This window comes from Adelges cooleyi, unplaced genomic scaffold (genome assembly GCF_023614345.1).
Source record: "Adelges cooleyi isolate 19-005CV unplaced genomic scaffold, UGA_ACOO_1.1 ACOO_flye_CR_arks_rails_tigmint_CR_PRNA_9, whole genome shotgun sequence".
In the NCBI taxonomy this organism is placed as follows: Eukaryota; Metazoa; Arthropoda; class Insecta; order Hemiptera; family Adelgidae; genus Adelges; species Adelges cooleyi.
The window spans coordinates 10,156,636-10,300,814 of NW_026096579.1; the positions used below are offsets into that span (position 1 = coordinate 10,156,636).

The window sequence follows — 144,179 nt, forward strand, 5'->3', positions numbered from 1 at the left end:
TCAAACATTGTACTACACAGTCGTCAGTCATAATGACATAATTGTTTTACCGGAAGTGGCGATTAAAACATAATGAATTTTGTTTAATTTCGACACAAGTGATAATATTAAATGTAAAAAAGGAGGTAATTGAAGACATTTCAAAGAGGAACTTGTGTGTGCTATAGTGTAAGTGAATGATGGGTTAAAATAAATTGAAATCCAAAATTAATATAAATAGAGTTTTCTACAAAATTTTGTTATTTTGTAATGAAATTTGATTCAATTAAAAAAAAAAAGTAATAATACATTTTTTTTATACATAAATTGTATGCGGTGTGAATACCAAAACAATATTTTAATTTCATTTTTAGGTACTGTATTTGATTAAAGTTTTAAGGTTTATTGCCTCTTATTCAATTTCTTTTAGGTTACTAAATATATAATTGTTGTAAAATGTTATTTAAAGTTTATTCTATAATATACTGGTTAATTTTCGTAAATAATACGTTTTTCGAGAAACAATAAAACGAAATGGATTGGAACTAAAATGTTTATTTTAAAACCATCTTAATATTAACAACAACATTCTATTTAAAATCACATACATATAGCTACTACTAATTAACACTACCTTATATTCGAACTAAATTTTAATTATTTACAAAAAGACATTTGAATAAGGTATCTATGTACAGAGTAGTTTACTAAACAAGAGTTAACGTTTGTGTTTGCAAAACTCGAGAGAATTATTTAGAGTTACTTCACAAAACCTAAGGAAAATATCATTGCCAACAAAATTTAAACAATTAATCGACAATTAGTACAAAATGTTAACCCCTGTCAATCTTTATTCATTATGACTTGTTATTTTTACTAATTTTTTTTAAATTAAAAAATAATTAATTGATTAGTTTAACATTTACTTAAGATTAGTAACTGTTAAGGTTTTAACATTTTTATTAACGTTTAAAAACATAGGTGGGATGAATATTGCGCGGGTGAATAGGTAGTCCTTACTTCGTACACTTATATTCCAAGACGCTTGAAACTAATAAATTATAAGTAATTACTATTAAAAATCGCGTATTAAACTTATAAGGAATAATTAAGTGGTAGGCTACAATTTGTAAATAAAAAAAAAATGTTAAGTGGAGCCAAGCGCGTTGTGACATTCTAAATGACCTGAAATAATTTCCATAAGTATAGCGCCTAAAAAAAACTAAACGTTAAATCTTCTAAGATGACCGGTCGTCCGTGTTTAGTATATTGTACACAACCCTGTACATTAATACATATTTATAAAAAAAACAATAGATATATATATATTTATATAATAAATACAGTATAAGGTAACGAATAATAATTTATTTACATGATTTTTAGTTGTAGGTATACCGTCAGCGATTTCGGAGTGCCTATAGAGTAGAAAAAAAAATTCTATGGCAAGGCATTTCAGGAACAATATTACGGTGTATAAAATAATAATATACAGTCGTTCTTTTGAAACTGTTTTCGTACCATCCGAAAAGCACAAACTTAATGAGCGTATACTGCTGCAGTTAATTAACTATCTCGTGTCAGACTATTTTGTTGTTGTTTGGTAGAGTGTCCTCAGCCTCGTCGCCGTTCATTTTGCTGGTAATAACGCCGCCATTTTCATTTGTTGTCGACGACGACAGGAGTTTGCCGGTCACGGTTTCCGTGGTTTCATCGGTTGGCTGTACCTTGATTTGTATCATTTCTTTGCCTTCTTGCTCAGCGTTTCGGGTTTTTTTTCTTTTTCTTTTCTAAAATACAACAGAAACTTGTTATTGGTCGTCGTCCGAATAATCGGCACCAGAGGCGGATTTAAAGAGTATCCGCCCAAATGGAAAATTAGATTTGCCTCGCAATAAATAACTTAATGTATCAATGATTCTACAAAAAAAAAAAGCTTCACCGAAAAAATGTGTAGGCCATCATAAATATTACCTTTCATAAATTCATCTTAAGAGGATTCAACCAACTCGTAATTTGGGATAGAACTAAATTCACCAAATTTGTATAAAAAATCTATGATCCAAGAGTGAGAATTGTTTAATAGCTCAAATCATTTTTTTTCTGTACATTTTTTAAGATGTTTTCTGTGTTTTTCAATTAACTTTTAAAAGTTAGTGTATCGAGAAATCGAAAATTTAAAAATGTTTAAGTTCAGATAATATTCTCCTCCATATGCTGTGAAAATTCGGTGATTTTTTAATAATTCTTAGACATTTTGGGTTTACTCCCGCAAATAACTGTAATGACAGATTTTTAGCTTCGAATCAGAGCTGAGAAAGTATTGTTTTAACAATGACGTGTTTTTATTTATTTTTGTTATTTTTAATTTTTGTGTTTGGACTCTAGACCCATGATATCTTCTAAATCGCTGAGCCGACTTCTTCGTGTAGCAACTTTATAAATCAGAAATCGTACCTGAAAGGTATTTTGATAATTATTATAGATAGTCGGTCGACCTTATTGTATTCGCTCTTATACTAAAAATTTCATTTTTTAGCATGATATATAATTACAATGCTTTTATCAATATTTGTGATTCTACTATTACAGATTCGCATCGAAGCTTCTATTTGAAAGTGATTTTATCACTTTTAGTGGTTATAATTTATATAGACCTCTGGCCTACTCCGACCCAACTGTACTGTTTATTTAAAATTGGCCATAATATAGTTTTTTTTGTAAATATTGTATGCCAGATTTGGGAAACGTTAAATAAGATAAGAATATTTATTTTTTAGTACTTGTTTGTAACTCAATAAATAAACAAATATTTATTTATTTATTATTTTTAGATGCAAATTTGTCTCAGATAATTTATTTTTATAAATTTCCCAAGGTACCTACGTAAATAATTTTGAAACTTGACCATTTTTTCGGCTTTAAACAACAAAAAGTTGGGTAAGATATAAGTATGGGTTTAAAAATCTGTTGTAATTAAGGTTTAAACCAATTTTTTGGAGTATTCAACGTATTTAATTGGGCGCATTAACTTCAAGAAATACTAAACTACTCACTTGTACTAAAAGTCTGAAGTAGTAACACGGGAAATCAACGCATTGAGTGCCATCCTCTTCAGCGTCCATGTAAACGCCTCGAACCAATATAGAGTTGGAAGAATTTAAGGCAACTAAAATTGCAAAACACGCTATGTGAGATATCCAATAACTGGTCATTGGGGCATCTGAAAAAAATTATAAAACGAAAGATAGCGAAAGCCTTTAGGATAGGCAGGGCTTAAAGTGGGAAAAAATTACAGGGGGGACTAATGTCTCCATATAGTTTTAAGCGTTCCATATATAATTTTATGTATAATGCATACAGTATATGTAATATAGAAACAGTGATTGTGTAACATACTCATCCCACTTTTATCCCTGAATAATGTTCAAATTTGTAATTTATTTCATAAAAAAATGTAAACTACAAATAATACAACATTTTTTAAGAATAACTCGTGCTTTATACAAATTTAACATTTTGAAAGAGAATATTTTTTCTTTTAATATTAAGTTGTAAGTAGTGGTTGTCTTTTAAGAAAACTAAAAAAATCACCCAGACAAAAAATATATAAATCATAAAAATGTAATGTTTTTAGTGCTTTAAATTGTACAAGAAAAAATTCAAATTCTATGCATGATCGGGTGAGTATGCTTAAAAAAATCACACATTCACACTTTACCTATATATATATATATATATATATATATATATATATATGTTATCACTTATGGGTTAATCGAATACCTATTTATCACTGTATAGCCACTTACAATAACTAATAAAATCAATTATTTTTACACATATATTAGATAGTCCATTATTTGTATTAAATACATTTGATAAAAGTAAAGTAACAATTGATAAAAAAATAAAAACCAAGATTTAATCTCAACGGAATTCTGAATTATATTGACTAATGTTTGGTTATAATTGGAGCGGTACAGTGTACCTTACGAATAATTTGTTAAAGGGGACGCTTTTTAACCACCATTAGAGGTAGAGGGACTGAGTCCCCCTGCGTCCCCCCCCCCTCACTTTAACCCATGAGGATAGGTTAGAGTTATATATTTATAGTCGGTTATTAACGAAGTCATATTGCAATATATTATATAATATATACACAAGGGAATCAATATCCAATAATGCTTAAACTAGCATTTCGATTATGATATTGAGTGATTATTATTAATTGAAAACATTGTCAACACTATACGAGTGTGCTTAGATTTTCTATGTTTTGACCGTAAGAATGTATAAAGAATAATTCCACCGTTGTTCAGAATTTTCTCCTAAAGGAACACCTAAATATTTCAAGATTCGCTAAAATTAGCCAGTAACCCGATATCAGAATTTAGACTAATATTTAGGATTGTCTATAATGCCAGAAAAGTGTTTATTTTATTTTTAAGTAATTACCTGGAAGAAAGTACACATCCAACATAGTCCATATTCCTCGCCACACATTAACTGCTCCGAAAAACGAAAACAACAAGTAAGTGTCCACAATGAACATTCGCTTGATACCTCTGACTTTTTTAACTATACTTTTTACTGTGGGTTGTAAGGCGAATGCTATTAGTACTACGCCGTATCCTATGGCCTGTAAATCATTTTATATTGTTAATAATTTCATGTGTCCAGTAAATAATTACATTTTAAGCCTAGATGTGTTGTGTTTGGCTTATTTGTAAGATAGTGCATGTCTCCGCCGCACTCAAATCGCAATAATATTGAAAATTGAAGTGTAAAGTCGTCATAATTTTATAACACAGTAACCATAAAGTGACATGTTTTTATTATCACGAAGTTCTGAAGACTTTATAAATATATTATACTAAAAAGTGTATCTGCATGATTAAATAATTTAGACAACCCTTGCCCTTGCTTCCCATAAAGGACTATAGTGATTTTATATACGGTTTGTATTCGTATTTCGTTCAACAAATGGATGTTTTTTTTTGTCCACTTAAATCTTAATTAACAAGAAGGATGTGCACACTCGTAGCGGTCAATCGACTTATACGTAATTACTTAAATAGATCTCAAGAGGTTACTTGGATAGCAGCGTAGGGTTGGCATAAAATATGCCCCCCAGGGTCCTTCTAAGTTAGATTTCTTATTGATACTAATTCATTTAAAATGATTCAGTTCCGGTTTGCGACTGTAAGCGGTGTCGTTCAAAAGTATTCGATATATTTAGTTAACTGATTTCTTGGGTACATTTATTAACCGCTAGTGTACCGCACACGTGTGGGCCATTCGAATAAGTCTACAAGTGTGGTCAAACGCAATACGGAAAAAGCCAATTATCATAATTATTCGGAAGATGGCGGTAAGAAAATGAGCCAAAACAATTTATCTGTTAAACAATAAAGCTTTTTTTATAATAAGAATGTGTTTGCGTAGGAGCATGGCAAATTGCCGAAAATTCGTTACACAGTCATATAATAGGCGAATTAGTTTGCGTTGGCAATTTTCGTAGAGTAGATCTCTTTTCAAAGCAATTCCATTGCTTTTTCGTGTCGACCCACTATAACGTATGTATTTATAACATATGAAAAAAAAAAACTTCTAAACGGGTGCTTTCCCACTTTTTTCTTTACAGGTCAAAACTCGTATGCCGATCAATCAATGGATAAACTAATTGGACAATCTCAGAGACCGTTTGTTGAAAAACACAAAAAATAACGTACGTCTGTTACTATATTAAAAGCAAACCTAGGCGCATCAGGCAAGTAAAGTGCAACTGTGTAAGCCAAAAAAATGTGTTAATAGGTCTATGGTATAAGCAGAACTTTATTTTCACATAAGAATGGGCATTGGACCCATAACTCATAAGATTATTACCAAAATTAAGAGACCAAAAGAGGGGTTTCATCTTCTCAATGAGGAAAATATAGTTTTATAGTTATACAATGATATAAAGCTACTACAACCCACAATAACAATACAATTGTTCGTGGTATAATATATCAATTTGGAGTTTTGTGGGTTAAAAAATAAACTATCAGGTTTTCTTTTGTTCCCCTTTCCATAAAATTATCGATACCCACTTAAATGTATTGTACTATTTACTTTTCGTTAATTTTGAGGAGCTAAAAAAGGCATGTATTTAAATTTAATTTTTTTTAAATGTTGTACATACACAATTGACAATCCGACTATGGGTAAACAAACTTTATTTATTATTTCACCATTTTTAATTTAATAAATTACGTATTAAGTATATAAAATTGTCCATAATGAAATTACCTATCTTAAACGCCATTTAGTATATATGCAACAATTTTGAAAAGTCACTTTTTCATATAATAAACAAAATAAGGATTTATTTTCAAATTTTGTGAGCCGCCATTAAATATCCCACTAGGCCGGGGCATATCCGATCCACTCTGTATTATGTAAACTATAATTATTAATTATACACACCAGTGATAGCCAAGCTGATATATCTTGCATGTCTGGATATAAGTATTCATCCATGATATTCCAAACGCCTCGCCATACGATCACTACAAGTGAACCAATAATGCACACGCTAAAAAAACTATCTAGTACGTACAAAAACGATCCCGTACCCCTCTGCGAACAAAAACAAAAAATACACAATTATATGGTTAACAATTTATTATTGTGGTTTAGAAATAAATTTAACTAAATCTAATACTACAAAATAAAACGCGTTAAAACAAACAGTTATTTAATATTTGCCAATGAAGTTTATATTCTTCGGCTGATTAGATAATATACAATTTTAAGTTTTCAGTTTGGAGCCAGCTGGCCTTAATAACCACGTGCAGCTGTTGTCCAAATTCTACACTACTATTAAGGATTTTGACGGTCGACATAGACCGGGTCGGCGGGGTATTTTTAATCGTCTCTAGACAAATCGTTTGACTTTTCGCAAACGGATGATAAATGATGGGACCTATGATTCTACTGCTTACCTAACTAACACACAATACAAAGTTTTAATAGACGGGGGAAGCGTAAACACTGAAGAATGCTGATTTACACACTCGACGACTTTTACATAGCTACTTACTCGACAAGGTACATAGTTTTTACACTAAAAAAACTACTCACATGCTTAACACATGTACTTGCTCACTTACTCACATGCATCATAAGCTTTTAAACACAAATGTATAGGTATCGTTATGACGTTTTGTACTTATAGTTGTTATGCAATTGCCGCTAACGCAGTTAAAATACATATATATTTTTATAAATTCACCATGAAAATTACCTCACCACGTAAATATTGAATTTTTTTAATGTGAACAATCTCAATAATACATCAATATTGAGGTAACAAATAGGTATTAAAAGTGTTTATTTTAATATTTTTTATTGTATTTAATAAAATGTGTTACAGCAGATATTACCTAATATGTTTACTCTAAATTTGAAGTACGTTGTTATTGCAATACTTTATTTAATATCGGACTATCACAATGAAGAAAAAATTATAATTGGGGAAAGTATTATACCTACTAATCTACCTGTGAAGGTAATTTCAAACAGGCCATTCTAAAATAATATTTATCAATTTATTACCTTGACTTACAATGTCATTTATGACAGTTTTCGTCAGTTTAGCTTATCATTTAAGTATAGTTTAGCTTTTAATTGTAGCATTACATAACCTTTTATCGCTTATTTTCTTAACTAAGCTTGTGAAAACGGTGATATGAGTTTTACTAGGTTTTTTGTTCGTATTTTTAGCTACAATGTAGAACCGAGTTGGTAACTTTTTCCTGTGACTCGATTCACATAAGTAATGTGTTTATCAATCCGAAATCGAATGAGGTTGGTACTTTGGTGAGGAAATATTGAAGACGGTATCTGATTTATTCATGTGTCTAAAGTTTAGCATACAGAAAACGTATGAATCGTATACCTACCATCTTTGCCCCTACCGCTTTCCGAACATGAGGTGAAGGATAAGGACGATCGATAAATGAAGATAATAATTTTTTATTAGGTTATATTAAAATGTCTCAAAAATATAAATTATAAAACAGGGTTTCGGACTCCGGATAAAGTTAAGGGCAAAATTCACATTTTGATCTCCAAATAAAAATATCCCTGAAATAAGCAATGAGTTTTCCTGAATCAAATCATTGACACGTGTATAAAATGAAAAAATCATTATAAAAGTATACAATTTTAAGCACATAATTTTTTTAACATTATTTTAATCATTGTTTAACATGTATTTAACAAGTACACTTTGAAACGTTTTTTTAAGAGTGATAATTCCCACAGTCCTTTGACTATACAGACCTCACTATATTAGAATTTTTGTATTAACTACCTCGTCAGACTATTAATAAACTACAAATAATCGGTTATTTTTCAAATAAATACTTACGTTTAAGTTCAAAGATTAAATTGTTTCATAATTAAGTCATAACACACATATTACGTCTCAAACATATTTTAAACTGTGTTGTTCTAAAAAAATGATTAAATTAAATTAAACATATATTATGTTCATTATAATGATCCAAAATCCTGTTTCGGTTACTAAATATCTAAATTTTTGAACTTCATAAAATCTGGATTATCGTCATCACTAATATACAAGTCTACATGTTATAATATACTTCAAAGACTAGGCTCAAAAGAGAGATATTTTGATATTTTATAGGTTTTTGACTAGTCTGATAGGTTTATTTCTAAATAGTAAAACAAACTCGGAAGTTATATTATTTTGAAATTATACCTTTTTGAGTTACATATTGAAGACAAAAAATAAACAGCAATTAAAATAAATATATATTGAAAAATTATTTGCATCCAATTTTAAGCTTTGTTTCTGTTTTTTCTATCAATTAGTTACTTTTTAAGTGTTTTTAAGATATATTTTGCAATGGCGAATTTTATACAACTATAGCATATTATTTTGTATTCGTATTAACTAACCTATTATTAATCCAAAAAGAAACCTGTGCAACACTTGCAGTTGTATAATATATAACTAAATAACAATAAAATATTTCAAAACATCCTTTACCACAAAAAATAATACACTTCAGCGTATACGCATATTTTTTCGGTAGAAATGCTATTATCATCAGCACTCCCAACAGATTGAGTCTGATTTATAATAAATTATTATTAATTAGTATTATTATTATTATTATAGTTATTATTATGAAAGTTCTATAGTAAATATAAAAACAGTTATATCTTAAAAATTAAAATATGAGTCACTGAGACATAAATAAATATAATTGTATTACAATCGATTAAAAAAAAATAAAAAATTGCTTAAATTGAGATATTGTAAGAAATATATGCAATTATGAATATTACTAAGTAATAAGTATACGGGTGTTAATAGTATGAACAACTTTTTAAGTACTTTGATAATATATTAGAACGTTCCAATTATGATACATAATGTAAGAAATATCTGATATTAAATTTATCTTTTGAATAATTCCCATTCGTTACTATCTAGCATTGGAAACCTAGTATAAACTATACTAATAATTATCATGATGTTTTAAATTTTTATTGCCGACTAATAGAATTATGCAATGAGTGTTTAATGTACAGTTTTCTTTTATCCGCAGCTACTTCTTAGATTGTTAACTGTGGTCTGATCTCATTTTTAAATTCGATAAAACTAACCAAACATTAACGAACTAACAAAATTATACTATGAAATTCCATTGTAGAGCTTGAAAACTTAGAACAAAAAAGACCTAAGTTTTCCATTTTTATGGTTATTTTGACTTTTGTCGAATAATTTTTTCTTTCATTCTATCGATTACTACATTAAGGTTATGGAAAAGTAAACCGAAACCATCTTACTTGGCCTCGTAAGCGAAACAACGTGGGCACCTCGAAGTACCCGTGGTAGTGATCGGACAGCGTGGACACCGGTGGCGCGACTACGTTACGGAGGGTGCCCATCGCGATCAGGGTGCCGAAGGCAAGCACCACCGTGGCGGCCACCACGGCCGGGTCGGAGCCTGTAAAAAGGTCCATGGTCTCCCATATGCCGCGCCACGAGTTGATGCACGCGCACCCGAACAGGGCCGTGTAGCTGCGGGTGATCACATAATAGCCGGCCGTGTCTCTCCACGAATGCAGAACGGTGTCGAGTCGGTGCTGGGCTAACGTGAACAGGGTGACACCGAAAAAGCCGATGCACAGGGACGCGACCACGCTGAGTTGCTGGTGTGCCGGCAACAGGTAAATGTCGAATAGCGCCCACGTGACCCGCCAGTACACGATGACGGCGGGTGTTATGACAGCCGCGCATAGGGCGAAATCCAACACCACGAGTTTCGAATGGGCGTCGCTGACGACCTCACGCCGCAGCGACGGCACCGACAACGACGTCTTCATTTAGGCAAGACCGCGGGCCGGGTTATTATCCTACGGCCATGGCGGTGACCAGGTTGGCTTGTACTACGGGCCTTTGCTCGAGCCGGATATGTTCGTTGTAGACACGCGTGCCCAAGTAATGCGGAACGCGAGCGTGCACGGTAACTGACGCCACGGCTAAATGGAACAATGATTTTCGAGCCTTGTCGCTTTATCACCCGCGCACATCATTACGGTAGTCGTTATTGTGATGTGGATCCCCCTTCCCACCAATTACCCCCCAACTACACCCACCACCCAAAAATCGTAGCTCGGTAGACGGTCGTGCCTTTGACTGTCCCCTCCCTGCTGCTTGTCCAGAGTTTTATCTATATATGTTCAATCTCGAACTTACAATCCCATAGAAATCGACGCACATGGGCCGTTAACGAAAGCGCGTCACTTACAGCTGCGTTGCCTTAGTACAGTCATGTTCCTTCCGACTGTCGTTATCGGTGCCCCGTTTCGGGATGTAACGGTTGTTTGTTCAACATGTTTAGTTTCAGCGGAGCTTGGGACAAGAAACTGTATATTTAAAAGCTCTCCGTGCAACTTTTTATACAACAATTAATAGCCAAGATAATAATTATTTTTTTAAACATAGGCATTCCCTTCGTTTAAATGTTGAATTCTCAGCGTTGTTTATTTTGTCTATTTTGCTTTGACAAAATAACTTTATTCCTTTTCCTAATTTACCTCCACTGTACTATTAGATATCGGGGAAGGCAATTTGGTTCCATATATGTTTGATTACAAAATAAAATTCTTATTTCTTAAATATTATATTCACATGTAGGCTATTTTGTCTTCCTGTCTAATTTCTACCATAGATACTCTCTTAAGAAATTACTACAAACACTATACTGCAGTCGTTTACATTTCTGCGATGGACAAATTTTTCTTCCCTTTTGATTTTTAAGAAGTTTAAGTTATTGTATTTTTGATACAATTGCCCACTACTTTGTGTAATAACTAGGTAATTAAAAAAAATCTCTTTATCTTTAATATTATTAAGGTTATAGAAGTATTGTATATTTGCTTTAAAACAGCTTAAGCAGTCCATGTAGAGTCATTTCTAGCCTCTTTTAGGGAGGAGGTTTCCTGATGCACTGCCTTACCTAACGGTAAAAAAAGAAAAGAACGAAGAGGTCGTGGGTAAGAAATTGCACCGAAGATTGTAAAACTTTCATTTGGCCTTTAATTATCTGTCTCTATATTATTTCAACAATTCCAAAGTCCAGGAAACGATTCAATGAGTTCTATTGATATGTTTTCTGTCCCACACAAAATCACTCATCGTACATTCAAAAGAAAATATTAAACAATACAACTTGAAACAATTACTTATAATAAAAGTTACAATAAAACTTATATAAACAATATCGAAAAAACAACTGTACATGTACAGGTCAATTGTTGATATTTGCCTGCGCTCTATTTACTCTATGTTGAATAGTGTTGAATAGAGTTGAATAGACCTAGACTAAACGTAGAGCTCTAGTTAGAGTTACTCTACGAAAAAAATCTACAGTGTACAAGTACCTTTAGAGTTTAGACTGCAGACTTTTGCATCAGACTATTTTCGCCGGGAAAACGGAGCGGCAGTGACCTAGTATCGAACCGGTGATAACCAACAGGCACCGCCAAACTCACTAATGCCTTATCCACTTGGTCACTCGTCCTTCTATATATCTGATTTAATATTATGTCTAATCAAAAAAATCAATTTATTTTTGTTTTGCACGTAAAACCAAAATGTCGACAATATTTTGTTTTGTATCTCTCAATTAGAGTCCTGTAAGAAACAATTTGATTAATTTTCAAGTGTAAATAATATAACTAAAAATATATGTTTTTATTTTTCAATTTTCGTATCTAGAATAGTAATATTTCTTAAGCCATTGGACCTATTTCTTCATATAGCAAGTCTATAGATCAAAATTCATACCCAAAAGATACTTTAAAAGGTCCAAATTAAAATATTAACAAGGAAACTGAAAAAAAATAAAAACAAGGTTACAAATACAACAACTTGTATAAAATTGTATATTATTCTAGTTGATTTTACTTATTGAGATTTTTGATGAATTTTCATTAATTTCTGATTTATAAAAAAAGTATAAAACGTGGTAGGTAAGTTTAACCTAAAACACTTCTTTCGGAAATAACAGTACTATAATAATAACAATGAAAATTAATAAAATAATTTTAGACTTTTCAATTTTTGAAAATATTTGTTTTTCTTTTATTACAATATTATAGATTTTTTAATAGATCAGTCAAAAATTTCATTAGATTACTCTGAACTTAAAAAGGTAATATCATACATACTATACCATTTGTTTTAAATGCCATTAATGTAATCGCATATTTTCATCGAGTAAACTGCAAAAAATAACCACAATATGCGCCAATGATCACACTGTATGTACGAGTAAATGATAATAAGTAAACAGCTCGAAATTTGTTATTATTTTTTAATGGGCTGATTTGTGCAGGTAAACTTATGTTTATCAGAACATTAAGTAATTATCTGTGTAATTTTTAATGACAACTAACACACACTCATTGATTATTTATTTTTAGTTTATATCTAATTGTGCAATATTATTATATCCAAACACTTCTATTAATCATGTTTAAACTTAATGTGAACGAGATTAAATGATTTATACTCGAGTTATGTATCAAAGAACCTGAGCATATTTGTTCCATATAATTTTATCAGTTAGAATGTTGGAAACTTTATTTTATTGAAGAGATCGTTTTGCGCAATTCACAATTTCATTATTTTATACTTTTACATTTAATTAAATTTAATTGCGTTGTTATTTATAACTAAACAGTTTTTAGAAACATAACTATATTATTGCATTATGAATATATTAGATAGAAAAATATTTAGATATTATGTATTAGTTTGATGCAGCATTTTAAACATCTACTTCGCTATTAAATCATATTAATAATAAATATTTACGTTTAAAAGAACATAATATGACTCCTGTAGTTTGATCCACTTGATTGTGTACAAAACTGAACTCTAAACTGTTTTTAATAAACAGTGTTTAACATTTAACAATATCTATTACAAAATTATATGTGTTAATAATTATCATGGCACTGACGGATATTACCATTGGAGTTATAATGTATATACCTGTTAAAATGTATTTTTTTAATTTGTTTACGATAAGAACAATTGTATATTAGTTCAGTTATTGTAGTTTGTATTCTACCTAAGTCTTATCACAAATCCAATACTCTCTTTAAAATGTAGTATTTAGTGTCTGACGTCTGTATATAATAATTGTATCTATAAAAATATCTTAAAAAATTTAAAAAAAAAGCCTGACTGATTATTAAAATAATACTATTTTTTAAATTTTTTAAACTGCATTATCTCTGTATTTAAATTGCCATCGATTTAATTAAGCCTTTTTAATTACGTACCTAATGAGAGCTTAGCATTGGTGGGACAATTAAAATCAACTATTATATAATGGTACAATAATACATGTATTTAGTATTGTAAGTCTGATAAAACATAATAAATTCTACATTTTTAATTATTCTAATTTAAACTGTCCATTTGATTTAGTCAATAAAATTGTTATGGTGAATCATTTTTATTTTAGGTATAAATCTAGTTTAGACTTACTTGTTTTAATTACAATTACAATAACTACCAGATAACGAACACATACAACTATTCGAATACGAACATTGTATCATTAGTTTAGGGTTCTACTGTATACAGTACTATTTAAAGTTCATATTTATTATCTAAACAAATATAGTACCTAATCCTATATATTTTAACCGTTATCTATATTTGTGTTTTTTATTTACTTTTATTGAGAATGATGCACACGAAGTGTTATCAATAAAAAAAAAAAAAAATATTCGAATGGCGTATTTGACCGGGAGGGCTATAGCTAAATTTATGCCAGTTCGGTCGCCGGAGGGTGCATGGCATTTCTGCCATGCATATCGGGGGTTGATGGTGTGGGTCGCCGCTAAAAATCCGGGTGGTCACCCATCCGAGTTCAAGCAGCAACGGCCACAGCTTAACCTCGAGTGCCATGCGGCAGCTGAGGGGTCCACTGCGTCACACCGCCCCCAGACAACACTATATTGAATATATACAGTAATCTGATTATAAAAGTGCGTAAAACCACCTAATTATTTAGAAGTAAAGTAATTTTTATACAACATTTTTGGATAAAGCTTAACACAAGCATAATTTAAGTTATGGCCTATGGGATATTAAACTTTGGGTTTTATGATAAATAGTTTTTTTTCGTTCTTTTTTCTAGGATTTAAGTCAACTTTTTATGATAACGAAGTTTCATACTTTTTTATTCATAATTTTATTCGAAGTTCAAGTGACAAGTCTTATCGGCAATAACTATTTTTTTAAGAGCTTTGTCTAGGGCGTATTGATTAAGCTGTTTTCCGTTACCTTCCGCATTCGAAGGAATGGGAATGATGATTTTTCCATGTCAATTTGTTTAGCGAAAGAAAATTATTACAGTGACCTAGTTTTGAACTATTATGCAGACTAACTCCCGCGTTAACACTATGGGTCACGTCGTGGAGAGTATGGAATGCATAATCATTGTGAAAACTACATCCCTCCAAAAATTTGACCATATGTTTAATTGATTGGTAAGTACAATATATATATGCATTATATGTTACTGGTAATATTTGTAATTATTCTGTCGTTTGCATAAAATTTCGAATTAAGCAAAATGTTTTTATTGTGTAATTCGCATAAATATATTTCATGATCATTGATCAGTGTAATTGTTACTGTACATCTTATATCTATAAGTGCCTAAGCAGTTATACAATTTAATATTTTAAACATATTGTCTACGCTGAAAAAGTGGCAACAAAATGCTGTAATTGACTAATCACTTATACGTGCAATTTTTTTTTTTTTTTTTAGTTGTGACTGTATGTTTTTTTTGTCTACATATGCATCATATAAGATGGCAAACTTATGCATATTACTGGTATTATATATGTACAGGATTATATAATACAGTAATAAATAACACGATATTGTACTGTGAAATGTTACATGTTAAGTTTGAATACCCCTGTAAATACTGGATGTGTATTAGACCGACAATATTATATTTCAACTTTCAATTAGGCTGAAAGACTTCCATCTGGGTCCTGGAAACGGTCAAACATCCGGGTATAAGCGATGGTCAACACCAAACCACTAGACTGTAATGCATTAGGCATCTCACCCACGGCACTCCATACCGTTAACATGTTGTTTAAATGTTATATTTTACTGGTTTTTTTTTTTTTTTTTGTATGTTATTTACAACATGATTAGGAGGCTCACCTGATCGGACCAAAACATTGTTTCGAACTGAAATATCTCTTCGGGTTTTGGATCGAACTCCAAACCGCAAGCGGGCGGTGGCATGATGATGGCCACCATCCGGAACATGCACAGTATGCCGATTGCGACAAAAGTCACCATGATTTGGGAAATGCTGTGTTCGATATGCACTATCGTTATGTCCAGCAACCATTCCTGATACGTATACACTATCATGCCACTCATGAAATGTGCGTAGATATACGCTCTGGACGTCACCCAAAACAGTAATTTTGAATGACTGGACCTTTTGAAATATTTTACCAAAGGGTCGCTAGTAAAAGACAGCACCTGATAAAAAAAAAAAAATACCGTTATATCAAAACCGAATTAATTGAATAATGAAATTATATCCGATCAGACTTCCTACTTCCTAGTGTTGTAGTTGTCATTTTTTAATCAATATAATCAAGTTTCCGGGTGTACGCTTTATTTTTACATTTCTAGTTGACGTCAGACAAGCCAAACCCTTTTTCGGTGATGGACGATTTTTTCTTACGTTTTTCAGAAACGCGTACGATCATTTAAAACAGCTTATTAACCACTAGGCATATTTTACTTAAACTTTCAACACAGTACACAATTGCGTAATAGTTTAATTGCATTTAGATTTAAGTCGAAATCGTTTTGTATCGTATTCTTAAATCAATTCAGAATTCACCGGTCACACTTTAGACCAACATCTAGAATGTACTAGAAATTAACGAGCACGCATTTTTCAAGCGTTGGTTCATCAAATAATATCACATTATTATGTGTTTGTATAATATTTTGTATATAATTTATAATGCTTTATCACATAATAGTTGAAGTGCGAATTAAGTGGCTTCCAAATAAACGTTGGCTTTATCTGCCTAACCGCATGATTAAAGCAAACGGCTGTTTTGTTAGTTGATCCACACTTCTGTTTATTATATTTCGACATGCTTGGCGCTTACAGTATGTACTATTTTATGAACCAAGGTTTATGAACTACGAAAAACATAACCTTACAAATCAGTTTAACGTTTTATGGCCGCGTTCGTTGTTGAAAATCACACGCGTAGTCTTCTGAGCGATAATAAAATACTTGAGAAAAATTAACGACCATTTTATTTTAAACCGAACAAAACCTAACCATTCAATTGAAAAAAATACCTAAGGTTAGTAGCAATGATAAAAATGATAATAACAACAACAACAGTACCGTAGAATGTCTGGGTGGGGTAGTTCGTATGCGGAATAGTTGGTACTTACCAACTGGATGATAATGCACAAGCCAAGAGCTAACCAGGGGTTGACTGTGTCATGATAGTGGGAGAAGAGTTCGTAGGAACCTCGCCAGATGCCGATGACAAAAGTGGACACGACGAAAACGTGCAGGAACACGTCGATAACGGTAAGTGTTCGATAACGCCACAGTTGGTCGCGGTCCGCGAACGATCGTCCATGGTTGGACTGGTCGGTCGGTCGCGCGACGATGGACATTCAAAGACGACGGCGACGGTTGCGATTGGATCGAGCCAGTTACGATGGCGTACAACGTTAAAGTAGTGGATGACGACGTGCCACAAACAACAGTACCTGATCCGCGTGCCATAACACGCGCCGATTGCACACCGTTCACGCGGTGTCGGTGTTTCGATGAGTTTTATCTTATTATAATCTTATCGCAATTAAAAAGACACTACTGCCGTAAGCGGGATACGAGCACTGCCAACAGCCACACGTGCATTTGATAGTGGGGATTAGGAGGGGGAAATGGGCTAGAGGATAATTTGTTTGAATGCAATTATTTTGAAATAATTAATTGTGACGATGAACACTTTAAAGATTAAGGTTAAATAGATTAAAGCATATGAACAGGAAACGATCGTGTATGTTTTTTCTGCACGTACCACTTCAAAGTAATGCTTTTAGAAAAGTAATTATCTATACCAACCTTACCAGTTTTTACAATAAAACATAGTTGAAAACTTTTATAACTCTATTTGTTATTCATCAAGTAGTATCAGGTTCATCAGGTAAGAGATCTATTATAAAAACGGATGTTCCAAATCAACAACTATCAATTAGAAATAGTGTTGATTTAATATTGATATTCAGCAACGTTATTAAATTTACTTGTATCCATGAATGGGAATGCATAAAAAACTTTTAACGATACAAACAAAAATGTATCAAATAATTATTTATTTACGGATCATTTATCAAATAAAAAAAGTTAATACATTAATAATTAATGAAACGTAAATGAGTTAACGTACATAATATTAACTAATATTTCTATTACTTTTAATATTGTATACTACCTATATATTATACCTACAATATAAATTTCAAAAAAAATACATTAACAATTTATTAAAATTCATATTTCAGAATTATTTATCAAGTAAAGTGAATCAAGTATCATTTAATATTGATACATGTATCAAAGTTTAAAAGGATTTTTGATCTTGATGAACGTATATATAATATATACATTTTAATGTATATGTTGCGTTTGTGTATTATTATTATTGTTGTTATTATTATTATGGTTAAAACCGGTTGTTGTAGTGTTGAGTCCCTCCGCGGACCATGTATATAAATTAGTCGTCGTTTCGCGCCGTAACCGCCCGGTTGTATTTAAATTACAATAAATGCAATTTAACCGTAAGCGAAATTTTGTTTTACAATAAAAGAATTACAGTCCACCCGCGATGGGTTCAAGGTCCCGTACAATATATATTGTAAGTAGACAAAAAAATATCAGTCTGCCCTCTTTTTTATCTTTTTAATTCCCATAATCTTATCGTCAAACTGTAAGCATATTTAAATGTTTCAGTATCACATTATTATAGGAACAAACAAATATTTAATAGATTTAGGTATGTATTTCAAACGTACGCACGAGTTTTACCTACCTCTTCGGCAACAGTTTTAATTTTGGAACTCACAAGTAAAGTAATTTGTGTAAGATTGTAAAACATAAGAAAATATGATTATGATGTTCAATCAGATCTATCTATACATTATCATTGTTGACGTATTTTTAAGAATTATTTGAAAATCCACATAATGTTTTCATTGTTTTTAAAATTTAAGTTATAAAATTAAAATGTAATACAACAAAACTGCTATTTAAGTTAAGAATACAAATTATTCCCGCGATCCCTTTCAAATTTTTTTATCAATACACCTAACAAATTATTATTAGATTTTGAATAATGATATGATTTTTTTAACTAATCACTACTGAGCAAAAGTTAGTTAAAATAACTAATTTGGAACATTACACATCTCGTTTAAGTAAACAATTTGTAGGATAATTAATCATTCTTATTATGAAACACTGTATAGTATAATAATGTCTGTCTGTAATAACTATTATTTGTTGTCGTTGTTTCCCATGTATTAACAACATAATGCAAATATTTTTTAGATTCATGTTGACCATTGGCTAGTGCACTCACAATATATAATAGTTAATACACAATAAATATTAGTAATAATTATAATCACTTAGTAAATCCAATTAAAGAAAGACTACATAAATGGATTAGAGTTCGTTAAAAAAATTGTTAAGTGTTAAATTGGAACGTGCTCCGTTGTGTGTGAATTTTTGAAAACGCTCTTTCACCACGTGAGCTGCCATTTTTGGTTGTCTCTCTCTTGTGAATAAGCCTTTGACGCATAAGCCAGGTCTTATGTACTCTTTAAAAAAATAATTTACACAAATTAAAAATGGAATTCACATGCTAGGTAATGGTGATGACACGGTATTTGTGTACAATATATACATACCTTGGGGGGTTTTGAAGTCGGCGAAATTCCATATCATTTCTCCGAGCAACGGAATGCCGTTAGCTATTAGTAAGTCAAACGTATCGAAATTTTTTTGAAGCAACAGCACGTGATATTCTTCACTCCACATAGTTTCCGGAAGCTTAAATTAAAATAAGATCAAACAATAGGTACTAGTTATTTCCTTAGGATATAAATTAAAACATAAAATATAATAATAGGACCATTATTTCGGTGTCAGAAAGATAAAATATCAGATATGCAAACACCGGGTGTATATTATTGTGTAATATGAAATACCATGCATATGTGGCAAGTCATACGTTGGACAAACTGAAAGAGCGATAGAGATCTGGATAAAATAAGACAAACGGGATGTCAACAAATCTGCAATAGCCGAACATTCAGAAAACAACGGACATACCATTCAAAGTAAAACTACTAAACAAAGAAGCGACGTTCGGAAAAAATATGTTCTAAGAAGCAATAGAAATTAAAAAAATGGCCGCAAAATTTCAATAGAGAAGATAGTTAGAAAATTAGCAATATATGGAAACCAACATTTTAATAGGAAAGAAGAAAGAAAAAAATTGAACTAAACGGTGACTATCGCGTCGAAGATGGACTGCATTGACTCTGAAATGTCAGCATAAAAGTGAAGACATCCGAAAATTATCCACATAATATTTCAATCCATGAAAACTTTAGTACATTCGAACCAACTTCAACTTTATAAAGGGTGATCAATTTAACGTATTTTTCTCATAAAATAATTGCAATTTTGTGTTTTTTTTTTTGAAACCATTTTTGTTTATGTTATTATACAGTACTGTAAAATTGCTAAATGTTTACCTTTTTGACATGGATATGTCTTATGGCTGGAGGTCATTCTCTTTATCGAGGAATTATGGAGGGTCATTCTGAAAATAAAGTTAAGAGTATCCACACTTCATGCAGATACATCAAGTTGCAGGATATAGAAGGACATAACGATATATATAAAGGTAGGCAAATTAATTTGTTAGGTAGGCACTTACTTACTGGCCAACCACGGAACTTGATTTATGAGAAGTGTTAAATATTGATGAATGTTGCCAGTAAATCGATTAAGGCCAGATATTTAAAAACTACTAAAAAACGTATGTACATATCCATGTACTGATGTATCTGCATGAAGTGTGGATACTCTTAACTAAGTTTACTCAGTTTTCTTGAAACCGTTTTTAAAAAAATATTTTCCAGAGCTCTATAAACTTTTGAAACTTAAATAGTAATGTAAGATTTAATTAACTCTTTAGATTAAGAAAAATTTTCTAAAAATGTTGACTGGTTTATTGGTTTATTACTTTTAAAGCAATTATAGTTTTGAATTTAGGACGCGAGAATGTAGTATTATTTTTATCTGCACTCATTACTCTACCTAACTTCACCTCCAGTTCTAAAATTTAAACATTAGTAAGTAATAATTTTAAAAGTAATTATCCAAAACTGGTTATCGACTAATCGATATTTTCAACAAATCATGCTTAATCCAAAATGTTAACTAAATATAAACGTTACCCTTTTAAGATGGAAGAGCCTTGAAAAAGTAAAAATTGAAAAATTGTTTAATATTATAAAATAACATAAATAAAAGTGTCCTCAAAAAGAAAAACTGAAACATTGCAATTATTTTAAGATAAAAGGAGTGCCTATCGTTAAATTGATCACTTTGTATATAACATTTATACCGAGTGTAGTCCCGATAACGAACCAGCTCCGTATTCGGTCATTAATACTGGCTTTCCGTATTTCAAACTCCACGCTTCTAATTCTTTGTACGTTTGGTACGGTATGAGTTCCAAATGTCCTGAATCGCTGTACCAACTACTGTATCGGTTCACCGTTAAGACGTCCATATATTCAATCTATAATACAATAAAACAAATTTTTAAAATTTTAAACGTTAAATTCTGGTAAATAAGTAATAAGTGATATGTAATAATATACACTAATAAATTAGATACCTAGTAAAGTTATTATAATTTTAATTTACATTAATAGTTGTAACATTTTGTAACGTTATATATTTTATGTTCTTTTTGGGCAATGGTGCGGCAAGAAAACATTTTTGACTTTGATATTGTTTTATGTTTTTGTACATGACAGTAAATTTCCTTTAATGTTGGAAGTTAACAACAGTGTTTTTGGCAATGTCTTTGGAATAAATCTATACTTACACCTTTTGCTCTTTGAATCGGCTGACTGTTAACGAACGTTATAGGTCTTGTTGGATCCATTAAACGAACATGCTGATAGAGAGTCCTTAAAAAAAAATAGTTTTAAATTTGTTTGTTGTCATAATGTTAGTGAAGTGCGAAGTAATATTTTAATTATAAATCGTCATTGTCAGTATTATTGCTAGGACTAAATCATTTCTATAATGAAGTCTCACTGGAAGTACGATGTCGAAGTATTCACATTGTTGGTGGGTTCGTTTGCTAGAGACCACATAATGACGCTGGGGTGATTCTTGTCGCGGTTGACAATTTCCGTCATGGTTTGCTTGTGAGATTCCAGTAGTTTCGATCCAAACGTGCTGTTAAAACATTTTAATGGTACATAAACAGCAATATTAATTAAACATATTGAATTACACCGTGAAACAAGTAGTGTGGTATGTACGTTATTTGACAAGCAGCACTTTCTACGATCACGAGGATCCCTTCGGCGTCGGCTTGTTGCAATGTCTCTTCGGCGTAAGGATAGTGTGAAGTACGGAACGAATTAGCGCCCAGCCATTTGATCAAATAGAAGTCTCTGGCACTCACCACATCGTTGTATCCTCTGCCCCGTAACTGCAGACATATATAGTTGAGAAATGAGTTGAGAGATTCTACCGAAACCCCGTTAAAATTGTATTAATTATCCACTTGTTTTCATTACAATCGAATCTTCGTGTTTTCCAAAACCCCTCAAGTATAGTGGTTCGCCGTTCAGTAATAACCCTTTGGAGTTCCACTCTAGACTCCGAATACCGATCGGTAGTCGATAAACGTCGGTGTTTTCGACGAGGGTGGTTTTTGCCTTGAACATATTCAAACGAGTCAATACAAATGACGAAGTGCCCACAAATTGACGAGACGACAACAATTTCAACCAACTTCGAATGTGTATAAATATGCTATACGCCTTTTTCCAGACATATAAGGCCACCACGGCGTAGGGTTCGAAATCGTCAGCCGTCCAAAACACAACTCTGAGCTGGCGACCATAGTCCGATTGGAGTCCAAAAGCTTGACCTGACATTTAACGGCATTCCCTCCACAAACGTCGACTTTGAAATCTACAAATCCTAAAAAAAAACCATATCAATTTAGCAATGACTGTGGCTTAAAATCATTCAATATAATATCCATGAAACATTTTTCTTTTAAAATTGGCATAATTTTTTTTCTACAGGATTCTTTAGTAATTAAAATTTGTTTGTATTAGATTATTACAACCTCATTACAGACGTTTTTCTTAAAAAGAGTCTCTCGCTTTCTCATTACGAATTTACCAAAAAATTAGGATAACAAATATTATTTTAGCTTTTAAAAAAATTAAGAACTTAAACTGAATCATGTCGATGAATTTTTTCATGGATTTTTAAAAATCAAGTCTACATTTGAATTTAAAAATATAATTTTATTCATTTTTTTTTTAACTTATGTAAGCCAAAAACTAATTATGAAAGTCGTTTTGAGAATTGCGAAGTTACAATAGATAACTCAAGTAAGATACTTCCCTAGACCCAACTTCGCACGTAAAGCAAGATAATTTGTTAATAATCCTATATGTTGTTATGTATTATAAATAGGAACTATTGAATTTATAACTTAATTTATGTCTTCCCACCCCTTAATGCAATTTTATACATATTATTTATGAAAGCATATATAACTAAAATTTCAACGTTTTGTCATTTAGAAAGCTTTACTTTTTTAAAACATAATTATTATATTTACTAAAATAATTGCTTTACACAATACCTTCTCCATTTGTTCCAAAACTTGTAGTGACGTTAATGTCACAAATGTGAACTCTTGGCGTTGTATATAAATAAACTGCTCTATTTATTCCAGCGTAATCGAAGTAGTCGAAATTATGAGAGTATTTTCTATAACCTTCTGGATACCTAAATTAGTTAACTATACTTTATTAGGTAGCTTACTCGCCAAATGTGAAAAAATAATATTTCTAGTGGGATAGCTAAAGACAAATGTAGTAAGTTTAAATGCAAATTTTTAATAAAACATTAAAAAAGTTTATGTTGTATTCAATTTTGTACAACATAAGCCGCTCAATTATTAAACTTATAGTGGATAATTAAAAAAAAAAATTAATTGGCATTTGTCCCATCAGCTTATTACATTTATCATGAATCATGTTCATAAATATTAATAATTTTAACCGCTTTAATTTTTTTCTTAACTTCAAATAAAGCTATTTAAAAATATCAAAGATAAAATAATATATTATAATATATTTTAAATAAGATACGACGTTACTTATCAGAATTAAAACGGAATCATTGATATTTTTAATACTTTAATGTAACCTGAAATCTAAACAACTATGCTTATAAATCAAACAAATATAGTAGTATTAGATAAGGGTCTTAGATATTTATATTTATTACTTGTATGTATCGTTTGGAAAATTTATAAAGCCTTGCGGTATTGTGTCTAGTCCCAATGTATTGTTTGCTGCAACAACTATTAAATTGAGTTCGCCGTATTTGAGTAAGAATGTAGCATTGCCCGTAAACGGCAAATGGCCACCTTCGTGATCCACACACCACTCGCCATTTAACCACTAAAATATAATTATACAGAATGTCTATCAACAGTATCAATGTGTATAACTTCAGTTATCGACCCTGTAAACGAGACGAATCGAAATCTACAATTTTTTTTCAGAATAGCGACTTAAAAGGTGACATGTGGGTGTTTTCACTTTTCTTTATTTAATTTATTATTTCAATGGTAAATATATCATTACATTTTGAATCATAAGATTTAAACTTATACAATTTAAAAAATCTCTTATATTGACAAGTCACTTTAAATTTATCAAACCTCAAAAGCCTTTTCACGTGTACACTATCATTAAAGAAACTTAATGTCATTTGATATTTTTATTTAGGTATTCATTTTTTATCAAAATAGCATTCTTTAACACCCTTAAAAGTCGGAATTCAAAAGTATCCTCAATAACTTGAATATTCTATTATTAAAAATATACATTGTATTTATGTTTTTGTACTTACAATCATTTTTATAGTATAATCATGACTCTTAAATATTATGTTTGTCTATAAAATGTGATAATTACGGATGTTTACTTACTTATCAGTTATCACATACTTTGAACCTAATAAGTGTAAACATACGTCATGGTTTTTGAGTATAAAAATATTTATCATGTATAAACGTTTATTTGTAAGTAAATAAATCGAACCCATGTTGCGTTGTGTGTGTACATCACAAAATTAATATACACGTTTATCACCTATAACTATAAAGACGTACCACGGTCGAATTGAAATGGACACTTCCAAAACGTATGAAAACGTTAAGTTGATCAGTAGCCCATCTTTTTGGAACGAAAAACTCATGTTGGTACCAAGACCAACCCACATAATCTCTTAAAGTCGCATTGGCTGTTACGTCGTTGTAACTAGACGGTACGGGCATCTTCCAAAAGTCTCCCAACTGTAGGTACAAAATAATTATTGTATGTAATGTATTAATAACTAGATATAAATTAATTGTTTACGACTATAAAACAAGCTTTAGTCAGTTTTATTGTAATAATAAATCAAAATTCTAGTCTTATTTCTCAACTTTATATTAAAATGAATCATATTTTAATCAAGTGGTTCAAGTTACACTTAAAAAAAATGTTTTTGTACAAATAAATATTGGTAGTGTTAGTTAAGATGTTACATTAGTTATGTTATCGATTAAATGAATTAACGGTTCAATTAATACGCTTGTCTTTTAACAGTAAAACAATTAATTTTATCTTTATCAAATACACATATTACATGTCTTTATATAAGTACACTGTGTTCATTAGGGTGGTTAGTAAAACCTTACTTTAGAATTTTGTTTGTAGCAACCCACCCCCCCACCCAATTTTTTTATGATAAAAAAAAATTATTCTGTGAAATTTAAGTTCGATTACTCAACTCCTTCACGTGCCGCATCGGGGTTGAAGTTTAGATAAAAAGCGTCTATAACAGGACGCTTTCTAGCTAAACTTCCACCTCCACAGGGGGGAGGGCATGCTGCAAACAAAATTCTAAAAAAATGTTTAAGATTTTTTTTAATTGCTCTAGAGTTCATATTTATCGATAATATGTGTAAATTAAAAAAACCTTATAAATAAAATAAAATATAAAACTTAGTGAACATAGTTTTCATAATTATCGTGTGAAATTACTTCTTCGAATCGCTTCGTGTACCATTTTTGTTTGAATCCCAAATTTTGAGCGGTAATAGGCGATATCTTAAAGTTCCAAAGGCCGTCCAAGGAACGCAATTCTCGACTTTCACTTTCGGCAGGAAATAGCAAAGCATGTGAAACCGGGAAGATGAAATAAATTAATGTCACAGTGATGACAACTATCATTCTTGTGACCATTGTTGGAGAGTAACGAAATGTTTTAACAGCAAGCCCATCAACATCATCGACTGGAGATCATTTTAACTGTATTGTAGACATCAAACTGATCAGGGGCAGAGTTGTACTTAATAACTGGTTTTTAAAAACTGTAATGAAATAGCCACGAGAGTTCTCTCGTGTATACCGCAGAGCGTCGACATGACATTATGTATGCATAATATTGTAATTTATAGTTATTAGCTCTTAGTTGCCGGCAAAGGTCAGGAGTTCAGAATTCCTTCTTTTTTTTTAATCAAATGTTTAAAATGTATTATTAAGTACCACCAAACAGCAACAAAAGACTTAACAAAATAATTATATTTTTTTAATAAAACTTTTATTTATCAAACTCAGGTATAAAAAAATATTTTAACACGATGGAGATTATAATCTTACTTTGGCCGTTTTCTGAAATTATTTATAAATTTTTAACATATACGTATTACATACTTAATTGATAACCTCGCATAACCTAACATTACAGCCGAAAAGATGTGATAAGCGTTTTTTTTTATTTTTAGTAATTGAGTTATGTATAGAAATAGATACCGAATAGCCCAATAGATATTGTATATAGCTGAATTCGGAAACCAAAGACTCAATTTTTTTTTTAATGAAGAGTCACGTTGCTCTTGAAATACTTGTACTCGTGAATGATAAAGCCTTACATATATTAGAACGAAGTTTTCGTAAAATGAAAAAAGTGCTTTTAAGAAAATGTGTGTGCTATGCTCTCGACATGCATTTTTTATTTGTTTCTAGAACAATACACAGTATAATACAGAGTGGTTCAAAAAGAATGAACCGATTCCATGATCAAATATTTTGTAAGTAAATGTATGAATCAGAATGATGGAGTGGCTGTTTGAAAGATTAGGTTTTTAAGTTTCAAATGGTTGTCACGTGACCGCACCAGGTGCATCGGTCTCCTAAGGTAAACGTTTTCTGTGCTGTATTCATTTTTCTTCAAGGGAAACTCTGTTACATTTAAAAATGCTCTAACTGATAGGCTCCAGTGGGGAGGTGCCCCATCTTGTTGAAAAATGTATTTATTAAAATCAGTTTCCTTTTAAGGGAAGAGCCCTTTCGTAGCATATCCTCGATGGTTTGCCCTATAACAGAGTTTCCCTCGAAGAAAAATGGGCCATAAACCTTGTTGCAGGATACAGCACAGATAAGGTTTCCTTAGGAGACCGATGCACCTAGCGCGATCACGTAGCAACCATTTGAAACTTAGAAACCTAATCTTTCAAACAGCTACTCCCTCATTCTGATTCATACATTTACTTACAAAATATTTGATCATGGAATCGGTTCACGCTTTTTGAATCACCCTGTTTTATTGAATTACCTGCGCAATTTCTGAATTGTAAGAGAGGGGCTAGAGGCTATAGCCACCCTGAGTCATCTGAAGCCCCAAAAAGATGCTATATACCCTGCGAATATTTTTTTATTAATACTTTAGTCCCCCTAACAATTTGAAGTTAATTAGGCCACTAATAAGTGACAATATACTTACAACAGAACAAATGACAAATTATTACAATACACAAGTATTTATAAAATTAAATAATGTATTATGTAAATTATATATTAACGAACGACCGTTCGATTTAAGTTTGATTCAATGACAATAGACAGTTAAATAATATATATTGTATATTATACTTTGATATTATTGTAATGACGACACACGCCCGGTCCTCGCCACCATTCATTGATGTCGACATAATTCTTTGGGGGATGGGTTTCGTCGTGTAACATAGCGCAAAGACGACAGTAAAACATTGCGTTGGTTATATGTAAAACCACTTCACCGGTGCCTTTCCATTTGAAGTATTCGTTATAAAGGTTGTCGTTCTTGTCCAGTTCATGTAGATAAGCTGCCAATTGCTGAGCTGATTCGAAGTCGTCGACGTGTATGAAAGAATTTTTGGGCGCCACCAACTCGTAATCTTTTTTGGACGGTCCCAAAACGATGGGAATTACGTCGTGGCTAGAAAGTAAAACTATGAAACAGTATATTCAACGTTTGTAGATAAAAATGGATAAATTCAGAATTGTTGCAATATATATGTATTACGCTTACTAGTACGAGGTCATGAATAATTTTTCGGTGATGTAGTACGAACAGTGGGCGTTCTCGAAAGCCAAGTAAAACTTGTAGGTGGTTTCCAACATCTTAAAACACGCATCCGACTTGGGACATTCCAAGGGACCGCATTGGCCGTAAATATCGACCGTTATGTACTTGGACAATTCGGTGGCGTACTCTGACCGATTACTGTTTGCATGACAGTTGGAGACGAACCAAGCGACCTGTTTGGTTTTGCCTTGTGCGTAGTTTCTGATGGAAAGCGACGGGGATCGTTTTTGCATCTCTTCTTCGTCGTATTCATACCAGTAGCCGTAAGGGTTCGGTATGTCGCTATCCATTCGGTAATGCGCGGTCCAGTTAAACATGTCGCGGTCGGATTCCGGAATATAGGCCGTCGAGTAGGGTGCTTCGGTGTAATAAATAATCCAAATCTAAAGAAGTGAATAAAAAAAAGGTTAGAAAACAATTTTAAAGGTTTTACTTTCCTTTCACTCTTCCCCAAAATTGACCGCGTCCCCTCCCAGTTCAAGTACAGAATACATTAAATTGTATAATATAGGTATAATAAAATAAGATTAGATTTAATCTGTTTCATGGTTTATATATATATATGTAGTTATCCATTATTTTGTTATCTATAAAATATATTGTCTGACACTTTCAAAAAAACGCTTCCATGCCACCAATCTGTAGATAATAGAAATACAACTATCGATAAATACAATATGAGAATAATGCGATTAAAACTGAATATATTATTATTAAGGTGGATACGATTAGGGTTGATCGTTTGTCTTTAATAATTTATAAAAGCTAAAGGCTGATTTTTGATTTAGCAATGGAATAAAAAAGCTTAAGCAGCACATGAAGAGTTAACGCTACCTCTCCTTAAGGAAGATGTTCCCTGACAAACTACCTATTGTACACAGAAAAAAATGAAGTAAAACACCTCATTTACTTATGCTCTAAAATATAAGACTGTGTTCAATAATAAGCGTAAATTCAATGTACGTTTTAACTTTTAGGTTACCATATTATGTTTTTTGTGTAATTGGAAGTAGTTATGAGCAACGCCTAATATTTTAGCACCCAAATGGATGCATAACAAAATACTGTACATGGTATTAAAACTATTACTAACTTGATCTGGTTCTCTTTTATGTTGAGGTCGTTCATAATGGTGTCTGAATATTATAGCATCAACGGTTGGAGCCAAAGATTTATCTATAGTGAGTGAGCATCTGCTTACTGGACAATCTAAAAACTCCCCTTGGTTAAGTCTAGGTGTCTCCCAATCATTGCCAATTCCGTTATAGAGCAAAATAGTTTTGAGTTTTGATGTTTCATTTTTGTATGTTTCCGGCACGTATAAAATTTGTTCCATTATTCGGTCACCATAAGGCAATTCTTCTGGCCATATCAAACGCTTATTTGTGTTTTTTGCCCTTAGTCTGTTTGCCATTTCCTCTGCAAACGTTAGTGAGACATTTTAATGAATGTTTACTAAAAACGAGATAAATACGATTCAAACCAAACCATTTAATCTCCAGGGATTTTTGAAAGTGACCTAGAAACCAAAAAATGTTTTAACTCGAGTCAATCAAAAATGTTTTAAATATTTTGTCTATTTCATCGACAATGAAATTAATTGTTTGATTATTTATAAATAAAACATATAATTATTTTCCTAATTATGGTCTATATTTAAGTGGGTATAGTATACTATTTAATATTTATTTTAACGAAGCTATTAATTTTGTATGTACAAGCTGTATATTTAGACACCTGTTTATAATGGCAGCCGCACGCAGTCTAGTACATTTTAACAAGTATAACAAATAATAATATTATCATCTTAAAACAACTAGAACAGTATATATAGTATCCGTTTGATACGATGCTCACAAACACAATGCTATAGTTTTATAAGGATTAGGGTTATAGTTATATTCTATGTAAGATACACTTAAAATTGTGGAATACAATTTCCGGTTTGAATCTCGATTAAAAAATTGATAGTAAATCTTGAAAAAATGTCTAAGCATATTTTCTGTATAATACATGAAAAATGTATGTATTCACTTTAATACTTTATTACATTTTTATCATGTATTTTTTTAAAAGATTCTACAGTTTCAAAATACAAAAAAAAAATGGAATTTATAATTTAAAATGAATTTATGGAGCTTCACGTTAAATGTATTAATTCGCCTCTGAGGACGTCAAAGTAATGACCACCAAAATATCATACTATAATTATAATAGCATATCATCTATAATTATTAATTGTCCTACATTTTAAATCTGTGAAAACCGGTTTTATTATTCTCTCTCCTATTTCCAAAAATATGAGGTCGGCTAATAAAGTTAGTCAAATAAAATATTTTCTTCTTTTATATACTCATTTCGTATTATATTCATTCTAGTCACTTCACTCTCTATACATCGATCTCATTATTCTCATATGCTTAAAAGTTAAAATAATAACAGACAACATTTGAAAATAATAACAACCATAATAATACTATAAAAACATTTTAGAAATATAATATGAAATCAATAAAAACAATACAAGTGTTTATTTATTATTTTCAAAATACTCAACTTGTATTAACGAATAATCCATTTTCTGTTTACCGTTTGCATCATAATTAATCTTAAAGGTTAAATATTACACTACATTTAATAAATGAGTCAACTACCTGACCTAATGTGAATCGCCGTACTCGTTAAGCTAAACTCTTATAATGTAGGAACATATAGATTATATAAAATATTATACACCTCTTCATTTTAAGAAAGCCACTGTTAATAAAATCATTCTAAAGTAAAGTTGGAAATTTTAACTGGGAATAAGATTTATGTACTTCGCCGTAAGGTTTTTATACAATATAGTTACTAAAATGGTTAGTCATATAGTTATTAAAAACATACATTCCGGGGTTGGTAACTCATTAGTTTTAAAGGAGGTAAGATTAAAATAAATATTGAAAAGTATATACTTCATTTTGTGTTTCGACGGTAGGTGGCACCGTAACATGTCTTGGTAAAATGTCTATGGTTTTGTTTATGGTCTTGTCTATTGTCTTGTCTATGGTCTTGTCTGTAGTCTTGTCTATGGTCTTGTCCATGATAGAAGGTTTTTGGTGTAAAATCACTATAATTACTAAAAATGACAAAGTCAATACACCGATACTTAAAAGACGTCGCACTATTAATGGCTGTTGGGCAATGCATTTACAAATAGATCCCATCGCACTCCACTTGTAAATAAGTTAGCTGATACCTAAAAAACGGAATATCGGAATAAATATTTATATCAACATTCCTATAGAATACTGCAGTTGAACGAATATGCATGCAAGCTTAAAAACAAAATAATTTTTTCATGGAAAGTTTACAATATTAGGCCTACGTAATGTTAACGTGGCGCACGTTGTACTCATTTGCATTGTTTGTACATCTGTGTAATATGTATATACTGCGAACGTTGAACTAACCTACACACTGGTGGATTTTGTGTTACAGCAGGATCATTGCCGTTTTAAATGCGAGAACAATTCATACCTATTTATGTTAGTCCGCATTTCACAGTTGGTACTCACAGATTACAATGTCAGCAATTAACAGAGTAAAACAATACATAGTTAAAAATATTTAAAATTGCATAGTAATTTAAATACTTTGTAAAAGTTGACTCATCTGTCAGGTAGTGTATACCAAGTGATAAACTACCATAAAATGTCCTGTATTAAAAAAACGCTGTTCAATTAGTATAACTATTATTTACTAACTAATTATAGTGTCTGAACTTTTAGTAGTCAAATAAGTCACTAAACTTTGGCTGTTAGGAGATGTCTTAAAGATATTCTAAAGAACTAAGAAGCAGTTAAACTGTAAAAATACATATATAAAACTAAAAAAAAATAATATACATTTTGACACAAGCGATTGTTGATAATCAATTTTAAGGTAAATATATAAAGAAAAAAAAATATTAAACTCAATTACTAATAATATTTTATCTATAAGTGCTCATAACAAAATCAAGATATATCTTAAACTTTTTTACATTGCCATTAAAACAGCTCAGCTTCTTAAAAAATTGTATCATCAAAAGATATTTTTACACAAAAATGTTAATCAACTACATTGTTAATATAAGAATATTAGTCGCATACAATAATTATTAAATATCAAAAGGATTTTTTTTTATTATGATAATAGACGATTATAAAGATTTTATACCTTACTGATTACTCGTTAATAAGTATGTCGCACAGTATCCTCTTAAGGGGATTGCATGTGGTCGGTTTTTTTGAAGTTTTAGACCAAAATGCCAGACAAAATTTCGACCACTTTGGATGGTCCTATTTCAATTCTGTAAAGATATACGAGTTCTCTGGCAACTTTACTGTAAAAAAATTGGGTTTGAATATTGAAAAATTGCAAATTTAATTTTTTATTTAGTTACAAAAAACTGAATTGTTTAAATGAAAATCGGCTTCCAACATAACATAGTAAAGTAGCCAAAGAACTCGAATCTCTTTACAGAATTGAAATAGGACTATCCTATGTTTTTGATATTTTGTCTGGCTTTTGGATCTAAAATAAAACAAAATGGCTTTTACTTATGGAACAAATTATTTCAAATTAAAAATAACACCTTGAAGCTTATACAAATTAACCGGTAAATTAATGGTCGAATTTATTAAAACCTCTTTTTTTCTTAAATATTGCCTATACAAAACTCCTTAAAAACAGACCGCATGCAATCCCCTAAATAAGATAAAATTTAAGTTAAAATGAGTTAAGTGAAATTCTTTCGGATAGCCTGTAGTTCTTCTAATGATTCTAGGTCGATGTTTGAAAACTTCAGTTTTGAGGTATCCCCATAAGAAATAGGAGATCAGGCGACCAGGAAAAATTTCTTGCAAAACAGCCCGAGAACGACGGGACGTATGAGCTGTGGCTCCATCCAATTGAAATAAAGAAAACGTTTCTATCTCTTCTAGGGTAAAGGGTTTATGATATTTTTTTTTGGCTTGTCAATGTTTATCGGTACTATCTACTGTATTTAGAGAATATTCCATAAATATGTCACTAATTCGACTATTTAAAAAAAAATTTAATTGGAATATATGTAATTGTTTTTCTCGATTTTGAAGGGGAAGGGGTAAATTTTTTTTTTTTATATATTTTTTCCCAATATAGTTACCATTTCAGGTACGATTTCTGTACTAGAGAGCTGCTAAAAAATTAAAAGCCATCATTGTAAAAACAAATCTAGTAAACACAACGTACAATTTTACAAGTATTTAATTTGGGTACAACAATTACATGATTTACATTTCATTTACGAAAAAATATTTTTTATAACACAGTATTAGGTACACAATACACATCAACACATATTGTAAGAAAAGATAGAAGAAATAATACATAACAAAACAAAGAATACATTAGGTACATTACAAAAACATTATAAACATTAAACAATGTAGTTTATGTGACGTCACGAACGTATTTTAGATGGGTGGTAATAGATGGTGTAAAAATTATTTTTAAACGTAGTTTATTAGCGCAGGTACTGAATATACTTGTCGTCATCGTCACTATAGTCTTCATTAATTCTCTGATCGGTTAATTCCGTATAGGTCACCTCCCAGCTGGTCGAAGGCACCCGATCGTCCCACTGACTCAGGTGGTATTCTTCGTCGATGACTTCTTGCTTGATAATTGGACAGGTAATTTCGGTTTCCGAGTCGTCCGAGTAGGTAGTCCATTGACTCAAGTACTGGTTGTACACGTTTTCATATTCGTCGTCTATTACTTCCTGTTTAATATTTTGTACGTCAATAAGCCCAGCATAGGTTTCTTCACTTGGCACATGTTCAGCCGACTCGGTTGACACATCACAAGTTACATCGTCGACACTGCCGTTACTGTTCATAAATAAGAGGGGATGGGAATGGTGTATAGGTGTATTTGAACGGGTTCTATATTTCATACAGCCCCTACCCTAGGAAATTATATTAATTGATTACTTGTTGAAATCGATAATATTTTCATCAATTGGGATTAACGATTGATCGACGATAACCATACTAGGCGCTTCGTTTTCGTTTTCCGACGTACCATCACTGTTTGTAAAATTATAAACATCTTATTAGGATTAATAGACGATATTCTGTTTATTTATTTACTCGATTTACAATATTAACAATAACTTCCTGTCCCACACAAGCATAATATCCCAAACTAGGTATATTATAATGCTTAATGGTGGGCACAATATTAGGTGTAAATGTGTAATTGGTAAGAAAATAGAATTTAAAACAGTTGAATTGTGTTCAACATATTAAATAGAGATTACATTGAACCGGACACTGGTTTGGTTTGTGCTCTGGGAGATTTGTTTGAAAGCGCCACATCTCGACTTGTTAATTATTAAATAGTTGTTGGTCTAAACATTGTTAGACATAATCACTTTTGTGGGCATTTGGTTGAATATAGAGCAAAAATGCAATTATGGAAAATTATAGAGGAGAAAAAATTATCTATCAACTCACTTGGACCGTTTCCTATAATATTTTTTAGAATACTTTAAATTTAAGGTGGGATGATAACAATTATCATCAAAAATATTTATTTTACGGCAAAAATACTTCTGTTCAAAAATTTTGCTGACAAAAATTTAAAAAAAATATGATTCTTGGCTTTTTTCTGTGACTCCATATCTGAAGCTATGGACATAATTTTTAAAAATACTGAAGAAAGTGAGGAATGACAATTTTCGTTAGTTGAACTTATTGAGGACTTCCATACAAGGTTGGACTGCGTTTATGGCAAACATTACAAAGAATAATAATTCATTTTCACAAACACGCATAGTTCCTCTTCCATTTGTAAATTTACCTCCGAGCAACTATGACACTATAAATACTGTATTAAACTTTACATCAAATAAATGTTCAACATTAGATCAAAACACTTGCGTAGTGACTTTTGACCAACCACTGTACATCAAAGCTCGAGAAATAAGTTCTAATATAATCGAATGTTATTGTTAGTTTAGGCTTTCATTTGCTAATATTATTTTTTGGTGCAGTTGGATACATTATGCCCAGTAAGTGGGTTAAAAGACATTTTCAGTACAATTTATGCACTTGTAACAGCAGATAAAATGCTTACTGGCCACGCATACGCAACGTCATATGTTGGCAACGATTTATCAATCCAATTGAATTTGACCAAATCTGTAAGGAACGTGTAATGATAGAAATAAGTAAAAAGTTTCAAAATCAATTGAATGAAATCAAAGCAAATGGCGCTACTTCAAAATTATGGCTACAATATTTTGAAATCATGTCTTCAATAGACCACATTCCTTACTAGACAATATTTTTAGAGGCGGTGAAAAACATATATTAAAACTATATGGTGCGCCAGATAAACAAACAGAAATCAATAACTACAGATTTTTTTCTTTTGACCAAAATACAGCCAAACAAAATTTTAATTTGGAAAGCTTGCCTCCTTCAATAGAGGCTTTAAGACAGCATTTATACGGTATACCGGGCATACCATCAGGTTCAAACTTCAAATGTGGTACGGTAATGAAAAAAATGCCAAAGATTGGGGGTGGCAAATCGCTACAAATGGATTGCAACCAATATTTTCCTAACATAAGCCAGCTCCAAACTGCATTTTGGAAAAAAAATCATGTGCGTACATGAAAAATTATGGACCAGCATGCAGCTGTCGAAAACAGGGTTTAAAGTGTAAAACATGCTACATTGAACAATGTGATTCGGATGAAGACTGCTTAGAAGATAAGTAAACGAAATACCTAAACATCCAAAACGTAGAATTTAGTTTATAAAAATTAATTAATAGTTTAAATGTATATGAAGTATTGTTCAATATATAAAAATGTTTTATGATAATTATTAATTAAAATCATTTACTAGTTTATTTCGAATAGAACTTTATTAACCAAAAATCCCATCTATTGTAAAAGAAAATTATTAAAAAAGTATGTTGAATATTGTTATGTACAGTAGGTTACAAAAATTAAATGCATGGATACTTGGATAATTCAGCGTATTTTTTTATGTTTAGGAAAAACACTGTATCTCCATCAGAAATGCTTTAAAATGCATTATAAAATGTCGCACCAACCAAAATATTGTCAAATACTAGGGAAAAACACAGTATGTACATCTAAGTAGCATGTCCTAGGGAATAAAGCAGTATATACAATGGAGATACTGCTTATTTTATTAGTAATCAAATTTCTCAATGCATATACTGGATATTTACCAAGTAATCTTAGCTAAAACGGCTTTGCAGTATTTACACTATTTGATCTAGAAATGGTCGTGGTACTAGTCAGACACGACAAAATGTAGCAAAACATTTATTGAGATTTTTCAGATACCTTGGTACTAACTATAACCATTATTATACTAAAAAATATCTTTATGGAAATACTGCATTTTGTTAAGTTTATTTTGTTTTTAATACACGATAATACTTGAAAATAATGCAGTAAAGCAAAAATAATAAACCAATAAGTACCAAAAAAATCTTTCGAAAAATTGGAGACAATGCTGAATAGAAGTGTTTTTGTTGTAAAATTTATATTTTTGATGATAATTAATATAAAAAAATAATATATAGATATATTATAATATACATATATAATATTATATATAATGATATATTAAAAAAATAAAATGGCGGACACTTTCGGTCTTCGGAGAGGTGGCGAATTTTTTTTTGGTCATTCAGATCGTAAAGAAAATTTATGACAAGTTTCAAAACTTTCCTAATTTTTTTTCAGGTAAAATCGTTTATTGACAGCTATTTGGGGTTACCTGACTCGCTTGGACGTCGGCCTTCACATGACCTCTTCAATCCGCGTCCACGACCGGAGTCCACTGTGCAACGGTTGTCTACTAATAAACAAAATTGGTTTGGTATAAATACAAAGTTAAAGTGAAGACAAAACAGTTATAGGTTACAGATAATAAGTTCAAAATTACACAACAAAATATTTGTTTATTAAATAATTATATAGTAACAGTAAAATCTAACGTGTGTACTGACAAAAACCATACAATATATATTTTTTTATAGTTTTTTTTATCTTAAGTGTTTCTGTATATAAAAAAAAATATATTTATAATCTATTTCGATTTGTATGTAATTTCCACTTACATTTTTGAACCTTTATTAGGTTTTACTTCGTTGAAGTTTGAAAGTTTTTTCGGTGGCAAAATAGTTTTGATACTTGTTAATAGACATTTTTATTTTAACTGAGATTAAGTAAATAAATTAAAATTATTATTATTTTTGAAATAAAATTCAAAATTGGATTTAAGTATGATGTTCAATAACAGAAACGTCAATGGTATTAGTATCAAGTGAACTCATAAATAGTGTAAAAGCTAAGCAAGAAACACAAAACCGGGCGGTAAGTCAATTTTTTTTTTTTTATATATAAATAGTGTTATATTTTTATTCTATGCTATACAGAGGAGATACCGGCTTTGGTTCAAGTCGGTTGGGACGTCCACTCGACACAGGCACAAGGCGAACCAAACAGCACCCCATCCACAGAATAACTTGCATGCTAACCATAATCATATTTTAAATTTTGCACACTAAATACTCTCATTTTTTTTATAAACTAATTATTATTATTATTATTATTATAACCTCTTATTCTAATCATTTTTATATTTTCTTTTTTTCACCTTTTCTTATTGGGTTGTGTGTAGACAAGTGCACTAAAACGTTTTTCAATAATTGAGTTTACTTTCATATATTATCATCTTTATAGATTTGTGAATTCCACGACTGACCACGATGAATGGTCATCGAATAAAGTTCTATAAATACAAAAAATTCTATAACTACAAAAAAATAACCTTACAATGGTGTAAGGTTATTTTTTTGTGTAAATCCGAATTTTTGGTGGTTTTCCGACATTAGTTTTAAACTCTGGAGAGAATAACTTGGTGAAAACAAATGTGTTTAAACTTAGTTTTAAATGTACAAGGTTGCTATATTCTAGTGGCCTATTCTAGAAAATTAATTTATTTTTTTAAAGTTTTATTTAAAAATGTGAACTTTGCCCGGAACTATATCTGGATGCTTGAGTCTTACTATAATAATTCAAAACCAACATTAACCTAAGCAGGTTTTTTGTAATAAGAGAAGGGACTGGTTATTAAATTATGTCAAGTCGAGACAGACATGGCTGAATTTTCATTAGGAACTATTCGTCTTATAATATAATATATTATTATATAATAATAATAAAATCATAAAAGATTGATTATCATTAATATTCCGGAGAAAATATGATGAAGGAGACATTAATTGTTAAATACCGTACGAGGAGTTTTAAAATTCCAGAACAAATAAAGGAACTGAACTTTTAAAACTATACTTCCTGGAACAGTGAACACGGTTATTGGAAACTTGCATCTTTATAATTTGGGAACAAATAATAGAAACTGAGCTCCTTGTAAAGAGAAAATAAAATTGAAAAATAGTGGTGATTAAGAAGTTTATATAAACAAAGTACTAGTTTAATCCAACATATTAATAACACAAAAATGTATTATCATATTTTATAATACGACTAATAAACACAAACTAAATTTTAGTTGGTAGGAATTTCTTACTTGCATTTTAATGCAATTGCTATTTGCTAAAACAAATGTAATTGCATAAATTACTAGGCAATACTAACATAACATTACCATAAAGAACTTAATTCAATAAAATACAAATAAAAAAAATTAAACTTCATAAAGTGTGTACCCTGCACATGGTAGTGTAATACACACCTATATATCATCAAATTAGATAAGTTTTGTTGTATGCATGTAACTTTGTATTATAAAATCAAAAATGTACATTTACTAATAGTTTTAATTAATAAAAAAAATATACACATGCATTATATAAATAAATAGATGAACATGGATAATACATATGAACGAAAAATGAAGAAACTGGTTTTATTCAATAAAATAATTATAATAAAATAAGTAATATAAATAAATTTATTGAATATTCTTATGGAACTTTTTATTCAAATAATTTTGTTTCAAAATAGTGCTGCTTAATGGTGGAATGCTTTTACTAAACATTAGAGACTTAAAAGTTCTACATAAACAATACACTTAAACTTTAACACAAACCAAATTAGCCTATTTTATTTATTTGTTGCCTTATACAACACTATTTTTTTGTATGATAACTAATCCAAAGATCGTTTTTATTAGATTCATTTGAAAATTAAAATATTTAACTTAGAAATAGTACAATTATAAAATGCTTAATAAAATTCTGTCATAATAATGATAATAACATATGGTAACTGAAAAAATGGTTTTAATTAGGTGTACAATACAAATCTAAATTTGATTTTTTTTTAAATTATCTTATTAAAAATCGTGTTAAAACCACAAATTTTCTTTTGTATACACAGAAAAAAAAGTTTTACATCTTAATACAACATCTAGTTCATTAATTTATTTGGAATAATAACACACGAGATATAACTTTTTAAAACAATAAATCTTCATCACCTTCATCTAACATGTTTTGAACATTTTCTGCTTCTTTTAATTCTTGCTTTCGGAGTTCCTTCTTTTTATTAGCAATTTTTTTCTTGTCTTGAATTTTCTTTAATCTTCAAAAACATTAAGATAAAAAGTAAATTACACTTGTATGCATAATTGATTCAAATATAATATAATATAATAATTTATAAATTGATTGTCTTCCAATTTTTTTTTATTTCAACTATTTATTTCATGTTAGATTCTACATTTTATGTTATATCCACTTTTGACAAAAAAGAACTAACTTCCAAAAAAAAAAAAAAAATTGTCAGCGTTAAGGGGTTAAAAAATTATAGCTGACTTCACATTACTATACATATTTTGGCTCTTAGTCTCGCAAAGCCTGACGGCTCTTTTTATATACTGTTGAAAAAACACTTAAAATGATCAACAAAATAATTACACTATGTATTACAAAAATATAAGAAAACTAAGCAAAATAGTTAAAGCAACAATTAAATACCTGTAAAATTCTTCTCGTTCTAATTCGTCAAGTTCGGAAATTATATAAGCAAGTGTTTTTTCAATTCTTGGGATGATAACTAGAAAAAAAGTACAATTTTAAATAACTTCTATGATGTTTATACATATTAATACAATATTCTTAAAGATTATTATTTATTACCATGTTCAATTGCATTGACTCTTCTATTAGTTATTTTAATAACATCATCAAGTGTTACAAAAGATGTTTGCAAAGAAGCCAATTCAACTAGCAGTTTAATCGCAGTTTGATAATTTTTCTTAAGTTTAGCCAACTGCTGCCCTCCACGGGCCAAACCAGCCAATTCATATGTGTCAGTGCCATCTTGATAACTTTCAAACACCGGTAAAGTTACACCTAAAATAAATTAACTCAATAAATAAAATAAAAATAACGTCACATAGTTTATAATTACCAGCAACATTGTCCTTCTTTGTGCGAATTTTAATTTGAGCCTTAGTGACATTTTGTAAGACAACCTGATTAAAATCACCAGTAGTGAATTTTGCTTCGGCCAAAGAAAATGCAGCTTCTTTCATTACTTCACCCATTAATGTCTTAGTCTAGAAAAATACTTTAATTAGGTAACAAAATTATACAAGAAATTTAGTAGTACAATGTATTTACTTTAATGATTTTGCTCAAAATTAAACGAAATCTCATTTGTAAAGCATCAGCCTTTTTTTTCAATAAACTGTGACCTTTTTGGGCTCCCTTAAGTCGACCTTTCATCAATGTTTGAGCCCTAAAATCATATAAAGTAATATTAAACATTTTAAAATTAAACTCATCGCTATTTATTGTTAAATTTAGTTTATTCTATCTAATTATGTAAATAATTATGTGTTTACGCAATGCCACTTTTAAAACTTAATGGCTGTATGACAAAAATGTTTGCATACAAACGATTTCAATCATTCCTATTGCACAAGACCAAATTAAGTGTGGAAAGTAACTGATAACTTTTTAGACTTAACAAAACATTTTTTTTTTGTCTTGACAAAAGTATGTTGTAGTGAGTGTAGAAAAAAACAGATAATTAAATTGGTATAAATACTTTTCATCATGTATCTTTTATTTTTTTGCTATCTTTGTAGTGTGTTTACACTAATAATGTGCCTAAAGTCAAAAATACGCAGACCCCTCTATTTTAAAAGTTATAGTTACATTGGGCAAGACATCAGTGGTGCTCTACAGTACTTGTGCCACTCTCGTCACCATCAGACCATAGAATTGCTGCGATGTCAGCCATGTGATTGACAATTACAGCAGTTTGTTTGATAAGTGTTTAGGTTTGGTATAATAAAATATACTAATTATCTTCTCACAATTATTTTCTGTGTCCATCACTAATTTATGTCTACTTTCTTAATTTTTTTTATTATTTTGAAGGGTGGGCCAGAAGTCTCAGTTTAGACTTGTTATGTTGCAGAGCAGTATCAGGTTAGCTTTTTTTATTTATTCCTTTTGGGTAAGATATTTTTTTCTCTGGGTTTTTAAGAGTGAGCCCCCGTACAAGAGTCTTGTAGGGGCATGAGTTTCTTTACATAGTTAATATATGACCGCAGTCCCAGTTAAGTCAGTGACTGCTTTTAGTGCAGTGACAGGTTGGTTTTTTTATTTCCTCTAGGTAAGCTATTTTTTTCTTTGGAGGTTTTATCCTACCGAGAGTTCTATAGGGGTTTGAACCGATATTATACTGTAGTAGCACATACATTTTCTTATTGCATGGCTATGGGCTTGTCCGTCGCAGCTCACTACGACTACATGATAAAAGAGCCGTAACGCACAACAATTATTCTCAAATTTCAAGTAGGTATAACTATTTAACTAGTAAAGTCTGCCGATTTCTGATTTAGATTACAACCAGGGTAAAAAAAAAACACTACAAGATGGCAAAAAAGGTGTCTGGTTAAGAACATTTATTCTGAAATTTCATTTAACAGATAAATGTTGTTATTGCCGCTTAAGAAATGATAACAAAAAAATTAGGATTAAACCAGTAATCCTTGGGAGGTAAATTACTGCTATTGCAAAACTGATAATAATATAATAATTTAACATAATATTGTTATACCTACAACATGTTGGCAATAATAGGTATATTTTTGAGATTTGTTTTTTACCAAAGCCAACGCCCAAATATCATTTTTCCTTATCACTATATTATTATATTTTACTTACCCGCGGGATGGAAACATTGGCAATTTGTCTTTACCCGACATTTTTTGGTATTATAATTAAAAAAAGAAGAAATTGAATCGAGAAATTATGCTTATAGATAGTAGATTACTTAAATGTTATGATAATTGAATCCATACAAATTCAAAAAACGTATTTCCCTTGATTAACGAAATACGAACAGTTAAACGACTATACAACTATGCAAGTAAAAGGTTTTGGAACATTAAATTATCTGTTTGGGTTGGGCAGCCCACTGGCAGCTGGCTGTAATATTAAAATATAATGGGGATAAACAAACAGCTGTGCTTTGATAACATGGGGGAAAAAATGCAGCTGAGTTTCTCTATCACTGACACAGCTCATTAGGTGCTCTAAACCGCTTAATTTAAGAAGGCATTTTAACAATGTCATTTTTGTTTATTTGTTTGTATGAGCGTAAAAAAAGATAGTTATTGTTTTATTTAAGGTTTTTTTTTTTAATGAGAGATAAATATTAAAAAACAGTAGTAACACAACTCACAAGGATTTCTGGTTTAGTCAAAAATCAGACTTTTAGCCCCCATAGAAAAAATGGTAACTTCACTTAAAAAAAAAAATTAAACCCATCCAATAAATACGCCAGTAAATGACTTATACAAAAGTAATTTTTTAAACCTTCGCCATAACTCGGAGAAAAATAACAATATCGGAGAATCGGAGAATAATAAATAAGTATTATAATTAGAAAAACTTAATATAATTTTACCTTAAAATTAGTCCGCTTGTTTAAAATAGCTATTAGAACAATTTTTGTCAACTATTGCCAAACCTTTGCCTCTTAATAATAGCGCTTTCCGTTCCCCTTAATATTACGATGCTCAATACATTTTTTAAATGAATTTGCATTAGTTACAAATCTGCATGGATTATTTTTTGGGCATAGTATTGTCGATAAACGTTGATCATCCAAAAACATATCATAAAACCTTTTCCCTAAATAGGTGGAAACATTTTCTTTATTTCTTTTTTTTAAACGAAGTTTTAGAACTTAAGGTCTGAAAAATAGACCGTAGGTAGATCTAAAACTGCGGTATAACATATACGATTTTTATGTAGTCAACAGGTATTTAAAATATTTTTGTTATAATATTATATGGGTAACAACGGCAATAAATTATTTTAGACAGACGATGAACCCTAATCGTATCTACCATAATAATAAAATACATTTTTAATTACATTATTCTCATTAAATATTTATCGAGTTGGATTTCTATTATCTACAGATTGGCGTGGGCGCGTTTACTTGAAAAAAAATTTCTCCTCGACTTGCTCTCATTGTCAGTAGTCACTAGTCAGATAATATATTTTATAGATAATAAAATAATGGATAACTAGATATAATATATAAACCACGGAACACATTAAATATTTTCCACAGATATATAAACATATATCTGTGATATTTTCTTATTATTATACCTATATTATTTAATTTAATATATTCTGTACGCAGTACGACTGTACCTAAACTTGGGGGACGCTGTCATTTTTTGGGAAGAGTGAAAAGGAGAGTAAAAATTAAAAACTAAAACCTATTGGCTACACGAGAGAGACAGATTATTAGGACTCTTTATTTTGTAGATACCTACAATAAAGACTAACTCATAATTGATCACTATAATCTCAAGACGTAAACTTTGTCCATGACGGCATGACCTCATTATTCTATTATGTACACAGATAAATATTGTTGTATTCTGTGTATAATATACCACATCTGTGATTATTTTATGACTTCTCGTTATCTACTAAAATGGCGGGTTTTTCGAACATTTTTGATTAGATAAAAATTGTGATAACAAAACAAATATAAGTCCAATGACCATAGCTGTCGCGGACTATATTTAATAAAAAAAAAAAAAAAAACAAATATAAAAATTAGTTTTTTTAATTTTTTTAACTTTTAATCGAAAATTGGTACTATATAGTTAATAGCAAACTTACAATCCAATACATATACCGACCAAGTACTATAATATCTAATTTGCTTATTGTTCAATTGTTCAAATATATTGTTGTATAAAATGGGTAGCAATCACTTCTAACATTGTAAACCTAATAATTATTAAAAATTATGAAATTTCGAGGAAAAATAATTGATCCTCATTGTATGAGACAGTTTTATAGTATGTGTATTATGTTGTTAATTAACTATAATGTTTATTATTTTAATTTTTTATCTAATAATTTTTAGGCATAGTTATGATATTGTCCAAGCTATGCAAGAATGTAGTAATACGATTAAGTGAAAAAAAACTGTTTTTGATTGCACTACATGAATCAGCTGCTGCTAGCAATCAGATCAGCGTATGGTCAGTTTTGGATCAACAATCATTCTTCAAAGACTATACTATGAGTGGAGATACAGAAAAAAATGAAATATTTTTTAGTTTACCAATTGGTATATGCCGAACTTACTATATGCTTAACTTAAGTAAATATTACACGCTATTAATTGTAATAACTAATATTTAAATTTCAGATATGTTAGCATCTTCTCTGAGTTCTGCTAAGCAAACAAATTCAGTAAAAACACTAAAAATGAAACTTACAGATAAACTTTCGCCTTGTTTAACGGTTGAGCTAGAATTGGTTAGATTTTATATTATGTATAACTATTAAATATTATGATACATAATTATATATTAGTAATATAATATGTATTTTAGGAATCTCTAGTTTCCAGCAAGCAGTTGTGTGTTCATGATGTTCCCGTAAGTGTTATAGCACCAACGGAATGGTCTGAATATAATGAGCCAAATATACCAAGTCCTAATGTAAGTGAAGTTTATTTTAACTAAAAGATTTTATTAAAATCAAATATTTTAGTACGTACTTTATTCATAGTTTCATTTACATGAGATGTATTTTAATCTTTAATTTTTGTTTATAATATTATAAAATATTGGTGTTGTAGATAAGTGTTATTTTACCATCAATAAGAGTAGTACGGCACGTCATAGATAACATGAAACGTATTGGCCCTAGGTTGATGGTAACATTGAATACTTCTGGCAAGATGATTCTGGGTATATCAAATTTGTTGTCCACAGTTGACACTCATTTTAGTAATCTTGAAGTAGTCAACCCAAAAACATTATGTAAGCTAATTTTTTATATTTTTAAATATTCATCAAATACCTTTACCTATTTATAAATTAGTATTATTGTTTAAGATGGCGAAACGAAATATTCAACTTTAGTAGACATAAAGAAATTTTCTCAGTTTTTAAACTGTGAACCCTTGAATTTATCAAGAATATTATGTCATGTGGTAAAAGGAACATTATTGCACTGCTCGATAGAGGAAGACGAATTTGTATTGCATTATTTTTTAAGTGGAATTGATGATTAACAGTAAAATATTATAATTTTAAAAAAATATTTATGACTATCCAAATTCCATGTTATAGTGACATTTCAGTGAAATAATTATGTATAAAGATCAAAAAATTTCTAAAATTATAATTTTGAAATTTTACTGTAGTATAAAATTTCAATAACCCTGTGTTACTTGTTCCTAATATGATGTGAAAAAAGCAATTGATCTACTAACGAATATCAATTAATTTTAAAATATTTGTTTATATTATATTATTAATAGTTTTATTCAGTTTTATATTATAATGAACAGTTAAACTAACTATTATTCTTATGTAATTAAGTAAGAGAATAAATAAAAACATAATGTACAATCATATATTTTTAAATACTACAAAAACTATTATATTTGGTTTTGGAAAATGTTCCCTACACTAAAGTAGGTTATATTAGTTTGTTATTATGATTTTTTTTAAAGTTATTAAAATAGTAATAAAACTTATTTATACTGTATTTTTTTTTTTTTTTATTGTAATTACTTACATTTTATCCACCTACCTGAAAATTAATTTTGCATCAATGTTATGGGTATTGAATATAAAAGTATTTATTCTTAAAAGAAAATTTGTAAATATAAACTTGGGCCTACATCAAATAATTTTTGTGTGCTAATTGTATTGTTTTAGAATTTGTTTATTATGTATTGTTTACGCCCATGACCACTTGAACGTCAATAATAAATAAAAATATTATTAATTGGATAAAAAAAATGTGCCAAATTTTATGTTTCTCTGTAGTACATACTAGTTATAATTTTTTATTAATATGTTGTTCGCTAGAGTATACTGCTAAGGAAATGTTTTGTATCTATGGAATTCAATTTTGTATTTTAATTTTCATTATAACATCAATAATCAATAAGTTGTACTAAGTTATTTATTATTTTAATTTAATTTTAAGTTAGTGAGATCAAGTTTTTTAAAAAAGTAATTAACCATGAACTTTGTGTGCAACACCTGTTTCAAGGTGCTATCGAGTAAAACAATGCGGTCAGTCGAAGATATAATGTAAATAAGTGGTGGTTGTAAATATTATTGTTTAAAATAAAATATTGTTAACTACATAATTATGTATTTGTCTTATTTTAGTAAACCTACACTCAAGCATACTACTTTGATAAAACAGATGAGAACAAAAGCTCGTCCACAAGGGTACCTACTAATTTGATTTAAATATCTAATCGCATATTTTCTTACTATTTTAACAAAATATATTCTCAAGTCTTAACGTAGCTACATAACCTTAGTTTTTTTATCAGCGTAATTATTATTTTTGGTCTTATTGTTTCAGAACTAATTCCTTGATGAAATCCGACTTCTTTATAAACGATACCATGAGCCGGCGAATTAGAATTAACACGATCAAATATCCCGTGCCGAAAAGTATCCCAAAGCCTAATGGGTACATTTACAAATCTCGCGCCGAACCAGAAAGGACATATACATCAAGTTGGATAATAACAATGATTTTAACAGGACTTAGCATTGATACGCTGATTAAAATGTTACACTATTAATGCAAAGATGTGTGTATAAATTATTTTACCGATATAATTTCAATCCCAAATTATGAGTGATACCTAGGTATCATATTTCCATTGTAAATATACGTAGATGTATTGTACAAATGCATCTTGTAATTGTACAAATACTCATACATACAATACATTATACAAATTACAAATTGTTAAACAAAAATACACAATGCCAAATGGCATGATACCAATTACCAGGTTCTAGATACCATGAAAAAGGTGTTGTACGTACTTAAGGATTGTTTTTATTATAACTCTATTGTACCACTGTTCTAAGTTATGAACGATATTGCAAACTATTCTTATACTTTCGATGTATTTTATTTCTTCAGATCATTAGTATTTTTACTTAATTATGTTAAATATTTATATACTTCATATTATCTAGTCATAAAAAATAGTTTTTGTTTTAATTTTGTAAATGTATATAAGTATTACTTTCAGGGGGGGGGGCTATGGGGGCTGAAGCCCTTTCCTATGTACTTAATTTTTATTCATTAAAAGTGTATTTTTTTATTATAACATAATATATTAGAGTATTATAGAATGTGTTTGGACTCACAGAAACTTTATTATCCATGGTAATAATAATAATGTTAAAAAATACTATAATATGTTATGTTTTATTGGCGCGGTCCAATACTAAATATCATTACCCTGATATTATTATTTAACAGGACTGGAAGTGCTTGAACCTGTTAAAAAAGTAATCCTTTGCAATATTGATAAAATATCTATTTTATTTCACTATGTACTGATTAAATGCTGGTACCTAATAACAGTAAATTTGCTATTTGAAAAATTAGCTAATTTTGTTTTGAAAAAAAGTTCTATAAATTTAAATAGAGCTAAGTGTTTGTGATAGGATTGCTGGTTTTTGCGGGGACTTAGGCCCTCCAGACCTCTCTAATTTATAAGGGTGTGATAAAGGGTGATGTAATATCAAATAAGTGACTAAATATAACTAGTTGCCTCCCTGTTATTATTATTATATTATTAATATTTTTCTAATTTAGTTTTTATTTCAAGATTTGTTTATAATATTATAAAACGTATACTTTATGTCTTCATTTGACTAATTCCATGCTCTTTAGCGATTTGCTGGATATTCATGATGGTTAAATGTAAGAGAATGTGTATGAGAAAACATGCATACTTCTTACTCAAGTAAGATTCAAAAATCATGATTTTTAGGATTTATAATTAATTGTTTAAAATTATTAACACTATCCCAGGAGTTTTATACAGGTACACACAATTCAGTGCTGTTATTTTGTGTCAAATTGTATATTTGTTAAAAACCATTTTTTTTGGAAGTTTTCTTTAAATTTTCACGCCGGAATTCCAATCCCTAGTAAAGAATGTAATAATACTATAATACTATAATTTAATATTTATTTATGACACACAGCATAATTATTAGACAGTAGTCATAATACTATATTAGCTGGTCGTGAACGCGAACCCATTTAAATACTGTTGTAATGATCCAACAACTGTAACGATAGAAACGATTTTCAAAAAAAACTTCCTTGGTGGAACCTGAAGGTGAGGTGAACCTTATGTAGAACAGTCCGACTGGAGACAAAATAACAGATAGATATTGTCTTGTAGTTAAATTATTACAGTGACACATGGACTCGGATTTGGACGAAATAAACAACAACTGCAACATGGGTATAACTTCGCTCTTAGTAAGTTCATTAATCAGTCAAATTTAAGACCAATATAATTAGTTAAAGCGTACAAACTTGTTTTATTACTGAGGAAACTCATACAGTTTTCAATTAACTTTCATAACTTCAAAATTTGTTTGTAATGTTATGATAACAATTAAAACGGTTTAACCGACCAGCGTATGTGTAAGACAAATATCAGAGTAATACCCCTGCCCCCCTCTGTATGGTGAGCAGGTGTATAGCTGTTTCTAGATTTTTTTCATTTTATCAGTTTGAATTTTTGAAGTATGTTAATACTACCATTTTTCTCCTGTGCCCTTTTCAATTGTAATTTGTATAGTGGTTTTGATTTTTGTTTCGATTCGCTTTTTAAGCTAAGATATTATATTTTTAATTCTTAATTTAGTTAATAATTTGTACATACATGTATATCACTGTATTTGTACCCCTATGGGGTGTCACATTTAATAATAATAGTAGTATAGAAATTGCCTATGCGAGACGCCGTTTTTTTTAAATAACTAAAATTTAATTCGACTAAAATATTTTTATATCCTTGTGGCATTTAAATCTAATGATAAACACGAAAAAGACCTGTTTAAACTGTGATTAAATTTATCTTAGTACGATATTACTTTCTTGAGTTTTAAAAAAATGAAGTCACTACGGTAACTGGAATGAAACCAAATTGGTGTTGATATATGAAAAAAAAACAAAATGCTACAGATTTTTTTTAAAAATATATACTTTAAATCACTTATAAGTTATCCATTCGTATTTTATCATTATTATTATTTTGTATACAATTTCCCCCCACCCCCCTTTATTGACTCAACCACAAATGTTGTTATCTTATTAATTTGTCATTTTTGGGTTTATAAATAGATAAATAACAAAATGTAACCAATAAATTAGTATATAATAATAATTGTTTAATACAAAAAGAACATAATACGTTAAATCATATTTAAAACAAATAAATTGTTACAAAACACACACAAAATAACTCAATTCAGGTAGAAGAGTATACTTAAAACTATAATAACAATTTACGGAAATGTACACAAAACAAAAAACAGTGACAATATGAAAAGGTTTCGAATAAATAATAAATAATGGCAGTTTTAATTTTTGATTATGTTACCTAACCACAATTGGGTAAAATTTGACGAAGAATAAAATAAGGTGGTTTGTTGGTTTTTACAACAACCGTAGGTAAATAAATTTTCAAACTAATTTCTACATTTATCAATGACGGGGGCAAAACCTGGGTGTGGTAAAATGTGAATTTTCCATTAACGACGCGTAAGGAATCGAACCGTTTCGATCGTATAGCTCTGCCAAGACCACATCGTCGCGTTTGGCCTTTGCCACGATTCTTACATGACAGTTGCACAACTCCCTCGACAAGGCTCGCGTGGCTAAATTATTTTCGTCCGAATCCTTTCTGGTCGCCACGTTGGCCAGTTGGCATTTAATCGCGCACGCCGGGATGGCTAAGAATTCTTGCGGGCACGACCTAACGTGTTCGATGTTGTGCACCGAGGTCGCGATGTCCAAGTCTACTAAACTCACTACGATAGTCGGATCCACTGCAACGACTACGGCCCTCCTCCATAGGTATTTGTAGAACACACAGACCGGAGTGCCGGGCGTGACCGTCCTCGGCCTAACGAGATCCGGGCACTTTTTCTGCAACAGCCAATTCATGTCGTCTATGGCGGAAGCCACGTCAAAGCCGTCGATTTTGTTCACCACCACGGACACTTTGTTCGGGCCCAAAATTTGCGTTACCACGCCTTCGGCCGAAACGGCGGCGGATAAATCCAATTGCGCGAACCCGAGTTTATCTCCGTCGAACCCGCCGTCCTCGAAACGGCTGTCGTCTTCGTTATTGTCTATCCCACATCTATAGTTGGCTTTTTTTAGCGAAATCATGTATTCGAAAAACTTAGGCGCGTACGCCGTGCGGACGTCCATTATTGCGTACACTTGGTCCGTATAAATGTCTGCCGAGATGGTCATTTTAGTCGGCATCTCGACCAGCTCCTTGCAAACAAAGTTGCACACAGACGCGGGCCACACGTTATTTGCAGCGATCGGCACGACCGCGCGGAAGTAGCCTTCGTGGCACAACTTGGGCACGTCTCGGATTCGGCCGCAGTCGCCGGCGGTGTTTAACGCCTCGTACGTGGCAACGTGTCTGAGATCGTCGTGAGAACAGACCTCGATATTTCCATAGTCCACGAACCGGACGGTGTAGTCGCCGGTCAGGTCGTCTGCGCTCAATACCGTTGCGCGATACCACGAGTCGTCCGCGTGGTATTTGGCCAATACCATTTGACCGTCAGCCCACGTGTAGTCCATCGGTTCGGGCACGCTGTCGGCCAACAGCCGGTCCAAGTCGGCCGACAACTTTCGCAAAATTCGCGGGGCGTCGCTCTGTGCGTCGTGAAAGTATATCGCACATCGGTCGTCCACGTGCGTGACGCGTGCTTCGATTAAATCTTTGTACAACGGTTCGGCAGGCAGCCAATCTTGGACCGCAGTACAGTGCGATTGTTCTCGGTCATACGGCGACGGTGACCTATCAAGATCTGGCCTGTATTCGAAGCTATCCAACTGTTCTAACTCGTCGTCGTCTTGTTCGTCGTCCGTACATTCGGCCAGTAACTCGCAATCCATCGACCCGAGTTTATCTCCGTCGAACCCGCCGTCCTCGAAACGGCTGTCGTCTTCGTTATTGTCTATCCCGCATCTATAGTTGGCTTCTTTTAGCGAAATCATATATTCGAAAAATTTTGGCGCGTACGCCGTGCGGACGTCCATTATTGCGTACACTCGATCCGTATAAATGTCTCCCGAGATGGTCATTTTGGTCGGTATCTCGACCAGCTCCTTGCGAACAAAGTTGCACACAGACGCGGGCCACACGATATTTGCAGCGATCGGCACGACCGCGCGGAAATAGCCTTCGTGGCACAACTTGGGCACGTCTTGGATTCGGCAGCCGCCGCTGTCGGCGGTGTTCAACGCCTCGTACGTGGCAACGTGTCTGAGATCGTCGTGAGAACAGACCTCGATATTTCCATAGTCCACGAACCGGACGGTGTAGTCACCGGTCAATTGGTCTCCGCTCAAAACCGTCGCGCGACACCACGAGTCGTCCACGTGGTATTTGGCCAATACCATTTGACCGTCGGCCCACGTGTAGTCCATCGGTTCGGGCACGCTGTCAGCCAACAGTCGGTCCAAGTCGGCAGACAACTTTCGCAAAATTCGCGGGGCGTCGCTGTGCGCGTCGTGAAAGTATATCACACACCGGTCGTCCACGTGCGTGACGCGTGCTTCGATTAAATCTTTGTACAACGGTTCGGCGGGCGGCCAATCTTGGACCGCAGTACAATGCGATTGTCTTCGGTCGTACGGCGACGGTGACCTAACAAGATCTGGCCTGTATTCGATGCTATCCAACTGTTCTAACCCATCGTCGTCTTGTTCGTCGTCCGTACATTCGGCCAATAACGCGCAACTCATCGACCCGAGTTTGTGGTTGACGTTGAACGCTTCGTCTCGCGCACTTTTTACCATTGTCACGCTGAGCACACCGTCTTTGTTCACGGCGTGCACGTACACGTCCAGACTTTCGGCGTTGGAGTAATCGACTGCGGCCATATCTGCTAGGGCGGCGTTTGCTTCCGGTGACCATTCGTTACACTGTTTTCCGTCGTGCGCCGGCACTAGTCCCTTCAACCGAGCTCTAAACGCTTGTGCCGGTATTTCGATGAGCCTCGAATCGAGCATCCGCAGCTGATGCCACGACAGCGTTTCCTTGCCGCCAAAATCAACGTAAAACACGGTGACCGTGCCGGGTTGTAATACCTCAACGATCTCGGCCCTGTACCACGCGTTGTCTACGGACCGTTTGGCCGCCACTGCCATACCGATCTTCGGGGTAAACATCAATTGCCTTTTTTCCGTATCCCGATAGACCGTTTGAAGCGTGTGCGTCATTAATTCGTACAGCGCGGCCGAACTCGGGTGGAAAACCGGTCGTATATAAAACTCGCCGGGCGACACGGTGTGGCCAAGTATAACGTCGTTATACATGCGGTTTTTGTCTAAAGGCGAGGCCCTAGGCAACGTCATCGATTTCATTATTTCTTTTTCCACATCATCGTTTTGGTAGCAACCGTCGGACGAGGCGTAACCAAAGAAGAACAACGCGCTTCTAATGGACATCGGGTACTGGTCATGCCAAACTACGTCGACTTCCACGTGCTCTCCTCTTGCCACGACGGGATATAAGTAAAATGTGCCGGACTGGGCAAACTTCAATGAACAAAATAGACGGTACGCTTCGTCGGACCACCCCTCGGTTTGGTCTTTTGGCTTTGCATCGTGCAAGGCACATTTGAACGCCAACGGCGGTATCGTTTTCAAGCGGTTGGGACATATTCGAATCCGGTCTCGGTGTACAGTTTCTACAAATCCATAATCGACGCTATACACCGTAAGCCACTTTTGTCCGTTTTCTTCGACCGCGTTTATAATCGTACACCGACACCACTGTTGGTTTGAAGCAAAAACCGAGTAAAGTTCGCAATTTTCGTGGCCTATGACGACGTTGCTGTGCTCGGTATTTGTGTTCTTTGCCAGCTCTTCCTTTACCATCGACAGCACATGGGCATTGGCTTGGAGCTGCACAAAGAAGTCCGACGGTGAGTTAACGTCCGTCACTAAGACCGGCTCGACAACGTTGGGCGATATTGCTTTGACGTGCACGGCGGTCTTCGGCAAAGCCATCCTCATGTCGGATACCCACGAGATACCGGTTCGCTCACTCTTCGGTTCTGAAAGAAAATTCACATTGATTTTATTTAACACTTCGAGTGCATGTTGGCAATCTGTTTTTATTTGTCCATTTAGATTTTAACATTCTTAGAAAAGGTCAAATTCACTTTGTATTAATAGGTCAATTGTCAACTGTAGCCATGGGAACCTCAAAATTTGAAATTAATATATATTTTATTTTGTGCGTTTCATAATATTTATGTTCTGATATTTGATTACTATTAATGAAATTAAAAAAATATATATAATTATACATAAGTTACCTGGTTCATATGCGCCCAATATTTCCACAGAGGCCCCTATGTCTTGGGCATTGTCATTGTCATATTTCTTTTCCATCGTATCAAATATATCATCGTCAAAATCCGTATCTTCAAAATCCAAGTTTCCAGTTTCCGTTAAAGTCTTATAAAAAGTCTGTTTTGGCAGTAAAAAATAAATTACTTAAACATTAATACTTTTGTATTGATTTTTATTATAGATATTTCCCCCCCAAAAAAAAAAATCGTTAGACAATAATATTACTAAAACGTGAAATACTCCCAACACACTAAAAGGTTTTTAAATTTTTGTAAGATTACTATAATATACCTCGCTATAAACAGTTTTTATGCTTTATATAGTAGCATAAATTAATATTTTTAAACAATGTTAAATAGGTTTGTATATTAACTAAATAATAATAAATAATTTAAACATACGTCCATTGTTGTCGAAAAATAGTTTTTTTTATAGCGTAAACAGCCGGTGTTTCCAAAAATGTTGTCAAAACACAAAACACAATGTTCTTCGTGATCGCTGTTATGGCGAATTGGCATTAGCCAAAATTCAGAAAAAAAATCACTAGATATAACTGAATTTTAAGGAGAAGAAAATTAGGTCCACTTGACATCAAGAGCTTACTTTATGTAATGAGTATGTACATAGTCGTTTGTTTATCGCCTTAGCAATTTTCCATTTATCCGTTGCTAACCACATCAGCAGTCGTGTGTTACATCCAAACTATTATTACATTATTGTTATTATTGCATTATTTTTAGCCAACAATAAAACAACATATTTTTTAACAAAAAAAAAAATACATAATTCATTCAAATAAAATAAATATACTTCTTACAATATTACCTTTGCAATTTTTTTTTTATATTTCTGATTTTTTTAATTTAAACAGGACTGTCTAATTAACATAAGACACGTAATGTTTTGAAAATAATAGTAATTTTGTATTTTTTTTTCATCTTTATTGCGATATTTGCCAATCGATCAGTCATAAAATGTCCAATAATTATTATATGAACTTGTACTTATCTCGTAAGTGATCTTCTCATTTATTAAATTAAAAAATATCTGTAGAGCCAATTTTTTATTGAAGACAACTCGATTAATTAAATATGACACAATTTATTGTCTGTAAAATTATTTATATCCACAGACTCGTGACCTCTCCGTCTTCGCGGGGCTAGATTTTTCAAAATAATACTTTTTAACAATACCGTCTCTGTAGGATTGTAAACATTAATTGTTACACATTAGATAGAAATTAAAATGCAAGGTTTTTAGCATGATGGAGTCGGTAATTGTAAAATAAAACTTTTTCCTCTCCTCCAAATTTATGCATTTCCCCCTCACATTTAATAGCAGAACACTGTGCGGAATCGAAATCTCGAACAAATCACATCGCTGAAGCTACAAGCGTCTGTGACCGTCAATCGTTTATGCATGTTGAGCACATACGTACCCAATTTGGTGCAACTCGATCTGACCGACAGTTTCCTCCCGTCATTAAGGTAGGTACCTAACTAATTGATTAGTTAGTCTTACTTATTAGTAATTCGAGTCATTTTAATTAAAAAAAAAACCATAAAAATCAACACATACCGAAGAAAATAACCATTCGATATTTTGGCTTATAGAGATTTCGCGTTCAAGTTGGACAATCTGAAAATACTAACGGTGACCTCGTGCGGTCTACGGTCGCTGGACGGAATCTGGAACGTACCGAACATAGAAGAACTATATGCCGCCGACAACGACATAAGCGACATAACGTTGTGCTCGACACTGACCGATCTAACCGTTCTGGACTTTGCCCGGTGAGTAAACAACAACTCGATCGACAGCTTAACAAACCCTAAAAATATTGTCATACATTTAAAAACAATTATTATATTTTTAGTAAAATAATAACTATTTAACACGTACAATGATAGAAAAAAACTGGTTTTAGTATTAAAAATAAAACAATAACAATGTATCTGAAAGTACTAATTACGTATTTTATTTATTATAAATTCAATAGAAACAAAATTATGAACTTGTCAAAACTGCATTTTTTGAACTTCTGCGAACGGTTACGATGCCTGACCCTGTCCGGTTGTCCGGTAGCCAAAATTGAAGATTTCAACAAAAAAATACGAGAAATATTGCCAAAACTGAGTGAACTCAACGGAATCCAATCGCTGGGTAAGGCCGTTTAAAATTAGGTACTAAACAAACTTATGGGACATTTAGTTACAGTAATTCTGCTAATTTTAATTAGAATGTACAACAAAATTTGAAAACCGACTATTGATCGACTCGATTATCTGTGGTAACATAACTGCTGCGTTAAGAAGTAAAAAAAAGACCAATCAAATGATGAAAAAGGTTAAGTAGACAACACACAAATATATAATATACAAATAATCCTGTAGACATAAATTAACAATTAAGCATTTTAACTTTTAATAAATAACTACACAAATGATTGTTAGTCTTGAAAAAACTTATTATAAACGACATTTGTGCATAAATGATGTTACTTGCGCCAGTTTTTCATAATTTTATAAACCATAAAAAAAAACACTTGAAGATAATAAAAAAAATTCATTTTGTGTTGCAGGGTACAGAAAGTTCAGAAAAAAGTATTGAATAAGACAATATATTATTATAAAATACAACTAAGTCACTAGAAGTATGATAAGAAAAAAAAATGACATATTGCTTAATAGTTAACAATAAACTACACATTAATTTAATTATTTCTATTGAATTTTATCAACATCTTAAAAATGCTCAGTCTTTTACGTTTGGTAATTAATAATTACTCCTTTATGATATTTAACACATTTGCTTCTATCGGTAGAGCCGACGGTCCTAGTTCAAGAAGGTTCCCAAATAATAATTCAACTAAGACCGCTGGTAGCTAATGTGTTAACACTATACTTAAATGTACTTAGAAAACTATACTGTTGTAAGTTAGGTACTATTTGAAAATCATATATCAAACTCTTCAGCGCCGTCGTCGTTGTTATCTGGGTCTGGTTCATCGAAATCGGTCTTACGCACGTCCTGGTCTTCTCCAAATTGAATCATATTGTTAATAGTGAGTTGTAAATCTGCAATACTATTTTCATCCTTTATATTTAATGGAACAAATCGGACGAGACTGTAATCTTCAATCATCTGGCCGATTCGTTTTGACAAATATCGATCTTTCTTTCCCCATGCCGTGTTGGTTTTCACTTCAGAGCACGAGGATCAGGCTCTAAATAACTAAAAAATATTAAAGACTTATTATTAAATCCTAGATCAAAATATGTCTCTTCATTTTAAAAAGTCAATAAACCATTTCACAGATTATTGTAGCCGAATATAAATATAGCGGAACAAAAATTGGGGCATTTAATGTCGCAAAATATGTGAAAATTATTTTAAAACTTTTTTTAAGCGAACCAAACATTTATAACGTATAGTTTGAGCTGGACCGTTCTAATAATAAGTTTTTTTTTTGTTTTGACCAGACTGGACTAGTAAGTTAGGATCTGTACTTCGATGTCAAGTTTCAGTGGCAATATTAAAAATGTTTCACGACCAATTATTACCCATTAAAAAAATGCAAACTTAATTACTTGTCTAAATGTTTTCTAGCAGTTTTACTGAGTAGATCCATTTTTGACTGAACATTTATATGCGGCATTCTAAATTGATCATAACAGATAGAGCAGCTATTGTACCTATACATGCATTTTAATATTATATATTTTCCTACCAGAAATAAACTTAGGCCCGTCAACCATAAATTGAGAATCCACTAAAATAACAGAACAAACATTAAATCCCCAGTTTTGTAACAATTCTACTAAATGTTTTATCGTTTTCATACGTGTATACAGCTCTATTTGTCCAGGTAAATCAAAAATAACATAGTCATCGTCATCATCGCCGAGCTGTTCTTTTAGCCAATCCGAGTTCTCCATCAAATACCTATAAAAACAAAGTGTTTCGTATAAAAAATATATTAGTAAAATTCAACCATTCTACAAACAAGGTGTCATCAATTTATCCGTGATCGTTTTTCAGTACCATAAGGAATCTAACATATACAGAAAATTGTATAAGTATAAAATTAAAAATTAACACAAATTCATCTGAAAATAAGTTGACACAGTCTAAATGTATTAAAATTATTTGGTCATGAAATATTGCCTATATTTAGCCACTTAATCGTTTCAGGACAGTCGATGTGTATATTATACATTTGTTGTCCTGCCGTTGATATAAACTGCAACAATAACTTACTCCATGCAAAATACCAAACCTCCATTAGGACCGTAATGGAGTAATTCATCCTCCATAGCATCGTCGATATGTATCCAACTGTCTACAGTTGGACTGTAATCAAACCGTTCAGCAGCTGGATCCAAATTCACGACAGTCACGGGATTTTTTTCATTTTCAAAATGTTGTACTACAGCTGAACAATATGTAGACTGAAACAAACATACAGCGGTTACTAATATCGCTTTAAGATGTATTTTGTAAAGATATATTTTAGAACTATGCATAAATAATTCAATTCAAATCTCAAATATTAAAACATCTTAACAAAAATTACATGACAACTCACTAGCGACTTTTCAAATAACAAATCCATTTTTAAAATGTAAATACTTAGGCGTATAAAATTGTGGAATGATCTAGCCATATAACAGTAATGGTACTTTAATGTTAACAAAAAGTTTTCAATACCGATTGAGCCGTGGAAATTACTCACAATAGTTATGTGTAAACATCTTATAACGGGTTCTATCTGAAATAAAATTTAAAAAGAGCAGAACTTATCATGTGCATGAACTTTATTGAGATACGATAAATATTATTGTATATATTTGATATTATCGGTTTATGATAACTATAATACGATACATAAACACGAGACTGTAAGTTGTTCAATTTTCGCTGAACAACAATATACTATAACTGAATATCTATGATCTATCTCTTCGCTAAACTCGTCTCGGTCACTCAATAGAACTTGTGGCTCCTCTGCAGAAAAGAAAGACTCATTAACCTCAATGTCATATTATTTATAGAGTGGAGTGTCAATTAGATGGCTGAGCCAATCTTTTACTACGCGTTTCCGGACAAACCCTATTAGATAACTTGAGCGGTGAATTTTCTTTTTCTTGATGTGAACGTTGATACTATAATCATCGTGCAGCTCACGAGGCAGTAGGTTGACCATTGTATTTACTTCTACTGGCACGTTGATTATTTGTCCAAGAACCCCATATTGGCCATTTCCATGACGAAGCCTTCTGATTGTCATAAACGGAAGTCTTGGCGAGACCAATCACTCGGTGATTAAATCCAAGTCAGGCAGATGTGGTGGTCGCAATGGATACGTAAAACTATTCGACTTAGATGAAGTCGGTATTTTTAGTTTTTTAAGTGTGGCATAATAATATATTTATATTCAACAAAAACAATTTTCAATTGTTTTGTTACGGCCTTAATGTTTTTTTTTTCTAACTTTGTAATCTGTTTATTAAAATTTCATTTATGTTTTTTTATTAAACAATTACCTATTCAATTTAAGTTACGATCCATATAATGTACAATATATTATAAAATATTATACTAAGTATAGTTCTAATTTTCTATTCTATTCTACTTATTCATTTTATTTAACCTTACTTGTATAAAACAAATTTTCTTGTATAATATATAACTATTATAATATTATAATTTTTACATTGTAATAATAATAAAATTATTAAATAAAACAACTTTACACTTAACCCTTGCTGCGTTAGGTGATGACAATATTACAAAATTGTATTGAAACATATTTTAGCTCGTCTTATGAAAAATACAGAGGTACTGTCAAAATTGGTTCAGCGTAGTTTTTAGTATACTTTACATTGTCATTTCTTCACAAGCTGTCACGAATTAATCACATCTGTCATATCAATATCTGTGTTGTTTCCGTCAAGATAATATACAGATTGTAAATTGTGGGTCCTAGGGTAAGCAGCGCGGAGAGAATATGTATAATATACTGCGGTCAGCCACGGCCGGTGCAGCGCGGCTCGTAGTTGTCAAAAACTAAAAAGGCTAGCCTAGCCTAGCCTAGTTATCAAAATGTTGTCGCGTATGGAGAGGCATTGTCCGATGTGGTCACTTAACATACACCCCTAGTACCATTGGACATATATCCGAAATGTTTACTTCCGTTTACCGGTCATATTCACCTCCGTCAGTCCTACTTCCGTTACCTATTTCCGGTATTTGCACAAATTTACTCCTACCCAAAATATTGTACCGCGTGTTAAGATGTTTACACATCAAAAATAGGCCAAGAAATAAAATAAATGAACACAGAAATGTTATTAATATTATTGCACAAACTGGTATTATTTTTTTAAATAAAATAAAATGTAGTTTTTACACAAAATACGTAACCTTTTTTTTTCTCCAAGTAATTGCTAACCTGGGAGGGAACTGTTTGCACACTAATTCCTCCCAGGCAGCATCGTTTATTAGCATTCACTACAAAATATTTTAGTTATAAAAATCCCGTTTTCCTCTTCGCGAGACGGGCTCACAATTTTAAACGTTTGAATTGGCAATCGAAACAAATGGTCGCGTTGAGTTATGGTTGCGCCGCCCGTCGTCCTTGTGTCAAGGAAAACTGGTTTAGCTACCAGTTGCCTACTTTATTATAATTATGATAGTATTTTTGAGTTTAATAAGGCAGTTTTTATTTGTAGCGAGAGTGAACGTAACAAAACCACATGTAATTTGCTTTTTAATTTGACCAAAAAAAAAAGAAATCTGTGTTAGCAGTTATGTTTAGTGTATGCATATAAACAACGTGCCGCGTGATATTGACATGTGACTCACAAATCAAACTTAATCAAAATATTATTATACCTGCTATTCTATGCTTGGTGGATTTTAAATTTGTAAGTTAATTCTATCATTTTAGTAAGTTATTGTAATCATTCAATTAATGTTATTAATTTATAATCAAGCAAATAAATACATCGAGTGAAGCCTGAACGTACAATAGCATGTTGCAACTTTGGTACATGGTAGCTACACCGCACGTGGGTAAATATCTAAAATGTATGATCAACTGATCCAACCATATAGCTAATTCTAGCACTGACTTTTCAGTTAAAATTTCAAAATCAAGTGAAACTTATACTAAAAAAAAAATACACAAGTAAATAAAAATCGAAGTCTAACTTTATCGACCGCCGCAAGCATCGATCCCTTTTCTGTTCCATGCCTTTCGTTTTTCTGCACATATCCAACTCTAAAACATATCAATGTTAAGAGGACGCCACACCGGCCATTCTTAAGGAGTAAAGTATAGGCAATTTTTCGAAAATCTTAATTTAAAGCTTGAACTATAATGTATACTGTATACATTAATACTGTATAAGGATACTTTGTTGATTACCATTTTTTTTTTATCAGACTATCACAGTCATTTCTGTAGGATAAATTACAATTTTTTTCCCCATCAAAACTTGCTTTGCGCGGATTCATTTTTCTCAGGCTTCATATACAGTTAAGGAAAGAAATCTATACATAATATTATACATGACCAAATTATCTGTGCTCCAGCATCCGTATTTTTTCGATATACCTACCTAATACAACCGACGCTATATCATTTTTTAAAAAGTCAAAAAAGTCCTTTCTTTCTTAATTAATTAATTAAATATTCATTAACTAATTGAAATATTAAAAAAAGGGCCATGATAGAAACACAGACAATGATGTCGTCTATATTATGTGAAAATTTCGTTTCTTAGTTTTGATTTACAGCCTTTGTAAAATTACGCCGCGCAAGGCGGGTTTTTGGAAGAAAATAACGCGTGTGTGACTCTCTCTTAAAAAGTATTGAAGTATATTATCTTAGAAAATTACTTAGAACACGCTGAAAATTTCTCGATCCGTGTTTTTTAAAACGACTTAGCTAGACGTGCCAGAGAAAATCTCAGGACAACACACTCGGATTCGGCTAAAAAAATGCAAAAAATTATATTATGTGTGTTTCGGTTCTTGTTCTAAAATCGTGTTGTACAGTGCTATAAACTGTGGAAACATATTGAAATGTACCGGGCGTATTGTGAATGTAACAATTTGGCTTTGTTCGCAGGTTTGAGACAACACTAGGAGTGCGTACTGTGTACCTACAGTTTACACATAATTGTTAACAGTTTATAATTGCGTCGGCAACGGTCGGTTTCAACGCGCTGATAATGATGTCGGTGCGGTTTGTTTAAAAGTCGCGCGACGCCCTTGCACGTTTTTCATTCGCATCAGTTCCGCCGATCCGGTCGCATAGACGCACGCATTGAATTGCTTGATGATAGCCGCACGGTTGCCAGCTCTCAACACTTGACGTCCGCACACGGCTAACGACAGAGTTATTATCGGCCATCGACAGACACAACGCAGTCGGGCCGTTGACATTCGTACGTGAGCTTGGACTTTCGGTGACGTAACAAACGTCGCATAATCATGTTCAACGGTTATTACGGTTCAACGTCGGAGAGCAGCGACAGCGACGTGCCGCCGAACGGTACGTTGGCCAAGACCATGGATCTCAACTACCTGCTGTTGGACTCGCACACGGTGCAGAAACACTTGGAGGACGTGTGCGCGCACAGCCGGCCCGACACCATCGACACCATGTTGCTCAACCACAACGCCATCATGACCCTGCCGCCGGTCATCGAGCGATTCCAACATTTGCGCGTGCTCGACATCAGCAACAACCGACTGACGGCCATACCCGAATTCGTGGCTCGGCTGCCGCTGCACACGCTCATCGCCAAGAACAACCTGATCGACGACGACGGGTTCCCAAAATCGTTCGAGTCGTCCGTCCACCTCAAAGTGTTGAACGTCAGCGGCAATCGGCTGTCCCATTTCCCCGAGCAACTGTTACCGATCGTCACCCTCGAGTACCTGTACATGGGCAGCAACCACTTGGTCGAACTACCCAAGGATATTAACCGGCTAATCAGGCGAGTACCAATCACCTACGTATGGCAAAATATTTATGCGACTAGATAATAGTTAAAATTAACAAAAAAAAAAAATTGTTTGTCGGCTTATATGCTGCTGTACTATTTCAAAAGAAAATAATAATACGTAAAAAAACTTAAAACTAGGATCAATAAAAATTACATGATATTGGCATTATCCGGATTGGCTTACAGCAAAAAAAAGTATATATTAAGTATATATTCAAATGTTGTACTTTAGAGTAGCGACCGTATGTTAACGGCACAGCTATATGGCAAGTGGATAATAAAACATTCGGTATATAAGTGTGCACACGTTCAATGAGTGTAATCGGCCGATAAAAACCTAATTTACAATCGCCGATATGTAAAAAATTATTAATTAATAAGTTATTGTTGTTATCAAAGCCATTAGATTAGATCCGCGTTAGTCGTATGGTATTTATGATATTAAAAGATTTTGGATCAATGAACGATTAATTATAAATGAGGAGATATGCATATCCTCGCGGTCTTAACTATTTTTTTTTTAACTGCGAAAATTGTAACAGTATGTTGATAAAAAGTTACATCAATTAGAAAAATTCCAATGTCCTTAGACACAAAATAATTAAGATTTAAGATAACAGCATTGACTTGGCGTTTATTTAGTTATTCCTTACTTATTAACGCTTATGTTGCTATAAGTTATTGAAATTTAATTGGGAAAAATGTAAATGTGCTCACTGTTTATATTATCATTAATTTATAGGTTTAAAAATTGTTCAATGTAGATGATACAAATTAGCTTATATCTTACAAAGTTTAAAATACATATAATATAATTAACCATACTTATTATGCAGAACGGCTTATCTATTAGTGGTTTCAAAAAAGTAGATAGGTATAATATAAACAAGTTTTCTATTTAATTGTTAAATAAATTAAAAAATGGAATAGCGAGTAGTACCTAGTAAAGTAATAAACGTTAAATGCTGAATGTGTTATTTTCTTCAGTTTTTACCTTTAATCTATAAGCATTAAAAGCAAAAAGGAGGCTATATAGATGCAAATCATATGTGGGTGTCCGCTGCCATTATACACGAGCACTACTTATTTGGGGAGCTTCAAAAACTAAAATATTAACTGAAAAATATGTTTTCATAGGTATAGACGCCTAAGGTGAATTTATTGAGATGTAGGTGTTTGTTTATAAAATAAAAATACAATTTTAATAATTTTTTAAATACTGTTTAAAAAAAAAATGACTGTATAACTTGTATTGAATGTAGGTACATTTAAGTAATTACCATAGTTCATATTATAATTATTGATAATAAAATATTAGCGTTTAATTTTTAGATAATAATAATAATTTTGAAATTTAACCCATCCGCAACACTGCAGTGTATTATTGTGGTATAGGTATTATATGAAAAAAAAAAGAAACTTAGTCTTATTTTCTAAAACATACCTACATGTCTATATATCATGTATATTTAGACAAATTATTAGTTCAGTATTATATTACATACGATTAATTACCAGTTTTTAGTGAATTATTTACCATTTTGATATACCTACACACATTATAAAATTTTAACCGTCGGTTATAAAATAAACTATTTAGACTAGGCGTGATCGCATGGAAAATAAATAACTTTGAATTGCAACTTTCCAGATTAAAATTCTTATGTCTGGGAGGAAATCACTTATCCGACGTTCCAGTGACATTAGGGCAGCTGGACAACATGAAAGCCTTAAATCTGAGCGATAACGCTCTAGAGGGCCTGCCACAGTCCATCGCCAATCTCAAACACCTCAAATCGTTGATGTTGCACAAAAACCGACTTCGTACACTGCCCATAGAAATCATATCATTGAAGTGCCTCTCAGAGGTAAATAAACTCCATTTAAAAAATCACAACCCAAGGTCCCACGTGCATTAATCAGCTTGAAAATTGCTCTTGTGGCCTATTTTGGCCAATTAAAATTAAAAAAAAATTAATTTGTCTTTCTTCTCACACCACTTGGGCAGACACGAGCGGTGACCACAGTAAATTGAGTGAGTACCCACTACTCGGTAATACCGTAACAAGCAAATAGAAATTATATTTTTAATGTATGTAACGGATTTTTACATAACAGAATTATTATTCGATGAGGCTTGGTAAAATATTTGTACATTTAATATAGTCGTTTATGAATCATTTATTATTAAAAACGGAATCTGGTACACATTTTTTAGTTTCGATTCAAAGCTAAGTATATAGTCTTGTATAGTATTGTAATTGTGCTTTAATTTTTCTAGTTTTATTTAATCTTATTCTACTTTTTTTTTTTTTTGATTGTTTTTTAAGACACAGTAAAGTAATAAGCAACTAATACAAATTTCAATTATGTCTTTTAGGTTCACTCCACGTCATTGTTTATTTTAGAAACTCAAAAATATACATAAATGTAAACTGTAAACAAATATCTGAACATCAGAAAGGAAGTAAAATGATTAAAATTAAATGCAGGCATTATACTTGGGCTCACAAACTTCCGAATTTTAAATTTCACTGTTATATTTTAATCAAGCAATAATTTTAGTATCGACAGAACGTTCATGTCGGTTGAACGTTTAGAGTAATTTCATTGTTTCGTTAAAATGTTGATACATTGGACCTAATCATTGCTATAAGGATGATAACCCGCTAACCTTTATACGGCCTCTTGGCACTGTGTTTTATTATATCTACGTTGTACTTTGAATATTTGAGCAATAAAACTGCACAGTCGGAAAATATTTTATAAACATTGATATTATTATAATGAGGTATTCCCATATCGACATCGCCAGCTATAATAACGCATATTATGCGTGTCTAATCGTCTTATCACAATAGCGTAGGTACCCATATAGTACAAGCGAGTAGTACTTACAAAATCTTTGTTTTCAAACCGACACGAGGATAATTAGATTAATTTGAAAGAAAAAATAAATGTCAGTCTACAATCAAATTCACGCTGTATAAAAACGTTAGTCAAAATTAGATAGGATAGGCAATTTTAATTACAATTATTAATCAGTAAAAAACAAAATTACACAAGGTTATGCCGCTAATATTATAATAATAAGATAACATTATGATTTATGGCCGTCTTGCAAAATTGATTGCAGTACACGTGTTTTATTGATATGTGCGACTAAAACTACAAAAACAAAAACCACCCACATTTTTATGTACCTATTATGTTTAATACAGGTCATGCTAGAACCGCCAGTTTTCTTTTTCAGTTGAGCCTAAGGGATAATCCGCTGGTAGTGAGATTTGTCAGTGATATGACGCACAATCCGCCGTCTCTTCTAGAACTGTCCGCCAGAACTGTGAAAATCAACAACGTGCCCTACGGTGAACGGGATTTGCCTTACAACCTGATCGAATACTTAGCCAGTGCCCATCACTGTGTTAACCCAAAATGCAAAGGTAAGACGTCGTTTGGATTATTGCATTGCGATCGTTCCCGGAAGACCGTAGTATTGACGAAGAAAGCCTTGGGGTCTATTCTAGTCGAGTTGCTGAATTAATGTGTGCGTGTGTGGGAGGGGTGGTTTAGAAGGAGCTCTTGAGGGTTTTAGCCGGTTTTAAATTAATCATACACTCACGTAAGCCTATGGATAGAAACGAGTATCTGAATAACAGAGAACTTATTATAATATTTTTTATGGGCTATTTCTCAAGCATTTATCTCATATTTTATCGAGCTTGTCTTTTTTTTCATAGGAGTATTTTTTGACGATCGAGTGGAGCACATTAAATTCGTCGACTTTTGTGGTAAATATCGAATTCCGTTGTTACAATATCTTTGTTCGTCCAAATGTATTGTCAACCATAGCAACGCGCACGGCGACAGTACCGATAGCAACATGATGAGGAAGGTATTGCTTGGATAGTTTGTCACAAGTCATCACACACGCTATTGTTTATCTAATGTGTAATAATAATATACTTGTATAAAATTGTGTGTACGTCTGATTGGTGGTAAATATATACAGAAAAAAATGTGTTATTTCATTATATATTTGAAAATAGTTAAATGCTAGATAACATTTAAGTGTATAGACCGAAAACGATTTTTTTTTTATCTACGAAAAGAACTGGAAATAATTTTAATGCATATTATTTTAATATTTTAATTGCATATTATTATTACTAGTAATAATATAGAATATACATTATACATAATAATAATAATACCTAATTATAAATAGTTTAGTTATTCACAATTAAAAAATATATACATAAATAGTCTAAATAAAATGATCGTTTTCAATATAAATTTAAAGATTGGTAAAATCGTAATTATATGTTTTATAAGTTTAATATTTAATAAATGTAATATATAATTTGTTCGGCTAGAGTTTTGAAATATCTGCTCAATATACTACCACACTATACATATATTTTATACAGTACAAATAATTTTATGTTATTTTATACAAAAAAAAAAAATATTTGATTTTTCATAACTTTAAATGTGTGTTCTGAATTTATGATTGTTCTGTTCTGTTCTGTATCAATAATGTGTAGGAAGTTTTATGTTGAGTATCTGTTAAAAAAAATGTTGATATCGTTTTTTTTTTGTCAAACCCATTTCAGATTTTTTGTATACAAATATATATTTATGTTTATTGTACTATTGTTTCCTAACTGTGATATTAAAATGATTATTAAATTCTATCTACTTGTGAATTAAAGTTAAAATTGCTAAATAAAATACGTTTATGTTTAATTTTATTTTCGATCATATGTCATGAAATGAGAGTAGAATTATATACTTTCTACGTATTATATTATATTAATCTTATTCATTATTGTAGGAATAGTTGTTTTATTGTGATTAATATTTAAATTTAAAAAAATATTTCCGAAAATTTTTTAAACCTAAATTTATATGCTTGTATATAAACGTGCTAACAACAGATTTAATTTTATTTGGAAATTTCTTTCTTACAGTATTGTTTGCAATGTACAGATATTTTCCCGAACTTTGGCTAGAAGAGACCAAATCAAATTTTTAAAATTCTACCAAATTAAAGTAGCATTATAATATGTTTACATAAAATAGTGTTATGTTATGTCAAATCATAAAAAAAATAGTTTTTGAAAAGTGTAAAAAAAACTAATTTTGTACACTGTGCTCTCACCATCTTTTGTCTTCTTAAGGAATTATTCTGTAATTCAGGCGAACAATAAGGTAATAGCTTACAAAAGCAGAATTACGAACTATTTTATAATTAAAATAATTATATTAGTTATATTATATGTCATTTTGAATAACTTATTTTTTCTAAAACATAAATAAATAAACCCCATCATTGTAAAAACAATACCTTCTCAGAACCACATCAAAGCTAAACTATTTAGAATTGGGTGTCGGTGTTAAATACTATGAACTGGGAAATAGCGGTTAAGCTGGTTTAAATCTATTTTAAATGACCATATTTTTGGTTTATTTTTTAACTATTGCCATATAGATTTATGAGTTGAGTAAATTTTGAATAGGTGAATCCTATGAAAGGAGCTGTGATTTTTGAGCTTTTCAGCTACCAACTAGAAATATTTACGATTAAGTAAGTCGTGCTTAAATATTTAGTTAACAAGATTTAGAATTAAAAACATATTTTTATTGGCTTGTTACTTTTTTCTATAAATGTTAATTCCATACTAAAAATAAACTGTAAATAAACGATATGCGCCCGGCGGAATTATGAATTATATAAGTAGTGATTGGATTCAGTTAAGGTGCAATTCGACTTCACATGAAAGAGCTTACTGATTGCTGATTGACGCTACAGATTGCCGAAAGTATGAATACTTATAATTACTAGTATGAGTATAGCTAAATGTATTTAATAAATTAATTGACTAAAATATTTCAACTATTAAAAATACATTTGTAAAATAAAAATCAATATGATAATAGTTATAATAGAAAATTGTTATACAATTTTTATGATATAAATACAATAATATTTTAATACAATAATAATGTTAATAATAATAATAATAATACAATATAATAATATTAATATTTGTACACTATTTGCTCACTGTAGCGTTTCACTAAAAGTACATCCCTAAAACACTTTAGTTACCTTTTTAGTTAGTTCCCCTAGGTAATTTTTGTTTAAGCTAACAACATTGTAACTAGTATTAATTTATGGGTAAATGCCTATAAATCATGGGCAATATACAGTACAGAAATTATTATGTAATACATTATATCACTTTTAACCGGTAGTCAATTGTAAGTTGTATAATATAAAAATGAATATACTTTATATAAACTCAACTTACAAGCATTAAAAAAAAATGTCTGAAAATAGATATGCTATTTTTACTTATAGGTAAGTTAGGAAATTATGTTATTCATATAAGCAGCAAAATAACAAAGATAATTATCGGAAAAGAAACGCAATGATTTAGAACTTTTATTTTACTATAATTAGGTACTTAGCGCAGACTAATTAACAACAATACTTTTTAATATATTCTCCTGTAAAATTATACTCTTGGTAGGCTTAAATTAAAACAAACACTCCATTGAAATATAGCGTGTTGACTATACACAAATTATTTTATGTTGATTTGAGATTAGTATTATTTTTTTTTTTAATAAGTAAAGATTTGTAATTAGTCATTATCATTAGTCATAAATTAAAAGCATTTAATACTCTTTAATAAACTAATACGTATGATAAATCACTCAGACGACCAAATATAGATTTTTGTATTAGATTTATTTTTATTAAGCTACACAATTGACATAGGCTTGCTCTGAAATAGGATAATGATTTAATCGTTTTAAAATTTCCGTTCATTTTTTAGTTCCTAATTAGCCCTAACAGAACAAGGATAATAGAAGTACCCACGACTTCCATGTACGGTTCTAAAACCAGCAATTTGTCTTTTCGAAGTCTAACCATTATTGATTATTGGTCCGAACTTAGACTTTGATAAGTCAATTTCTTTGTGCTCAATTATACTTTCTAAGGGGAGTAGTTTTCATAGTTCTGTTATTTTACTTGTTACCCTGAAAAGGAACATATTATTTTAAGAAAGAACAGTTGAAGTAAGTGAATAAAGGGGGCAAGTTTAAACCCTAATGTTATCATTGTCATAGAACTTAGAAGCACGTAAGGATGCACAGTTTTTTGCTAGTAAAAGTACAAGTTTTAGTGATATTTTGATATAGTTTGCGACACAATTTTTTTTTCAACAACGCATTTATTTTAATTAAGTTATATTTTATTTTATTTTATGAACGTCGTCGACCAAATAAGGACAGAATAGGATATCTAAAATCAAAATAATATTATGTGTACAGTGTACATAAAGATTTTTGTAAAATTAAATAAAAATAAACTTTGCTACACTTTACCTCTCGTCTTAAACTTTAAGTGATATAGTAAATATTTAAAATAAACTCTTCATAAATTAATGAAGAGTTTTGAGATTCTAGAACAAATAAATAAAAGGCATTTCAAAACGATTAAATCCGGAACAAATAGATGAATAGAAATTTTAAAAGTCTGGATTACGAAACTTTTCTTTTAAATCTTAACATTAGTTCCTTACCTAATTCATTTTAAAATCCTGGCTTATAGTAAAATCTTAGATTACAAAATATAAAGACAATACCTTATTATCACATAATATAAAGATATTTTTTAATTCATTGTTTATAAAGTTATACATAATATGTAAGATAAAATATAATAAGTTATTATTAATAACACTTCTTTTTTGATGTTGAACTTTTGATATACACCTAAAAAATTAAAATGTCAAAAATGTCTCTTCGTGGACACGTAGATAAAGTTATGCTATTACATTTTTGTTTTAATATAAGATATTGCTCTTAACTTTTAAATAGTATTAGTACAAATGCGTTTATTAATTATTTCAATATATTTTATACCACGTGTAACAGACAAGATAACACATTTTCCCCATCTCATAAAAATTAACTCTCTCTCTAAGTTTTGGGTTGAGAGTAGCGGTCTTATGAGTATGTGTGCAAGTTAAGTTGCAATGTGTATGACTAGTTTTTGAAATGTACACCATCATTTTTAAAAAAAGTCAATATTCATGTTTAAGCTGTAATAATAATTTAGTAATGTAGTACTCTTATGTAGATACTAACTATATCTATATATTATAATATTATTGGTATGAAAAAAGTCGCATTGTTAGATTATAAGTTAGTATTACATTTTCCGCAGGATAAATTTTTTAAAATTAAAAATAATTTTTTTCTATAATAATCATATCCGTACTTGACATGTTCTATCCCTAATTACCGTATCGGCTTGTCTATGTTAACAAAGTACCTATACCTACAATGACTGTCAGATAACAAATATTACATCAGTCACAATGGTCCTTTAGGTAAAGCCCAACGGCTTATAACAGTTTATCAGTAGGTTTGACTAATAAATCTTACGAGTGTATCTGAAACAAACAGAATATTGTATTAATAGGCGTACAATAATGTGTAGCATAGATAATGATGACCAAAAATCGGAGATTAAGGTGTATAGGAGATATCCTATGGGCGTTCGACAAATAATATCGCACTACACCATTTAAGATATTGAGTATAAATAAAAGTAGGTATTGTCATTATTTTCAAACTTATAATTTTATCCAAAACTATATAGTTATCTTATCTAGATACGACTTTCCTAACATCTTGCTGTTTTGGCTTTATAATCGGCTAGGTGTGTTATTTTTTACTATGCTGGCTTTACGGTACCAAAAATAGGAAAGTCGCAAGCTATGGGTAATTTTTGAACTATTTGTATGACTTGTAAAGTAGGTATACTTTTTTAAATATTGGTCAAACTTTATTTTTCTTTGGATGATTCATTTAATATGGCCACAGAGAAATGGTCGTCTTATGAACGTGGCTTAAACTTATTTTGTTAGGAGAGATGAAACACATAATGTTTAACTATGCTTGATGCTTGTGTTGACTAAGTTGGTAAGTTTAATTAAAAACTGTAAATAGTTCAAATTTCAATATTCTGATGGTAATCGAATTTACTATATTTCCATACTAATTGAATTTTTTGAATTGGTAATATCAAATTAATAAAATCGGAACACTCGTTGCGGATAAAAATGTATAGGCACAATCAATGTTTGTTTTTTTACTTTTACAGAGAGCAGTAGCGTACTAACGAGGGGGGGGGGGGTTTAAACCCCCCCAGAGCCAAAAAACAGATTGTAAATAAGTAATATATATTATAGACATTTATTGTATAATTGTTACAATGTTACTCTCTGAAGTAATTTAGAACTTGAAGTAAATAAATATAATAAATATTAACTTAATAATTATATTTTAGTGTTTAGTGTTTAGTGTTTTGTATAGTTTTGACTTTTGTTAACTATTAAATACGGCATACCTATTCTGATATTAAAAACACGAATTTATAGCAAGATTGAATGTACGCCATTGTATGAGTGTAACCTGTTAGAATATACTTTATTACTCCACTGACACATATAAGTTATTAATTCAATAAATTATACATTCGTCTTCTTATAATAATAAAACGTAATCATATACAAAACAAATGTTTTCTGAAAGTTAAGAAATCAAATAATTAATAATATAATAATTAAAATACAGAAAAAAATTAAAATAAAACGTTGATAAAAAAAATTATCATGAGATTGTTATTTGCTAAGTAATATATTAACCATAATAGACCATCCAAGTTGTGTAGGAGATCCCAAAATAATGTCTAATTAATTGTTATAATTCGCAAGAATTTTCTAGTCCACTTTTTCACTAAATATTTTTAAAGTTATATTAAAATACAATACTACAATAAACTTATAATGTAATTTACAATTTGTGTTTTAGAAATATTTGGAAGTCTACAAAATGTGTTTGCTAATTAAATAGTAATTTAATACCGTAAAACGGGGAGAATTGCAACGATTTTCACGATTCACTCAATTTTAAACTTAAACTAAAAATCATGTTTTTATCCAAGAGTTAATATGAAATTGTTAAATGATGGCTTGTTATCTTAGGTATAAAATTAAAAAAAAATTGGAACTGCGATTTCAAATTTTTTTTGTCTTTTTTATTCAAGTAAGTATGTTGCAATTCATCTTATTGTGGGGTGAATTGAATCATAGCTAAAAAAAATATGAATGTTGCAATAAAACCATAGAAATGGCGTATTGCAACTTGTATATGGTTTTAAATTCATAACTAGGTTGGTATTTAATACATAACATTTACTTTATTAATAAACATTGCAATACCCTTGGCAAATCCATAAAAAGAAAAGAACAATTTTAACAATTTATAGTTAAAGTATAAAGTATAACAATTTAAAATATGAAATGTATACTATAAAGTATAAATCAGTTTCAACAAGTTATGAATATATTACCTAACAATTAATAAATGGTACAACAAAATGTGTCAGTCTCAACAAATAGTTTTGTAAGTCTTTCAAATAAGATCATTCTTTGATTCTTAAAAAATAAAATTAAAAATTAATGGTAACGTTTTAGTAGTACATTAAATGAAAAAGACAGCAGTAAATCCTCGTCTTAATACTGTAGGAGGATCTATCTATTTCTTTTTCGATATCTTATCCCTCTAGAGTCTGGAACATATTCTCTAGGCATCTATAAAATATAATAAAAACATAAAAAAAAAAATAATTCACAATTCTTTTTTATAATCAAATGTCAATGCAAATCACCCCATTTTTTACAAAAATTGAAAATTTTAACTTCTTTCATTCATAATTAATTTAAAATAGAATATATGACTTTTTTTGATAGTTAATTAAGACATTGACATATTATATTATGAATTAAAATTATTATATTAATGATTATTACATTTTAATTGGATAAGCTGAACTAGGATTTACAAAGTGATAACATGGTTTAGTCAGAAGTCATGAAACAAATATTTTTTTTCCGAGAAGGACATACTGTTATAATTTAAATATCATTTTAGTTGATAATAAATTTCTTGATTAATTTTGTTTGATTTTTTTCAAACTGATAACATACAAATTTGAAATTTGGGAACACTTACAAACTTATTACTCACCGAGTGTTGCCATTTACCTTTAAGTTGCAATTAACCCCGTTTTGCGGTAATAATAATAAAAAAAAAATAACAACTAATGTTTTACAACTTGCAATTTTTTTTGTTTTTGAGATTAGGTACCTAAAATTTTATAGTAACTATTTTAAGCACGAAATTATATTTTCAACTTTTTTGTTCATTAGTTAGATATACCTTCTATTTATTACAAGGTGACCAATAATTTCGGTATTAAAATTGGTCAATAATTATTGTTATCGGTTTATTTTTTATTTGATGCGGGTAACATTTTTAAAACTATTTTTGGATACATATCAAGTATTATTTTGGATGTAATTATATTACATTATTACTAATATATTGAAGTAATTGACTGACTCTTTGTTTTAACATAATTTTATAATGCATCTATTAAAGAGTGTGAATTAATTGTTAAAAGAAAGTGTTTCCAAATACTCTACCCCATGGGTGGTTTGGAAATGAGTATAAATACAATTTTTTTTTATGAAAGATAGAAATATAAAATGCAATTTTATATTTTTAAATTAGGGAAAGGTGGGGGAATCATGGCCACCTAAGCAAGAATTAAAATATCTTCTGAACTAAAAGTCCAAGTTTTTAATGGGAAAATAGTTGTTTATCGTTTTGAAATATCTGGTTAGGTAGTATTATTTTTTTGCAACCCAGAGCAAGATTGAATGTACGCCACTAACTGAGATCCTATCGCTTTGATGCGAATTTAATTATATTACTATATTATTATTTGTTTGTGTTTTTGCAGTACCTAAATATATAATCGATATAGTAGATACCTATGTAATATTATATTACACAGTTTAATTTTATAGGTCCTTAACGACTCTTATTCATTTTACACGACAATAACATAAAAACAAGTAGGATACTCAAGGTGTTATTCGAAATACAAAATATGGAGACGGTATTCTCCGTTGACCGAAACACTTATAAGGTAACTTTGGCGCTATCTATTAAGCCGGGTTCCCACGACTCGCCTAAAAATGAAAATATGTCATTCATTTTATAAAATAATAATTTAAAAACAAGTTTACCATAATTAGATAATTCATTAAAACAAAAATTTCATTGCATTTGACATGATTAAAAATTAAAATTAAATACCTAATACATTAAAATATAAAATATATTGAATTGTGTACAAAAAAAAAAAAAAAATAACTGATGAAATAAATAATATAAATTTAATTTAAAGTATAAATAAAATGATGTAGCTGTATAATATAAACAAAAAATTAATTAATTAATATATTTTATTTATTATGTTATTTTTTTATATATCTACTACATTTATCTTAGATTTTTTTTTAACTATCATTATTTTTTATTAAATAAAATACAATTTATTATTTTATATTATACATCTTACTTGATTATATCTATTTATTATAAATGGTAAATTAATTGTAAGTTTTAATTATGTAGACAAGAGTTAGTCGCAAGAGTCGTCTAACCGACTCAAAAAGGGCATAGACTAAAAAAAAAAAAAATACTTATATTTGTTTAATAAATTTGTTATTTTGTATTATATGATTAATTATAATGCATTTATAATTGGTAGATATTCCCTGTCCATTCGGCAGACAGACAAATAGTGGGAACAGATATACTCGTTTACTTACACGAATAAACGAATATTAGGTATACATTTGGTAAATAGATGAGTTGTGGGAACCAGGCTTTAGATTGTTGAAATATTTCCTCTTTTGTGATATAATATACGAACATCATTATTTTTTAACACAATTTCACAACAACGGTAATCCAAAATTGCCATCATCTCTAGGTATTACAACTTTTACTAATATTAGCTGTCGCTAGGAAAATATATATAAAATAACTGCTAATGGGCAGTACAAACTCCGGATTGTTTTATAAAATATTTGTCAAATAGAGTAAAAGTATATCTAAATAGATAAAGTTACCTTATTTGTATAATACTACTTAAAAAGTTTTGAATTAAATTAAATTGTATATTAAATTACATATGCAAGTGTCATCCTACAAAGTATCATGCTTATACGAGAAATAAAAACAAACCTTCTCTATTGGACGAATTATAATATTTATACCAGTAAACCGTAATTGTTAAGTTAATATGAAATAATAATTAACAACACAATATACGTTACAAGTAACATTGTTTTTTTAAAAAAATATGAATAAATATTATTAACATAATTGAAATTAGGTAAAAAATTAAAATAAATTATTATAATATGGTAAGTTTTGTTATGCAATTATACTTATCGGTATTGGCCAGATCAATAATATTACAATGTTTAAGATTGTTTAAGACTGTAGGTTTTTAATTTTACCAGTAACTAATAAAAAATAATCCCGTCATGTATACAATAGAGAATACTGAAAATGGGCAATAATAAATTTAAATGAAAGTACAATATTATAGCAGACATACATGTTCCTAAATTATAAATATAAATAAATAAACATAATTGAACATAGTTTTAATTGACTACTTATTGTATACATGTATTTTACTATTGGTACATGTTTTTATTTATATATTTTAGTTTCCTTTATCGGTTCACTACCTACAAATTACAACCATATTTGTAATTAACTTACTTAAATTATTAACTTACAATAACTTCAAATAAAAACTGGCTTTTAAACATTTTATAATATCAATACGTATCATAATACAAAAAAAATTATCGATTCCACAATAATATTAAATATTTTGGTTATTAAAAATGCTTCAGAAATTCTTCAGAACAAATTCGTGCTCTAGCATTGATTGCAAGCTTCATTTCACTTATTTCTTTGTCAATTTCCTCCATAAATCGGATAATGAAATCAATTAACTTGTTCCTGTACATTTGTTCCACATGCACATTAGTGATTAAAAATGTTATATCATAGCCAGCAATAGGTTTTCTCCTTAAAATGAAAAAGTTTTCTGCTCTTTTCATCATAAATCGTGTAAATTTATCACATAACAACCGTTCAATTTCATCGCACTGTTTAATTGCTATGCTGACACGTATAGAATTTATTGAGCTCTCAATAAATACACGTTCTCTTTCATTGCGACTGATTAATACTGGCGTTAGTATAAGTTCTCTATTTGTTTGCATTTCAATTTCAGGCTTACTATGGCGTTCCACTACTTGTGAATAAAATTGAGTTATGCATATGGCAGCATCTAATGTATGTTTCACAACCGATAAATAAGGTTTAAGTGTTGTAGTCATTTTAATATGCTGTAAAAAAAAAAAAAACCATTATAAATATACAACATGAATAATTACACAAATACTATCACAGATTAACAAGAACAAAACAAAATATCAATAGATTAACAAAATAAGTAAATTGTAAAAATTAGTAGTAATCAGTGTACTTAATACACTGATAATATTTTACATAATCTATAAAAAAAATCTACGCAAAATAATTATTCTAACCAGGCATCCAGCTTTACATCTAAATGTGAGGTTACTTACGCAACGACTATATTATATTTTCACCCATCCCGATATAAATTATGATGTAGAATGTAATCAGTTAGGCGTGTTCATTTTTTAAGTTAGTGTGCTAGGCCCACCCAAATACTGCCAATAGTCTTAACTTAAAATAAATATTTCAATATCTACTAACATGTTTTATATTACTTTTGAACTATAGCTATACTTGATAAGTTATTAAATCAATATTTTAAATATATACTAAAATGTAAAATAATACTCTCTGCTGATAAACTTATATATTCATTAAAATTAATAATTATTTTTTAAATTAAGAAACAAATGTCGATTTAATGTTTCAATTGTATCAATTTTTAAATTGCCCGTTCAATACTGAATAAAAAATGCATATATTGATAAGATAATTATTAAATGTAGCTATTAATTACTGAAATTAAAAAACTGGCTTACTTATTATATTATTGTCTATTTACTTGAATGTGAAAAACTGAATAAATTATGTTTTTGAGACGTATCGTAGACACCTATACATTCAGTGTAATCATTTCAAAAATACATCAATAATTAAAAATGAACTAAAATATCGAACGTATAAAATAACAAAATACGGAATGAAATATTTTAACTAAATAAATTTAGAACTAGGCGGATATGACGAACGGAAATCTTGAATACAGTCGATTTCTACTTTCAGCAATCGGATGATAACTATTTGACAGCAAATAACTAATGCTGATAATGACGCCCACGTAAATACTACAAAACGCCGACGTTTACTAAACATGGTTGCGGTATCCATGGACGTTTCACGTTATCAGAGGTTATCACAGTTGTTTGTGATAACAGTAAGTTGAAATTTGTATTATAATACTTTGTATCGTACCTATTACCTACTTGTTAGTAAACCACCTTCTAGTGCCGATATTTTAATTTAAAAATAAAGAACTGAATTAATAGTTAGCCGAAAAGTTTGTTGATTTTTAATTATATCCTAGGTTAACGATAATTAAAAATGTTTAAAAAGTAAGTTTAATTAATAATTTGTTTATTAATATTCTGACCTAGGCAGTAATTTTTGTTGTTTAGTAATTAATACCAGCTTTCATCTACTTAGGTACCTACATAACACAATTATCTTATGTAAATTATTATCAATTGATTGTTACAGTTTTCTTTTATCCGTTTTTTTAAATCTAATTGAGTATTAAATTTCATTTTAAAATTACTAAAATTTTGAATGTGTTCTTAAGTATGTGCATGCATATTATGTATCCCTTGTATTCAAAATCGTGGTATAAGATCAAAGAGGTGAATTGAATATTTTTTAAATTTTGAATATAATGATGTTAGCGCAAATAGTATTTCTATTAAATAACTTATAACCGTAGACTTAAATTTACCATTAATCATGGGGTTGCTTAAACACTAGTAAATGTCTATAAGCAACTCTATAAACATATATTTAAAAAAGTGTGAATTATTTTAAAAACTGCATAACATGGATAGGGATTGAGGAAAATATAAAATAACTGTCGGTTTGAATTAATATTTATGAACACTATGAATTTTTTCTTGATTTTTATTTGATAGAACGAAAAGTAGGTGTATTTTATTGTAGTCTTGAAGTAACATCATTTATAAATTAACTTATAAGATAATTGTGTTTCTGATATTTTTATAAATTAATTACTTATTAAAATTTCAATTTTTTACAGGTTTGATGACAAAGATAGTGTAATTGGTATTCAACAGTTAAAATCATCAGTCCAAAAAGGTATAAGAACAAAAATACTTGAGCAGTACCAATCTCTTGATGAGTACATAGATCAGATATTACCTAAGAAGGACGCACTGAGAATTGTAAAATGGTAAAATTTTAGTATTGTAATAGAGCTAAATATATAATAATGTTTAAATTTATTCAAACACATTTATTTTCAGCCAGGACCATATTGAAATTATTGTAAATTCTGCTGGAGACTGTTTATTTTTCCGTCATAGAAATGGACCATGGTTACCAACTCTAAAACTTCTTCATAAGTGTAAGTATATTGATTATATTGTCGTCGCTTAACTATTTTATTTTTCTCAAGTTTACAGAAGAGCGAAAAAATCAGTTTCATTTACCATTAAACAACATCAATTATTCGATTATATCGCTTTCTATTGACTTTTTCGTAAATATGAGTGCATTTTTTGATTCTCTGCAAAATGTTAAATAATTGAGTGTTGTTAACTCAATTTGACCAAAATTTGAGATTGGTATATTTACCTTTAGAATTTTCTTTCAGTATTTAATTCAGATAACAAGTAAACTCCTTTCAAATCTGTTTTAAAATTTTCTATTAAATTGTTAGATTGGTCGATAAGAATAGGTCTTAACAATGTGAAATAGTGTTAGAAAAGAATACTGGTGTTATGCAAATGTGTGTTTAAGACCAGATTGCTCCATGGGATGCAACACAAAAATACGGTCACACGAAACAAAAAATGTTCATCATAAATGTCAACTAATAATACATAGACCAATAATAATTATTGATTTTTATTGTCGTTCTTAATTTGATAAAATATATGCACAATGTAGTTTTGATATATTATTTTGTATAATGAATTTATGTATACATATTTTATTTTTTTAGATCCATTTTTCCTTCCCAAAGAGCAAGTAGATCTAGGTGCAATTAAATTTGTTATGAGCGGGGCTAATATTATGTGCCCTGGTTTGACGTCTCCTGGTGCGAAAATTGAGCCTGTTCCACAAAACACTATTGTTGTATCCTTTTAGTAGTTTTCACTTTAAAATTGGTTATTTCATCATCATTTTTAAATTTCAATAGATTAAGTTTGTTATTTTGTTACTGATTAGATATTATAATATTTAAATTATTAGATCTGCGATAATCTTGTAATATTCAAGTATAATTACAAATAATTTAATTTATTGTTTCTTAACAAATATTTACTCAGGCAGTAATGGCTGAAGGAAAACAGCATGCTCTTGCTATTGGTATAACTAGTCTGTCCACAGATGACATGTAAGTTATTATATGTTTTTTTATTAAAATAAAAATCATGAATTTAATAAGTAATTAAATATTTTTTTTTTCAGATTAAAAGTCAACAAAGGAGTAGGTATTGAGAACTGCCATTACCTAAACGACGGACTATGGCAAATGAAACCTGTAAAGTAATTAAAATATTACTGTGAAATAATTGTATCTCAAGTACGAATTATTCAAATATACTTAAAATAGTATAGTAAAATCATAAACTGACCCATTAAGTTATATTTGTGTGAAAGTAAATGATTGTATACTTTTTTTTTTCAATGATGCATCTACAATAAACACCTGTATAATATTATTACCATCGTAAATTGAGTAATTTTACTTTTTTCTCGCTTTTTTACAAAGCTTAGAAAGAACTGGTTTATTTTTGCATTAATTTTCCTTCTTTTCTTTTAAATCTGAAGATCCTATTTTTAGAAGAACTGATTTCTTAAATTAGTGTTTCTATTGTTTAGGAATCGTATGAGTATCAGTAGGTTGAAGAAGTTTTTTCCTTTAACTAAAAAATGTCCAAAGAAAATATTTACAATTTTAAAAGCATTATTTGCTCAATAGTGAAATCTGCTAAAAGTTACTGGAAATTTGTTTTATTTAAGCGTTTTCTTAACATTTTTATAAAATAATGAAACTGATTTATTATTAGGAAATATATTTTCTTAAGCCATAAATGTAATGAAATTGAAATTATTGAAACTAATAAGTTCTAAGTAGTACAAGTATTTTAGTATCTAATTATTAGAAATGAATTACAAAATTGTTTATTGAGTTATTTATTATTATAATGTATAACAAATTATTATAAACTAATAATTTTTACATGTAGGTTAACATTTATTGAGCATTTGGATTATTATTCATTATAAATTGCTTTAAAGCAATTGTATTCTGAAATACACATAAGAAATAATTATTGATCTGTAAACAACTTCAGATGCGGTGTTAAGTGTACTACACAACAATAGTCAATTTATGATAAAATAAATACATTTTAACTAGAGAAGAATATGAATTGTATAATAGTCATTTCACACTTTTATTGAACTTATTAAAAAAAAAAATGTTTAGAGAAAAAATGATAATTAAAAACTAGGTTTTATTGTAAAATATTCAATTTTCAAATCCGTTTCAAATGAATTCATTTTCTAAGACGTTAAATGTCAATTTTACAACATGTTGTTATAAATAACGAAGCTGACAAATTTTCAATGGTATAAAAAATGAAACTAATTTATTTACTCACAAGAAATAAGAAATTGTTATCCAAATGTACTCCAAGAGGTCAAAAGTTGAAAGTTCGCATTTTACTTTTCAAAATTAAGAAAAACGTCTAAAAATATTTATAGTTTTATGGTATGCAATAACCAGTGCTTGACTTGAGAAAAAAGTAGTAGAGGTATCTAGATACCTTTAAAAAAGTAGCGTCCCTAGCATTTTAATATCCCTCACGTTACCGCGGGGGGCTTCGCCCTCCACACCCCCTTTAACAGTCCCCTAAGCAGCATTGATATAAAACCATTAAACAAAACAGAATAATATAATACTTGTTTAGGTATAACTTGTTTTATTAAAACAATTACAAGCTTAATTAATTTGATATAAATTAATCATTTTTTATTTTTAAAAATCTTTATTAAAAGATTCCCACAGTACCATTGATTAATTGCAAATATAAATACAATTGTACCGGGTGATTACAAAAGAATAAGTCGGTTTCAAAAATCTGTATTTTCTAAATGGTACAGCTACAGAGCTGTCTGATCTCTTAAAATGACAGCTGTAACCTCAAGTTAGGTTAGGTTACCGCTAGGATAATTTGGGATGAACAAAATCCACACACAACCCTGGAACACTTGGAGACTCGCCAAAAGTTAACGTCTTTTGCGGTATGGACCATTTGTTTTTAATGAAGCCACTGTTACAGGAAACTCGTACCTTTAAATGTTGTAAGATTGGCCGTACGATTTTTTTTTTGTGGGGTTGCGTCAAGGGAAAAGTTTGTGCCGCTATTGCCTGCGAACATTGAAGATTTGAAGCCACGCATAACTTTGGCTGTGCAGACAGTAGCTACTGACATACTCCACAGAGAGTAGGAGGAATTTGCATACCGACTTGACATTGTTTAGGTTACTCAAGGAGGACACATTGAACATTCATAATTTTTTTTTATTTTTAAAAAAACTTGAGGTTATAGCAGTCATTTTAAGAGGTCACGCAGCTCTGTAATGTTTAAAAAATACAGATATTTGAAACTAACTTATTCGTTTGTTATCACCCTGTATTTAATCAATGACGGTACACCTTTAAACAGCGTATTTAAAGTTTAAACGGTCAAACGGAGCGATTCGTTCCATCAAATCGCGGTAACGTTTCGCAACGAGACCAGCAACATGACGATTGACGGGTACGAACGGGAAACGATAATGAAATATTGATAGTAAAAAAAATATACGTATCAGATATGAGATATCAAAACATTTTGTAAATATTAGAACAATTTGTAAGATTTATATATTTAACACAAAAATTTAATTTGAGCAACTTTATAAATATAGGTAAGACTAAATAACAACCCGTCCCATGCGTTCCTCTTTAAAAAAGAAGTAGGGGTACGCTAGAATATTCAAAAAATTAGTTGAGGTACTCAGTCCCCCTGCGTCCCCCCCCCCCCAAGTCAAGCACTGGTAATGACTGTTCGTAGTACAGTTCCAAATTTGTTTGTAGTATTCTTTTGGTATCTATAATATTATATTTTATCGAAGGTAAACACCAAATATATAAATATTAAGAACTCTTATAATGTATACAGTCTATCCGTACCTAACTATATTAATACTGTATAATATTATTTTTTGGTTGACAGTAAACGTATATATTATCTAGGTATACTACAACCGAGGTCGGAGGCAAAAGTCCAATTGTTGTTTCTAAGTTTGCTACTGGACACACTGTGTAAACTTCAAACCTCAGATCGTTTTCCTATTGGCTCTTGTTGGCTCTATTATATATTTGACTCGTATATTATGGTTTACAACTTGTGGTTTTATGGAAGTTAAGCGTCTATTTTTGTTAATATTACTATGGTTGTTGAATACACCAATATGTATTGTTTGTCTACTATTGATGAGCACAGAAGAGTTCCTATATGTTAAGTTTTCGTATTGTAAATAATTTATTTACCTGTAAGTTTTTTAAAACAAAATCACTATGGCCTAAGGAAATGGCCAAAGGGGTGTAGCCCCTTGAGACTTCGTTTCTCTCCATACGTATAGTTTTTTAGGTAGAATTACCATTTTAATATTTATTTTTTTTACAGTTAGTAGCTTGTTAATTAATTATTACGCTACCACTACGTCAGTGTCGTTGTTCTTTACTGCTTGCGAGATTCGTGTTGGATTGCGGCTTAATTGTTATTTTAAATAATGTATTCACGCTGTGGAATATTGTTCTTCTCGGAGGGGCTATGATGAGATGCGGGGATGAATTGACATTAAAACGGAAGGATAATAATAAAATCCTATTACATATTATAAAAAAAAAAAGTGGAAAAGAAAAGGAATATCTACCTTTTTTCGCGATTATAATAATTTTATGTTAATAGAAACTTTTGTGGTCCCGGAATCGTAACACCGTGATTAATATAAAGTCAGTTGGAATTAATTCTGGATTCTTGGTCATTTGCCTTTCAATAAGCTACCGTCCATGTCAAAAAAAGATCTCCCTTGTTTTCATTTTGCCTTCGGAGAAAAAAAAAACTTCTCTCACTTTTTATTCTCTTTTCACTACTGCCGCCAACGCGGTCTCCTAAATGCAAATTTACTTGAATGGAGGACTAACAAACGAATCCTTTATGTTCTTTCCGGAGGGATATTTCTTTGTGCTCGCCGTGCGAATTTTCTATCTTGCAATTTTCAAAAACGTAAAATATCAATTTTTCTGTTGTGAACAAAAAAAAAGTATTTGACATTTTTATTATTGCACGATAATTAATACAATACTAGCTACCACCGTGCTTTTTTAAAATGTAATCGTATTACTAGAAATAAAAAAATTAATTTCTTCACGCTGTGAACGAAATTATTGTAAAACGGCGGTTTTGAAAAAAAAAGGATAAACGCGATTGTAGATTAAATACCAAATTCATTTCGAGAGTCGAGTGATATCGAATATTAAACGAAAACTTATAGGTAAAAGACTATCGGGGAATTCTCCAAGTGTTTTTCGGGTGTCAAGGACAATCGTTAGTTTTACTCCATCTTACCTCGTTTGCAGTGTGTCAAACTCGGGTTTCTATCTCATATGTCACTTCCTTGTGCCGTACACCGAGTCAAAAGGCATTTGTCTCTTGCTTTGGCGTTGATCGAATGACCGGAAACGTACATTTTTCTATTCCCATAATATTATGCTTGGATAGTGGATACTGTCATACATTTCAAGACAACAACAATAACAAAGATAATAGTAGTTTGTATTGATGAGCCGCTTCGGTTACGTTAGCTGTACGTAGTCGAGTTTAATGCAACCGTACACTCTCCCTAAGAAAGAATCCAATAAGTACAAAAAGAAGATGAGAAACGAAGGGATCAAAGTAGATGATGTTATACTCACACAATATAACCGAGAAAGAACAGAAGTACCCTTCAAATAAAATAAAATAAAATAAACACGTTTAGTCAGCATTGGCAGGTAAAAAAAAAAAAAAAAACAGTACAAACAAATAATGGCTTTTGTGCGGGCGAATAGCAAACAACAGCGAATGAAAACTTTTATTGATTTCTTAATGTTAACCAGAAAAATTCTAGAATGTATTTTTTTACTTTACAATGTAGATAAAACCAGAAGCCTTAAGAAACACTGAACATATTGCAATCTCGTGTTTTATTTAAAAACAAAGTATCGTTTAATATTAGGTATTCAATTCGTATTTTGCTCGGCAGAAAAGAAAAACAATGTAAGAATGGATAATTAAGTAGAAGAGTTTTATTGGAATCTGCGTTTGATGTATCAAGCGCTTAAGTGATGTTTTTAATTTAATCAGAAGACATAATATTAAATTGCTAAATTTCGTTTTATAGCGCAAAACGCTTACAAGCTATTCAAGACGGAAGTTTTGACTCCCTCGAATATTAATTGAAACTAATTATAATATACTATCTCTTAGAAGCTTATTTACGTAGGTACTTGTTTAAAGTTTGCAGCAATAACAAGATTTGATATACTAAAGCTGTATTATTTATTTCCGGTAAAAGTATAGTACGCTTGTAAAATGTTACACGGGCTAACTACACTTAAAACGATATACTTTTTAATAATCTATTTTGGTTAATATCGTTTGTGAAATGGACAATTTCCTAGTTGTATCACGGGAAAGATACCTGGGCAATGGCATTGACACTTTGTTATTATAGATCTATAGCAAATAGTATTTTTTTACGATAAATAGTATGCATTCATTGAATATACATATAACCGAATTATAAGGCAAACCGCCGTATTTTGTTTGTAAATAGAATACAAATTATTAAATAGGTTATCAAATAGAAGACGCGGCAGAAGATTATTTTTAAAATAAGTATTATCTACAAACTTAACCTTTATAGCGACATCCCACGACTAGCCTCGCTAGCTCTTAAAACTTACATTCCAATCGCGCATTATAAACGACACTTTATATTTGTACTTTGTAATTCAAATTCAGCCTGTCGATTAATAATGAAATCCTATTTATTATTAAAAAGGATAAACATTTAAATATTGTCTAATATTAAAAAATCGCATAACCAGTTTATGTAGTTCATAATTATGTTTATAAGAGAAAACGAGTTTTTTATGTTTAAACTTTATTTGATAACCTGTGTAAAATTGTTATATAAAAACATTTTTTTTTTTTTTAGAAAATATTGAGAACAGTATTTGCAAGTGGAAATGATCATTTCAGAATCGTTAAATTTCCCGAACGCATAAACTTTATATTATGTGTTTCGGGTCGGAAATCCACGATACTACTTCGGGTACTCTGCCGCGTTTTAGATGGACGATTATTTTGTTTTATGTACAGTTTAGACACCATTGGAATTGAAAATAAATTCGATTTTCCTCAGCTGGATGGATTGCGGAACTTTTACCTAGGGACGCATTGCTTAGCGACACACCTTCGCCGAGTAAAAATCTAGAAACAGTTTTCTTCCATTATTTCGCCATCGCCGTTCTTAAGAGAACCGATAAATCGCACCTTTTACCTTTTGTTTATTCGAATGCTGGACCGACGGCGGATATTAAGTGTACCGTTGCCTCGTCAGTGGTAAAGGTCGGCATTTGTTAAAACCACGGACACGCGGAGACGGGCATCGCAAGGACGGACGAGGCGGTGGCACCCGTGACAAATACGGTTGACGTCCAGGCAGCCAAATCCCAGATTAATGAAAATCCATCGGGCTTAGTTGATTGCTTCCTCCGCCCTTCTGCGGAGGAAACGTTTTGTCATTAGGAACTTGACACCTTCTATTAGTCAAACGGATCACTGAGCTGATTTCCGATTTCAGATTAAAACACATTGAGAATTGATTACCTTTCTTTTATGTGTGCGTGCTCGTACGACGACTATTGATTTATGTAATTTTGTTTGTGTCCAGATTTGCTACGGCGCACGCTGTAAATTGGGATTATCACGTGGAAATACAATACCGGCTAATTAAAGGTGATCACCTTCGGCTTGTTGTCAGTGGAAAGCGGCGTACTAATACATCATTGCAGTGTTTTCACACCGAATAACACACTCTCTCTTATATTTTCATAGAAAAATTTGCCCCGTCAATAAATAACACCCGCGACCCGACTGGTTTATCATTTTGTTTAAGTGCGGTGTTTATAACAGTACACTACAGTTGCTCCAGCATCCATTTGTTCTTTCGTGTAAAACATCTTCACTCTTGACCAGAGTGGTTTTGCAAAAAAAAATAAGAATGTATAAAAACGGTTTTTTTTATTTTACTTACCGACGTAGCAGTTAGAAAAGTAAATTAAAGTTTTTCTTAAAAACTTTTTTGCTTTTCAAATTAATTGCAAAACAGTATGGTGTGCAGAGGCCGGGTTGAAAAATACGACGACAATAATATGGATAGCGGGGACTTTGTAGTTGGTTGTTTTTTTACCAACTAAAATATTTTTTTGTAAAAAATATTACCATCAGGTGACGGGATATTATGTAAACATAATGAAGTGTTGCCTCTCGCCTTCTATGCCATTACCATCTTTATATTCACCGACCGCAAGTTTTCCTCGTGTCTCTGATCAAAACAATTGAAATAACTTTTTAGTTTATTTAATCAACAACTTTGCCAGGTATTTGCGCAGCGTCCTCTGTTCCCGTTCTCCCGTCTGCCTATATTTTCTCGCTTGAATTTTCTGGAAACAATCGGAGAATCTCTAGTTGGTTTCACGCACTCAAATGCAAACACACATACAATTGCGAAAGGGAACTTGTTCTTCTTTCTCTTTATCGGAGTAAACAAAATTGCCGTACAAGAATAATAACGAGCACACCTGCGGGCCCTCAGTTATTCCACTCACGCACCCGCGTTCGCTATACAATTGTAACGGATCTTATTTGCGTGTGTCGCTGCAGTCAGTTTGATTTTATTTGCTATCATTTTGTGTATTTTAGAAAACTTTTTGATACGCGCCCCTATAAGTAATTTTATGTTAATTTTTATTTCAATGCGACTGTGAATTATCTATAGCAACCCTTGAATCTTTACCCTGTTGTAATTGTGTATGTATATATATATATATATAGTTCAATGGAAACACGAAAAATACAAAATATATACTACTACGTGAATAGTTTAAATTGTTTATAATTTAATTAACTGTACAATTTGGTCTTTGGGGTGGATAAAAAAAAAAATAAAACATTTGTTGATTTTTACACAAATAAAATGTACCTATTTAATAAATAAAAATATACTTAACGAAAATTGAACTTATATTTGTCGAACGATCTAGGTCTTTAAAATGATTCTGGCATAATAATATTATTGTAATAGTAGGTATTTAATAATGACGAGTAACGGAGTTATTTTGTTAATAAATTCCTTCATGAATAAGATTTATGGCCGTTTGCACTGAATATACTTTAAATTAAGAAACGTTTAACCTTTACATTCATTATTATTAAACTACCTTTGAATTGTAAGTATAATTTGTGCAAATAGCCATAAAATACCGCGTTGATACATTTTAAATAACTCTTCAAAGCTATTACGATGATTGTATTATATTTGTATACAAAGAAAACGGTTTTTAAGACTGAATGTAATTATTTATATAAACTGGTTTATACGGTCGTAAAATCTGAACTAACATAAAATGTATTTATAATATATTGAATAGATAAAACAGCGTTTTGAGAAATACAAAACTGGAAATATTGTACGTTAAAAGTTGTCAGTTAAAAAATTGTTCGCAATCAGTGTACAGCTTAAGGGGGTGACAAAAACAGATTGGCTGACACCCGCCAGGTTGCTAACCGTTGACAAATGATTTTAGAAAGGAGTGAAAAAATTCTGCTAGTGCATGGGTAAAAAAAAAACGGCTTGAAAAAAGTGCCAAGAGAAAATGACCCTTGATTAACGATGGCAATTGTAGCAAGTTAATTGAATAAGTAAATCATTCATAGACACCCTAACCGGCTCTTCCCCTATAATGCACTGAACATGTCCCCTCTACGCGTTGTAAATGACACGCAATTTGATTACCACTATTGCCTAACTATTTATGAAACACAAGGGACGTGCTTTTAGTTATATATATATATATATATATATTGACCCCGACGCCATTTCTACCCTGACCTCCGTCGTGATGCATAATTAGTGCCAATACAAGACCAATTTATCCCCCGCTCTAGGCTAGACTGAGTTTGGCCATATTATACTCTTGCATTATTTATCGTCTGATTAATCGGATGCACGCTAAGTGACAATTAAAGAGAGGAAGTAAATTGTTGTTATCAAAATGTCAGATATATTTCATTATCGCCGTAGGTGTGGCTTGAGGTGTAGTAAGAGTATTTTTTAAATTTCACAGTGTCAGTTATAGGAGAACCTACCCTAGCGCAAAATATGGTATAATTGGTGTGCATTAACAATATACAATAGTTTATTGTGTTTTAAATAAAATATATAGATAAAGAATTAATACAAAAAACCCTCCTTAAATTGATATCTTAATTGTAATAGTATATTTTGTGGTTTGCAAAATAATTTGCAGGTTAGTGCTATTAATAGCGATTTGTTTTATTTTGTATGTATGTATACGGATTTATAATTAGTTTTTAAGCACTATTTGACATTAAAAAATGTTTTAATTAAAGTTGTCACATATTAAATAAAAAATTAAGTCTAGTGACATCCTGTATACATATAAAAATACATAAACACATAATTATATACTCATTAACTTCACAGCTCCACATCGAAGCTAGAATACAAGAAAAACTATTATTAAATTATATATTTTCCAGACACGCTGAAATCTATTCGACTTAAACACTTCGGAGTACTGAGTAAACTGTTTTAGTGTCAGTCTCGATTTAATACAGAGTACAAAAGTCGTCTAGATAAAATTATTAGGTCACAATATTCAAGTTCTTTGTCAACACTTAACATAGACTTCTATAATGCTCTTAAAATATATTAGAATTAAATTTTATAATAGTGCGCTCTTGCGTAAGTCAATTATCACAATGAACCTTAAGAATAATTATCAAACAATTCATTTAAATGCTAAAATGCATGGTTTATAAAAAAAAATGTTCAGTCTTGAAATACAAATGTAGTAATTTAAATATTTCGCTGGAGACAATTTTCCTGTTGATGTTTCCGGATGTGAATTTAAAGATAACTATTTTGATTGAGCTTTTCATACAAGATCAAAAAACATAAAAAAGCGTAGTTTAAAAAAATATGAATTAACTAATTTTTTATAAACATGGTTTTAGTATATAAGAATAAAATAATAAATTATATAAAAAATGTTTTTATTTTTAGCATTGAATTATTTAACGCTGTATCAACAACGAAAATGGATATGGCGATAAAATATCTGCTGCACTGGAAACATGTTTTTAAGTCTGTAAAATGAGTTATAGTTGTGCAGTTGTAGTTTTTGAATAATCTACTTGTAATTATTGAAATATTATAATACGATGAATAACATGTCTGCTGTAGAGCTGATATTTAAATAGAAAATATTAATTTTTTTCTTGAAAAATAAATATAAATCTTATTGCTTATTGCTTATTGATACAAGTAACACTGTCAATCTTCTTCTCAGTCTTATACTATATTTGGTTCTAATACCCTAATTCTATGTTTTAAATAATACTGGCAATATTGCTTAAAAATAAGATCATGTATTATATATATTACAGGTATGCTGTTAGCAATACCAGTATTATGGAAGTGTAATATATACCTACACAACTTTTCTTTATATTATGGGGCAAAAATAAATGCAGTGTGCTGTTAGAAAAAAGTAAAAATAAGGTGGAAAAGCGTCAGCGATAAATCAAATAAGGCTTTAATTATTTTTTTAATAAAAATCTGTTCGAAAGAATTGTGTGCGAATACTATCAGGTACAAAAAAAAGACGCTTTCAAGTATTATAGAAAACGACATGAATTTGTTGATACTCTTGAGCCTCAATGAAGACATTGTATGAATAATAATTATTAAACTTTAAATCAAAATGTGAAATAGAAAAAGGAAGTATGAGAGAGTAGAAGTAATACTGCAATGTCGTATTATAGTTCTGTGGTTACAGCCATTGAAAAATATTTTGAAACTTAAATTAAAGTATACCTTAGTGTTTTTAGTAGTCGAATAAATAATAAATTATAATGAATAAATCAAAAATAGAGTAAAAGTAGGAATGTCATTTTTTTTCTTCCAATCCAACAGTTTATTATGGTTAATTAAATTCCATCATGCAAATGACAGTATAATATTAATTTGTTCTTTTGAAAATATTTTTCTCAATGTTGTACTTGTTTATAATATTTTGTAAAGATATATATATAACGTATGAGAAAAATAAATACTATATTATTATTACGTTTTCTTGGTCCTTGCGATAATCAAATTTTACCCAATTTTTTTCCCTGGGGAATAGGAACAAAAAAAAATTAACCGAATGGCTTTCTGCCGTTCGAGTGCATCAAAAAGTCGAAATTTATTGTGTCGGACGTAAAACTCTGTTTCTGCCACCTCCACCAAAGTCAGTGCTTGGCGGTTCACAATGAAAATAAAAGAAAAAAATAGTTAAGGCCGGGGATTCAATTCCCTGCAGTGAAATAGCCAATCGCTCGACGTAGAATGCGGGTCAGCAATTTTCTTCCCGTTCACAGTTTTGTCCCTTGGAAATTCTTCCAAACAAATCAAAAGAATTCTATTTTCTTAGGATTTTGCACCTAATAGTAATTTATATGAAATATAACATGTACAAAATCATTTTTTTACAAATTACTAGTATACAATTTATAAGACATTAAGTACAGGAGCGAAAACTGTAAAGTTAATTAAATGTATGCATTCAGATGCATTTTTTATAATTACAATAATTATTCAAAGTTATTTTACGAAATATGATTATAAAATCAATTTTCTGAGTCACTCGTGTATAGCTATAAATTCGTTGGTTTAAAGCTATTCAGTTTTAGCTACAATAACATATTATTATGTTATTGTTCGACATTAGTTTTGAGGCTATTTTATAATGTTTAATATAGTTATTGTGCAAGATAGATAATATATTTGTATAGACCCCTTAGATAGATTCTGTATACTGTATTCGACTGATCGGAATAAATGTAATTGCGCGTTAGCAAAATCAAATTTCAGCTCGGTGTCGATTGAAGCGTTAACTTGCAAATGAACGATTTCAATGGAATAATTGCATAAAATTTGCAATTAGGATTTATCCGGGATAAAAGAAATTAACATAATGGATAGGCTAAGAGCAAAGTAGGAATAAAATACATAAAACATAAGCCATGTCGGTGATGTCCCAAAAGGTTAAATATTTTTATAAACTCTTGCTAAAGCTGGGGGAAAAGTTATTGTTAAAAAGGCTTAAATACTAATTAAAAGAACTGCACAGCGAATGAAAGCGGTGGAGAACTTTATATACTGCTGTATATTTTTTTTACGCTCGAACTACACTTTAAAAATTTCTTTTCCCGAAATAATATACCAAAGTTTATTTTTCTGACGAGAGAACGATCCGTTAAAATGATGACTACGCACTTGTTTTAGTTTTAGGTCCTACGAATAAATTACCAGGTCACTACCTCGTCGGATTTGCTCGTTTTAAGTTAAAATGTGCCTTGTATTATTTCGGTGGGTGAGAATTAGAGAAAAACAAACAAACTCGAGAGTATTTTGTTTAATGCCACTATAACATCTGTTAGAGTTATTATAATCAGTATTACATGTTATCATAATGATTGTAAAATATCTTCTCAATTTTTCATCGAAGCTAGGTATAGTTATCTAGGTTATAGCTAGGTAATAGTTGAATACTTAGAGTGAATCTTATGCAAACTTGCAACAACTGTGCGACTTGTGTACGATATGAGTGTTGATTTGACAATAAATCAATCCGTGTTGTGTTGTACCTACATTAAATGGTAAACATAATATAGTTATACGTATGTACTGCTTGTGATGGATTTACGTTTGGCCGGTTTCCAAATAAAACAAAATGCAATTGAAAGGCTGTTTATTTTTACCGTGGAAAAATAATATTATACAATATAAGACTTAACAGAAAAGAGATACTCGAGCACTACTAAACACGGAGTACCAGATGGCAGATAATATAAATACTTGGCATATATGGCTATCTATGTATTTTATGTTGTATGGGAGATGGACACTGTCGACTAAAATCATTATTTTTGTATGGAATCATAAATAATAATTTTTATAACGTAATCTAAAAAGAAAAATACTTCACATGTGTTTTAATAGATTTATATTTTATGACAGATATGAAATAAGGAGAAAATCAACCGTATTTTACAGATATAGGACCATAAAACGCTGGTTGCACTCGGTAGCATTTGGAATATTTTTTCTGTAAATAGTACATAAAATAAGATCATATATTTTTATAGGGCAAAGCATGATTTTCATTTCAATCGATTTTCGCAAGCTGATTAAATCAGTACTAACAAAAAGTGAAATATTATGTCAAACTATGATTCATTAACTTCGGATATCACGTTTAGATTTATCATTTTTTTTCTTCAAGATTATTTTTAAGCAAAGAAAACTAGGTATATTGGTTGTAAGAAATCAAGTAAGTGTTGAAATTGAATAATATCGCAATATTTTATTATTAACAATATAATATTGAGGTACAATTTTCTTGGCTTTGTCTAAGATACTATTAGTCTAACGAATTAATTAGTTAAAACTAATGTGAATCCAATAATAAGAGCAGACATAAACACATGAAAAAAAGTTTAGATGCCTCTAGCACAAATCAATATTCTATAGCAACAACAAACTTTTTCCAAAATTCAAATCAAAATTTATTTTTAAAAGTATTTTTTTTTTCGTAGGTATTCTGTACGTTAACGACTATACAAAAACATTTTTTAGATAGCAAAAAAAAAGAAACCAATGCATTGTAGAGTTAACAACGTTTGACTTTTGAAGGGGTTTGTTGTGAGATTATTGCAAGATTTTCTGGTCGTATTCGAACCCAAAACGAACAAGCAGCAAAATATAATTCGTAGATAACGAGATGTAAGTATACATTATTATTCGAACACAACGCGGGCACGCAATAAACAATATGCCTTGCTGGGTGAAGACCGGGGCCCGGGGCGGGTTTAAACTTGTATCTACTTTTCGAAATCTTCGGGACACCGCGTTTTAATTCGAGAATACGCATCGCATCCGCTTCCCCTATTCTCGCATCCTATAGGTTTTTCTTTGCCGTCCCTCGAAAACCAAATAACAACAACAACAGCCACATCTACAAGAAATAAAATACATATACCGGGCGATTTACCAACCATGAACCGTTTAATAATCGTACTATAAAGATTAAATGCATATTGTTTAAAAGCGATTCCCCCGCGTAATATGCCGTTAAGGGTTTTATTTAATCTGAAAACCATTTCATTCCAAGAAAAATATCCCGTTAAACGGAGAAAAAACATTTTGACTTATTATGATTATTATGGTTTTTGAAAATGATATGTCTTCATTTGATCATATACCGCGGTGACGCTTGCCGGCCAGGGTTGATGGAACGTGTTGGCTCTTTCGTAATACGTGTATGCTTTTTATAATATGAAACTTAGCAACACTATGTTTAAAAAGAGTAAAAGAAAAAGTACAAAAGAACGGGGCCGGTGGAAGCGGGTATATTGAGCGAGACAGCCTACGGCCCCGCGGTACCAGGCCTCTGACGACAGATAAGTCAGACAACAGTTAAAAAATTAGAACCTCCATATCTCCGTGTCCAACGGAGAAGAACGTAACTAGATATTTAAAAAAACAGTTTGCTTTTTATTAACTGATAACACTCGGTTTCTGTATTACCGGCGAAAAAGGTAGTGACTAGAATCGACCAAAGAGGTTCTGAATAAGACAATTGAGTTACTACTTTTTTGCCGGTAGTACAGAAAACGAGTGTTATCAGTTAAAAATTTGTTTTTTTAATAGTGATATTCTAAAAAGGACTAGGGATTAAAGAACACACCTACCGGCATATTTTATAACATTTTAGATCTATGTCTACAGCTATGATGTGCAAGAGGTACTTGATAATACAAGTAGTACTTTTTTCTGTTTTCATATTTTGAATTCTATGTGTATTCTCTTAAAATTCGATTGAAATGAATGCATTCTAAAGTTTAGTTTTGAAGTTCACCGAGTTCGAGAATGTTTTTTTTTCTCGTAAAAAATGTTTTAGAACGTTTAAAAGTAGCAGTAGATTCTGAACGTAGTTAATACAATTTAGGGCCCCGACATCAGATTTGACCCAGGGCCCCGCTCTGTTTGTAGCACCGGCACTGCAAAAGAAAAACCCATAAAGTAATTACACTTCTTTGTGTTCTGATAACCGGCTTACAGTTGGCGATTCACCTTGTACGAGTACGGCAATACTTTCGCACACGTACACAGTCCTCGGGGGCTCGATTTGTGTATTTTTTCCGCAATCACACTTTCCAATCTCGACCTACCGCGCACGCAACTGTGGTCGTTTATAATTGCTAGCCGTAAATGTAATGTATTAAAAAAAAAAAAAAAACAATAAAAAATACCTTGTTGTATATAATATACCGGGACAGCGTTCCACACGCTGCCGGTGGTCTCCTTTGGGTCGGTTTTAAAAAATAATTAGACGCATAAAATCGAGCGGTAAATTTGTCTTCGGCGTATTATATTGTAATTTTATTTAACTTTGGTAATTTAATATTATTAATATTCTTGTAATAATCCCAGCACACCGTTAGTATCGTTTGTCAACCGTGTGCATTATTATAATATACCTCTAGTCACTGCACTGCTGTGCGACGCCACCCGTCGCGGACTATTTGTCACAGGGAGCAGACAGAAATTAAAAAAAATATATAACCGTAATAAAAAACAATAAATATAAGCCTGACGGTTTTTTTTTTTTGTTCATAATAATATTATTTTTGTAAGTCCGCGCCTCAGACGCACGTTTGCCCGTCACGCATTTATTATAATAATTTTTGTTCGCGTCTCGCTTTGGGCCTCGTCCAAAACGACACGGAACGGTGTCGCCATCGTCTTCTTCCATTGGAATGCAATTAAGTCGACGTATTAATTATTATATTATTATTATATAGCGGCGGCAGAACGCGCATAACGACAATGGAAATACGATGCAATTTCCCGTAAGCGCCCCGTTAAGTCCCCGTTAGCTGTATGTATATGTATTCTCGTACTTAGACGGCTATTATAATATCATAGTAATCGCACAACAACAGCGCATAGCCGCAGATACACACATCCACCGTGATACACGCGAACACGCCGTGTTGAGATCTTACCTGTATTATGACAAGAAAATCGCGTGACACGCGGGGGTTTAAATTGAATACATCTTACACGGTGACAAACATGTTCGGTACAGCGTGTTACGAGTTGGGCTATACACAAAGTATTTGATGGACCTGGTATCAGTTCGGTTAAGCATTTGTTATACGGTTTAAAGCTGTTGGGCGTTGTACTTAAGTGCGAATTCACACGCTTTGCAGCAGCAAAGCACGAGGTGGGCGAAAGGTCCGAATGGAAATGTATCATCGAGATTATCTCTTCATAAACTTTTTATAGTACTTTGGTTAAAGTTGAAATACGTTTAAGTGGAGTGTTGTTTTTTTTTTTTGTTACAAAAAGTACTAAATTATTTATTTATATTTTTGTTTTCTCGTGTTTATTATCCGAACACATAAAAATAACGCCAGAAACTTCTTTTAATCCCCGTTGGAATGATTCTTTGAAAAATAATAATTCTTTACCTACGGTATCGTTCAAAAGTTGCATTTAAGTAAGGCGATACTGATGGATGAATAAAATATTTAATGCATATACCTTGATGCCTATAGTACCCAAAGGCCAAAGTAATATCTCTAAAATCTTTTATGGACAAATAAAATGTTTGTTTAAAATAATATACTAAAAAGTTTTTTATTTCGAAAAAAATATTTTAAACTAAAATTATGTTTTAGAACATTTACACATACATGTTTGCGTTACCATTTAAGTTTCAAAAGCTTTTGCTATCAAAAAAACTAAGCTGGAAGGGGGTTAAAAAGAATGTTGAGAAATTGAGATCACATTGCATAAAAACACTATGTAAAGAAATAATTAACATTCTTCTTAAGCCCAGTGAGATATTGAGTAGTTCACGATAAGTTGATCACCTTGTATTTGTATTTGACAAATAAATATTTATAATTTTAAAAACAAATAAACATACGGATCGCTATACTGTGATCAATACATTTTTCAAATTTTTATGGGGACCATTTGGTAACATGATTACCCTTTTTAATTAATTTGATGTATATTTTTTTGTAACAGTACATATTATATATATATTTTTTTTACACAAACCAATTTACTATTGATCTTGTAAATTATTTCTTCAACGGATTGGTAAAATTCGAACACATGTGTTTATTTTTATTTAGAAAACCCCCACAAACCAAGGGGGGAAATTACCCTTGTAAATGTCTAGCTTGATCCACGTAAGTGCCAATCAACAGTCAATAGGTATTTGAAAATAGTTTTATTTGAGAAATTTGGGTAAAAACGCCAATAAATAATAATATAGACGGACGATCAACCCTAACCGTATCCACACTAATGCAAACAATTAAATTTTAGTTCCTTTTTGGCTTTTACAATGTCGTTATCGATTGGTTAGGTAAGATTTTTGGATTGTATGTACAAACAAAAAATAAAATTAAAACTTTTAAATTTACCGGTCAGACGGGGGGGGGGGGTATAACATTTTGGGGTTTGATACAGTATCATATTATAAGGACATGTCCATAAATTGTTCCGGGATAAAGTCTATAGGAATAATTATAAGTAATTGAAAATGATAAAATCACTGGCTCTATAATATTTCACAAACCGGGACGGTCGCTAGTCAACGCTATACAACTAACACTTCATAGCGTTTTTAGTATTGCTTAAGAAATATAGAAATACATTCTTGTTTTTTTCAGTAAAAACTTTCAGACGCACAATGTTCAACAAGGTTCTATGTTCATGCCTATTGGTAGCGGCGCCCGTGCTTTGCGCAATTGGGTATTACATGTATGCGGACTATTCCAAAAGAAGTGACCCGGTCTTCCAGAAAAACTTAAGAGAAAAACAGCGTGAAGAGGAGAAACAATCGATCCGGACGAGGGTATTAGCCGAACAAAGGGAACTGTTGGATATGGCTTGTTCACTGGCCCGTCAATTAAATGAATCAGACCCGGAGGTAATTACCAAATTCGTGGACGTTCTGTCCACGATATTTGCATTTCCAAATGAAGAGATACAAGTTGAGGCCCTGCAATTATTTGAGTCTATACTGGATGAGATGGAGCCGGACAAGATGAAAACATTCGAAAGACTTGTGAATGACAAAAGAAAAATGATGATGAGAGCTGATAGAGAGCTATTCGCTCTACTCCAAGAATAGGTACTAACCTACTAAATACGAATATTTGCATATGTACAGGGTGGGCTAAGGGAATAGGGACAAAAATAGGTGGGTTTTTCTCAACACTAAATGGGAATGGGAAGGTTATTTGACGAACTTCTCCTATGGTACTCGATGCATCATCGAGTACCTTCGACTACATCGTTTTTACCACGCTTTGACGCCGTTTACTCTTATCTCACATCGTGTGTGTTCGCTCAACTCAGCTTCTCCAGGACCGGCTGACAAACTCAGGGACCCGCGTAGAAGTGTATTATATATACTATTATATATACACTGTCTTAAGCCTGTTTCCACTGTGAAATCTTCAGATTTTTCTCCGTTAAACTTAACTTTACATTTAGAGTGTTGCACACATGCCTTTACCAGTCTCACCAGTTTTGCAGGGATTCCAAGTTGGGTCATTACTTTCCAGAGCTTATACCGATTTATGGAGTCATACTCATGTCTGAAATCGACAAATAATAGGTACATATCTATGTCGAACTCGTGACTTTATGTTTGATACTATTTTGTAAAATGTGTTTGGTAGAGATATTCCTCTGTAATTTTGGCAAACCATAGGGTCTCCTTTTTTGTGAGTCGGGCATAACACTGACACGTGCCATTTTGTTTGTATTTCTTCTTGTCTCCATATAATATGTACTAGCCGTTTTAGCTGTACCATTTCCTCCTTTTTTCAGGAGTTCTGCAATAATCGCATCTTCTCCTGGCGCCTGGTCTGTCATCTCATTGTTCCAGTTGATAACTACCACCCGTGTTAACCCCTTTCACAACGACCTTGTGATATAATTTGCGCACCCTGTCGTTCATCTCTGTGTGCACCTCAACTCCGCTCTGCCCATCATCCGGACTCAGGTATATATTTGTATATTCATTGCATGCATGTATTATAATTTTATTTAAAATCTTAATAAACACATTGTAGCTTGCACTTGAGAGCTGACTACCTTTATTAGCGTGACCGCCCGTTTAAGACCTTCGGGCGATATACAAGGTTAATTTAAAAGGGACTTTAAGGCCAATACGTGTAGACAACGGCTTAGCCAACCGTTTTCCGTCCAGGAATCCACGTCCTTAGGCTTATCGACGGCCACTACACTTAGCCAGACAGTAGGTCCGTTACAGAAGTCTATCCAGGCACTTATGAGTCTCTGAAATGCTTTTATGAAATATCATAAAATATGACATTAACAGTTATGTTTAATCGATTTTGAAAGATTTTTAATTTTTCTCAGGTTTTTCTTAGTAACACTCAACGTAGAAGATTATTAGGTATTACTGTTAATAGCCGGACACGTTCATTATCGCATATGGTAATTAAATTAGCTTGAAACCCTATCAAAGAATCGGTAAGACGCATATAATATTATTAACGCCGGGTCGTACAACTTGTCGTTTTTCTTCATACCTCACAGCGTATTAACGCTTTGATTGCATTTGTTGTAGCTCACTTCTTTGCTCAGCGGTACCACTTGGCGACCGACAGCTTCAGGCGGATCTGCTCCATCCTTGTGGCAATCTTCTCAAGGGCTGGATTGAGAGATGGTCTCCAAGGTTTCAGTGGTCTCTCCAAGTCCAAGAATTGTCACGTCGTCGATGTCAAGAAATCCCACCGGTTGTTTGTTTCCACGGCCTCAGGAAGACCCCACTTCCTAAACAGGCGTCGAATACCCGCAGAAGGACCATAGGCTTCTTCCGGACCACCGTAATTAGTTTTTTTAATTTCTTAGTTTTTTTTACTACCACCTTGAGCACTTCATTCATAATGAAATCAGGGCCAAGGACTTTACCGGAAGGCAGCTTCGTTCCGGCTACGGTGAGCTGACTTCATATCGAGCTCGAGTTGAAGGCAAGCTTCGGCGTTGGATCTTCTCCTGGCCCTCTGGAATCGCCTACGAGCCGATTGAGAAGACTTCCTCAACTCGGCGACCAATGTATTACTTTCTTCCTTCCTCGGTACGAAATCCGCGACATCGCACTGTCGCAAGCTTGTACCAAGTAGGCGTTGAGCTAAATAATTAACGATGGGATTGTATACGAATTGTGTTCATTTATAATATAAAACAAATAATAATGCACGCACCACGACTATTGTGTCACCTCGGTTCGTCCCCATCGACATGTAAACTGTACCTACAAAAAACAAGTGACCAAACAGTGTAATTAATCCGGTGAGCATGATGTGCTTGGGAATCTATGATCCGCTGTTGATTTCAGCTAAAATTAGTATAATAATTAGAAATTAATGTGTACAAATTGTAGGTTGAGAGCAAAGCAAGTAAGACGAGAAAGAATACATTAAGACAGAGGTTGTACCTACATGAGAAAATAAGGAAGGATTAGGTAACGCATGTAAAATACTTACTTACTTGTTCATATATGATATAAAATGTATATTTTATTAATTAATAGGTTAAGGGGTTTAAAAGAAAATATAATTACTAAAATATAGGTGTATAGGTTTATCATATTAAAACAATAAGATTTATTTGTTTATTCAAACGAAAACGATGTAATGAAAACATAATTATTGTTCGATAAGCATTTTTAAATGAATACCTCCTACTTCTCTACTTCTTGGAATTACAATACACGGGTTTGGATCACGTAAGAGGTAGAAAATAATTTTATTTCTATCCGAGAACACTAAATATTTTTACATATTAATTAAAATCCGATCTTTTTAAGTAGGCTTAATTTTGTCGACCTAAAAGGTCTAAATTGATTTAATTTAGAAACAAAATGACAAAATTAACTCACCGAACATTCTAAGGATACCTAAATTAAAGCTGATTTAATAAAATATTCAGACAAAATACGCAATTAATTCAGTAGTCACCGAAAAAATGTGTTGTGGTACTTTTCTTGTTTAAAAAAATTACCCAAAAGCACAATTTATCAGCTGTGTTTTAATTAAATGTGAAATAATTTCAATAATAATACATTAAATAATAGTCAAACACTGGTTTATTATAAACAATACAATTTCAGTAATTAATCAATACAATTACAACAAACATAATTTTTATAAGTAAAACTAATTTTGCTAAATTGTATCGTTTAAAATGATCTATTGTAGTATTTATTCATTCATTTATAAACATTATGTATTTCTATGTGATTAATGATCAATAATTTAAAAATTTTAGTGTGTTACACTTTATTACATAATTTATATAATTATAATTTAAATAATTTATTAATATGTTGTATTCCTGATATGTGCATAAAACAGAATATCAATAACAAAACTGAATTGTGTACCAAATTTTCTTATACTTCTAGCAAGAACTTTAAAATGTTCAATACTTTTTATGAAATTGTTATCTGTCATGTTAACTGATTCAGAATTTATTTCATTTGGTCCTGTTCCCGTACCCAATGATTTTGGTGTTTGTACTTCTGTAGAATCTTGGACCGATCCTGAATTTACATCAACAGACGATTCACATCGAATACCCAACTCGGATTGCTCTTTCTCGATTAATGTAATAAGTGATTCAATCTTCTTCGTTTTATTGTCGTTATTTTCAAACATGTCCTCTGCAACTTCAAGAATAATAGAAGTTATCTCTTTGTGATAAGGTAAAAGTATTGGTTCGATAAACTCAAATGTATCTTGAATAGATTCAAAATAATTTTCATCAGATGATACAATATTTGTTATGTTTTTAATAATATCTTTAATACTTTCGTACATTGTATAATGAATTACTTTAACAAATGCCATTTGATAAGTTGTAAGGTAACGCGGGTTCATTTTATTTTGAATAAAAAGATGCATTTCTTTTATGGTTAGGTATTTATCGTCCAACATAACTTTTACATCGTTAATAAATGAAAACAATTGTCCAGGTAAAGAATGATTTTTAATAATATTTTCGAATGTAAAAAAACTTAAGTTTAGGTATTCATTAGTATTAGAAAAACATTCATCGTCATCATATAATATTTCTTCATCTGAACTACTAGTAATCGAATAAAAAATGTCGTCATCTGTCATTTCATTACTATTTTCACTATTCTCTTCGCTATCTATATTAATTTTTACTTCTTCATCGTTCTCAGCGGAAATGTCACGCCTAATAATAAAATCATCAGTATTATTTGCTATTTCTTCATCTAGATTACTAGTAATCACATGGGCAATTTCGTCTTCCTTCCTTTCATTACTATTTTCACTATTATCTTTGCTGTCTTTATTACGTTTTACTTCTTCATGGTGCTTATCGAAAAAGTCACCCATGATAAAGTCATTAATATTTTTTTCTATTTTTTTACCGATAAATTCAACATTTAATAGTGAATTATTGTTGTTAAATTGTGGAAAATGGGTTTCAAGCTCTTGATAAAAATCGTCCATGTACTTTTTTCGGGAAGATAAAAAATTACAATGTTCGTTTGAATACTGTTCAAATCGATTAGATATCATTCTATGGAAACGGTTCAACCCATTTTCTTTGGAAATTATATCTTTCAACATGTGATCGTTATTTACGGTTACGTCATACAATTCGTCATTGTTTAAGAACAGCATAAAAGTGAACATGACATACATGAAATTAGTAGCCATTTTTAGGTTTAAAAAATCATCACTTTTAATAAGTCCGTCGAAAAATTGTTTAAATGGTATACCAATTGACTTGGTGAATTTTTTGACTATAGAGAAACAATCGATTATTTCCGTAGACATTTTATCATTGTGATAGTTTAACGTGTCAACCGCTAAAGCTTTGCATTGAGACACTATTATATCGCTCAATACAAAGTGCTTGATCGTGTGAACTGAAAAGTGACATTGCATTTGTTGTACCATAGTTTTTGTTTCTGAAATATTGTGTAAAATATTAGTGTCCGAGAATATCATCTCGCTTTCTAAATGCAAATAAGATTCTTCATCGACGGCATGCGTTCTTGTAAACAGAAAAGGCCAAATGTGTTGGATATTATGTATTAAATGTTTGAGAATTTCAACGAATTTATTAGACTTAGTGTTATCGAAAGTTGTATTTTCAGCAGAAAAAAAGTGTTTTATATATATTCGTTGAAAGCGTATCTTTGAAAAATAGTTATCAATTGAATCTAATAACAAATAGTATTCATTTAGTCCTAGCGTCCTTTTTAATTCGATTTCTCTTAATGCTACCTTTACATTACCGGTGGGATTTAAACTATTTAATGTGTACAATGAGTTGTTTATAATTATAGCGTCAGAAGTATTTAAAGTGTTCTGATTTTTTTGAGTTTCTATAATATTCAATATCAAATGGAACACAACCGAACTTACATATTCAATCACAAAACATTGATATTTTAAAACTCTTACTGAGTTTATGTCATTAATGACTCGATTGTACACTTCATCCATCGTCCCAAAATTTGATTCTATATTTCCCATTCGAGTGTTTTTATTTCCTGGTATCAGTTCTAAATTCAATATTCTGTTTAACATGAAGTTTTCTGGATCAAATAACCTACGGTCGTATTCTTTTTGAATAAATCCAAAACCGGATGGAAGCACTTCCGTCAGTTCTGTTATTAATTTATCTTCGAAACATTGTATGAAATCCATTAAACCTGTATCTTGGAAAGAAGGACATTTTTCTTGCATTTTTGTTAGAGCATTTGGAAATTGGAATGAAGGGGGAACGCAAAAATCTGCCGCGAAATTTTCTAAAGTGTATCTGATATATTCAACTGTACGTTGCGTTTTTAATTTCTGATGTTGAACTTGGAGCTTATAAATTGATGGAGTTTCACTGGGCGGCTCGTAGAACTTATCGTTTAGGAAAAATAACTGTAATGCCAAAAATGTTTGTAACAAATTTCTATCGAAAGTGAAGTTCCATAGTTCCGTGAAGTGTAACATGGTACTTATCATATCTAAAACCGTTGTATGATACGAATTCAAAAAACGTTTCACTCGGTCTAGACACGGGTAAATCAAACTATATTCTTTTTGCACAGTGCATCGTGTGGTCAAAAATTCAAACGCTTGAAAAAGTTTTGCGATAGTTTTAGCATAAGTGCATCCTAATCCAGACAGAATTACTTTAGCAGTAATTTTACAATTTTCTTTTTTAACGATCCATGTCTTGTCATCTGGGCCAAGTATATCACTCAGCGAAGTTACTCGCTCGTCTATCCAAACCTCTACGTTTTTTAACGTCTTTAAGATTGGCGAATCTATGAAAGCTCGAGTTATGAAAACGTCATTTCCCGAACCATTTACAGATGATAATAAAAAAAAAGATATTACCTGGAAAGTTAATATTGAAACCATCGTTCATACTTCCTTGTACGGTACAATCAACAACTATCTTGTGTTGTTTTGCTAAAACTAAAATATAGTATATTCAGACTCGCGTTTCATGAAATCAAACTGCTATTTTTTTTTAATTGATATTTGAACAACTTTCATTTTTTCATTTAAGTGTAAACTACATTTTCCTAACAAATCAAATAAGTTCTTATATTTTATGCACAACAACACTTGTCTAAGTCTGTTGTTATTTGTTGATTCTACATAGTGTGCTTTTGGATTGCGCACTTTGTACACATTATTGTAATGTGGTTTTACTTCAGTGGTAAAATGTATTCCACCTACTTTCTTTAACGTATAACTTTTCTTCGAGATCCTTCGCGTTCTACTCTTAACATTGCTTCTTTCTCCATTTCTTTGTGTACTACAGATTATTTTATTTATTTTGTATTTTTGCCCATTTAATTATTATAAATAACTAAATATTGACTACTGTAATAATGTAAATAATTAAAGTTTTATCATTTGTTATTATTGTTCCATAAAATTGCATTTTTATAATTGTTGTCAGTAATATATTATTTAATAAAAATTAAAAGCTGTAAAATACGTAGGATTACGGAGGAGAATGTTGTAACTCAATTTATGTTATATATAATGGTATTATATATACTGGTCAAAACGTCAAATATAAACAAATGATTTTTTTGAAAATTTACGACGCGACATGTCTGTTTTGACGAAAAGAATGTTTTAAAATTTTATCTTTATAAGTTCGTTATGTAAAAAATCTCAGGTTTCTGAAAAAAATATTGATTTTTTTTCACGAAAAAGAAAGTTATTAAAATTGAATGTACAATGAAGAAAGTTGTTTTTTTCGTGATGCCCAACATTTGAGACATTTTTTTCAGAAATCTGAGAAAATTGGACATAAGATGCCCAAAAAAATGCTTAGAAAAACAAAAAATTAGGTAAAAATTCATAGAAAAGTCGAAATACAAAAAAATTAAATTATAATTTAAAGGTTCGTATGGAACCGTTATTTTAATAGTGATTTTTTGGTTTTCAGTGATATAAATTTCTAAAGAACTGTGACCACCCAGACCCCAACCCCACTATGGTTCCTCTTCACCGTGCTGGCTTTTTTACTTTGTTTTTCTTTTATAACAATCGTCTGATTGCGAGCTTGCCGTTTGGATTCTCTTCGTTAGTCCAAATATTGTCTGGGTGCGTTCACCGTGCAAAACGTATTGTAAATAAGGCGGATTCGCGTTGCAAATTGACTCAGAACCGCCGTCACTAGATACATTGGCACGGGATTCCCTTTTTGTTTGTTCTTAGTGGCAGCACAAAATCTCGTTCCAAACGCACACATAATATTGTACACTGGATTGTTTCTCGCCCGACTAATACTTCAGCTATACCACAGCCGTCACTTCATTAGACCGACGTCGTTATAGGGTCACACTTACCCACAGTTGGTTTTCCAAAATTTACATAAGTCCAATACTATCGTTTGGAAAGACGAATTTCACCCTTTATACCCGGCGCAAAGAATAATTTGCATAATTCTAACCAACCTTCTCAACTGTGTAGAAGACATCACACTTCACAGCGATTGCACCCATATATCTGTGCTTTAGTGCCATTCAGCTTAAACAAAAAATAAAAACGAATAATTACACAATGATATGGGGAATATATTATATATTTTAGATTCATAAGGTATAACCTGTACAGTATTCTAATTAAAAACGTTTTTAAATAATTAAGTGGTTTATTATTTATTTATTATTTGTGTAATTGGTAATTGTATAATATAATATAATTGTTAAAAAAAAGGATCAATTATTCTTTAATTGTATACATTATTATTATTAATATAACTATGTCAGTAAACTGGTAGAACATATTTTTGTAGTACCAATGTTTGTTTCGGTGATTTCACCCATGGTTATAATAATAACAGTTATTTATTATTACCTTTAAAACTGTGGACAATGGACATACTTATTCAAACCTTTAAAATATTAAATTAAATTTAACAATATTACTATGTAATATAAATTGTATGTTATGTAAGCATAATATATATTTACTATCCACCATAATAGGTATATCATAATATGTAATATTATACAGTAATTTAAGTTAAAATTTTAATTTTTTTTAATAATAATAGCTTGTCAAATTTGTTGTTTTCCTGACATTTTAAACGATAAGTATAACTAGAATAATATCTCAACTGTAATTCAATGTTCCTATTAATATAATATAAAGATTAAAAAAACTACACTTTTATACTCCAAGACCCGTGAAATATAATATCACATTACATGTTTCTGGATATTTTGCATAAAGTAATTGGATCAGAAATTATTAAACAATGATTATTTTTATGATAAGTAATTCGAGATTTTAAAGTAATACTCAATTAAAAGCTAGACCGGGGATTAAATTTGTTTTTTTTTGTATTTTCGAACTTGAGTACATTATTTAAAGAAACTTTCTCATTAAATATCAAAAACACTTTTATTGTTTTTTGCAGAAGTTTTGTTTCCATTAATTGAAATAGACTAGTATAGACGATTTTTTAGATTTTCTGGTAAATAAACTTTTAAATTAAACTCAATTTATAATCGTTTTTTTTATTGTTTTGTAGTCGCTATAAAATCACGCACGGGCTGGTTTAATGTTTTAAATTTTATTTTGTGATCGAAACCTGGGGTGCATAGAAGGTTGTAACAAATGGAGATGCGGCAGAGCGTGTTATCATCAAACATAAGGTTGTGCGTCCACTTGAATATTAGTACAGAAACATTATATGTATTTTTGTTGAGTGTAGTTGTATGTGTATTCACAAAACGAGAAACAATAATGGCAAAATGTATTTTCGAATATAACCAAGCTTAACATTTCAAAACTATTTATTATGCGACCACTGATAAATCAATATGTTTCCAAGAGATTTAAGTTTTAACCAAACATTTGATTTTGTTGTCGACAAGTTACACTTCCTTCATAATGTTCAGTTTAACTTGATATAACTTAGCGACAAACGGCACGATCAATTTGACATTTTCAGAACATTAATTAGGCATGCCTCTATCCATACAAAATCTTAAACCCAAATTTCGACAACCTTCTCATTCCGGGGGGTGGGGGGGTGAGGGAGGTTGTTTTATTAATTTTTTTAGGCGCAATTTTAGGATTTAAGAGCCGGAAATTAGTATGAAGATATGTCTAACCAAGATACCAATGAAATGGGTAAAAAAAATCTCTAGTCAAAACTTGTTTTTTATAAAAAAAAATGTAATAAAATGATTTATTCACGCTGAGATGATAAGTCTGCACAAAAAGTACATATTATGTGTACATTCGCGACGACTCAATTTTTTGTGCTTCCGAAAGATATGTTTTAGATCTACCTTTGGTCTAATTTTCAGACCTTAGACCCTAAAACTTTACTAAAATGAGCGAAATAAAGTAAAAGTTTCTACCCCTTTTAGGGTAAAGCTTATATGATATTTTCTTGGTGTGTCAACGTTTATCGGTAATTCATAGAAAAACTTTATGTTTAAAGAATATTCCATTAAAATTTGGAACTATTCGACTATTTATAAAAAAGGTTATAGTGCGCCGTAATTTTAAGTAAAAAAATTTGTAATTTTTTTGGGTGTTTTTCTCGTTTTTGTAGGGGAAAACATTTTTACCCACTATGCTCTGTCCCACGCAGTTTTGCATAAATAATTATACTTATGTGGACTTTTATTTAATGTGGAATATTAATAATACTTTTTCATAATTATGAATATGACTATTTTTTTAACCAAATTATATGCTATGGGTTTACGTAAATAACAACTGCAGTATAATATTGGTAGTTTTTATATAAATTTACAGTGGCTAAGACTAAATGGAGCAATGGATTAATGGAACCTATGTTTTCAAACAAAAAAAGTGTCGGTATTTTCAAGTTTAGAGTAAATACGCGAAAACGATAAAAAAAAACAACGATATATTGGCGAATTTAAACGTAGTCTTCTTCGAGTATCTTTCCCGGTAACTTAAACGGCTTTATTTAAATCAATTTGGTAGCGGCTCCGTTGTCAGATGATTGATTTTGTATAAGTAGCGGAAAAGGCCTGGTGGCATCTAAGTCAACGGCAGCAGTTACTTCCTATGGATGCGATTGCTGGTGGCGGAAAAGATGACGGAGGCGGTCACTGTCGTGTTTTGTTTATTCCATCAGTGAATTTATACGCAGGGTTATTTTATGCAAAGTCAAACGAATTCGTCGGGTTACGAAAGGGGATTTCATTTTAGTTTTTTTTAAAAACTCTGTTGGGAAAAAAGGGAAATATTGAAATTTATTTTAACGAATTCTATTGGTCTTTGGTTGAGTAAAATACACGACTTTATTTATAAACCATTATCGAAAATGGTCTAGATGGTGTTTTAGCTACAACGGTATCTACTTACATTGTAACGGTTACGACACTTAGTTTTAACGCTGAGCTTATGAGTAGATATTGAAGGTTTTACAATAGCACCATATTTTGTAGTTATCTCAGAAGTATTTTATCACAAGCCTTTACAGATGTGTTATGATAAGGGAACTAAGTAAATTCTTGCCCGTCCCATTTCTTCAAAAACGATGACATCAACGTTATTTTTTATAATATCAAACGTTTTAAGTTGTGTTATTTATTGAAATAAGAAGAAACATAATATTTTGATGTGAAGTTTTGTATGCTTATTGAAACAGTAACCTGTTAGTCATACGCCAATGCACTAAATATGAAATATATCCAAATCATAAACAACATCTTTAACATCGACCTAGTTATACTATTTTAAGTGTCAAAAAAAAAAAACAAATAATTTTTAGTATTGACAATAGTTTTATAGCATTTCCTCCAGCCTATTTCTCAAAATACTATTAACTCCATAAAAATTGTTCAATACTTGAAATCGACCAGTCTTTTTTTTATTTTCCTTTAAAAATAATATGTTAATCCGTTTGGTAAAATTTAATATTGAATGCAAACAAATGCAATAACATAGTGAACCAAATAATCTTACAATTGAAAATAAACTTTGCCAACGTCGTACCATAATGGATAGAGCATATATTATGTAGAGCATTTCAAAGTAGAAAACATATACATTTTGGACTGTAACATTTTTTTCACATTACTAGTACTTTTGTACATCATTTGTTTTCGGATAAAGCCTATTCAATGTGCGATCGAAAATCACGTACAACACCTTAAGCTGTTGTACGCAAAACGTTTTTTCTCTTCAAAACGTCACCATTTGTCGGTGTAACAAGGCTGTTTTCTACAGTCTCAGTTTTAAGTACGCCATTATTTTGATCCAGAAAAACACACTATTGTTCGTGTGCATGATTTTTTCCTCGAAATTCTCATACTGCCGTTTATAATATTGACACGAAATATTTTTACTCGTCCAACATGTGTCGTAAACGTCAAAAACAATTTAATTTTTTGCTACACCAATTACTTTGATTTAATTGACATTTATTTCTACTACCTCGCATTTAAGCGCTGCAATGGCATTTAATAGGCTATTTAATTTTATACCGAACGTCTTTTAAGGAATGGAGTACGGAAGTCTAAACAAATTATTTATTAAACTGTCCGATTCCAATAAAATAGTTGAATGGTACTGAGCTGAGGTGAATTCTCATAAATATGATTATTATTACTTACCCGACCATATACTTTTTGAAAAGTTATCTTACACTTAGTATAGTTTTTAACAAATGTCCATTGGAAAAAATCCGTGCTAATTTGGATGATGTATAAGTTAACAATGAAAATGATTAACGAAACCGAATGAAAATTAATTGTGATTATTTAAATTCTAAGGGTTTGGCTGAATAAATTGGCCAAGTAAGTTAGGAAGACATACCTACAGTAAAATAATAATTTAGAAATTATGAATCCAGAACTAAGGGGAATAGGCCGAAAGATAGGCTGAAGAAAAAAGAGTAGGTTTAGATTATTATGGATGATATGGATACCTTTATACGAGAAGTAAATAGATTAATGATGATGAATGAAGAAGCATAGAAGTCAGGAATATAGAAGGTAACTAAAATAAAGATAATGAATGACAAAGATGAATTTTCAAGACGATCATATCTCGTATGGCTATTTTTCGTAAATTATTGTTAATTTATAAGACATTAACTCAATTATTAGTAGGTACTAAAAAAGGGCACATAGATAATTATATAATACTTGGTTTGGCGCAAGTAGTCAATATTTTCACACTAAAAAAACTTTTAAGCAACAGTCGATAAGAGGATTTTTATGGATATATGTGTAAAGGTCACCAAACAATTATATATGATTCAGGTCATCTGAAGAATTCCCATTTCATTTTGGCCACTTCAAAGTATTAATAAAATTTAAATATTATTTGTTCATGTATAATGAATAAAAATATATTTAGTGCTTTCTTAAATATGGATTAGTTCATAATATTTTAAACAAGCTATAAATTTATTAGTTTTTTTTATTTTGATAAACCATCATTAATATTAAAATTTTTTTTTGGAATTTGTATTGTTTCTTGTATGCGGATTTGGTTATATCATATATCATCATTGCTAAAACATTGACGTCATGTACATCCTTTTTTCTTTTTCAGTTGTAACCTAAATGTTTTTAATTTTAACAACGCAAAACTTTATATACTTATTTTTGAGGTATAGTTATATTAAAAATAATTTTTGGCGATCATAGTAAAAAGAAACTGTATTAATATTTAAAATGTTCACCTTATTTGCAAGGTTTGACTCATTGACTAGGGAAATGTGTTGATGGTTAAAGTTGTTAGTTTTAAGTATAAATACTCATTACAGTTATTAGAGTTTTTTAGTTTATAAAAATCCATACATAAACCCTCGTCCAAATTTGTTTTCATGTATAACGTCATTACCTGTTAAAGCTATGTATATCGGCAAAAATAGGGGTCTGTGAACTATAATGTCATTATACTCCACCCCACCATTTTTTATGGTATTCCTCCTACAGCCCTCTACCCACAGCGAGTATGTGTATTTAAGTTGCTTTCCGCGTGTTCGGAATGTAAACGGTTAGATTAAGTACGGCGATAACGTAAACGTGTTAAAAAAATATTGTAACCAAATTTACAAATACCTACTCCGATGCATGTGCAGTGATTCTTATCCGTATGATTTGTCGTGCATTACGGGTAGTTGATAGAATCGTATAAAAAGCGACGCGTCTGATTTATAAGTATTTTTTTTTTAAAAGAGAATATGATGTCTGGCGGCAATCTCATACGGACGCGTCAACCGCGAAGCGCTCATAATTTATCTGTACTATAACGCGCATGTATGTAATTAATCATAATAAAAACCACACGAACATGATATCTAATTATTTATTTAGATTTTTCGAATAAATTACCGCGGGCATTCAAAATACTTTTCATCAGCTTGTGATTCGGGCGGCACAAGTCTTAATTTTCAAGTTTGCTAAAAAAAAAAAAGATAAAACTAAGAGTATGTACAGATCGAATTTGATACATTTTAAGCTATAGATACAATGCAGAATGCATCATATGTAGTTGGCGAAGATGCAGAAGAAGATACAATACGGAATTCCTATAAACTTCGGTCTTAAATTTCTTTGCAGTGCTCACGTGGTCACGTGCTTCCCGAAAGTTACAATGCTGAAAGCACCGACGAACCATCAGACTTTAGCGGGACATTATAGTAATGTTAGGTGACGCTAGTTTTAATATGCAATGCCCTATGCCATATTTTATTGACATTTATTTTGTGGAAGTTTTATTTTTAAGACAATATAGTTTAAATATTTTCTTCGATAAAGGTCGGCCAATAGTAGGGATGAATATACGATGAAATGCTTACCCCAATAGTAAAGACGTGCGAGTATAAAGTCGAGTACATAAAAACTTATCGAAGACTAAGGAAAATACCGCAGATAGAAAAAAAGCGGACGAACAAAGACGGAATGAAACATACAGAAGAAAGAAAAAAAGAGAACGAGAGAGAGACAAGGAAATAAAAGGGGAATGACTGGCATAACAATACGGAGTCGAGTGCTTTGAAAGCCACTATCGAACATTGTCATCTTGGCGGCTGCTGCCAAACGAAAGCCTCATTTGGTTTTAAATAAGTTATTGTGCAGGCGGCGGCACTACCATTGTCGCCGGCCTCAAAAAATATATATTGTGTTTTTATCTGTCATTGGCTACTGCGATACTCTACAACTAAATCTTTAGCGGTTACAACGTACGGAAGTACTTTGAAACCCTAATCATTGTAGCATAAAAAAAAAAAAACACCAACACTTTTAACACAACAATTATTGCTATTTTTAAAAAAAACCCCGATGTCTGATTTAGGCACTTTCTATCAATATATAATTCATGTAAATCGATTCATTATAAGGATAAGATACTCATTTTCTAATAAAAAAATTGCAATTATCTAGTTTTACTTTTTGGAGACACTTTGGTTTATATTGGTTTATATTTATAATATATATTACCACATTCAAATTTCAATTTATATTACTTTTTTCTAGAGCTTTTCAATTGAATTTTTTAATTAAGAATAATTCGCTGTAAATTGTGACTGGTCGATAACCCGTTTTGGATAACTACGTTTAAAGTTACTAAAGTTTAAAATTTAGGATGGAAGGCGAAGCGAGGTTGAGTAATGCGCGCAGTTAAAATTAATACTACACTCTTAATAACTTTAAAAGTAATTATCCAAAACTGGTTATCAAACAGCCATTCTTATTTTAAAACGTATATTACATAAATCTAATGAACGTGATTGCAAAATTAGTAGGTCTGGCTAAATATTGAGCATTCACTTCTAGAAGTGGCAGTATTGCAATTTATAACATAGGCATTGAAAGAACAGGTAAGATTTTTGTATATTTATGAATGTCCAAAGTTCGAAAAATAGTATAAAATATAAAAATACTAATACATAGATTTTAGATATTATACTTTATTAATTAATATTTATTATAAATATAAATAATGAAAACATTTTAAATACTAAATCCTTAAAAATTTTCATTATATTTCATTGTAAGTTTTGATTTATTTGTTATTAATTGATTTCTTTTTTTTTTCAACGTTATTATAAATTCACACAATGTTGCCGCAGTACTATTTAACTCAATCTAAATTTCATAATAGTCGGATAAAAGATAATTTATTAAAAAAGGAACTTATTTATAGCTTTGGGTAATTATATTTTGATGAGTTATAATTTTTAAAGGAGTACTAAACAGTCTAATGCTAAGTTGCACAAAACTCTAGACAGCTGTGTCGTTCATCCAAACACGGTTTATGGAACCAATAAAGTTTTGTGCAACACAGCATTAGACTGTTTTATTTATTAAAGAAGTAAAACTAAGACTACGTTAGGCGATGTTAATTGTATTGTAGCTTAATTAATGATAAGCTCAGCAAAAGTACAAGTTTACATGTATACGTTATTTAAGTTGTTTTTTTTTATCTCAGATTTACACGTGTTTTGAGGCAGATAAAGGAGGTTCAAGTTGTATTCAGTAGCTATTTTTACAATATTGGAATAATGAAAAGGTATAAGAAGATTTGAAATGTCAAATTTAATTTAATCTCTTGAGCTTTATTTTGTATTATTCGGTCCCTATTATTATGGTTTTTTTTTTATCTGGTTTGCGCCTTAACTTTTCTCGGCGGAAGCGTCTGTTCAGCAAGTCATTGCCGGTAGGGTAAAATGCCAATTTATATGACAAAGCCTATTATAGTGTTTCTATTAGAACGGGATTTACATAATGGCGGCAACGGCGTCGGTGGCGGTGGCCCTTTTCCTACTCTTATATTTTATGCCATTGCCGGCTGTTGGTGTTCAAGCGACCCGTAATTGAATTATTATTCACTGGAATAAGTCGAAAGCTGCTGGGCTGCAAACGCATTGACAATAAAGTATTTACCTGCGAGACATATAGTATCTGCTCTATCACGGTTGCCTGTATACGAGTCAGCATACATTACTTTTCAAACAAGTTTCCCCAGTGTAAATTCAAAAGATATTCGAAAAACCTTTCAACCTAACCGTGATCGTGTTACTGTTTGATAAAAAACAGATATATTTATAAGATTAGGCACAAGATATACAGGTATAGAATATTGGACCTATTCGGGGAATAAATAAAAAAGCTCACAGTAAACTGTTAATGAAAAAACCTTATATCATTAAAAAAATTAGTCATGCGGTTCGGTATTTTCTTCAGCTCAAATATTCATAGAAAACGAAAGATACGTTCGTGGTCATCGTCGTTTTCCACGTTCAAATACCGAAATATATTTTATTATATCATTACATCGTTGACCATTGAATTCCATTTATTCCAATCGTTCCATTATTAAAGGTATTACGCAAAAAAAAAAGTTAACCCCGTCAAATGGGTTTAATTTTTTACCGTCTACCGAGGGTTTTTCATTTATTTGTACTCGAGTATTTTTAATAATTCATCGACTGTATATTTTATTTGAAACAGGAGGTTTCCAAAACGTGGACTGAACTCTATATTCATCACGGGCTTTCAAATTGTAATAGAGACATTTTTACGGGCCAGTAAACAGTGACAGTCTACGATAAATTGTATTTTTAATACTGTTATTTTGACAAGAGGGATCGTCGTGTAGGTTTATACAAAAATGTTTTGTCAAATATAACATTAAGTTTAATAACCAATTATTGCCACTGTGCATTTATTATGTTATGATACTATTTTTATTTTTCGATTTAAAGTTGAGTTGGTATTTTTATTAGAAAGCACCTCCCACTTCCTACCAAAATCAAACAACGAGTAACCAAAACAAGTGCAATCTTTTAAGTTAAAATTTAACACGTCATAATTGCGCACAAATTCATAATCAGAAGGTGTCCCCATTCGATATCCCCTACAACCATATTTTTCTTTATTAATTGAAACCCTTCAGTTGCTATTAAACTCGTTATACTATAGTCCTAATTACTTCCTTTTGTTTAAATATTCTTGTTGTTTTTATTCATATAATAGCTGTTGAAAAGTATATAATATCTCGAGAAAAATTAAATTTTAGGTTTGCTACTATGCAATATTAGAGATGGTATAATAGCCTAAACTAATCAATAGAAAATGGCTCTTAAATCGTTCAACTAAATGGACAATCAGTGTAAAACGTTTTAGGGCTAACTACTTGTATTAATTCAGTTGTTTCGATGTACCTTTAACGTGCACTGTTTTTAAAGACATTACAATACTTACGCCATATAACGTTCTACAAGCGTTACCGCTTTGTACTATACCAATTAAGTAAACAGTATACCTAGTTTGTGTAATATACGTACTGCTAATACACCATAGCAGCGTACGGTGTTGGCGTTAGCGTTTATAACATGATATAAAGGTCTATTATATTAATATTATTCTCGATGCGGCTATTATTCAGCGGTCGATTAATAATTACCGGATTTCCTGCGTCAAGATTGCCAGCGCCACCTTTTTGTCTATTATGTTCCGGCCTTGTTTGGGAAGGAGCTTTACATTAAGACCGAAAGAAACGCGCATTAAATCGATCACCCATCTCCCCCCCCCCCACTCTCGTAGGCTCTATTACCACGACAAAAGATGAGTTTCCACCATTTTCCTCATATCCTTTTGTGATGTGTAATGTGCGCGCACTGCACGTGTAATACAACGCTCGTGCCGTTATTTCTCGTTAACTTCAACGTTGCACACTAATATAATACTAGACTCTATTACAAAACGCTGATTGGATATCCGACGGTTGTAGCCTTTGTGTGTGTGTGTGTGCATTTAATGTATAAATGTACATCACTACACAACTAGTCGTAATGTGGTCGTATTCGAACGGACTCCCCTCGGGTTATTTTCATCAATTTTGTATCACCTCTGCAAGGGGCTGCACCGTCATCGTGTGTTGGATACCCGAAATTACTAGCAAGGTCGCAAGAAGGGCGGGCAGTGCGGTCGCGAAGCCAAGAATGCAAAAGTCAATTACTGATTTCCGTCCGAGGGTGTGAAGCAGAGGGACAAGGAGAGATAATTGATAGACAATATAGCTAGGGAAGTGGTAGTTAACGGTGATTCCCAGTTGACAAAATTGTTTTCCCCGTGTCGAATCCCAACGGACAGTGTCAATGATATCAATACACATGTGTAAGTATTGCAATTTGAGAAGAACACAAAACGCTTGACGTTATTTGATAATTTGTAACCTTATTTTAAGTGTCAAAAGTTTCCTATTTAAATGCATTCAATAGTTTACCTGTAAAACGCGGTTATATTTTATCAAACAGTAATTACATTTTATTAAATTTTTTTTTGAAGTTGTTACCTATTTATAATTTATAAGACATTGAAGTGTATACCCGGTACTTTTATATTCATTTCTAATTTTTGTACAACTGTATAGTATCTTTTGAGTTTAAAGAATAATTAATTATTCGTGTTAATTTGATTTTGTACACATATACAGTTTTCGTGTGTACCACACAATTCACACAAAGACAAGTATAATATTTAGTCGATATTAAAGTGTACAACTTAAATGACTTATGACTAAAAAGTGCAGTTGAAATGATATGACTTAATCACTCTGTATATTTAATTGCTGGTCGACTAGATATTGTTTATAAGAAGTAACGAGTAACTATTTTATTTTTAACGTTGTCTCTGGGTAATAAGACCCGAGTGTCGCTTTAAGGTATTGCTAATTAATGTACCTACTCATTAACATATTGTCTGAACTTTTGACTTTTTAAAACTTTTAACGAATATAACATAAACAAAAGGGTCGAAAATTAATGACCAAACGCAAAGTTAAGAGGACTTCTGTTATAATATAGTACAATTATCAAGTTCTATTCGCCGGCATTCATGTCATATCACAAGGTTAATTATGAATAACGTTGTTTTTTTTTAAATGTAATTTTATAATTTTATGTATGTAGTTTTCTGGGAATTTAACCTCACTAAAAACGTTGTGAGAACAACTTTGTGGCATAATTATTATTAGTGCAATGCGATGCTGACTCGGTATTTCCGTTTGGGCGGAAAAAATAATTTACAGAGCTGAATACACGACGGATAAAGCGGAAAATAGTTTTCAGTAATTTGAAACCGGGATGTTCACGCGGGCTGTTAATTTCAGAGAGTTTAAGAGGATAGACTTTCACGTTCGCGCACTAAGCAACATAGGTATAATATTATATATATATATATATATATATATATATATATTGTATAGAATCGTGTTTGGAAAATAAAAATCTTTTTCGCCGTTTTAACAACTCGTTCGGCCGGTAAATCCCCATCCCATCAAGCTGCAGTGCGATTGTCCTCATTTCAAAACCTATTTGCCGAAACCACCTGTATTATCGTTTCTACAGAACCCTTTCGGATGTCATTTAGACGAAAGGAAACTATTTCACTTGCTTAAGCCGGCTGTATAGTGTATTCCACGGCGATAGGCGAGTGTCTAAGGATATGGGGGGGAGGGGCAGGAGACGGAAATGGCGGTTATTGTGCGAAGTCGACGTTGATGGTATCTAAACGAAAGCAATGCACATTATACGGCACTACAACCGCTTATTTTCTACGCGAGTACTATGGGCCCAGGTGGAAATCGGGTCCAGACTAAAGACAATTTATCCGTAGTCCCGCATTATCATAAATGGGTTGATTAAGCCCCTTTCATAGATACGATTATTGTATACTATTACTACGGTATACATCTATCAATCGTACGAAACCTAATAAGTAATACAATATAATTGTTAAAAATTATAAAATAATTACATATTGACTGATTATACATAAAATACCTACGAAAAAAGTAGTAATCCCAACCATAAAAAATATTCAATTATACAGGGTCTTCATAATTTCATGGCCCATTTGATTTTTGACGATCTACTAAAATGATAAAACCTATGTAAAACCTGTTAGACTTTTATCGAACAATGATAATTTAACGTTTTTATATTTTTTTCAGTCAGATTTAGAGGGAGAGGGGGTTACATTTGAAACTCAAATGGTAAAGTATATATTTAGTAAATTTTTTTTTTTAATTAACAATAATTTACTGAAAAATGTTGTCTGGTCGATAACCAATCTTAAATTACCAAAAAATTAGGTGGCTCATGAAATTCAGACAATCCTGTATATTTAAATGTATGAAATTATAAAATCACTCTGTCACTGTTCTCATGAGAACGACAACATTTTAAATTTTATTAGGTTTTTAAATAATTAATGAATTGTATTCAGTTTTTGGTATTATTTAGATTGTTTTGAATAAACTATTTTTAGTGATACAATATTTTGAAATTTTGGTAATAGTTTTAATATTAATTAATTAAAATACAGAATGAGGAAATTATGTGAATGTATAACCTTTAAAATAACCAATACAGTGTAATAAAAAAAAAAAAATTAACTTTTTTAAAATTTTTTTATTATCTGTTTTAAAATATACTTTACACTATAGGTACCCGAAATTTAAGTACAGTGTATACATTATTATTGCTACTGAAGTAACCACTGAGTTATGTTTTCAACCCAAGTACGATGTGGTCCAAATCGATCACATTGTAGTACATTCAAAATTAAATGTACCTATTTTAATTACAACAATATGTTTGAATAAAACCTTGTGTACATTTTGGATCTGCTAGTTAACCATTTTAAGTATTGTAATTAAAATTCGAATATACTAATTTGTTTTTTAGACATTGGATAATACATTATTTCCAAGTTTCCTCTCGGTTGCCGCTTCAGTAGTACCTACCAATTACTTAATTATGGCCACAATACGAGAGTCTATTTGAAATGTATTTATAATTAACAGAAACAAATGATTACATTAAACAGTGTGAACTGTTGTACTAGTTATATTATTTTAATAAATCGAATTTTTTCCAATGAATATTTCAACATTGTTACAGACTTTACTTTTAAATTGGATCAAACTAGTATGATAACAAGATATCAAAAGACTAAAGTTCTAACAACCCGTTATAGCACCTAACATGCTCGGTCTTCTGGCGATATAAACTGTATGTTATACAATCAATGAAAATTATTTTTACAAAAAGTGCAAGTGACAGTATTATTTTAAACATAGAAGGGAGCTTTGGTTATTTAGCTTGCAACGTTTGGTTTTGTTTACGTGTTATTTGTATTTAACAATTGTATGCCCTTTAATGGTAAAAATATTAAAAACATAGTTGATTGGAATAGTGAACAATATAATAGGTCAAACACATTAAAGTTTTGCCTATTTGCTATACATTTGTGTTGTATATTCGAAGATACAAACGACTCGGCCATTAGGGGAAAGAATTATAACGATATTTTATTAGTAAATTTGAAGATAAAAAAAACACCATTAGAGCTGCTTCGTTTCTTATTCACCAATTGTCATTATACCATAGCCTGTTTAGTCGGGAGCAGTTTTTTTGGTTTATTTTATCTATATATTTTTGCTGTATAATAATGACATAATGCAGCACTCAGACGGCCTTCGAGTTAGAAAACGTTGGGGTATACGGAAAATAGTAACGTTAAAATATAATTAGAAAATATCACCAAAGCAAGAAAAACGCGAATGGGTAGAATATTTTTAAGAGAGAAAATTGTTGTGGGTAAATATAACTTTTTTACATTTATTCTGTTGCCCGTGCTTTTTGTCGCACTTTAAACGAGTTCTTTAATAATATCTTCTATACCGTCATTTTCTTTTCTTTAAGTTTTTTTTTTCCTTCAAACTCATTTTTGCTTATACGACACGCGTCAACCGTTTTCATTCATAATAATCCAAAGGATTTTTCTTGTACAAAGAGCTCTAGATACCATAATAATATGAGTATACAAATTTTTCAAGTTCATATTTTTTTTCATTAAAAACGAATGATGTCTGCCATAACATGTCATTATACTATATTATTATTCTAATTATTATGTTATAACACTATCTGCATTATATTTATATGTTTAGTATAATTTTTTGATCTTATGCTATTTTTTTCAAAACGATCATTACCTATCTGTATCTTTTCTCGATTATTTATACAAATATTAAAAGGAAAATAACCAACATCCTCAATAAGAACATATTGAAAACATGAATTTTAATTTGCTTTCTTGTAAAGTTGTATACGATTCCTTGATGTTTTACAACACAGTTGTTGAGTTGAATACAAGTAATACATTAAAAACACAATAGCCTTAATGTTAGTATTTATTTAGTTGGTATATTAAACAGTTTATTTCATGTATGCAGTTTTTTTTTGTGGGGATTTTATTGGTTTTGCGCTGTTACATTATAAAAAAACCCTTTTAATTTCAGCGTATTTGATGTCCTTTTTACATTATTAAAACAAACATATATTATAAAAATATTACAATCATTTAAATAAATTTCAATCAAATAAATGAATATTGTACACGAATTATACACATTGTAAAATCGTACACTACACTCTACATTCAACATCCATTCAAAATAATGTACAGTATGAGGTTTGTGTTACACACTTGTATGTACTTATACTTAATATTCAAACCCGAATTGAGTGAAATGCGTTTCACTATATAATCGAAACAATGTAGTTCATTTGAGTGTAAATAGTAACGCAGTAATAGTATATATTTTGCATCTAATGGACGTTAACGTTGATTGTGAGTACATGTTACGAAAGCCAACATTATTCAGTCAATATGATTTGAGTCACTGTAATTATACATAATATATTATGTATTATGTGATGAATCGCATTTTAATACTATAAAGTGCTGAAATGTAACCGATAAATGATTATGTTTAATACCTATTACATTTATCGTAGTAGCTTTTAATTTTTATCTCCCGAGTAATAATAAAAAACATGTTTCTAGTGTTGACAGCTTCATTCGTAATTGTTAAATAAACAAAAAAAATCAATTAAACAATGAATAATAGGAGAAGTTGAGCACTGAGAAAACGGAATGAGTGGGATTGAAATGGCCGAACAGGATTTATGAATGTCCCTGTAAATACCATTTTTTAAAACTTAAATAACATCATTAAAGTTACATCTTTTACAAATTAATATTTTTACCTTTTTCACTAATTTTTATTTTTTTATTTATCATAATATTATGTTGCATATAATGCTATGATATAAATATTATGTAGCTAATATTATTTAAAAATACACAACAATTAATAGTTTGTTTGATACGAATTTAAAAAAGTTATGTTCAAGTACGATTCCGAGGGTTTCAAACCGAGGAGAATTTCAGAGTATAATAGTAATAATAATAACAACAATAATTGGTTAGGTTATGGAACAACCGTAAAACGTTTTCAAAGAGTCGTTTGGAAAATGAACCGTAGAGCGAAACGTCGACTACCACACGTTTTCTTAGGCTGCCAGAGGGATAATTAAGGAAATAAAATACTAACAATAAAGTGTTGCACGCACGTGAAAATGGCTATACCTCCAACAACTGGCAACTTAGTAGAATCGTAAACCTTCTTTTTGCTTGCTTGTTAGCCCGACATTAAAGCAGCTTGCGTTTGCAAAGTGGTCTCGAATTTTTGACACGTACTGGCTTGTTTAGGGAGAAGGCAGAAAACTAATGCTTGTACATAATACTACTCTGTTCATCATTCCACGATAAATATAACCATTGGGCGCTTTTAATTCGGCACGAATACACACAATAAGGGCGGCGAAAGAAGGTAAACGTGGATAAGGACATGAGTAGTTTCTTCTAAATTTGCCGAATACGAGCAAAGAGCTTAACAAATACACTGATTTCATGGTCTGCAACTGAAAACCATTGCAAGACATTATTAAACATTTAATAGCATTAGTTTCAAAATGTATTTTCACTATTTATGGCGAAAGTTTACACGTGTAGGTTTCAAATAAATAATGTTAAAAATAATTACACCAATTTTCCGAAAACTAGCTTTAGGCGAGTAAAAAGAATCGTCTCAAATAAACTGTTTTGAAAATGTAATATATTGGTTATAATAAAATTAAATTTCTGAAATTCCAATTCTGGGTAGAATTTTTAAACATAGTTTATTAGTTCTAACACCAAAACTGTTTATTTTATTTAGTTTTTTTGGACAGGTATACGGTTTTGTACACACGTGGTAGGTATATATTATGTCGAAAGCCTTTATCGTCACTTGGATGTTATCGGAAACGAGCAAACCACACCAGCACCAGCTATTGTATTTAACAAACCCAAAACAATGAACAAAAATCAATGGTTATTGTTCCAAAAATATAGATACTTTCCCGAAGTTAACATCTGCCGCCCTTATCCTTATTTCATTTTATAAACGGTGTCAAAAATTTCTCGCCGCGATATAAAATTATTTTTGTTTATTGGAAATTCCACGAGGATATTTCTATTGTTTTTTTTTTCTTGTCTTTTTGATCGAATCTCTAAAATCACAATATTATATTATACAACTACTTTTTATACCCGGAATCGCATTGTCCAATTTCTTAGTAATCTCTAGCGAGTTTTTTTTCATTAGACGTCATGACACAAATGATATGCTATGAAATTTGTTTTTTACAAATAAACTTACTGGTTAATTTATTCTTATAAAAGGATAACGCATTTTAATTAAATAAAATGTATAATAATAATAAATATCTTATATATTTTATAAGCTACAAGCATAATAATAATCGTTATGTAGTCAAGTACATAAGACTTATTCGTCGTTTTATTTTTTAGTCCTATGTGTGTATATGAGTGTGTCTGTTGTCTTTACCTGTTATATTATATTTTTACAGGAGATTAACGATATCTTTACCACATATTTTTTGCGCAAGTTGTTACGAGCGGTAAATTGCGCTTTCAACAATAAAATTATCTATACTATTATCTTCTACGTTTAGAGCCTGAACTTTCCAGCATCTAATTGCTTCTTAAAGTTGAAATCAAATTTTATTAAAACTAGTAGAGAACATTTATTTGTCCTTAAGTAACGCAAACCGATGATTTTAATTTTCTATATTAATATAATATTAGTAGAGTAGTAAAAATTACTCATGGTAACAAAAAATATTAAGTATAAGGAGCAATATTTTACTGTAAGAAAAGTTTTACTTTAAAATAAAAACCTAACGGTAGCCTTTCCCTATATTATTCTTATTATTTTTAAGAGTAAAAAATAAATATTTGACGAGTTCTGTTTATAAGGTGTAAATTAAAATAGCGTGTTATTTGAGTCCTGTGCTTATGTGTAAGCTCGGCATTAGTTATCATATTTATTTACCTCTATTTTCTCAAATGTAAAGCATATTTTTTCTCTTTGTATTATGTGTTATACATTAAATTTGTTCTCGTCCTTTTTCACCAACTACGAAATTTAATATTTCTTTTCTATTTATATATTTGTCGTATATAACAGTAAAGACCTATTTAATGTAAGAATTTTATCTTCAGTATATTTAATGCAACAAATCGATTATTTAATATAATATGTTTTCTCAGTAAAAGCAGCAGTTGATGTCGACAAACTGGCGTTTAGTATAGGCAATTTAGGTACATGAATGAATGGCGGGCCACAATTGAGTATGTTAATATTTTCGGTTCAAAATATAAATAGTGTTCATTTTTATATTATTACGATAATCTAATTTAGAATAGAAATAAAAATAATATTTGCTAACAAGTCTACAAAGTACTTGGGACGATTTCGGATGACAATATTATTATAAATCACGGAAATAGAATAGCGTTTCTCAGTATTTTCCCATTAATTCGACTTGCTTGCAAAGTATAGGAAAATAAATCTGTATTACTACGATACTTTGTTGCGGTTGGGCTTAAATCAGATATACGGCGGTCAAAGCGTCGGGGTGCTCATAGTGCAAGGTGAAAACGTATGACCTGAACGGGGCAGCGTGCAGGTGAGACACCTATTTTGTGCACCTATTGCGTTTTACGGATTCCAATGCAAATAAAGGCGGTGATAAATCTTGCACGACATGCGAACGTTTTTAAGTAGATATGCCAACAAGACGGCAATAGTATTTTTTTCGGTTAGACATAAAACAAATCCGAGATGACGTTTACAAGGTATGTATTTTTTTTTTTTAGTATTTATTTCCAGTGGAAAAGGCGTCGAAGGACGAAGAGAGAAAACTGTTAACGAGAATAATAGCGAAATCGTCGAAATCCCTTGGATGTTCCGACGAAGACGAAGCAAACGGGAAAAAAAATGATTTCCAGTGTAGACTAGGGGAGGGTAGTGGTTCGATGGGAATACACGTCAATGTGTGGTGGGTACCCGCCAATGCCGATAATAGTCCCCATGGCCGCTACAGTTTAAATTGTCAATCGCAGCTGCCGACATCGTCTTTGGGCCGTCTCGTTCTTGGAGAATACATTTTTTTTTCTCCTTATTTTATTACTGCAACCGAGGCTCGCACACACACACACACACTTACACCATTTTCAATAATATTTTCAAGCACCGCTTGGTCGACCGAGAAAAGTATAAATGTACTATACGAATCTGCCTACATGTTTTGTGCGTGCGTGCGTTGTGCACAATGAATTCAATTCCGGTACTATACAACTACTCCAAACGGGTACAGAGTTTTTGTATTTTTTTTTTTTAAAAACCTTTACCGGCAAGTTATTTAAGTCGGATTTTACTCGGATGCGTGTATATACGTAACTCGAATGACATATTGCGTACGGGCTTGTGCGGCCACGCTCAGTAGAACACGTGGCGCGCGCCACACATAATTGATACAAAAAAAAAAAAAAAATGTGCGTTTGCTGTTGCAAGGAAAATACATTTTCCCGGTAAAGTATTTCATTACTTTTATTTTGATTCCGGAGCTTGATAACATTCTGAGAATACAACGTTAAAAAAATTATTATTATTAAATAGTACAGCAGATATTTACACGTTGTTATTTGTAAAATTGTATTAAGGTTTTTATTGTAACGTATTGTATTTTAAAATAACATTAAACACTCGTTAGACTATATGAAAAATGTTAGCTTTGGGAGGGGGGAATAAAAAAATTAACTGAATAAAATATATCAATAAGATTCTTTAATAACCTTCAATAAACAGTATACTGTATTGGCGTAAACGACGTGGAACATTAAAATTCACACGCTATTTGAGCTACAATTAAAAATTTACAAATATTTCAGACTTCAGAGAAGATTTGTTTATATTTTCAAGAACAGTTTTACAGATGACGCCTACGGACAGACCTTTATTAGTTAGAAATGTTGCATACGGTTGTACAAAAGTTTGTTCAAAATACTAATCTGGATGAAGTCTTATTGCTTTTCTTATCTCACCCCGTCGAGTTACCATCTGGAGTCTGTTCCCTGCCCGCACCGTGCCGATTGTGACTTTACAATCGATCGCATACTAATATAGTTTTATTACGTTATACTACACCGCACGTGCAACGGCTATATTTTTCAAAGAATTTCAAACTTCTAAACTTGATAATCTGTAATTAAATGTCCTGGGGTTGTGTAGCGAGAGGTAAATACAAATATATACAATTCGTTTTTAATATAAAGAGCGTAAGGAGTAACATTTACAATAAATCAGTAACACTGATTATTATACACCCCGTTACGTTGTTTGATATAAGTTGGTTCCAGTATTGTTACAAACTGCAATTAAATAAATTTACATCGAAGATGAATTTTGCATTGAAACCCTTTTATACTCTTGTATTTTCGTTGTTTATTTTTTAATATATATTTATATATGTATATAGTACCAGACAAAAAAAATGATCTATTCATTCCTCCTTTTTATAGTAGGGTCGGCTGGAGCAATTGTAAACGATTGCGGCAAATGAAAATGATATTTTTTGATTAAAGTAATTCATAATTTTCATTTAACAACTCAACGCTTTGAATTATTATAAGATGATAATATACTACATAATTTATTAAAATACGAACGTGGTTGGTTCTTCCTATAAAAAATATTGGATTTAAATATTTTACTCTATTTATTTACAATTATCCCACTTAACCCTATGACATATTGAACAAATATATTTTAGTACATATATATTTTACTATATAATATATAATAATGTGAAATGTGCTATACTCACAATAAAGGTTGTTCTTTCTTTTTATTTTTTGCTGGAATAAAATGTTCGCAAAGTACACGCGGGCGATTGATTAGATTTAATTTATTAGTTCGGAAATAGAAACTAAAATGATAAAAGCTCCGTAACTTATTGGAATTAAAGTTTATGAAACTTGTGGCAAAATTCACTGTACTGAATTATAGCAACAAAAAGTTCATTTAGGTTACAAGTTGGAAATTAAATCATCTACACGTGTGAAACGTTTTGAAAATTACTTTGTGTTTTGCTAGAGCACGTATACCTAAACCCGTATGCATCAGTTAGTACTAGTTTTAATTTTTAAACGGAGTAAAATTATTTGTTTCAAAGTTTAAATCTAAAACGGTTTCATTCAAGACATACTTATTTCAAAACGCGTAAAATATAACCTACCTAATTCACAAACTACTGATAATATTTTCATAGTTATAAAAAGCTTTTAAAATTATATAATAACACATAAAAATTTTATTTTTTATTTAACGCAGTTCTTGGATTTGTCTATTTATTACAATCTTCGGATGTCTTTGGGTAGTGACAAATATAACTAAAATTTGAATTTAACATCTATAGAACTTCTCCCATTGTTCACAACTTCCCATTGAAATGTAAGCTATAAATAACTAAAATATGTTGTTTCAATCGTTTAACTCGTAAGTACCCCGTTGTAAGTGTTTAATTATATTTTATCTTTTTGGATTTATTAATTATATTTCACAGAAAACATTTACAAATATTAGATTTAGATATCAGAAGTGTTGTCATTACATGTTTATAGCGTTGATATATTTTACGCTTAAAATCAATTATTTTTCAACACGATTATTTGAACAAATGTGTATTATTTTTATTTTATTCATTTTTTGTCTGATGACATATTTGTAAAATACTGGGTAGGTTTTAATTATAATTATAGTGAGTAATAGATTATTTAATAATAATTATTAGTTAAATTTAAGTTATTATAATTAAGTACTAGTTTGATACTTTTATATTGCACTTGTACGTTAAATAATGTTTTTAAAATAAGTGTTTTATCATTGTGTTATCTGCAAAACCTAAGTGAAATGACATTTTAAGTCGGTTAGTAAAATAATGGCAGATGTGTACAATATTTTAATGAACAATACGATCATTATGATATTGAAATTATTTACAGCATTAAAATGTTAGTGTTTCATAATAATTCAGAATATGTTCAAGCACCAATTAATTTGATGAACCATTTTGGTTGGCTTCGTTGAGTTGTTCTGTATAGTAAGCTGATTAATGTATAATGCACCGTTGTTACATATTACAATGCAATGGTAATTTGAGCTTAACAAAAGCCGAGAGTATGCAAATTCACAGTAACGTCTAAATTTGGCAAAATATATCCATTTATAATAATATAATGCGGATGGAAATTATTCCGCTATCTAAGTTAATACTACTAGACCGGCTGCAAATTACTACTCAGCAAAATATAGGAGGAGCGCTTTAATTGCAGTACATTTTTATTATATTATTGATAGTACCCTCTAAAGTCAGCACAGTAGAGACGAATAAGCAAGATATGCGATTACCAAGATTCCTAAAATGTTACAAACACTGGGTTAATACTAAATACCTCATCTGGCATTTTAAATAAACCTCTCTAAAGGGAGAATATGCACGCAAGGAGTGCGTGACCTTCGTTCTAAATTCGAAAGTTTACTCTACATTTTAGTATAGTATGCGCATACAAAATAACGTGGGTTTTGGAATTTTACAAATCCAACGCTTTCGGCCGAGAACGTTAATTATGATTTGCTGCGGCCAAGAAAAAAGTCGAGTAGCAGGCCCCGAAGACGTTAAATAATTTATATGTTAACATGATCACCGGGGTCAGAGGAAACAAAGGGAAAAACTATTATGCGGTCCCTTCCACCCTTTACTGAAATATTTCTAAGGGTCTATGTGAGTTTGCCCGTCGTTCGTGAATGCATGTGCAGGTTTTGTGTGTAAATTTCTGTTCCGAAAACAATAACGTACATTTATTCGTGCCCACGTACAAAATCCAATATTTTAACAACACCCTCGTTAACGGTACCTGTTTAGAGTAATCGGATATTCAAAATTGGCTTTCGCAATTTGCACCGTTAAAGACGTAAACTTAAATAAGGAATGTTAAATGTTATAGCTGCGTTTAACGGTTCAAATGGAATTTACGTGAAAAATGGATCCGAGATTAAACGACGGTAATGGTAATGAGTACCGGACGGAATTCTAAAAACAAATAGTTTAACAAGCAGTATACAGTCTTATATGGTCAATAGATAAACTATAAACTGTAAACTTGTTAGTGTAATACCCGAATCAAGTGAATAGCCGATAACAAATATTTTACGTTAAAATTAATGTATTAGTGAAAATAATTACTTATAAGAGTATTGTTATTATTTGAATTTCGGGAGACGAAGCACTTAATTACCTGTTTAATCTCCCTCGACCGTTTTTAATTTATTGTTCTTTAGCTGATAGATTCCATTTTTAGGTTTTTACGACACCCCCAATATAACCTAATTCTTGAAGTTTTAAAATATGTCAGACACTCCATCATTTGTGATCCTCTAGCGATCAAACGAAAATTGAATCGCTAACTGCAGAAAGGGGCATTATTGTAAATTTTACTGCAGTGAGGAATCAAATCCAACAGTCCAAACATCGAATATAGCGTTCGTAAATTAAGTTTTTTGTCTCTCATGACAATTAGAAAAATGTTCCCCTATCCGTTGTTAGCGATTTATTTACAATCCTGTCAAGCAGATGTTCTCAGCTGATTTGCGTAGGTGACCTAATAACAGAACTATTATAAAACACTTTTTTTATAATTTTCTAGAATTACCTATTATTTTTCAATTACCTGGGTTCTTTCTTTTTTTATCTTACAATTTATGAAATCCTAAAATGTCTATGATAATATCGCATTTTAATGACTTCCAACTTCTATTATATATCATTTGTGAAATAGTTTTATACTGCTACTATCTATGGAAATATACAGTAGAATCTAAGATTTTTTTGCTTAAACCAAACCTCGTTTTGACTATCGTTATTTTTTTTAAATAATATGTATATACCTACTTATGAGTTAGAGATGTATATAAATTATTGACAACAGATCATACTAACGAGTTAAAATAAATAACTTCCTAGTATAAAATATGTTGTCGGGTGTGTACGGGTAGCTATGGACTTTGTATAAAAACTACCCACGTTCGTTGTGACACCCCGATAATAATATATAAGTACAGTTTTAGTATTAAAAACAAATCGAAAAGGCGACGTTTGCAGTTTATTAATTGACTCGGATTTTCCATACTTCCCGCCGGTTTCACGGGGAGTGGTGTTTTCTAGAAAACTATAGTTTGAGTACACCAGCACGTTTGTGCAGCATTCGTAAACCGTAGTGAGCCGGTCGGTCGCGGTCGAGTTCAAAAACGACGGTGTCGGCCACAGTATATTATTATTCGGGCGATAACGTTTTATTCGATTCCGCGCCATTAAATGCGAAATTTTAACGGTCTCGCCATCTCCTCGGCCGACTGTGATCTTATGCCCGCGACCATATAATATTGCACCTTCGGCTCGACCAAATGAAAATACCGCCGGCAAAGGCCGCTGCCGGTACCGCCGGTGTCGCGTACGTGCCGGCAATCGTTAAGCGGGTTTTACAAGGTTCATTACCGGGCTGCGGCGGGGTCGGCGCGTTTTCCGGTTGTTCGAGTGCGGTAAAAGAGAATTTTCAAAGGCGATTTTTCAACGAGAAGATAGCAAAAAAAACAGCTTGCACGAGTTATTTGCACCGACGACGACGGCGGCGGCGGCGGCCGGCAGCCGGAAAATTAAACGAGACGCCGTTGCCGTCGTTATCGGCTGTGTGTGTGTGTGTGGAAGCACAAGAGAACACTTGCCCTCGCCTCACCCGGTTCAACACCAGACTCTGATTTTTAATGTAAAATCTGCGTGAAATGGAATCGGCCACCCGGAAGATTGGACGCAAAGAGTTAAGGGTCTAATTTTCTCGTTATACTTTTCTCTGCCGCCTCTGTATATATGTATAATACTTACTGTATATGCTCGGCTGATCGAAAAATCACGTCTCCCGTATTTACAAGCCATTTTCCCGGATCGCCTTTTCGTTATATTATAAAGCACATCTCTCGCCACCGGCTCTCTGTCTCTTTCGTTTAACCGTCTATGGTTCTCCTTTTACCTATTTGCATAGTCATAACGACCCCCCCCCCCACCTCCCATACACGCGTTAAAGCTACGACGACCGACTCCGCGATAATAACACGGATTGGAAAAAAATGAAAATACTTTTTTCGTATGAACTTTGTATAATATTATGGGTAGTAATAATTAATAGAAAAACACGGTAATACGGTTATACGTGGCTCGATTTCAATATCGATAAATAATTAATAATATGTTTAAAAACCGACCGCCCTTTTTACTTACGCGTTCGGATTGCGATTATGTGCCAAACGACTACATTGTCGTTATTATTATTTATTTTTTTAAAAATACTTTTGAAACGGATAACGACCGGTGATGTATAGCGAAGAAAAAGACGCTTATAAATTACCAACAGTTGTTATTATACCCGGAGTATAATAATGTGATGTTGGTAGGTACCGTTTAAAAAGCACAGGGCCGTTTATTTTTATGAGATCGCCACGATAATACGGTTCGGGCGGCGGTGGAACGTGAGACGTCCGTCGTAATCCCCAAGAAAATAAAACGCGTTTAATTAGATAAGGTTGAGTGTTATAATCTATAGTCCCGGTGGTAATATTTATTTGCCGTTTTTCTTTAAACGTTACACGTATTACAGTTTTCAACAAACTCCTGTGCACTGAACTCAATATATGGTATTCAGATTGAAAAATGTCCCCACGTGGGAGGCAGTCGTTTTGTGTACCAATTTCATGAAAAGTAAAAATGCTAAGTCACTTTTCCATGATACGTATTAAAATGTTAGGTTAGGAGATGATAATTTGATGATAACTCCATCAAATATTTGATAAATCATAGAAAAAACAATAAATGTCATGGACAAAACAATAACTGTCCCCAAAATGACAGCCTTCTGCCATTGGACATTTTCATAAGCAGCCGACTATAGGCAATACGTGTATAAGTAGTTAAATCTTTGTACTGTCAAAATATGATGATTTTTATGTGGTTCTGTGGATAATTTCTGAACATTACTCATTGACAACTATTCTCATATGCTCTCTTGGCGAACAGATTATACTTTTTGTAAAGGCAGAGCAAAAGAAGACTGTCCAATGTCGAAAAGTATTCTGAATATTCAGATATAATCTTATTAATGTATTACTTACTTATCCAAACGGGTATTGAAACCATATTATGTACCATAAGTAACGGATAACGTGAATTTATCTAACATTAAATTATATTCACAGTCCGAAAACGATAATGTAAAAAAACAGCTTAGTGGGTTCAACGCAATAACTACTACCGGGAAAATAAACTTTCTATATCCGATGTAAGAAGTCAATTCGTCTCACATGAACAATAAATATTTAGTTATCTCGATGCAATACATTTAGGATGTAGTCTTGTATATCTAAAATATATTATCTATTCTTTCGAGTGTAGTTTTCCTTGAACGAACACTGGGATAAAAAAAATATATATTACAACAACTTACTGTAAGCCGTTATGTGAACTGACATAATACTTAAAGTAAGTATTCACAATTTATTTGTTTTATATATAATATGTATTATGATAAAATCAACGGCCGTATAATAAAAAAAATATAACCGTCGGTATTAGAAGCAATTTTTATATAAGGATTTTTGGTTTGGTTATAAACATTAACTACGAGTAGTAATACATTTATATTTACACACAGTTCATTCAAAAAGTTAAAAATGGATGTTTCACCTCTACTCAACAGATTAACAAAAAAGCGCTCAGGAGTCATTCTGACGATCATAGCTGTTTATCAGTAGAACAAAAGTAATAACTAATAATTCTCATCGACTCCACGGTAAACAGATTTGTTTGCAAATAACGTAATGGATTTTGATTTGATTGTCAATACGGTTTCTCAAGCTTTTCCATCAGTATAGGTACCGACACTATTAGCAAAGTCGGATGGTATATTATTGTGCGCTTATTTAACGGACAACGGCCGGATAGTTTCCAAACTTGTCTGCAACGGTGTATCCATCTCAATTAGTCCGAGTGGTTGTCACACGTGGTGGAATTGATGTGTTTTCAGCGTACCACTCATTAGATCATAGTATCAGAGGTAGGTATAAAATCAAAGTATTATCGCAGAGAAGTGATCATCAAAACGGACGCTTCATTTAGCCGCGGCCGAATTGGTTCTAAACTAATATATATACACGGCCGCAAAACTTTAAAAACGTTTTTATTGAAAGTATCGAGCCAAAAGTATAAGTAAAAGTAAAAATAGTGTTAGCCCTTAAACGGGCAGCGCGCAGATGCCCCTGTACTTCTACATACTGTACCCTCTTCGTCTCGCGTCCCATGTCATGGTCTCTGTTTCGGGCCGTTTACCAATTACTAAAGTTTCATTGCTGGGGAGACCGGATTAGAAATGGCTAGCCTAATAACATTACTTATTCGCTACGAATCATCCCCCTTTCTCTTGGCCGTAATAAGGATATCCTCCTCGGAAAATAGCCTCTTATAGAAAACTTTTTGCTCTCCTCCTTTTTATCTGTGCACAGCGGTAACGACGGCGATGGCTAGGGAAAAAATACCTTGGACAGCTGCACTATAACGGTAGTAACCACGGGTTTACCAGCTGACAAATCCATCCGACTTTTAATCAATTTTCCCAAGTGCTCTTTTTTCTTCAGTTGTTTTAATAATTTTACTTGTTAGTCCCCTTGTATATTTTTTCCATCATCAGAAATCATGAGAATAACTTAAGTCATTCGAGCTAACTTAATCGATATTTAGCCCTGGATAATGGCATGCATCCTAAAAATGTTTTATATTTGACAATTTATTTTACTTGACAGTGTATTAATATTACTCTACAAAATTAGACGAGTAAACAAAATATTAAAGAAAAGTAAAACGCATGTCTAATATTTTAAAATTTGTTGAAGTGCATTTGATGAAAGTTTTGCAGCTTATGGAAATAGCCAATGAGTCGTTTTGGCATTAAAATGAACATTTTCCAACGACTAGAAGAATTGAATATAAAATTATTTTACAAGTAAATAAACCACTGTGTTGTCAAAATATAATGATACAAATTAAAATAAATCAAGCAAAATTTGCTAAAACAGAAAATTTACATTTAATATAAAAACGTTAAAAAAAATATCCATCAACCTTTTATAATTTTAACTGAGAGCTTTTGATTCAAAGATGTTAAATTTTATATAATTTATTTAAGAACTATTTATTTTTAGGTTTTTTGGAATGAAAATTTGTATTTACATTAGCCCTATTCATGTCAAACGTATCATTTTAAAGATATTTATATTTTACTAAATAGATATTTAGTATAATAAAAACCGTAATAATCGTTATTACTTCTCAGGCCAATGATAAAGTAAGCGAAACGTTATGTTTAAATAGCACAAAACCTACATGTGTTTATAGGTAATACTACTGCAATGCGCGACTAAAATTTGAAATGTAATTCCAACATACAAATGTAGTACGCATCATATCCTATGGTTCAATTTTAGATGTATAATCTGGGGGGGGGGGAGTTAGTTTCGGATGGTCAGTTTTTGAACTGTTCATGCACAAATTAATAAAAGGATAATAGCGTTCAGTTACGGTGGATCATATGTGTTGGAAACTTTTCGAAAACCGGACATTCAATAACAGCTGATAACTAATAACGATACAACTACATAATTTATGTACCGCAGTTTTTAAAGAAGAATGCGCTCGTGGTGATAAATTCACGAATCTTTAAGGATGTTATCATTTTTTCAAACAACATAACCATCAACCATTATTTTAATCATTTTACTTGCTGGGTATTAAAACACAACATGTTTATTGTGGTGATTTTTAAAATTGTATATATTTTTTTTTACTACGAGAATGAATATTGTAAATTAATAAATTCGATAAGTTTGCGAATATCACTACTTTTGTTTATGCCTTTGGTAAACTTGCGCATTATTAATAGGTTATTGTAGAAAATTCATAACAAATGAGGTTTTAGAAACTCAACATTGTAAACATTAAAACGCCATTATAATATATAATTTATTGTTATAGTCTTTAAAATAAATAAAAATGAATTAAAACATTTTGTAAATGAATTATATATGGCATAGAAAGTTTGTAATTCAATAACAAATTAGTTAACAGATATAAAGATTATTTTATAACTATCATTATTTTTAGATCATTCCTTAGAAAACTGATATTATGAGAGAATCTAATGGAATAAAAGAAATAAAAAGTACATTTTTTCGTAGAGACGAGATACAATTTTTGTAAATTTGATTAATCCAAACTAAGGCATAACAAAATGATATAGACACTTGGTCGAATGAGAGTCGACAAAGACGACGTTGATGGTACGGCGTGTTTCCGTTTGTTTGATTATAATTTTCTAAATTGTTAGGTTGTTTCTTTTTACCCAACGGATGTCGCCTTAACTTCGTCGCAGTCTAAGCCTACGATGCCGGTGCGCTGTGCCGTGCTCGTGCCCACTGATTGGCTGCCATTGTCAGTACTTGAAGCTCGTCATTGCCATTGGGATTACCTTTTTGGATTTCGCATAAAAACACGGTGGAAACACAAGAATGAGAAAGCAGAGCGAAATGAACCAACAAAGGCAAGAATTTCACTCCCTCGTACATATTATATTAGCCTCCCGCCGCACTGCCATCCACTACAATTCCTACTATTACTAGCTAAAACGGTATTACCAAAACGACATTATTTCCCCTCTCATTCGTCCTCCAGCACAATATGTAATACAAAGGCCGCATTCACAATATTGACGCTTACGCATATCGACTGAGTAGACAATAATATTATGCATTATTATATTTAAACTGCGTACATACATATGAATGAAACAGTCTTTGAATAACGTTTTTATTTTGTGTAATTTATTCGTTTACAACAAAAGTCTAGTCGGTCGTTCTGAAGTTACCAATTCATAGCATTTTATACATACTTTTTTAATTAGATATCCTGGAAACTGTTCAAATTAAATTAATGATAGACACAGGCGTACGCTTTGAATTAATTTAAACCATTCGATTGTGTGTAATCTGAAATTAAAATCAAAATTCACTCCTATTGTTGTAACCTACCCCACATGAGTTACAATGAATAAACCCTATGTTCACCCTAAATGGTAACGTTTTTACTAGAAGAAATTATATAGTTAACCGGTATTGTTAGAGATAATTATTTATAACTAGTTTTATCTTATACTCAATGTCCTTAAAAAAAAAACAAATATTGACACATTAAAACTAATATTAACGTGATATTTGATCTTATTATTCAGCATTTACCTTTGTCATACCTGTAATAATTGAAAGTTTAAAATTCTACTCTAAATTTTGAAAGTATAGATACTCTAAATTTGAATTGTGCAAACTTTTACGAAATTTCGCTTAGCCTTAAACGCGTATATATGAGAAAAACTAAACAGTTTAAAGTGCGGCTAATATTTTGTAGCCTTTTCAATTCCATATCGTCTAACTATACTGTTGAATTAACTTAATCAATTAAAACGAATCAATTCTGTAGAACTACACATCGTCCATGAATAGATGAGCCTATATAAAATACAATCGTAATTTATAAATGAACACTTAACTAAACAGTACAGTACGACATTATGAATCAATTTTTCCATTTACTTCCATTGGTGTAAAGATTATTTATACCTAGAAGCCAAGAGATTTTAAAGAGATGGTGAAAAACTTGCTTTTTAAGTAAACTAAATTGATATTAATTTAAAATTTGTTTAACAGCTATCTTTTTACATTATGTTATATTTTATATTAAATTTAGAGATATAAAACAATAGGTAATACGATATTTAAAAATAACTTTAAACAAATGTAACGATCAAATTTAAAAGGAAAATTATATTCTAGAGAAATGATATCTCACTATAACAGCACACAAAAATGCGGTCCCTACTTTTTCGTCGTATTCTGCGTAAATCCCCTGGTTATACTACCCACCAAACTTCATTGTTTTTCCTTGCCAGGCTTAACCATATAAAAAGATTCGATAGCCATAAGCATAGAGGACATTTTTCGAACCCAAAGTCAAGTCCGTGAAATTGCTTGCTGCCTCCCTCGCGCAAAGGCTTACAGACTACAGTGCTATTCAGTATTCCACCGTTTGGTCAATATTTTGCACGTTATGTCACAAAGGTGCTCGTCTCCTCCGAACAAATGGGATTGGCTATTTTCAAGTCCATTTTATCGGTACGCTATATTTTGTCTTCCTTATCTCGTGCCAAACCCGCCCCCCCCCCATTAATATTTCTGGAGTTTTCTTTACCGTGATCGAAAAACGCTAAGACTTGAAATCAATTCAACGATAAGAACACAGACAATTGAGTTCATAAATATGTTGACCGTTAAGTTCAAGTTTAAATTGTACTTGTAAATTATTACCTTTTTCATCTAACTATACTATTGGTTTTCTCATAATGTACTCTCTGCGTCTTCGATGTGCAGTGGATTTAAATAAGTTGTCCTTATTGTTAAGATAACTGCTCTACTGCACTACAATGTGGTAAATTCGTATCTGTGCAGGCGCATATGTAACGCGTTTGGGTTTTTGCGCAGGCACGTTCTATCAAAGTCCGGAGTATGATGTCGATTTCAGTATATTTTATTTTAAATTCATGCAACGTGTCGGAGCGTATAAAATAAATCACTTTCTTAAGTAATTTCAATGCACTACTTGGTAAATTAATGATAGTAACCAAATCCCGTATTACAGAATAAATCCTCTCTTACGCGAATGTAAATTTAAATTGTGTATAACATAAATTGAAAAGGAAATTGTTCAATGAGATTTTCGTTAAAGCCTTTCTATAACAGCTATGTATTGCCAGTGTCTATATGTTTCCTTTTATTCGATCAAAATCCTTTTAGAACCATATGATATCACATTATAATTAATTTGAAAGATAAAGAATTCAGTTATTACAATAACATTTTCTAATGTGTAGACTAAGAAGTTGTTTATGTTAGTCCCACGCTAATTTAATTGATATTAATATGAAACATATTTTTTGTACTATCGTTTAAAATTGAAGTAAATGAGTAAACATTTAAATAATGATCTTAAATATTAATCAACAAAGTTTCTGTAAATATCACTATAATTTTTTTGTATAAGAAATAATCTATAATATTTTTTCACTTAAAAATGACAAATTTATATATTTGATATATTACTAATTACAGATTACTTTAGCAATCGGTCAAAATTTTCTAGATCCTTTCCTTTTCAAATTTTCTAAATTCCATATTATTAATTTTCATTTAGGTATTTTTCTATGTATATACTTTTAAAGTTTCTTGTTTGAATTATTACTAATATAATTTAAACACAGATTAATAAGTCAATTTTAACACTTTTACTCGGAATGCTTAAAGGAAAATTTGTTGTTTCATGTTTTTTTGGGACTTGTGAGCAAACACTATTACTTAGGAGATTTTTTTTTTATGTATGACGTGTAATATTTATTTAAAATATGTTCGACAAATAGACGGGCTTTCGTTGAATCATTCACCCTTTAGTCCACCGGACTGTAAACTGATTTACATATTCGTGTACCTTTGAACATCGAAAAGGTTTCGCAATTAAGGAAGCCGTTCGGTTTTTGTTGGCAAATATTATACCGCCTTCTCTCGTTGTATCTTCTTCGGGTACGCTCAAAAACCTAACGGTCTGCTGAACACACAGTGGTTCATCAAGTAGCATAAATATTATATATATATGTATATTATAACTACTGTAGTAGGATTCCAGAGACCGCGCAAGTAGTATTATCAATCTCTGCCTATAGTGAAAACAAGTTACTGTTCTCCATCTCTCTCCTGTAGTGTATTGCGTGGGTGAATTAATTAGCTAATTTATACTTAATGACAAAAAAATCTCGAGGTTTATACACATGTGTGCACTAGTCAATTAAATCTTTTGACGTACATTTATATATAAGACGAACGTCGATGGCTGTCAATTGGAAAGAGATGAAACGTGAACTTTACTCTATGTGTGTGTCTATGTGCACTTTAATAGCGTAGCCGAGGGAACGGAGCAGATGTACATTGAATTACAAGTGGACTTTATCTATATATATATTTTTTTTTCTACCAACTAGCCCTTTTCGTATGCTGCATTTTCTCGCTTCATTCCTCGGCGGAAAGTACACATGGGCATAGTACAAACCCTATACGAGGGGCGCTAATAACATTTGCGCGAATGACATAGACCATAGAACAATGGGTTCGCTCATTTGGAGATGCATAAACAACCGAACCGAACGACAATATTGACGGTGGCGACGCCTTATGAAAATAAATACACAATGTCGCCAAATGCCATTTGCTGTTTTGTGTCTGTTCGGAAAACATAATAAATAATATAAAGGGTAAATCAATTTCAAAGACAATATAATTATTATTGCTCCAACGACTGACGACTGTCCGACGCTTTAAAATATTCTTGATGTTCATTAATAATATTACAGATCCAATATACTTACTAAATAGCGTTGATGAAGTTATCTCGTGACCATTTAAACGGGTGATCATAGTATAATAATTGATATTTATTTTAGCAATCTAGTAGTAAAATGTATCGATATGTTGTTGCAAAACATTTGTAAGCACTTGCTGGACCATTTATCTGTAAAGAGATATTGACATTAATAACTATTTATACAATTAGAAAATTATACAACTACACGTTATAGGAAAGAAGTGTAATGTAGTACTGTGTGAAACTTGTTGTTTTTCGTCCCTCTAGAATTAATTAATGTTGTTGCTAATCAAGGCCATGATAATATAACTTTAGTGAAAATATTGTTGCGATTCGTTAATGACCAGTGTTGGGAATTATCTAGATAAAAACTACTCATCTTTTATCTTATCTAGGTGCATTTTTAATAAATTATCTTTAACTTATCTTGATAATTTTTGTGTTATCTGGGCTCAACATTGCTAATTACATTCGATAAACAGCAAAACGTTACTGCGTTCTTTTTTTATTTATTAAAACTTAAGAAAATGTCTATTGGCTTAAATTATGGTAGTACAAAATTCGTTACTAAGCTAATTTTCCTACTAATATTTGATTTCTCTTGATCGTGATGAGATAAAATTTAAGTAATAACGAGAATCGGTTGATTTGAAGGTTTTAACGGCAGATCGCGTTTTAGTATCTAAAAATATGTTTTGTTATTATATGTTAATAAATAATAATAATTAGTAATTAAAAACGTTATCAGTCATCTATAATAGTGTATATTTTTATAGTTTCACGTACAGGTGTTACTATACTAAGTACAAACGTCGACGTCCCATATTATGCATTTAGTAATTATTAATATTATCTTTTACGCCTCCAACGAACATCAGGCGCGCGTCGTCGGTTTTCTTCACTCGCCTTCTTAGTGAATGTTTTTTTTTTTTATTGTTAACTATTATTATCTGCTCCATACTGGTCCTTATACATGTTATACATCCAAATATTTTAAATGAATCAATATTAAGATTCTGTTTATTAGTATACTTACAGCACAATATTATACAGAAATAATTGTTCTGCAAACTTTCATATATTTAATTACTATGTCGATAAAACAGCCGCTCTTGACGGATACCGGTGGACCCTTGGTCGTTTACTTTAAATCAGTTTCAAAATCGTTTGGATCATTCGTGAATAAACTACTGAACAAAATTGAAAGCGAGTGATTCGCGGTATTCCTTTTTATGTCTGACACAAAACCACCGAGTTCTGTGATACATTGGTTATTGTACGTTAAGTAGTTTCAGTAGTGATTGAACAATATGACTTAAGCTGTAATGTTCAATGTTCTATAGCGCGTTTATTACTTTTATGAATAAACAAGCGCACGACATCGTACATTTTCACTTCAACAGCTTATCGACTTTTCTATACACCTTCGACGCGACATTGCATTTTTTTAGTGACAACACATTAAGTAATAGTGGAAATTGAACAGGCTCAAAAAAAAAAGTTATGAATGTTCCCATAATTTGTTTTATTACAGAGAGTGAAATAGCTATAACTTATTATTTTGAGTACCAATTATACAAAATACACTTACAGTATTAATTGTTTACACGTGTCCGGCTAGAGTTCTATTGAATGTTCAAATTTTTAATTATGTTTTTAATGTATAAATAAATGTATTAAATATAATCTAGTCAAGTCAGAAGTTTTTTTAAGTTGTGTGACTTTCATGACGTGATATAAGTTAATATTCTTATTTATAACTGAAATGCTCTCTAACAACCTAATAGTTACAAAAAAACAATGGAGTATAATTTCTCCAAATCAAGTGAAGTTTAAATCCTTAAACCCGTTATTTATCATATTTACGTATCGATTCCTTATGTCAAGCATGTGTTTTTTCCCACCGTTGGTATAAATATACACACAAATCTGTTTTTGACATTTTCCACAGTAGCTTTATTCGACTGACAAGCTTTGCGGCTCATTATAATTTTATTAGTTACAAGCCATTTGCTAAGGATGTAAACTTTAAGTTGCTGGAATTTACATTAAAAAGGTCGTAGTAAAAGTTAGACGCTTTGTGTTTATTGTTTATTGTACAAACATAATTATTATATGATATATTAATGACACGCCAGAAATGTAAAATAAATCACTCTGTTCAGCTATTGAAATGTAGTACCCAGCAATACCTTAATTGATTTTAATTAATATGAAGTATAATTTAACGTTCGCCAAGTATCTAATTCAATAATGCCGAGGTTGGTAGTTGAGTTGTTGCGATCGTCGTAATTGAGCCCATTTTTATGTCAGGTACCTACTTGATTTTTTTATGCAAATTACAAAATTCTTATTTTTTCACGTTCTGTCGTTACTTGTTTTTATATTATCGTCGTTTTAATTAAAATTTAATAAAATGCAAAAAAAAAATGTAATTTGAAATGTAGACTTGGTTTTTTTTATAAGGACTTCTATAAGTTTTATATTTTTATCTAAATACAACATTTTTAGTAAATGCATTTTTAGTACAACAGTTAAGCAAATAATGTTTCGTATGCTTCTAAACTCATCTATACGTCTTATGTACTTTTTTTACTATTACATTAAGTATTTATTGTAGGCGCTGCAAATACTCGTGAAAAATAATTACAAAAACTACAGAAGTAAGCGCTGTGATTGAAAAATAAAAAAGCAGGACAAATTATTTTTCATCGATTTTAAAATTAAATGTATTTTAACATAATACATTTGAATATGTTTAACCCGATATCTTGAGATAATATGGTAAATCGAACAAGTTAATTCAAGCAGATTCTCAGAATTTTCATTGCATCAAAATGATACAAGTTACTCTATTCAAATTTGTTTATTATTTTGGAAATATTCTTCGTTTTTCGATGTACATATTATGTGTATACATTCATATGAATATATGAATTCAGCTATTTCAGCTAATGTTCAACTATTTAATTTGTATGTCTTAATATTAAAATTAAATTATGACATGAACATGTCAATGTTATTTTTTTCACTATCGTTATAAATCAAAACTGCACTTTAAGTTGATAAAATAAAAAAAAACACGGTTTCCCAGCTACAAAAAGTCATCGGATTACTAGTAGACATTATAATAATATATTATATGCATGATAGTAATTTGTCACGTTATCTAATATGCAATCTCCGGACACTCCAACTAACATAGGGACATTTATCGAATTTACCGCACAGTCCAAGTATTGTGCTTGCAATTTTCCAGTATTATTATTATGTCCAATTAAAGGTATCTACAAAATGTACGATTCGTTGTAAAAATGATTAAAACGTTTATGCCATCTTAAATTATTTATGTAAACACGTGTCAATGTATGGAAGCTAGTTTTAAATATTTGTCCTGTTGGCTGTTAATAATTTATTTAGAAACTTAACAGGATAGACAAAATGGACTTTTTTATACTATAAATTA

General features: G+C 31.1%; 11 protein-coding genes and 1 pseudogene across 15 annotated transcripts; 5 read left to right on the forward strand and 7 right to left on the reverse strand.

Annotated features, from left to right (window-relative positions):
• Positions 1 to 550: 550 nt before the first annotated feature.
• On the reverse strand, positions 551 to 17,432 carry LOC126847142 (uncharacterized). 3 transcript variants are annotated; one of them, XM_050587220.1, is made up of 6 exons: positions 17,051 to 17,431; positions 15,776 to 16,105; positions 6,451 to 6,603; positions 4,438 to 4,621; positions 3,036 to 3,202; positions 551 to 1,769 (listed from the first exon to the last, which is right to left on the reverse strand). In XM_050587220.1, the coding sequence occupies exons 1-6, from the start codon at positions 17,279 to 17,281 to the stop codon at positions 1,560 to 1,562; spliced, it is 1,275 nt and encodes a 424-aa protein (XP_050443177.1). In that variant the 5' UTR covers positions 17,282 to 17,431; the 3' UTR covers positions 551 to 1,559. The 3 variants fall into 3 exon arrangements, with proteins under 3 accessions (XP_050443177.1, XP_050443178.1, XP_050443179.1); XM_050587222.1 differs by lacking the exon at positions 551 to 1,769 and adding an exon at positions 1,954 to 2,436 and having other exon boundaries at positions 17,051 to 17,432; XM_050587221.1 differs by lacking the exons at positions 15,776 to 16,105; positions 17,051 to 17,431 and adding an exon at positions 9,850 to 10,591.
• Positions 17,433 to 19,140: 1,708 nt separating this feature from the next.
• LOC126847140 (beta-glucuronidase-like) lies at positions 19,141 to 26,395 on the reverse strand. Its single transcript, XM_050587217.1, has 12 exons — positions 26,054 to 26,395; positions 25,138 to 25,320; positions 24,246 to 24,421; positions 23,596 to 23,741; positions 22,726 to 22,916; positions 22,508 to 22,648; positions 22,247 to 22,419; positions 22,017 to 22,160; positions 21,802 to 21,886; positions 21,313 to 21,489; positions 19,583 to 19,724; positions 19,141 to 19,492 (listed from the first exon to the last, which is right to left on the reverse strand). The coding sequence occupies exons 1-12, from the start codon at positions 26,252 to 26,254 to the stop codon at positions 19,338 to 19,340; spliced, it is 1,914 nt and encodes a 637-aa protein (XP_050443174.1). The 5' UTR covers positions 26,255 to 26,395; the 3' UTR covers positions 19,141 to 19,337.
• A 275-nt stretch (positions 26,396 to 26,670) lies between these two features.
• Positions 26,671 to 31,879, reverse strand: LOC126847141 (glycoprotein 3-alpha-L-fucosyltransferase A-like). 2 transcript variants are annotated; one of them, XM_050587218.1, is made up of 6 exons: positions 31,789 to 31,879; positions 31,376 to 31,659; positions 29,910 to 29,940; positions 29,515 to 29,840; positions 28,365 to 28,804; positions 26,671 to 28,271 (listed from the first exon to the last, which is right to left on the reverse strand). In XM_050587218.1, the coding sequence occupies exons 2-6, from the start codon at positions 31,625 to 31,627 to the stop codon at positions 27,938 to 27,940; spliced, it is 1,383 nt and encodes a 460-aa protein (XP_050443175.1). In that variant the 5' UTR covers positions 31,628 to 31,659; positions 31,789 to 31,879; the 3' UTR covers positions 26,671 to 27,937. The 2 variants fall into 2 exon arrangements, with proteins under 2 accessions (XP_050443175.1, XP_050443176.1); XM_050587219.1 differs by lacking the exon at positions 31,789 to 31,879 and having other exon boundaries at positions 28,161 to 28,284; positions 31,376 to 31,756.
• Positions 31,880 to 39,395: 7,516 nt separating this feature from the next.
• On the reverse strand, positions 39,396 to 42,924 carry LOC126846906 (V-type proton ATPase subunit D). The gene is made up of 6 exons (XM_050586761.1): positions 42,690 to 42,924; positions 41,133 to 41,250; positions 40,921 to 41,068; positions 40,647 to 40,862; positions 40,485 to 40,563; positions 39,396 to 40,089 (listed from the first exon to the last, which is right to left on the reverse strand). Exons 1-6 carry the CDS (start codon positions 42,728 to 42,730, stop codon positions 39,963 to 39,965), a joined length of 729 nt encoding a protein of 242 aa, XP_050442718.1. The 5' UTR covers positions 42,731 to 42,924; the 3' UTR covers positions 39,396 to 39,962.
• A 1,686-nt stretch (positions 42,925 to 44,610) lies between these two features.
• Positions 44,611 to 46,292, forward strand: LOC126846742 (checkpoint protein HUS1). The gene is made up of 6 exons (XM_050586528.1): positions 44,611 to 44,857; positions 44,926 to 45,132; positions 45,214 to 45,323; positions 45,401 to 45,508; positions 45,649 to 45,832; positions 45,908 to 46,292. The coding sequence occupies exons 1-6, from the start codon at positions 44,806 to 44,808 to the stop codon at positions 46,084 to 46,086; spliced, it is 840 nt and encodes a 279-aa protein (XP_050442485.1). The 5' UTR covers positions 44,611 to 44,805; the 3' UTR covers positions 46,087 to 46,292.
• Positions 46,293 to 46,597: 305 nt separating this feature from the next.
• Positions 46,598 to 47,628, forward strand: LOC126846235 (uncharacterized). The gene is made up of 3 exons (XM_050585508.1): positions 46,598 to 47,119; positions 47,201 to 47,263; positions 47,403 to 47,628. The coding sequence occupies exons 1-3, from the start codon at positions 47,049 to 47,051 to the stop codon at positions 47,626 to 47,628; spliced, it is 360 nt and encodes a 119-aa protein (XP_050441465.1). The 5' UTR covers positions 46,598 to 47,048.
• A 1,993-nt stretch (positions 47,629 to 49,621) lies between these two features.
• On the reverse strand, positions 49,622 to 54,886 carry LOC126846247 (tudor domain-containing protein 1-like). Its single transcript, XM_050585524.1, has 4 exons — positions 54,881 to 54,886; positions 54,443 to 54,596; positions 50,709 to 54,178; positions 49,622 to 49,699 (listed from the first exon to the last, which is right to left on the reverse strand). Exons 1-4 carry the CDS (start codon positions 54,884 to 54,886, stop codon positions 49,622 to 49,624), a joined length of 3,708 nt encoding a protein of 1,235 aa, XP_050441481.1.
• A 1,012-nt stretch (positions 54,887 to 55,898) lies between these two features.
• Positions 55,899 to 56,656, forward strand: LOC126846248 (leucine-rich repeat-containing protein 56-like). The gene is made up of 3 exons (XM_050585525.1): positions 55,899 to 55,966; positions 56,093 to 56,272; positions 56,479 to 56,656. Exons 1-3 carry the CDS (start codon positions 55,899 to 55,901, stop codon positions 56,654 to 56,656), a joined length of 426 nt encoding a protein of 141 aa, XP_050441482.1.
• LOC126846249 (GPN-loop GTPase 3-like) lies at positions 56,124 to 59,094 on the reverse strand (annotated as a pseudogene).
• A 2,135-nt stretch (positions 59,095 to 61,229) lies between these two features.
• On the forward strand, positions 61,230 to 67,741 carry LOC126846367 (leucine-rich repeat-containing protein 58). Its single transcript, XM_050585709.1, has 5 exons — positions 61,230 to 61,408; positions 62,617 to 63,490; positions 65,151 to 65,367; positions 66,753 to 66,942; positions 67,240 to 67,741. Exons 2-5 carry the CDS (start codon positions 62,982 to 62,984, stop codon positions 67,407 to 67,409), a joined length of 1,086 nt encoding a protein of 361 aa, XP_050441666.1. The 5' UTR covers positions 61,230 to 61,408; positions 62,617 to 62,981; the 3' UTR covers positions 67,410 to 67,741.
• Positions 67,742 to 76,846: 9,105 nt separating this feature from the next.
• On the reverse strand, positions 76,847 to 78,802 carry LOC126846515 (actin-related protein 2/3 complex subunit 4). 2 transcript variants are annotated; one of them, XM_050585993.1, is made up of 2 exons: positions 78,573 to 78,802; positions 76,847 to 77,874 (listed from the first exon to the last, which is right to left on the reverse strand). In XM_050585993.1, the coding sequence occupies exon 2, from the start codon at positions 77,863 to 77,865 to the stop codon at positions 77,359 to 77,361; it is 507 nt and encodes a 168-aa protein (XP_050441950.1). In that variant the 5' UTR covers positions 77,866 to 77,874; positions 78,573 to 78,802; the 3' UTR covers positions 76,847 to 77,358. The 2 variants fall into 2 exon arrangements, with proteins under 2 accessions (XP_050441950.1, XP_050441949.1); XM_050585992.1 differs by having other exon boundaries at positions 78,550 to 78,801.
• A 162-nt stretch (positions 78,803 to 78,964) lies between these two features.
• LOC126846672 (malignant T-cell-amplified sequence 1 homolog) lies at positions 78,965 to 81,465 on the forward strand. The gene is made up of 6 exons (XM_050586389.1): positions 78,965 to 79,122; positions 79,815 to 79,967; positions 80,041 to 80,141; positions 80,742 to 80,875; positions 81,070 to 81,137; positions 81,212 to 81,465. Exons 1-6 carry the CDS (start codon positions 79,112 to 79,114, stop codon positions 81,291 to 81,293), a joined length of 549 nt encoding a protein of 182 aa, XP_050442346.1. The 5' UTR covers positions 78,965 to 79,111; the 3' UTR covers positions 81,294 to 81,465.
• The last annotated feature ends 62,714 nt before the right edge of the window (positions 81,466 to 144,179 follow it).

Coding starts and splice junctions, on each gene's coding strand:
- LOC126847142 (XM_050587220.1), bottom strand. CDS start 17,281: ATGTCCATCGTCGCGCGACCGACCGACCAGTCCAACCATGGACGATCG. Junction 16,106..17,050: donor TGTGCATTATCATCCAGTTG/GTAAGTACCAAC, acceptor TTTTTTTATCAG/GTGCTGTCTTTTACTAGCGA. Junction 1,770..3,035: donor ACTTCAGACTTTTAGTACAA/GTGAGTAGTTTA, acceptor GTTGTATTTTAG/AAAAGAAAAAGAAAAAAAAC.
- LOC126847140 (XM_050587217.1), bottom strand. CDS start 26,254: ATGGTCACAAGAATGATAGTTGTCATCACTGTGACATTAATTTATTTC. Junction 23,742..24,245: donor TTTCCAAACGATACATACAA/GTAATAAATATA, acceptor TAACTAATTTAG/GTATCCAGAAGGTTATAGAA. Junction 21,490..21,801: donor CGATTCAAAGAGCAAAAGGT/GTAAGTATAGAT, acceptor ATTGTATTATAG/ATTGAATATATGGACGTCTT.
- LOC126847141 (XM_050587218.1), bottom strand. CDS start 31,627: ATGGGATCTATTTGTAAATGCATTGCCCAACAGCCATTAATAGTGCGA. Junction 29,941..31,375: donor CCGTCGAAACACAAAATGAA/GTATATACTTTT, acceptor TTTGGTTTCTAG/GTCACTTTCAAAAATCCCTG. Junction 29,841..29,909: donor AAATCCCTGGAGATTAAATG/GTTTGGTTTGAA, acceptor TAACGTTTGCAG/AGGAAATGGCAAACAGACTA.
- LOC126846906 (XM_050586761.1), bottom strand. CDS start 42,730: ATGTCGGGTAAAGACAAATTGCCAATGTTTCCATCCCGCGG. Junction 41,251..42,689: donor CCAATGTTTCCATCCCGCGG/GTAAGTAAAATA, acceptor ATATGATTTTAG/GGCTCAAACATTGATGAAAG. Junction 41,069..41,132: donor TTTTGAGCAAAATCATTAAA/GTAAATACATTG, acceptor GTATTTTTCTAG/ACTAAGACATTAATGGGTGA.
- LOC126846742 (XM_050586528.1), top strand. CDS start 44,806: ATGAAATTTCGAGGAAAAATAATTGATCCTCATTGTATGAGACAGTTT. Junction 45,324..45,400: donor TAACGGTTGAGCTAGAATTG/GTTAGATTTTAT, acceptor TATGTATTTTAG/GAATCTCTAGTTTCCAGCAA. Junction 45,509..45,648: donor CAAATATACCAAGTCCTAAT/GTAAGTGAAGTT, acceptor TTGGTGTTGTAG/ATAAGTGTTATTTTACCATC.
- LOC126846235 (XM_050585508.1), top strand. CDS start 47,049: ATGAACTTTGTGTGCAACACCTGTTTCAAGGTGCTATCGAGTAAAACA. Junction 47,120..47,200: donor CGGTCAGTCGAAGATATAAT/GTAAATAAGTGG, acceptor GTCTTATTTTAG/TAAACCTACACTCAAGCATA. Junction 47,264..47,402: donor ACAAAAGCTCGTCCACAAGG/GTACCTACTAAT, acceptor TTATTGTTTCAG/AACTAATTCCTTGATGAAAT.
- LOC126846247 (XM_050585524.1), bottom strand. Junction 54,179..54,442: donor ATTGGGCGCATATGAACCAG/GTAACTTATGTA, acceptor ATTTTCTTTCAG/AACCGAAGAGTGAGCGAACC. Junction 49,700..50,708: donor GGGAGTTGTGCAACTGTCAT/GTAAGAATCGTG, acceptor ATAATATCTTAG/CTTAAAAAGCGAATCGAAAC.
- LOC126846248 (XM_050585525.1), top strand. CDS start 55,899: ATGTTGAGCACATACGTACCCAATTTGGTGCAACTCGATCTGACCGAC. Junction 55,967..56,092: donor AGTTTCCTCCCGTCATTAAG/GTAGGTACCTAA, acceptor TTTGGCTTATAG/AGATTTCGCGTTCAAGTTGG. Junction 56,273..56,478: donor ACCGTTCTGGACTTTGCCCG/GTGAGTAAACAA, acceptor TAAATTCAATAG/AAACAAAATTATGAACTTGT.
- LOC126846367 (XM_050585709.1), top strand. CDS start 62,982: ATGTTCAACGGTTATTACGGTTCAACGTCGGAGAGCAGCGACAGCGAC. Junction 63,491..65,150: donor GATATTAACCGGCTAATCAG/GCGAGTACCAAT, acceptor GCAACTTTCCAG/ATTAAAATTCTTATGTCTGG. Junction 66,943..67,239: donor TGTTAACCCAAAATGCAAAG/GTAAGACGTCGT, acceptor TTTTTTTCATAG/GAGTATTTTTTGACGATCGA.
- LOC126846515 (XM_050585993.1), bottom strand. CDS start 77,865: ATGACTACAACACTTAAACCTTATTTATCGGTTGTGAAACATACATTA.
- LOC126846672 (XM_050586389.1), top strand. Junction 79,968..80,040: donor GCACTGAGAATTGTAAAATG/GTAAAATTTTAG, acceptor ATTTATTTTCAG/CCAGGACCATATTGAAATTA. Junction 80,876..81,069: donor TTCCACAAAACACTATTGTT/GTATCCTTTTAG, acceptor ATATTTACTCAG/GCAGTAATGGCTGAAGGAAA.